The sequence below is a fragment of the Lepisma saccharinum genome, chromosome 6 (assembly GCF_977018435.1).
Source record: "Lepisma saccharinum chromosome 6, izLepSacc3.1, whole genome shotgun sequence".
NCBI classification, from domain to species: Eukaryota; Metazoa; Arthropoda; class Insecta; order Zygentoma; family Lepismatidae; genus Lepisma; species Lepisma saccharinum.
The window spans coordinates 72,744,579-72,871,867 of record NC_139234.1 but is presented as its reverse complement, the minus strand read 5'-3'; the positions used below and the strand labels follow the sequence as shown (position 1 = coordinate 72,871,867).

Below are 127,289 nucleotides of genomic sequence, written 5' to 3'. Positions count from 1 at the left end.
CAGTGTTGCCAGCTCCTTACTCGAAAAAATCACCAAGGTTTTTGGTCTAACCTAACCTAAAGCAAGGAGCTGGCAACCTTTTTCTCGCAGTGTTGTCAACATCTTACTCGAAAAAATCACCAAGGTTTTTTTTTTCTTGGTTTAACCTAACCTAAAGCAAGGAGCTGGCAACCTTACTTGAGGCTTGCCTTACAGTGCATAAAGCAAGGTTGCCAACCTACTGGTGCTTTTGCCATAGCTTTTTACAAAAAAAAGAGAGGGGAGAGAGAGAGGGAAGAGTTAAACAACCGACAGCCCACCTACAGCTTTTTTTTCTTAGTCTAACCTAACCTAAAGCAAGGAGCTGGCAATCTTGCTTGAGGCTTCTTAATAGTTTGCTCTTGTAAGGCATAAGCTCTATTTTCTCGCAGTGTTGCCAATATTTTACTCGAAAAAAATCACCAAGGTTTTTTTTGTCTAACCTAACCTAAAGCAAGGAGCTGGCAACCTTGCTTGAGGCTTGCCTTACAGTGCATAAAGCAAGGTTGCCAACCTACTGGTACTTTTGCCATGGCTTTTTACAAAAAAAAGAGAGGAGAGAGAGAGAGAGGAGTTAAACAACCGACAGCTGCCAACACCCACCCTAACCTAACCTAACCTAACCTAACCTAACCCACCCTAACCTAACCTAACCCACCCTAACCTAACCTAACCTAACCTAACCTAACCTAACCCACCCTAACCTAACCTAACCTAACCTAACCTAACCTAACCTAACCTAACCTAACCTAACCTAACCAGGTCTAACCTAACCTCAAGCAAGGAGCTGGCAACCTTACTTAAGACTTGCCTTACAGTGCATAAAGCAAGGTTGCCAACCTACTGGTATTTTTGCCATAATTTTTTACAAAAAAGAGAGAGGAGAGAGAGAGGGAAGAGTTAAACAACCGACAGCCTACCTACAGCTTTTTTTTGTCTAACCTAGCCTAAAGCAAGGGGCTGGCAACTTTGCTTGAGGTTTGCTTTACAGTGCATAAAGCAATTTTTGCCAACCTACATATACTAAACAAGGAGAGCCGGCACTGCCGTAAAAGAGAGAGAGATGGATGGATGGGAACACTGCACGGGTTCAACGTCATCAAGTAAAAATCGCCTTAATGGTTTTTTCTTGTAAGGCATGATCTCTATTTTCTCGCAGTGTTACCAACTCCTACCTACACTTTTTTTTTAGTTGGCAAGGGCTGGAGAGAGAGAAAAACTTATAGCTGGGAACAGTAATGAGCGAATGCGTCATATCGTAATTTTCCAACTCCGGCAATGTTTGTATATCGCGACCTTTGTAAACCTCTCTCTCTCGGGGGAACGATGTGCCACACACACACACACACACACACACACACGCGCGCGCGCGCGCGCGCGCGCGCGTATGTATTGTAACACAAACAAACAAACAAAATAATAATTGTTGTTTTTTTAGGATGCCTGGCCCCTATAACCTCGCCAGGGTGCGTGGTGCCCAGCCAAAAAAGTAAAAGTTTTCTAATGGCTGCGGTTATCTACAACCGCACCTCTGTAGAGTTTCACGTGTTTTTTTTTTTATTAAACTTCCATGAAACTCTACAGAGGACCTCCGTAATGCATGCAACGTGTACTAACGACTCTAGTGTTATTTGATGTTGTGATATTTTTGGATATAGAGTTTTATTGTGAGATATAGATAAAAATAATTATGTTTATTATAATATTTTCTTGATGAAGATGGAGAATATGTGTGTGTTACAAATAAAGTTGCATGCTTTTTTTTCTAGTGTGTGTGTATGTGTTTTTGATGTTTCGACAGCATCTGAAACGATAAAAAAAGAAATTTTATTGTTAATTTTCACGTGTAAAAACAACAACAAATTTTTTTTGTGCAAATTTTCTGATTGTCTCGTGCTATAGTGCAAAAAAGATATTGTAACTGATAACTAATGAAATTGACATTTGTAACTGATCTGAACTAGTGAAATTCGTATTGTGCTATTGTAACTGATTGTGCTAGTACAAAAAATTTCTTATTTGTGCAAGAAAAGATGTTAAAAAACTTGTTAAAACTGCTCTGTGACCCTCTCGTTCTTCACGTCGTAGGCGAAGGACTTCTCTGCAATCAGGATGACACTGCATAGGGTATCCTCGGGCAAGGCATCGTGGAACTCGCAGACGACCTTGATGTTGGTTCGATCGTTGACCACAACCTTCTTTCTCTTAGATGTGTTGATGACGGTCATGGGTCTCCGTGCTTTGAACTCGCTGGGCGTGTAGTACATGTCCGCGCTTCCCTCGGTCACGCGTTTGTAAGCCGAGAACGCTTCGTAAAGTTTGAGGTAATCGTTTTTGGTCACGTCGAGGTTGTAATTCTCGCGCGGGAACACTTCGTTGCGTCCATTCTTCAGATAAACGTTCTTGATCTTGCAGTCGTCGAACTTGCTGGAATCTTTTTCCTGATTCTTGTCCCTCCCGGTCTGAAAAAGCACTACGACGAAATCTGGCATGTCGAACTGTATGTTGTTGAACTGCGTCGTCACGTCGAATTCCATGTGACTTCCCGACGCCATCTTCTGCACGCACTGGTAACCGTGAAAGTGAATCGGCACCTGCGGATTTTTCAAGATCTCCGCTTTGTACTTGAGGGCGTAGTTCGTTTCGTATTCCACCACCGGCATTCTCAATTCCATGCTCCGGATGACGCATTTCGCCGCTTCGGGTAATGTGTTGGCTATCGGCGTGGTGCCGTCCGGACCCAAAGTAGCGTATCGCATCAGTACGTCGTTGTCGTTGGCCGCTCTTCGAAACGTGATCCTCAGTCCTCCCTTCCACATGATCTCCTTGTAGTCCGAGAAGAAACCAGGCAGCAGACGCATGGGAAAGAGCACCGTGTGACTTCTCGTCGATATTTTGGTCCCGGCTTCGAATCCCCCGGCCTGGTAGTACGCTGCGTCCGTTTTGGATAATTTCAACGTTCCCACTGCCGTCGACGTGATGCCTGGATAATCTAGTCTGTCGATGACGGTGTTGTGTTTCCTCACCTCCACCTGCGAGAACAGGTGAGGCACGAAGTTGTCCACGAGTATCAAGTTTGCTGCTGCGGGAAACGCGTCTCCGCTTTCTTTCTTCACCACGTCGAATTGAAGGTAGAGGTAGAAGGTGTGAGGATGAACGAACCCATCGCCTACGTCCACGTCGTATTCGATCTCCCTGTTCGCCTCGTTGAGATTGGCGAACGTGCGACGGTTGGGAGGGAAAGATTGCAATTCGTAACTTTCGATTTGCTCCATTTTACATGTATGGTTATTTATTATACGTTGATCTCCACGATGGCCGTCGTAGTGGCACCTGCGAAATCCACCACGTCTCCTTTCTCGTTCGTCACCACCAACTCTATGTCGTCTATGCGGTTGCGACATACTGGAAAATAGATCGGCGAAGAGGGCGTGTAGATGATCGGTTCCATGAACTCGGAACTTGGTTTGAAAGTGGCTATGATTCCCGTCTGCTTGTGACTTCCTAACAATCCGTCGGAAGATTTCGTGATCATACCTTCGGCCACGTTACAGTGTACGTTCAGAGTCTCTATGGCCAAGAATTTAGGAATGTTGGTTGCTACGTGCTTGATGCCAGCTTCGAGTTTGGTGTCGTTCTCGAAACCTAAAAGTTCTCCCATGGTGCCCAGGTCCACGGTCTCCGTCGCGGATAGGATTTCCACTCTGTGCGTGACCGAATTTTGAGAAAGGTATGTGCCTTTGGGTAATTGAGCTTGCAAAGTGGAAAGATTGTATTGTCCTGGCGTGACGACGATGTGTTCGCTTCCGACGCTAATTTTGTTGTTGTGATGCGTAACATTAGGTATGAGGTACATGCTGTAGAATGCACGCAGAGCCACGGATTTAGGATAGACGATGTCGTCGTGCAGCGTGAGTTTCAAGATTGAAGATTCGCTCGTGAGATGGAACACGCCCATCCTAGTGATGCTGTTTGAGGTTCCACAATGCTTTCTGGAAATCCTCGATCGTAGGGTTATTTATTTTAGAGAGAAACGCGAGCACGGAGAGGCAGAGATGACCGCAGTTCACGTCTCCGAAATTTTGAATGCGTTCGTCGTTGTAGTATATAGAGGTTTTGCTCGTTTTCAGATAATGAATTAAATTTGTAGGTGGAACACCTCCGAAAGAATCGAAAACGAATGCTTTATCATCGTTTTTGTGGTAACATATCCAATGCGTGCCTGGATTTTCTTGACCGTCCAAGTTGACTACTCCGCATTCTCTTCTTTTAACGCTTGAAGGTAACGAGTCGGACATGAAAACTCCTCTGAAGTGTTTGATTTGTAACGGTTCGATCAGAGATTCAATGTCTCGGTTGGTGAGTGCTTCTGTTTCTTTTTTTTAAACTTTTTCATCACGCCCTTCCCTTTCTTCTCCATGGCCAGGTTGTGACGTTTCTGTTCTTCCAATTCCGCCTTGTTCTTCTTCGAGTCGATGACGGTTTTCGCGATGGCGGCACTTCCGCCGGCCAAACTTCCAACGGCCCCCAATGCTGCCAGGATGGCCGGGATGCTGAATATGAAACCTCCGATCTTTTGCTGTTTCCGCGAACGCTGCAATCTTTTCAATTGAGGTGTGCTGAGCAGCAATTTCATTCCGTGTCCTTTCGACAAGCAAGAACGTTTCTTCTCGCGTTGTTTCTTGGTGAGTAACCCATCGAGGGCACCTAGATTTTTAAGATTGGAGTATGGTATCTGGTACACGACACCCTTGGGCTTCATGTTGATGCTCTATGTGTTATTTTCACGGTATGTTATTTATATATATATTCTGAGATTTTTTCTTGTGTAGTTTTTTACGGTATGTTATTTATATACCCCACCCCAATTTTTGTTTCGTGTTCATGGCGATGGTGGTGCCTAGTGCGGCGACCCGTTCACCCAACGATGCGTCTCTGCTCACGAACCTTTCGAAAGCTGCATGTTGCAATTTTTTGTCTGCTTCGTGACGTGCGTCCAGATCCGTCTGCGTGGTGTTGTAGGCGATGTCGTGATCTTTGCATGCGGCATCCAACGGATTCACACCCTTGTCTCCTCTCTCCAATCTTTTCTCGAGTTTGGTACCCGGTCCGCAGTACTGGTAGCCAGGTAAATGCATCTCGAAAGGTAACTTGTTGATGATGTCGTTCACGAGTCCCTTTCCTTCAGCCACGTTCCAGAATCTCGGAGGCAGCGTGTTGATGATTTTGATCAGGTAACCTATGCCCTTGTCGTCGTTCACGATGAAGTTGGAAAGTTTCGTGCTGATCATGTCCACGATGCCAACCTTCTCGTTGTAGAAATTACGGTTGCCTGCATTCTCTTCGCCGGCTATCACCAACAATCGGTCCACGAGTTTCCTAACGTCGTCCACCCAAACGAATTCTTTGGGTAACGTGTTGTAGCGTTTGACGCCGCTGCCTGTTTTGACCTGGTTCCAAATCGGTTTGATGAGATTCCTGTACTTCTCGCCGCTGCTCGATTTCACCCTATTCTGCGAGGCGTCGTTGTTCTGGTACAAGGCATCCGTCATGATCAGAATTTCCTTGTAACTTTGGTAATCTTCGTCGGTGTAATCTTTCGGCTGCTTTTTGGCAACGAGTTCCCACAGTCCCACCGTACCCGGATACCTGTTCCAACTATCCTTGTCGCCTAAATTGACTTTAATGTCGTTGCCTTCGAAGGTCACCTTCGATTTCCCAATCTTCCACACCACACCGCCGCCTTCGCTGGTTTCCATGCTGGGATACAATCCGAACACTTCATCCTTGTCGAATTTCCCCGTGCTCAGGTAGTCTCGTGCCAAAGGTCCCAACTCGATTTTATCCGAAGACGACGTGCTGCCTATGGCTCGACGTCGTGTCGGTGCATCCTTCAGTTCGAATGGCGTCGAAGGAATGCTCGAAATAGGCGTGGGTACGGCGTAACTTTTAGCTGCGAGCGGTACGAGTTCATTAATCAAATTTTTATTTTGTTCCGTGACACTTTTAATTTCTTTACCTAGACCGCTGATGGCATCGATCACAGGTTGATCCTGACGTTTCTTCTCTTCGTAGAATCCGCGATTCTCGGATTTCCAACCTTTGAAGCGTTTCGCGAGATAATCGCGAAGCTTGAGATTTTCGTCTTTGATTTTTCGTTTCGTCATGACGTTATTTATACACATCGTTTCTCACAACGTTGCAACGTTTAGAAAATCGTTGATTTTGTTTCTGTATTTTCCGTCGTTGGGTTTCCTCGTCATGTCGATCGTCGCGAATCCGAAATCGTCACCGTTCCAGCAAGTAGAGCAGCAGCCTTCCGAAAATTGATTGTAGTTCATGTCTCCGCCTACGTAGTCATCGTACGCGTGCTTGAGGTTGGTGTGATCTTGACGAAACAAACATATGAAATTAGCGTTGTCGCGTACTAACTGTTTTGGAATTTTGGAAAACGTTTGAGCTAGGTAAAAACAATCCATTCCTTTGTGACGACCTTGCGTGAAAAAGTTGCGAATTTCATTTTGATTTTCCAGGATGGCGTCGTCGAACACAACGACTGAATTTTCACGACAATCGTCGAGTGGTTTTATTTCCGAGGCGAACGTTGCAATGTCCAGACCATCGTACAGTTTCATCAGTTGCTGGTATTTGGATTGCTCCAAACTTTTCGAGAACTAGTACAGGTGCCTGTTCTTCCAATCTAACCAATTCGGTGCGAGGAGAAAATTGTCCACGAGCAGTGTCGTTTTCCCACACCCCGAAGGACCTACGATCAGACAGCGGATGCTGTCGGGAAGCAACTCGCCGTTCTTTTTTTTTCTCGATTGACTTTCCGGATCCGGTAGACGCTTCACCACGTTCCACGTACTCACAAGATCACTTCGTCCGCGTCGATCCAACTCTTTTCCGGAAGTCCCAGCCATTTGACAAACAGTTTGTCACCTTTCCTACGCAATACTTTCTCGATGAGGTACGTGTCGAGGTGTTTTGTTTTAGAGATTTCCTCTTCGTAAAATCTTCCTTTCAAAATCTCGCCGCTACTATCTTTTATTATATACGTGTGTCGGTTTCCGGGTAGAACTCGAACCACCGTAAAGAGTTCCGTGCTCCAATTTTTTGTGAATCCCTTCTCGAAGGTGCGTTTGAATTTGCTGATCCTCACCCGGTCTCCAATTTTGTATTTAGCTTTTTTTGTCGTGGGTGTGTACTTTGGACAATAAACGGTAGAAATTAAACGCTGCTCGTCGGACTTGGTAACGTTGGCTGGCTTCATGCCTATCGTTCTGTGTACCGTATCATTATAGGTGTCGACGAGTTCCGGCAGGATGTCGACCCATTTGTAATTTCCCCGAAGCGTGAATCGTTTCCACATGTGTGTTTTCAAGGTTCGATTGAATCTTTCCACGATGCTGGCTTTGATGTGACTGAAGCTCGAATAATGTTGAATGTCATGTTTTTGAATAAACTTTTGGAATACAGCGTTGTAAAATTCCTTCCCCTTGTCTGTTTGCAGAAACCGTGGTCGTCTGCCGCCGCTTTCGCGAAAAATTGTCTTGAATGCTTCCGTGACGCATGTTCCCGTTTTCGCCTTCAAAGGTAGAGCCCATGCGAATTTCGAAAACGTGTCTATGACGGTGAGAAGGTACTTGTTGCCCTTGTTCAATTTATGCACGTTTTTCAAATTGCCGCTACTCATCTCCACGAGGTCACTTTGCCAGAGGTCGTCGATGCCCTTGGTTACCACAGCCAAACGTTCGTAGTTGCGGCGTGCAGGTTTATGCAATTCTTCGACGATGGCTTGCCTAGACATTTTTTTAGAGATTACGTTTCAAGAGAAGCACAAGCGTGATGGGATTCAAAGAGGGTGGCACTTCGCTCGTGTTTTGAATGATCAGCTTATCGCCGGCACTCACGTCGAAAACGGTAAGATCTTCGTCTTCGTGTATTTCATATATGTTGCGCGTTTCGTTCCAACGTGCCAGAGGAATGTTTCCTGCTTTCTGGACACCACGATTCGATATCAAAGTCATGGTAGGAACGCTAGCTTTTCTACCGTGAGACCAGTACGAAAATTCGTTTATCTGAATCGTGCCATCGAGGAGAAACTTGTAGTACGGATGATAAGGATGCAACATGTACAGTTTGTTACCTTCGACGAACGTGGAGATTCTTTGTTGATTGGGTACGCTGTTGATTTCGATGGCTTGCAGAGAATGCAGTTTAGCGAATTTAGTGTCGACGCCGAGCAGATTACTGTGAACTTGTCCGAGTTTATTTTCGATGGGCAGCAAATGCTCGACTATGGTATCCGTTACGGCAGAAAACGACGGTTTGATTTTCACTTCCACGTTCAACTGCTTGTAGTTTTCGTTGAGTTCTTGCAACTTGGCACCGAAAGAGGCCAGCGTCGATTCCTGCGTGGATTCCAGCACTCCGACTTGATCTCTGATGTTGACGACGATGTTCTGAAGGTTCTCGACTTGATTCAATTTCGAGCTCTTCTCGGTAAGATCGTTCACGATCCTTCGCATCTCTGTAAACTGCGTGTGAAGGTCGGCGACGCTCTGGGAAGTGGGCAGCGTCGACACCAGCGAACTAATTTCGTCCCGAATCTCTTCCACGTTCGCCGTTTCCGTTTCTAGTCGTTTCAGCATTCGAGATATGTTTCTTTTCAAAGCGTGCAATTCTTTGGAGGTGGGGAGATTGGCCACCCTACTCTCGAGATCGCTCAATGAACTTTTGATGTCGCTCGATTCGGATAGTGCCGTCACCGCCGTTTTCAATTTTTCCAAATCTTCGCTCGAAGGCACGCTCGTCCGTAACGATTCCAAGTCACCCTGTATGTTGTCCAGTACGTGATGAAAATGAGCAAGATTGGATTCGACGTTTAAATTTTCTAAATATTCGATCTTCTGCTGAACCGTGCTCAACGTGTCTTGAATGCTCGTCAGCGCGCTCGCTTCAGCGTGAATATTTTTAATTTCTTCGTTGATCAACTCCAAGGACGCCTGAAGCGTAGCGATGGTGGTTTGAATATGTTCGAAATCTTGATAGGCCTCCAATTGAATTTTTATGTTCGCGACGCTTTTACCGATGACCTGCAGTTCGTCCGACGATGGTAGGTTCGTCATTGTATCTTCCAAAGTCTGCAACTTGGATTTAATTTCTTCCAACGTGCTGGTGAATTCTTCTTGTAATTTGGAAACAACGACATGCAAGCGTTCTGCGTCTATATCGTTCACCACGGTTTGAAGTTCGGAGAAATTCTTTTCGATTGCGGAAGTTCGTTCTTCGATTTCGAGTTTCAATTTTTCCAAATCTTCATTTTTCGATTGAAATTGCTGTAATTTGGCCAAATCATTTTGAAGCGAATCCACGCTCAACTGTATATTTTGAACGCTGTCGTAAGAAGGTACGTCGACATAATTTTTTATCAGCGTCTTCAGTTTGGAATCGATTTTCAGAATGGGGTCGAGACATTGCGTTTGGAGCGTAGCGATTTCCGACTCTAAACTTTTGTTTAAGGTTTCCTGCAAAGCGATCAAATCGGTCCTCAACTTCTTAACTCGAATGTCCAACATGAGAATCTCTTCTGCGTGGTCTACACGCTTGGTGTTGCCGAAAATGTCGTTAGGCATTTTTGGTTAACGGTTATTTATAATAGGATAGACGATTCGTAATTCTACGAAGAGAGGAATAAGTTTGTCGTAATCTCCGAGGAGTTCCATGTAAAGATAATCTCCTGCAGACACATCGTACGTAATGTTAGAAAGCATCTTGTCGTGCTTAATTCGAAAAATGTTCTTGCCGGTAGAAATTTTGATTTCGCCTGCGTTTTCCGGATTCACGGTGATTTGAAGTTTCCCGTCGATCGGAATTTCGTAGAAATGTAAATTGTTATTAAAAACATAAAACATCTTGCCCACATCGTCATTCAGTTTCGTCCAAATGCTGTTGAGGTGAATGATCAACAGACCGTTGAGTTTAGGTAACACGGAAGGTAAGACTTCATGATCTGGTATGGTTTTCATAATGATCTGTTTTTTGAAACCGAACAAATTCATAGGCATGCTGGTTATTTAAGAATACGGTCAAAGTTTTTTTGTAATGACAGTCAAAGTGTTTTTTTTTGTTTTGTTTTGTTTTTATGAATCTTCTGTTGAAGATGGACATATGTTGCAGGTTTTGCTTTCTGCTAAGCGATAGTGCCCCCACGGCAATGTGTGAATACCACACTCGAGGACGCACCTCTTATCGTCATCGGGATCCAGCGCAATTTTTCTAACTTTGTTTGTGGTCAACACATGGTCGACGCTCTGGATGCGCTGTTCTGCTCTTAGAACCGACGACCTGGTCTTGAGGCAATCGACGAAGTCCTCGAATGTGAGATGCTCCCGAACCACCTGTCTGCCGACACCCTTGGCCTTCTTGGTAACGCTGCCCTCGGCTTTGATGGCATAGGCCTTGGCGCGAAGACCTGCAAACTCGAGAATTACATCACCGTCCTTCTCGTCTTTGAGTTTGCCAGGCACTTTTTTGTTTCGGGGCAGGATGCCGTACTGGTTCGGCTGGGGATAGCCCGAGGTGTCGAAGAGGTTAACCAAAGCTGGTACCGTGACTATATCCCTGTATGCATCGGCTGAGTGGACGTGGTACACCAAGCTGTCCGTGTCCGTGTAGAGTAGGCTGATATTGTCGTTATAGTGCTGGCGTAGTTTCCCATAATATATTTGAAACATGTGCAGCTTGCTCAGGTCTAATACTGAGGCGCCAACATAAATTGGCTTGTTGAGCTTCACCTCGCTCTTCCTCATATGCACCAGAGCAAGCTGTTCGTTATAAATGGTCCTCGATTTGAATAACGGGTTTGCTACGAGCCTGCGACATTGTGCTTTGTTTGATATTAGCCTCACATCTACACGATTCCGTACATTCTCCATGGTTTTCCCGAACACCGCATTGTTCATAAGCTTGAAGAAATCCTTATCAAGCTCGGACGTGGCTGCGGTGCGGTGTTTCGTGTTGACTTCAATATATGGACGCAACCACGGAGAATGCTCGAACTTGAGGATGCGGTGAACTGCGTGGACCGCGACCCCTCGCTGCATCAGCCACCGGAGATTCTGGTAGTGCAGGACGTAATTCTTCTTAGGCTCGAAATCCATGACGAGCTTCTTCTGGTTGGAATCGGGTGGACACTTCAACTCGGGTGCAGGGGGAAGATCGCTGAACAAATCCTGCAGCTTCTCGGAGAACTCAAGGTCCACCTCGGCGAAGAACCCATGTTCCGAATCGTCGAAGCTTTCGATGTCGAAGTTGGAGGGGTCAGCCCACTCGAAGCCTCTAAAGGGGAGTGGCTGCATCATGGAGTGCCCGTAGAGGTTATTGACGTCCGTGTACATGATGTAGCTGGACGGTTGTGAGGGGTCGTAGCCGGTGGCCATGTGGTGATTGTTGGCGTGCGAGTGTCGCTGCGACACCTGGACCATTCCACCCCGTACGGCACGTTCCACAAACAGCACCATGTTCACGTCCGAAAGAAGCTCCAGCTCGATCTTCGTCACCAGAAACATGGCTGACCACGCCAGTCCGGGGAGACTGTAGAAGTAGGCAGGGTCCAGCTGGTAGATCTTTATTGCGGTCGCACGGAACGTCTGGAACACGTCGGCGAGGAGCGTCACATCAAGTCTGAGGTAGGCGTCGTGGTAGTCCCCGAGAGTTCGACAGCCCAGCTCGCGCCACATGGACTGGGCATGGTGATATTCTCCGTCGGTGATGTTCGAGCCGCGTAGCTGACTGTAGAACTTCGCCTGGGGAGGTAGCGACGTCTCTGCGAACTTGGAAGGGTCTGTAATGTATTCGTAGGGATAGACCCCCTTACGCTTGAAGAGGCCGGCGTCCAAGTTCGGAAAGTTTCCGGAGGTGATGAGGATTTGCACGTCGCTAAGCTTCCCTGCGAGAGCATCGAGGCTGGCCGGGAGGAACCTCAGGGAGTCGAGGAAGCGAAGCTCGACGGTAGAGTGTGATCCTGAGATTCGCACCCACTTGCTCAAGCTAATGTAACGCTCCTCGTTCTGCGCCAGGACGTTGATTCGCATGTCGTCGTACCCAAGATGCTTGACGAGGTGGTGGAAGTCGTATCCCGAGCCATTATGAAAAAACACAGGGATAAATCGCGGGTCCCGGGCCATGAGGTTGCATCCGTTGCACCATGGACCAACATACCTACCGTTAAAGTGATCATGGTGTTGGACTTTACGGTTGTTGGCGGTGTACTCCTTGACGCAGACAGGGCAAGCGATGGCCTCGTCGTGTCTACGTTGATCGTCGGGAGACAGTGGGAGCATAGACTTGGGGGCCAACAGTACCTTCCCTATCTCGTTGGCCTCGACAACCATCCTCTCGAGGAAGTGTTTGGCTGCGTCGGGACCACGGTACACGTAGGGCTCGGGGGCGATGTGCTGGTCTCGTCGCACCACAACGTATGCGAAGCTCGAAGCCTCGTGGAGTTGGTAAGGGGTGGTGGAAGAAACTTCAGGGTCAGGATCGCAAGTGGACAGGGGTTTGAGGAAGGCCTCGAAATCCGCGATGATGATAGCGGGGTGCTCCACCATAGCACCGTGCATGTGGAAACGCTCCACGGTGCCAGGTTTGGGCAAGACTGCCACACCTGGCTCGTTGGCATTGCAGTAGATCTTGTGGCTGGCAAGCTTCTCTGCAGCGATGTTGGAGCCTCGAACATGTTGGTAATTGTGTTGATCCTGTCCGTCGAACATTGACAAGCACCTGCGACACACCTCGACGTGGTGTTCGTGTTTGCTTGTTTGGCTCGAAACAAGTCTAGAGAGGGAACGGATAAGAGTGTAGTGGTGATGGGTCTCGTCCTTGATGAGCAGAAGGTGAATTTCTCGAGCGCTATCAACGTTTACGTCGCTCACCCTGATGGGGTACACCGCATTTTTGTCAGTGAGACCGTAAACGTTGATGGCCAACCGCGCACGAACCTCAAACTTTCGAATGTCCGAAAGCGCCACCGAGTAGTCGATCCCAGCCATCGCAACTTCCAGCTCTGCCTTGTAGGGTAGGTAGTGGTTAACTCGGTGTGGTTGGTTTTTCCAGTGGATAGGGTGTAATGCTGCCAGGACACACCATATGAAGCACTTGGCGTCACTGTTCTGAATGTTCAGGACAGCCTTCTTTGCTGCAATAGTAGGTGGTAAGGGGACGTAGCTGGAGGCGGAGAGAGGCACGAACTTACAAAGTTTGACGCACAGTTCGTGAGGCTCGCCACACAGCGAACCCCCCGAGCCTTTAGCTTCATGTTCTTCTTGTTTTGCCACCAGCTCCTCGGCAAACTGGTTGTAGATGACCTCGAGGTTGTCGACATCCGCCAGATGCAGCGTCTTCGCCTTGGTGTTGTGGCAGAAGCTGTAAATTTCATCAGACGGCTTCTTGTACTGGCAACGTAGCGATGCGTAGAATTTGGTGGAGTACGTAGCCAGTGCATCGCCGAGGATGGAAATGATTTTGGCTTGCACGTTCTCCAAAAAGCTACGCATGTCGCATGAGCCCTCCGAAGTGAGGACAAAGTCCTCTAACAACCGCTCGAAAGCAGTCTGGTTCGCTTTCGCCACAGGCTTGATGCGTTTGGCGGATGGTGGCGAGTTGGCTTCCGCTTTCCTCTTGGTCGAGCTGGTCGACGGTTGTGGAACAGGTACTCCAACAACAATTTTGCATGATGTTATATGCCTTTTTAAATTATTAATAGTAATATGTATACCGCACCTGGGACATGATTTTTTAGCGGTTACACGCTTACCAGGTGCGCAGGTGCGACGATGTCTTGCAAAATTTTGGCTTGATATGGTTATCTTGCACACAGGGCAACTTTTCTCAGATTGCATCTTGTTGAAAATATTTGTGGGTATGTTATTATATATATATAGTGGAGCGCCACAAAATAAATACTGTGCAATAATTCACAATAGTGTTGGGTTTGGTGGGAGTGTGTTATTTATGCTACTTCTTGCTTCTAAATGAATCCTGTAAATAATTGAAAAAAAATAATTAAGCTTGTGTATAGAAAACACAAAAATATTATGTGTGCATAATTCTACCAAACAATTTTTTTTTCTAACCCTCAGCCCTCTTGGCGTATGAAGTATAAATCATAATTTCAGAAAACATAGTTATTTTCCGCTCGCCATTTTAAAAATCAAACCATAAGCATTATTTATGTTTATAGTATTCGTCGAGCGATAGCAGATAGAACAAGAATTGTTTTCCTACAACCCATAGTTGATGAATTACAAAACATCTTAGAAATTGCATCTTGAAATTTTAATCCAAAATAACTCGAAAACAGCAGGCAGTAGTCATCATCCCTCCAATAAGTTGTAGAGTACTTCTAATTTTGTATCGAATGCTATTAAAATTTTCGAATTAGGGCAAAAACTAAGCCGGCAAATCAAGTTTCTCAAATACGCGCGCGCGCGCGCGCGCGCGCGTGTGTGTGTGTGTGTGGCACATCGTTCCCCCGAGAGAGAGAGGTTTACAAAGGTCGCGATATACAAACATTGCCGGAGTTGGAAAATTACGATATGGCGCATTCGCTCATTACTGTTCCCAGCTATAAGTTTTTCTCTCTCTCCAGCCCTTGCCAACTAAAAAAAAGGTGTAGGTAGGAGTTGGTAACACTGCGAGAAAATAGAGATCATGCCTTACAAGAAAAAACCATTAAGGCGATTTTTACTTGATGACGTTGAACCCGTGCAGTGTTCCCATCCATCCATCTCTCTCTCTTTTACGGCAGTGCCGGCTCTCCTTGTTTAGTATATGTAGGTTGGCAAAAATTGCTTTATGCACTGTAAGGCAAGCCTCAAGCCAGATTGCTTTAGGCTAGGTTAGACAAAAAAAGCTGTAGGTAGGCTGTCGGTTGTTTAACTCTTCCCTCTCTCTCTCCTCTCTCTTTTTTGTAAAAAATTATGGCAAAAATACCAGTAGGTTGGCAACCTTGCTTTATGCACTGTAAGGCAAGTCTTAAGTAAGGTTGCCAGCTCCTTGCTTTAGGTTAGGTTAGACCTGGTTAGGTTAGGTTAGGTTAGGTTAGGTTAGGGTGGGTTAGGTTAGGTTAGGGTGGGTTAGGTTAGGTTAGGTTAGGGTGGGTTAGGTTAGGTTAGGTTAGGTTAGGTTAGGTTAGGGTGGGTTAGGTTAGGTTAGGTTAGGTTAGGTTAGGGTGGGTTAGGTTAGGTTAGGTTAGGTTAGGTTAGGGTGAGTGTTGGCAGCTGTCGGTTGTTTAACTCTTCCCTCTCTCTCTCCTCTCTCTTTTTTGTAAAAGGCTATGGCAAAAATACCAGTAGGTTGGCAACCTTGCTTTATGCACTGTAAGGCAAGCCTCAAGCAAGGTTGCCAGCTTCTTGCTTTAGGTTAGGTTAGACAAAAAAAAACCTTGGTGATTTTTTTCGAGTAAAATATTGGCAACACTGTGATTAAATAGAGCTTATGCCTTACAAGAGCAAACTATTAAGAAGCCTCAAGCAAGATTGCCAGCTCCTTGCTTTAGGTTAGGTTAGACCAAGAAAAAAAAGCTGTAGGTAGGCTGTCGGTTGTTTAACTCTTCCCTCTCTCTCTCTCTCCTCTCTCTTTTTGTAAAAAGCCATGGCAAAAGCACCAGTAGGTTGGCAACCTTGCTTTATGCACTGTAAGGCAAGCCTCAAGCAAGGTTGCCAGCTCCTTGCTTTAGGTTAGGTTAGACCAAGAAAAAAAACCTTGGTGATTTTTTCGAGTAAGGTGTTGACAACACTGCGAGAAAAAGGTTGCCAGCTCCTTGCTTTAGGTTAGGTTAGACCAAAAACCTTGGTGATTTTTTCGAGTAAGGAGCTGGCAACACTGCGCCATCAAATGGAGCTCATGCCTTACGAGAGAAATCCATTAAGGCGAGCCTCACTTCAGCTCCTCACTTGATGTTGGTGAACCGGCTAATCTGCACTACTGAAGTTGTCAAAAGCTTGTTTTGAGCTTTCTTTTAATTCTTGAAGCTCTTATTGGGTCAAATAAAGTGCACAAACATGGTGATGGACAATTTGAACGGTAATACTCATGGATCCCACTGTACAACGATAAGTTTGTTTGTTGGTACTGTGCAACGGCATCCCTTATTTATATACGAGATTGAAATAAGAACCAATTATGGTAAACGCAACTTTTCTATGAATTTACTGATACATCACTCTTCAGTGTTTGGCAATAGTAATATTAATTGGTGCTGTGACGTCAGGACTGACTGATTGATTAATTGATTTGGTTTATTTTACTTCGCTTTTCTAGCACTTTTGGTTAATCGCAAAGATGAGAATGAGTGATTGTATGATGAAATTGATTAAGGTACACTAACAAAGAACAGCCATGTTCAGGGCAGGATTCGAATCCAAGACCTCTGGCCTTGCTAACCACTCCTATGTGACGTCAGGAGTCTTGGGTTGGAATCAAGAATAAAATTGTAATTCTCTCACACATTTTGCTTAGTTGTCGTTTGTATTGTTGCAGACAAACTAGAGAAGCAGAATGGCAATACAAAATAGAATGTAATGTCATATATTTTTTTTTTTTAAAAAAAGGAGAAAGTGTCATATTTATGTGTGCATGGGCCGTAGTTTTTACCCAAAATTGGACGGAAATTGGTGTGCAGGTTATTTTCGAGATTCCGAAAAAAGAAAAATCATATTTATTTTTAAGACAACATTTCATCATTAAAACTGCATACGTATCTTTCGTTTGTGTACTAACAACAATTTTCGTTACTTTGCCAATTTCGCTGGATTGATTCCTTGATTGATTTGCTTTATTTTACTTCGCTTCTTGTGCGACTTTTGACTAATTTGCGAAGAAGATGAGGATCAGTGATGATATGATGAAATTGATGAATGGACACTCAAACATCCATGCCCAGGCCAGGATTCGAATCTGGGACCCCTGGCGTCGTTGCGCGATGTGCACTGCTAACCACCCCGCCAATCTCGCTCGAGTCCTTTCTGTCACATGAGGCGCTCGATTTTTCACTGAGCAGTGGCCAATTAACTCCAGTAATGACAGAGAAAGAATGTTAACCTTTTGGTTGAACCCTATAGTGGTGAACGCAAGATTAAGAATTTGCAGTAACTTCGTTTCTTATTTCGTCATTGAGTTATTTTACATGAAGACTATGTTTGGCCGTTGGAACTGTATAAGAAAATGTACGTCTTATATACGCGTGTACATAAGAAAGTACGGATGAAAGTACGGAATTAAAATTGCAATAATCTAAAAACAATGATCCACATCATTGTAAGATAATAGAAAAAGGGGAGAACCCCCGAAGACACGCATACATTCAGAGTATGTACATGTACTTACAAGGGAGGTTATCTAAGTGTCCCCCTCCGATTTCCATGAAACATGGCAGGTGTATAGAGGGGACCAAAGGAAGAAATACTTGTTTTTTTGTTTCAGCTAAACAACGGTTTTAGGGCACAAAACCCCCTCAAATGTCAAGATGAGGAGAAATTGAAGTGGGGATCTGACCCCGAAACCACGTAAATGTGGCATAGGAAGAACACGCACATATAATTGGAACACACACAGCACAGAGCTGTGTTTGCCAGTTATATGCACGTCATATCTCAATGTCCCACTTGTGTATCTGCCAGTACTATTAGCACAGAACTTCAACCGCCATCGTCCTTCACGATAGTACTTGCGTTTGGTACCGACAAACAGTTCCTACAGTTCTGTGCTGGGTGTGTTCCAATTATATGTGCGTGTTCTTCCTATGCCATATTTACGTGTTTTCGGGGTCAGATCCCCACTTCAATTTCTCCTCATCTTGACATTTGAGGGGGTTTTGTGCCCTAAAACCGTTGTTTAGCTGAAACAAAAAAAAAACAAGTATTTCTTCCTTTGGGCCCCTCTATACACCTGCCAAGTTTCATGGAAATCGGAGGGGGACACTTAGATAACCTCCCTTGTTAGTGCCCTGGTGCTAAAAAATAAACCAAATCAGCGGAATTTCGGTTCCCCCGTTATTATTTTCCTTCTTCTTTATTGATACTATCAATTATACATGTATGAGGCTCTAAAGCCAGATCTGGTTATCGTCTCATGGATATGGTGGAGCAAGTTTGTTCCGGAGTTCCAGGAACAAACTTGGTTTATAGGTAAGCTCTTTTATGCTAGTAATTCAATAGAAGTAATGCCATCTGTATGTTAGTAATAAAATATATGTAACAAGAAGGAAGACGTACACACTTTATATCACGCTTATAAGTATAAGAGCTATGTAGTTCCCAGGGACGGCCAGATTAAGATAGGAGCAAAGATAAGAAATTACCTGCAAAGCAGAATTTCGACCACTAATTCCGAATACGATTTAATCATGTTAAGCACATACCAAAAACTCTCTCAGGATCTATAAACTTGACGATGCAAAATGGATTTGTCATGTTGAATAGGCAGCGCTGTTTACCAGAAAGAGTTCCTGCGTAGCCAGGTGATTAGCGCCCTCGTCTTTCCTGAGAAGAGTTCCAGGTTCGATTCTCGATGGGAGTTAAAACATTTCGGTGTTGACAGAGCATCGTGAGGAGGATTGGGAGCTACTTGGAAGCATTCTTAGCGAACTCTAGTCTAGAGCCAGATAACAGCGGCGATGGGACACGACGTGCTGACCGCTAGCATATAGTGTAGTATGGCTCATGTAATGACGTTAAGTAGACCTGTATTATCGTGTGATTAAAGCAAGCTCTGTCATTGGGTAGACATCGGAGCTGTATGAGCCTAGGGTTTGATGGTGTAGAACCTTGCCGACTTGAAAGTTGGACGAATAGTACCCTCGACGTAGGCTGAGTATATTGTAACTCTGTGTATTTCTTTTTCGACCTGCATGGCCTGGTAGTGATTTGCCTTAAATTTACTTCTAGTTTCCAAATAGCTGATATTTCAATTGTTTAAATCGTTGAAATGTATTTATTTAATAAGGGTAGATTATTCCGGGTCATGTTGGCCAGATGCGTTTCATGCTTTTTGCAGCCATAGTTTCTACCGACTGATGCACTACTTGACTGATCTACGTTGACTGACCTTTCATTACGTATTCTCCCCCTAAATGAATGCAAATTGTATAAATAAATGAATGTAATGAGAGAATTAATCTTCTATAAGTTGTTCTTGTCCACTGTTACAAAATGAGGCTGTACTTTTGTTATTATCATATAACGTTTTGTAATGGGTTTTGTTATTAGAATATTGTGATATGTATAGTTATTGAGAAAAATTGTTAATAAAATTAGGGAGTGAAATTAAGGTTTTAAATTGGGATAGCCATATTAACCATGGAAGTCTCAAAGTTGTTTAACTTCAACTGCGCAAGTTAATCCCCTTCTCACCCCCTGTTCTAAATTGTTTGGGGAAATAAGAGGTATTATGGGTTATACCGCGCGTCACAGAACGAAAACCCGCTCAACGGACAGTTCGTTGCGCAGGTTTTCTTATGGCCGAGTGCACGAACGCCGATTATTTCGAAGTTCAGATGAGCGGGATCAATTTTGATCCACTCTAAATGAACTTGGTTTAAAGATTTGCATTGTACCAACGAAAAAAGACGTTCAAGAAATTCCGTTCAAATGATCCGACAAATGACAATCAAGAACCCCACCGAATAGTGTGATGTGTTAAAGTATCAACGTGTAGGAGAAGAAAGTAATTCGGGCCGCAAACTTATCTGAATTTGAGAAATGTACTGATCAACCTTGTCGACGAGTACAAGGATGTAGTAGGGTGTAAAGAAATAATAATATTAAAAAAGAACTGACGGCATAAGACAAAAGAATAAGGAGAAAGCATGGAACCTTCTTCTACGGGACTTCAATGCCTTACGAAATGCATTCGCGAGAGAACAGCTTACGCTGAAACTCGCCCGCTCAATAAAGATATTTTATTACTATTATTACTGTATTGTGGTAAGTATTTGATTTTTCATTTCTTAATTCTTATATATTTATATTGTCATGTCGTGTAGCAACACCATGTAGCAATATCGTAACATTGTTCTGTTCTCATTTACCTTGCACTTGCACATGTTTTGTGTTCTGGGATAGAAAGTACAGTATTTAGAAACATTTCGACTTTGCACCACAGAACCACAAGTTATTATTATTATTTTGGCAGTTTTTAGATTACTTTGCACAACTCTCGAATTATCAGCATTGTATATTCAACATCTATAGCGTTTGCACGCCCTCGATATCACTTTCCGCTCTTTTTATATTCAAAAACAACTGCCTGCAGACGAAGCGTCAGTATCGTGAACCAGGATCGGCCACCAAAACGGTGGCGAATGGCCGTTCAGAAGATAAACTCGTTTTGATGTTCCTAGATCGCGATCAAGTGTTGAACCGTCTTCCTGCAATGGAATTTTCCAGTGATCCTTTCCCGATCCGAGTTTAAAATTTGATCTTCGTTCGTGCACACGGCCATTAGTTAATCTACCAGGAAGAATTAAGATAGGAATTACAATTAAAAATTCTGATTTATTTCAGTTAATGATACGTCGACATTCGATAAGATGTCGTATGAAACCAGGAAAAAGGAAGTTTTGAAACAATATAAAAAAACTTTCATGATAAAATGGGCAAAAAATATGCGCTGGAATTTAAATCTACGTCGTGAAAGTAAACGACATTAAAGATTGCCATAAAGTTCTCGCCTCGAAGCAAATAAAAAATGCAAGTGCAGGAAAACACCGTCACTATTTACAACAACTGAAGCATTCCTTTCACACGCCACAGAATAAAGGCTTGGCTTTGGTTTTCTCCCCTTCTTGAAAATATAAATTTGTTGTGTTTATTCTATAAATATACAAACACATTTTAGAGGGCAGTGAACTGGTCGATTAAGGAAGATAAGGTAATTATGTTTCGTTAGGTTTTTAATGTATCGTATTACGCATTTATATGCCTAATGTGTGTTTAAAGGGTAGAGGAACTTGAGGTAAAATGGCGATGATAATACGCGTATATAGTGGCGGCGATTGGGTTCCAAAACTGGGGGGGGGGGGCAATGACAGTTTATTTACCCTTGGCAGATAAGTTTGAGCATAGTAATGAGGCAAAAGTGGGGGAAACTGCCCCCCATGCCCCCCTAATCGCCGTCACTGCGCGTATATTCTTCTTTATATCTCCAAGAATATTGCGTGGAAATGAACCTAATTGTGCTACAAGAACCGAAAACATGTGAACTATAGCAACAAACATTATGTAAGACACATAGAACAATTTACATACTAGTACAAAAGTCGCCAACTTGCTCCAACGGGTGGGTAAGTTGAACTATGCGGGGCAAGATGAAGAAAAGCAACTCTGAGATGAATGAAGAATGTACGTATTAATATCATTACAAAACAAACAAGTACTTGATTAATGGAATGCAACTGTTCAGAGACTGTAGTTTCAGTAGTTGACTTGAACCAAACATGTAGTGGGATCCATGAGTATTACCGTGCAAATTGTCCATGACTTTTTCTTTAATTTTTCTCTTACATCCTATGTGTTTTTAAGCGATGGATTTTTATGAATGCTGCTGCAGAAGTTCTCAACAGCTTGTTTTGATTTTTCTTTTAATTCTTGAAACTCTTATTCGGTCACATAAAGTGCACGGACATGGTGACGGACAATTTGCACGGTAATACTCATGGATCCCACTGTACATACTATTCTATGTACTAGAAAGAATGAAATTCAACATACGAAACAATCTGTAGTGACTAACACGTAGCTTGTTGTCTTAATTGCAGTCTTTACTCCTGGATAAATTTCAGTCTCACCTCTTGCCTAGAAGCAGCTGATATGCTTAGATTTAGTACTAGTTTCATGTTTACTTTTGGCGTTCAAGTACACATGTTACATCATTTTTTTACTTCATCTACCGAGTCTGAACCAGGTAAGTTAAATATTACATTTTTAACATTTCCCACTAGATGTCAACACTTACATGGCAGCAAAAGTAAAATTTATACAGGTGAGTATTTCAGGCAGCACTTTTTTTTGTTCGGAAATTTTCGTGTGACGTAGTTTGAAGACACAAATTTGCACCAAAAAACAGTTTAGGGCGGTGCCTTTTGCCTTCTCAGATAAAGCTTCTCAAGGATAATACAATCTGCATAAACCTTTAAACGTGCCCGCACAGAATTTAACACTGTTTCTTGAATATGCAACACCTTCTTATACGCAAGACCGGGGGGAGGGGAGGGGACCGGGAGAGCGACAAATTTCCAGGGCGGCAAAATTGAAATGATTAACTGTAACTCAGATACTTTTCCAGGTAATAATTGACGAGTGATGAAAAAAATACTTAATTATACAGATACGTTTCAACAATATTTTATTATTGTTGGTAAAATTACGTTAGCACTGAATAAAATTGTGTCTTCATAAAAAATATATAAATAATAGCTTATCTTCCTGTATACATTTGTCACCAGCTAATGTAGACTATTGTGTCCCTTTTGCTCAGGTATTAGGGCTTATTTTGAATTTCCTTACTTCTATATTTCACAGGGCCGTGCCCAGATAAAGTCGAAAAGAGTTTCGACAAGATCATAATCTTCATATAAAACGTGTGTGTGTGTAAAGAGAAATAGTGAGCATATTATTGTTGTCATTACTGTTATGATTTCGGCACAGAGAAATCCTAATCATGAGATTCATAGAAATCGGGGTCCTGATGTCGGAGCCTAACCCTTGCTTCGTTCTACACAACATCATCAAAGTTAAAGGCGTCCGCCGAGATGCTTCTTCAAAGGAGCTAAGAGATGGTAATCGCTCGGAGCAAGGTCCGGGAAGTATGGTAAATGTTGGACCACATGTATTGTGAGCAGTGCGTGGAGTCGCGTTGTCATGAAGCAGAACGACTCCTGTGCTGAGAAGTCCGGACCTCTTTTTCCGAATCGCTGTTCGTAGGCGCTGCAACGACACCGGTTTCACTCGGATGATGTTAAACATGAAGTAAGGGCTTGGCTTCGACAATAGGACCCAGAGTTCTGTGAGACAGGCATCATGAACTTCATGAAGCGCAGAGATAAATGCCTGAATTGGGGAATCTTGAGAAGTAATGTATGAAGTATCCTTTCACGTGAGTCCATTTGCATTCGTCTATTAAATACCTACTGGAATTTACAGGCTTTGTATTCTATTTTTCCGATTATCCCTCGTAGCTGTATTTAAGTTTCCCATTGCTGGAATCAAAATTGGAATTTCCAAGAAACTTCGACCTTCATAAATTTAGTAGCTACTTGAGTAGGTTTAAAGTTGATGACAGCTTTCATCACAACACATGCCAGTGAGCAGTTTAAATGACAATTCTACTCATCCGTTGGCAATAAATTGAAAATATTTAAGATTGTAACTACTGCTGCATAAAATAAGTGGACATTGAAAAAAATGTTTACATGATTTTTGAAAATATTTTAAGTTTGGCCCTCCAAAACTCGCTTGGTACGTAGCCTACGTCCTCGTATAATTTACTGGGTGGGAATTGATGCTACCGTTTGAACTTAATTTGTAAAGGAAAGAACAGCCCGCTTTAGTGCACACATGCTACACGTTAAAAGATTTATATCTCTGGGTGGCCCAAACCTTTCGCACCATAGGCATATCACATGGCGTGGTGTGGTCTGTGGAAAGACCGTATCGTTAGCCCCTACTTTTTTTTAATACACTCTCACCAGCGAAAAATGCCTGACTATGTTGGGAGACACATTGCTTCCCGACTTGGACTTCACTGGGTTACTTCCACAGTGGTTCATGTAAGATGGGGGCGCCACTCCATTATGGTAAGCAGGTTCGTCAGTAGCTGGTTGAGAACGTCCATCAATGGATTAGAAGTAGGGGATCCGTGGAATGACCTCCCCGATCCCCGGATTTGAATCCAGTGGATATTGCAGTGTGGGGCTACCTAAAAGGAAAGGTGGACAGTGTGAGATTCATGGACAAACACCATCTGTGTGAGAGAATTGCTTCTGAGGACCGTGCTATTTCGCAGGACTTGGTGACCAAAATCCTGCGAGCGCGATGTGTGATCGCCTACAGTGGTGTTTTGACAATGGTGGCCAACAAATATTGTAATCCAGACTATGGTGCGGGACTTTTGGGCCATCCTGTAGAATGAAGTAACTGTAAAAGTAAATTACAGTTTAAAGTAGCGATAACTGTCTACCTTTTTAGCTAAGTAACTTTAACTGTAACTTGGTTACTATCTAACGAGTAACTATGCAAGCGACAGAGTTAACATTTTCTGTGGCTACCCTGCAAAATTAACAATATAAATTTATATATGTGTGTGTACATACATGTATATATTGCACATGCACGTATATAAGACATGGGTTTTTCAAAAAGTATTTGCATCTCAGATGCCTGAAGAAAAATTGTACTGATGTAAGCAGTGGTGTGCTTAAGGGGTGGGATTGGTGCCCCCCCCCCCGTTGGCCCAGTATTCCTAAAAATAGAACGTCAATGGCTGGATTAGATGGCGAAATGAGGGATGACTACCAGGCACTTATCTAGAAATATGTTTCGGGGAGGGGGTGGTCTGAACCAAGTGTCTTAGGAATAATAATAATAATAATGTTTAAATTAAAATAATTATATGAAATAAAATTAATACTAATTACAATACATAAATTAATATTATATTATTATTACACGAATAGGTAAAAATACTGTATAAGAATATAGATATAACATCGCATATTCATTACGTAGCTTACCTGTAGTTAAGATCGGAATAATTTAGATAAAAACAAGTGCCCTGGCAATGAATTAATGTCAAATATATGAATAATTTAATATTTATCGAATAACAAAAATTATGTTACATGTAGTTGGAGAAAAGTAAGTTTCTGATTAATATCGTATGCATATTATTTTGAGTAGTAGTGTACATAAATCTTCCTTGTAAGGCCATTCAAAGCCGTATGATCCCAATATAATCCTTGCCTTCTAAAAAGTTCAGAGGAAATTAATAACCATCGATTATGCAACAAATGCTAATATTTTCATTACTTAATTTAAGTACTTGGTAAGTCTTTGGGGGGGGGGTCCGAACCCCCCCCCCCCTAAATACGTCCTTCCTGTCCTTCAAAGCCGTATGATCTCAATATAATCCTTGTCTTCCAATAAGTTCAGAGGAAATTATACAACAAATACTAAACGAGTATTTTCATTATTTAATTTTCGTATTTAATAAGTCTTTCGGGTGGGGAGGGGGGTCAGGACACCCTAGATACGTCCTTGATGACTACTAATAAATGTATTCTTATATGCCTCCCTTTTTCGAAAATCCTGGTCATGTCTCTGGAGGTAAATAAGTGTAACATTTCTTAATGTAGCTCACTTCCTGGAGCAAAGCAGAAAATGGTAAACTCGTCAATTGGTTTTATTATCATTTTTTTTCGAAAGGTAGTTTCCTTTATGTAGTAACTAACTAACTAACTAACTAACTCTCTAGCATTCTTAAACCCGAAGGATTATGGCTGCAGCAACACAAGCCTTCCATCTGTCCCTATCCTGGGCACCTTTTCCATCCTTACCGATTTCCTTTAGGTCCATCTCAACGTTATCCCTCTATCTTCGTCTTAGCCTTCCTACAGGTCTCTTACCATCAGGTTTCCCAACAAGAAACTCTTCTTTCTTCTTCCATTCGTGCCACATGCCCTACCCACCTAAGTCTTCTTGAAAGGCCCGTAGCCAGAATTGATCTCCAGGGGGGGGGTTACGGGTTATCAGGGGGGGGCTTTGTATATCAAGTCCATTTTTCAAAAGTTTAACAGTGTTAAATGAAGGTAAATTATTTGTGTTTAGAAATATCACACAAATACTACATTTTTCTATATATTTTGAAATATTACTTGAGGTGTTAATTGACTGCTACTGACATCATCCCTTACTACACACTCCATACTACGTTTGATGATACAGATATTTATATAACACAAGAAAAGGTGGACAATATTCAATTATAGTGCCTACCGTACATTCCACTCCCCGGCCGACACAATAAAACTCCCCTTGTTCCCAAAACTTTGAAGCTGTTGACCTTTGACGCAGATGCGGAGGGAATTTGCATAATGACTTGAAAGTCACAGATTTCTGTATAAATGGGAGGTCTCAACAGGGGTAACGAAGGTACAGGTAATTTGATTGAATTTGAAATTTAAAATTTTGGGTGCGTCAGCACTTAGGCTATTTTGCACCCGTCACGTTATGCGGAGTCCAGCCCCTTACTATAACAAATAACATACTTGCAACGTTGCATAACTAAAATCTTAAAATATTCTGACCGGTTAAAAGCTGAGGCTGTAAAGAGGAACTGAGCACATATAGGGACAACATACAGAATTATACTGGCCATAGGGTCAGTCGCCAGAGACTCGTTAGTCTGCAAAAAAGCAGTCCAGGGTGTACTACGTGGAAGTGAGGTTGACAATTGGGTGTATTACGTGAAATAATCACCCCTTGCACCCCGAAGGTACAGATAAAGAAGCTCCCCTGTGAATAAACTTTCTGAAGTCTAGAGAAGAGAATCTCCTAAATACTTGCCGCTACTTAAGACTTCTTCTTATAAATAAGATGAACGAATGTAATAGCTGCTGTTCATGTTCCCTGAATTTATCCTTCTAGTGTTGCCCACGAGACGAGACTTTGGCCTGTCTCGTCTCGTGGAAATGATGTGAAATGCTGTCTCGTCTCGAAAATATTCGTTTGTCAAAGGGACACATGATAACTCTCGTCTCGTCTCGAATTTTTAAAAGCCTGTCCCGTCTCGTCCCGTGGGCAACACTATATCCTTCACCAAAGTTGTGAGCAAAATAATTTCTGTTGTCTACATTTTCACTTTTCACTGCAAACAAATTACACAAAATAGTTTTACCTGTCAAGGGGGCTGAGCCCCCCCTGGGCCCTGCCTGGCTATGGGCCTGTCCGAGCGGCACATGACCGGTGCCGCAGATGGGAGAATACACATTCAGAGGGTTGATTGCCCAGAAGCGACAGCAGCGCCATAAGCGGAAAATCCTCGAACTTGCAGAAGGCGTGGGAACTAAATACTTGTCTTCTTTTTAATAAAATTATGTAATTTCTGTTGAAGATATTGTGCAAACGCTTGGAATTATCTATATAAATTCACGATACTAAGATGCACAATATTGAACTTAAATGCTAAAATGGTTTAAAACTCTTCGAACGCCCCATTTAAAGCTGCTTTTAGATCCAATTAATGCTGAATTTCCTATTTTTGGTACGCCAAACTAGAATCCCAAATTGATTTTTTATTCATTACATCACTCCGTGTATCCTTCTAGAAAAGCCTTGCAGAGTATCATCGAAATTGGAAGCATATGTTAGGAGATTTTGTCAATAGAAGGAGAAGCAGTTTTCAGCTGTTGAGAGAAACATCCAGCCGAGGCTTAACAATAGAAGCAACCCCTTAGTTGTCCCCAAAGTCTCGAGCAAGAAAGGTTTTTTTTTGTATTTATAATGATAAGTCTTTGCATACGTTGTTAATTCTATATTTTTCGAGACTTGAGACGAGAACGAGAATTGCCCTTCCAAACCGAGACGGATATTTATAAATTGAGACGAGACTGTCAATGAGACATTTACAAATAAACAAGAGACAGACATTTAGAACTCTCAACGAGAACGAGACCAAGGCTGCTATGTCTCGTCTCGATAGGATTCTTAGTGGTGAAGTTGTGAACCAACCAATTAATGCGTTCGGGGTAACGAGATGAGGCGGCTTTTTTTCGCAGTACAAAATTCAAAATATATCGTACCATTTCAGTATGGGATATTGTTATACACATGGGCGTTATATATATTTCGCGGGGGGGAAGGGGGATGGATCAACTTTTGGTATGATTAGGGTTGCTTTATTTCGTAAGTGAAAATCCAGGACACTGCTGGCCGGAAGCTTGTTGGGGAGCAGGGGCTGCTGGACCCGACAAAGTTGTGTGTATGTAGTCACGAAGTCACGCTAGTATTGATACTTTTCTGTTAATCTTGTGTCACTGCGTTTTTAGAAACCAAATATCTTTAAGATGACTCGAGGGGGAAAAATTACTGATTTGACAGTCTCAATGCAGTTTCTTATCGCAGAAATTCCGAAACTATCAGGAAATTGCAGACATTAGTCTGCAGTCCCATCTGGTGTGTGGAATTACGAAATTTCCTTCCCATCCGTATCCCGTCCTATTCGTCTCTGCACCCCCTCTCCCTCCCTCCCCCCTCTCTCTCTCCCTCCCTCTAATTTAAGAGAATGAAATAAGTCCGAAGAAATTTTTATGAACAAGCGGATAGAACAGCTAACTCTGACAATTTTACTGAACCAAAAAAGACGGGGGTTGGCACCTTTGAATCCCCCTTAAATACGCCCATGGTTATACATATTATTTTCTTGTAATAATTATACATAAACTAAGTATAGATATGTACTGTGCAACTAATGTAATCTTCTCAGTGTATTTTCTCTTATCTGCACAATAATATTTGATCATAATTTGCGCAACAGAAATGGAACACAAACTGAAATTGCTTAATGGAAAAGAAAGTTAAATAGGCTTTATACTCGTAAATAAAGTGAAGAATGTGAAAATTCTTATTTTGCACTACAGAGGTTACGGTAAATTTCGATAAATATAAGTTTAAAAAATATTTTTGAGTGTCTGGTCAGCAACCAATTTTATAAGCAACATTTTTCGCATGGCCTGAGAACACACACGCAGCTGAAACCTTTTATTTATCTTGCACGTGAGCAGCACGGATATTTCATAGAAGAATGATCATTACAAAGCATAGCTTTCCTTTCTCTTATCGCTCCTGCTTCCATTATTTAAATCGGTACAGATTTGTAAGACTGCTGCACGTGTTCGCTCACCGTGGGCTACCCATCCGGAACTGGACATCGAAGCAGACGACAAACGAGCTCTCCCTAAGTAGTGACGTAGTAACATGGCGGCGGCGTGTTTTCAGCGCAACGCTAGCCTCGCAACTTTCGAAGTCTCGTTTCTGCCTTAAACTGGACGCAGAGAAACGCGAGAACTTGCAGGGGTCATTTTTCCAGGGTGTAGTTTTTAAAATTGTAACAAAAATTGAGTGGAAATGTCCATTCCTGTAAATTAGATAGCCCTAGAGGTTGCGAGACATGAAACAGAAGAAAAAAATATTTTTTGTAATAACTCTTCTTGACGATAAATGTGTGTATATAAAACAAAGGACCATATTTACTAGCTACATGGAAAAATATATCACATGAAAAAAGTCAGTTATTAAAAACAACTATAAAAATAAAAGTACAGTCGCGCGGAATTATTATGCATTATTCTTTTTCCGGATTCACAACAATAGATCACTTAAATTGTGAAAATTGCAAGTGACTTAAAAAAGTGCTGTGCAAATTTTAAGGTTTTTTTGAGTTCCGATATCTTTTCTGTTGTTGACGATCGTCTTTTAAAAAGTATTATTTTTACAGCGCTGATTATTCAACTATCATGTTCAGACATCATTTTTGAGGTTAAGATGATATTAAACTTGCAATTTAACCTAATAGCAGTACGTTCGGCATCAAATTCCCCATGTATTTAAATGGGAGAACAATTGCCGATCAAAAGCGTTGTGACACAACAGGGCTGCCGCCACCCTGCTGCCTGAATAGTTTATATAGCAGAAAACAACCTGCAGTGTCATAATAGATTCTCCAGATCAATTTATCTTTCCAAAGTACAAAATTATGTTACCAAAAGTAAGCATCTGCGCTTCATTCTCGCAAAAGCTCAGTAAAAAATACAAATGATGCAAAATGCGTGCTTCCGATACATTTTTCAAGCAAAAAGATCCGATCATATTCTTCCATTCTTATCTTAAATAATAATCAGGTTCTTACCATGGCAAACAGAAGGAAGTTGCACTATCTCTGTTTTATACGCGGCATACTGACAGAAGGTAAACCGCAGTACCTGTTTGAGAAGATGCATTCCCGTAGGGAAATGCATTGAATGCATTGCCTGCAAATATCGCTAGAGTAAACAACCCATTAAATTTAAAAGGTAAAATAAAAGATCTGCTGTTAATGGAACAATGGCAGAGTCGGGGCACATACTGAAGGTATCAAGTCACTCACTATATGGAATTGTATTATTGTATTATTATTACTATTGTCTTTTGTATTTCTAGTTACACTTTTTTTTTTGTATGCAACTAATTCCTATGTATTTTTTTTCTTAATTTGTTTGTATCTCTGTATTTTTTAATTTCTTTTTTACGTTTCCATAAGTTTATATCATCTCATATATATTATCATATTGACAAGGGTTAGGTGGCAGAGCAGCCCTTGGCTGAACCTCGCCCGCTGAATAAAGAAAATTTATTATTATTATTATTATTATACAAACCAATGAATCGTATCGCAAGAGAAAAAATCACGTCATGATCAAAATCACGCTTTGTGTATTCAGATATTAGTTTCCAGCATACATAGCTAGTCTGCCTAATCTAACAACGTAGGCATTTAGCCTAAAATTAAAAAGCTTTCTCGAACATAAGGTATCGGTCTTTGTCTTATTAGTACAGTAAAAATAGGCAAAATGTCATAAAAGAATGGAAAAAATTCCAACAGAGATAAAAATTGGTAGATATCACCAGTATGGTATTTCAAACAACATACTAAAAGTCCCCGACAATCCGAGTTGTGCTCTGGCTGCCATATTGGAAAATGGCGGATGAACGGTGACGTTTGATCATAATTGCTTTATTAACTAAAAATGGTGAAGGCTGAGCCGAAAATGTGTTCAGACATAAATTAAAGAAAATAAAATTTCCAATAACTGTAATAAGATATTTTTTTGTGATTTAACCAACCTATCTAATAATGTAAAAAATAAATGTAACCAATATAATCCAATAATGTAAAAAATAAATTTAACTCTGTGGAAACTTCTCCCATTATTTTGTAATCAAATTGGCCTGGTGTTGATTGAAGTTTCACACTTTTATTTCGTGACTTGTAACGAATAATCGCAAACACATGTACACACAGGAAAAATATGGTATATACTTTTTAAAAATCGATATATTATAACAACTGAGATAAATAAACATATATCACAATTGAGATAATACTGACATATGGTCATATTTTTTTGAGAATGGTTTTAATCTTCTTCTGAATCAAGTTCTTGTGAATAATATTCGTTGTCATGTGTGAGACGATTTTTTTTTAGCAATATTACTGTTTGCAGTATGAAAATGTGCATCTACCTCCTCTTCATCTGTGTCTTTACTTTCTATGTCACTGTATATTTTATAGTTAGAACACTCGTCACCACAACATACACCACAAAGTTGGGAACATTTTAGTCCAGCCTGCTGACAACCACATGCCTTTCCACATTCCTTCTTGCAATTGCACGAAACCAGTTTCAGTAAAGATGTGGGAGCTGGAACCAAATCAGTTGTCACGGGGATCAAGAAACCGTTTTGCATCTTCCAACCCCAGTCAGTTGGATTCAGTTCTCTTCCATACCATAACTGAACTTGGTGATAAACTCTCATTGAGTGCTGTTTCGCTGCTGCACTAGTTGGGGGTAAAGCAGCCAAATGTATTGGCTTCTGTATTGGACAACTACTACAGTTCTATTGAATTTATAATGTCGTAATAAATCTAAAGACTTAATGCTGGTTGGTGAGCCATTTGCAGACAGCAGAATCTGTTCTGCTAAATTAAGAGAAAGACTCTCAGTGATAAATCATAAGCAACAAAATCTAAAAGTTCTAAAATTCGATACAGGAAAGTTTACTAATGAAAGAATTAATAAAGATTACCAAATTAAACTGTCAAATAGATTTGATGTTTTGCAGGATTTAAATGATGATGAAAATATAAATGAAGCAGACGTAAATAAGAATTGGGAGCGCAAACGTAATGCAATAGAATCAGCAGCTAAAGAAAGTATTGGATACCATAAACCAAGAAGAAGTAAGCCATGGTTTGATATTGAATGTCATAATCTAATAGAAATAAGAGATCAGGCTAGACTTAGGTGGTTAAATAACTCTGATGATACAAATCTAAAAAATTATAATAGAATAAAGCGAGAAGTTAACCGCACGTTTAGAAGTAAAAAAGAGATTACTTGAAAAGCAAAATTAACGAAATTGAAACAAACAGCAAAAATAAAAATATCAGAGATTTATATAAAGGTGTAAATGAGTTTAGAAAGGTGTGGCAACCTAATGTAAACTTGATAAAAGACGGTGATTTTCTAGCTGACCCAAGCGATATTCTAAATAGATGGAAGAACTACTTTAATGACCTTTTAAATGTCCATATAGGACATAAATCAGAAGTAAATGAAGTACACACAGCAGAACCTATCGTTCCAGAACCTAACTTGACTGAAGTTAAAGATGCTAGTAAAAGGCTAAAGAATAACAAAGCACCTGGCATTGATTTAATACCAGCTGAGTTAATTAAATATGGTGGAAATTCATTAATATGTCAAATTCATAAATTAATTTGTTTAATATGGAATAAAGAAGAAATCCCTCAACAGTGGAAAGAATCCATAATTGTTCCTGTGTTTAAAAAAGGTGATAAAATGAATTGCAATAATTACCGTGGAATTTCTCTACTCTCAACAACATATAAAATATTATCTAACATTCTTTTAACAAGACTAACCCCATATGCTAATGAAATTATAGGTGATTATCAATGTGGATTTAAACGTAACAGATCAACTACAGATCAAATTTTTCACATCAGACAGACACTTGAAAAAAAGTGGGAATATAATCAAAATGTCCATCAGCTATTCATTGATTTCAAAAAAGCATATGATTCGGTCAAAAGAGATAAATTATATAATATATTAGTAGAGTTTGGAATACCTAAGAAGCTTGTTAGTATGATAAAAATATGCACCAGTGAAACAGAAAGTATAATTCGTGTGGGTATTAATATGTCTGACAAATTTACAATTCATGATGGGTTAAAACAAGGAGATGCATGATCTCCATTGCTCTTTAATTCTGCCTTAGAATATGCTGTTAGGAAGGTAAAAGAAACTAAGGAAGGACTAAAATTAAATGGTATGACTCAGTTGTTAGCATATGCAGATGATGTAGACTTACTGGGAGATGATGTGAATACAATTAAGAATAATGTTAAAATATTTTTCAAAACTGCTAAAGAGATAGGTTTGGAAGTTAACAAAGAGAAAACTAAATATATGCTTACAGGCCGAAACCAAGTGTTAGGTAATAATCAAAATATAATTATTGATAACAACACGTTTGAACCAGTTTCCAAATTCAAATACTTAGGAGTAAAATTAACAAATGAAAATTATATTAAAGAGGAAATAAAAAGTAGGCTTAATTCAGGAAATGCATGTTACTTCTCTCTTCATAAACTTTTGTCTTCTCGTTTAATATCTCAGAAACTAAAAGTTAAAATATATAAAACAGTAATTTTGCCTGTAGTATTATATGGATGTGAAACTTGGTCCCTTACATTGAAAGAGGAACATAAATTGAGGCTATTTGAAAATAGGATCCTTAGGAAAATCTTTGTACCTAAAAGGGATGAGGAGACAGGTGAGTGGAGAAGGTTACATAATTTAGAACTACATAATTTGTATTCATGTCCAGATATTATTAGAATAATTAAATCAAGAAGACTTAGGTGGGCAGGCCATGTGGCACGAATGGGAGAGGAAAGAGGAGTTTACAGGATTCTTGTTGGGAAACCTGATGGTAAGAGACCTGTATGAATGCCAAGACGAAGATGGAGGGACAACGTTGAGATGGACCTAAGGGAAATCGGTAGGGATGGAAAAGAGTATATAGAACTTGCTCAAGATAGGGAAACATAGAAGGCCTGTGTTGCTGCAGCCATGAACCTTCGGGTTTAAGAAGGCTAGGGAGTTAGTTAGTTAGCTCTCGTAGTTAGGTTAGGTTCTGTTAGCATTAAAATAATATCGTTAAATGCTTTCTAAAGAAAAAAGTTCTAAATTACCTGTACATTCATTCCCATTAATCATAAACTTGCATTTCTCTCGTCTATTTGTAACATCCTCTTAGCAGACGAATTATGTGGCAGGAGCAAATTTGAAGCTTATTCTTACTGCTGACACGTGCGTGGCAGCAGACTCGGCCCTAACATAAGGTTGCTCAAGTGTTGTGCGAGAAGTGAGATCCGTAAAGCACGGAATAATTGACACAGATTCAATGAAAAGACAAGGTTGCCAAACAAAAACATTATCAAAGACTACAAAATATCAAGTACCAAAATGTGTTTAAAACACATAGTTTTAAACGTTTAAAACATTTTAAAAAAAGCAAAGCATTGTGTTTTAAACGTTTAAAACAAAGTGTTTTAAACACTTTTGTTTTAAACATGCCAACCCTGGATCCCGCAAACCCCTACTTTAAACGTTTCGGTCACAGCCAGCCACACGTAAAAACGCGCGAATCAGGAATGACGTCACACTGGAGCTTTGGACGGACTTTACTACTTGCTCCCGACAGAAAGAAAGTTAAGTATGCCATTATCACATCCACAGATCACTATCACCGGCGCGAACGCGAAGTAAACACATCTTACGTGCGTGTAAATATTTTTTTTAACTATAAATAAATCAACAAAGCATCTCATTCTAAATGGAGAGCGGTACGTGTAGAGATGTATATTGTATTTAGTAGTGCCGTCGTGAATTGTAGTTGTAGGTCTGGTGCTGGAGTATATTCAAATTATAATTAGGGTATTTTTGTTTTAGAAGCAAAGAGGAAGCACAAATCAGATGCGAAAGAAACGATGTCGGAAAGCAGAGATACAGTGATTAAGAAAAGAAGGAAAGGAAACGCAACAAATGCTGCTGCAGCAGTGAAACTACCTGAAATTGATGTGTATAAGGTAAGTTAATACGACTTAGAGTTTTCGATAATTTTACAAAATTTGTGGTAGAATGGGTGCTGCTGACCGATCGTACGCCCTCAAATATTTCGACTTTTTTTCTTAATGTACAGATTTCGATATTTTACTATGCCTAAAACTTATTACAATATGCGGAAACCACAAATAACCGAGATATTTAGTACCAAAATGTGACCATATCATGTCCAATTCCTCGCATCAAGGACCACTTTCACCACTTTTCAAAAGCAATTTTGGCCCAAGTTCCGATTGTTTAATTTCGATTTCATCATTGTAAATGGTCATTTTATAAATCCTTCGAGGTATAATTACATATAAATATATTAATAACTTACATTTAGCGAGTATATATGTAACTTAGGGTGACCAGACATACTCTTTTAGAGGTACATATACTCTATACTCTTTTCAATTTGCAAAAATTCCCAAATATACTCTTTTCCTTGCTATTTAATTTCATTCATTATTTTACGCGTAAAAATGCCGTAAAATCCACAGAACAGAAAACGTCAAGATGTCAACAAACTGAGAATTTCCTATGAACAATTTCAAGTGTCATTTTCATATTCCATCAATAAGCAAAACATATTTCAAATTCATTGAAATTTAATGATAATGATTAGGACTGAGCCGATACCACTTTGAACCGATACTCTTACCGATTCCCACCGATACCGATACTTGAAAATTGCAATAATTAAAATTTGTTCAAAATATTGATCAATATTGGTGTGTAAATATTCTCCTCCAATTATATGCATCAACATACGAAGAAATTTGCTTTAGAATATTCAAGAATTGCATCAGAATATTAAAATAGATATTATGTAGTCACAAAATATAGTTTTTTGTGCAAAATTAGTGTAAAATAAAAAGGAAGTTTTAATTTTGCATAATTTGCAGGATAATTAGACTGTCAAGAAGTCGCGTGGGATTTTTGCGCACCTACAACCTATAGACTATACTCTTTTTGGTCAACAGATATCTGGTCACCCTATGTAACTTCTGCGACGTTTCGGGACGCAACTGCTCCCTTCCTCAGGCTGCTCACATTTCGGTTATGATAAATCATAACCACGCCGACCTCTCCATAGGTACATGATATAGGATTGGTAAAAGGTGTGTGGTTAAAAAGCAATAAAAATCTAAAACGTTTCCCCGATTAGAAACTGCTCCTTGGAATGTTAAATCTTTAAAACTGTGAATAACCACGGCCCGCGTGTGCTGCAATTGCAATACTCCAAAGTTTCCTCGTAGAGCGCGAGGTCGGGTGCCTCCCCTCCATTTCCCCCCACTCCTCCTCCATTCCAGTTCACGTCAAGTCCAGCGAGAATTCCTCTTCCATTTGAGCTTGTCATGCTACATCCGGGGTTATGTTAATTCCTATTTTTACGTATTCCTTCCCATCCCACTTCTTGAACATCTTCCCCCACATCTCATCGATATTCCCACCATCCCTGTTTAATTTATTCTCTCTTCCATAGGCGTAGCTAGAACTTTATATTTGGGTGTGCACAAAGCAAAAAATATATATATATCTTGTACCTTTTTAATAGCATATTTTGCAACACAATCACTTGGCTCTTTAACTGCACTGATGTTTGTAAAGGAATATAAATTCACTAAATGACAGTGTTGAAAATTTCTGAAAATATTTAGTAGAAAATCAAATTGCATAGAAATTACACACACACACACAAAATGTTCATAAATGTTACAAACAAATACATCAAACTCATCAATAACTTCATTTACATCAATAGACTAAGCTTTTTCCTGTTCCACAAATAGCAAGAGCAGGGCTTCCAATCTATCCTGCTTCTGAGTTGCACTTAATTTAGTTTTAACTTGGGTAAGCTTGGAGAAAGCTCTCTCACACACGTGCAGCTTGTGACAGGTATAGAAGAAAAGCGCTGCAGTACAGAGTAGAATGCAGTAAATATCTTCTTTCTCCAAATCGAAAATCTGTAGACGCTCGTTTCATCAGCGATAATGCACACGTTTGTGCCAAGTAATGACATTTTCAACTTCTTACAAACTGTCGCTTATTTTCTCTCTCATTGAAATATCTGTCTTTAATTCTCTTTGATACAGCAGCCCATTAGGGTGTGCCTAGGCACACCCGGCACACCCCGTAGCTACGCCTATGCTCTCTTCCCTTACATATATACGACCCTTCATATACATTCCTTCTTATAGGTTTTTCCTCTTCCCTAAGCACTTTCCGTTTGGCGATTACATGATCTTCGTCAAGGATATGTTCGGAGAGCCCCGTCTTGGGAACTCCTTCCCTTATATCCCTATCGTGCTCTCCCCACCGAATATTCATGCTTCTTCCTGTTTGGCCCACATTGGCAAACTAATCCATATACACCCTTCATCCCTCCCTCGTTTATTTCTTCCTCTTTTCTATCTTTCTTATACCCCGTGAAATGCTTTTCTAAAGTTTTTGGAGTTCGTATTCCACACCTTATGCCATATCCTCTTACAAGTCTTTCGATTTTCTCCGATATTCCGGGAAAGTACGGGATGCCTATATATTTAAATTCCCCCTCCTCATCTCTTAACTTCTTCTTCTTTTCCTTTTCCGTCTTTCTTCTGTTTATTCCTTTCTAATTCTTTCCCATATGTGACCTTAGCTTTACTTAAATTCCCCTTTAACTCCTCCTCTCTGTATCCGTTCCTCTTTCCTATTCTCATTATCCATTCAATTTCTTTACGCAAAGCAGCTTGGTTGTTACATAATCTGTGAGCCCGCAGGAAGATGTTTTGGACGTTATACTTTGTCCTTTTGGCATGGGCTGATTCTTTGTTGATATATAGGTCTCCCGATAATGCCTTATGATGAACCCCTGTACGAATTTTCTTTCCCTCTAGTTGAATTGCCAGGTCTAAGAAACTAATCTTATGGTCATCCATCCCTTCTTTAGTAAATTTTGTCCTTTCCTCTTGTTCCCCTAAGGTTTCGAATAGTTTCTCTACCTCCTACCCCTCCCCAGTAACAAGGATATCGTCCACGTATCTGCCGTAGAACTTAATTCCCCTGTTTATGAGGCTAAGTGCTGTCTTTTCGATAAAGTGCATAAATATACTAGAGACAATTCCTGATACTGGGTTCCCCATTGCTAACCCTTCTTTTTGAATGTATATCCTCCCATTTCCCCAAATATAGTTAAACCCCGTACACAGATTAAACCATCTAACATATTCCCATGCCTCGACGACATCTATACCCTTATTCATTAACCATCTTTGCAATTCGTCAGCTGCTTTTTCTCTAGGAACACTGGGGTATAAATGAACGACGTCAAAGCTCACAACGCGATTGGAGTTATTAACTTCTAGTTTTTCGATCTCTTCTTTGACGTCCATGGAGTTCTTAATACTAAATTCTGTTTTTTCCCCCACTCTTAATTCTTTCAACTAGGGTTTCGGCAAGCCCGTAACCCGGGTGGCTATACATTGGAATGATAGGTCGAAGGGGAATCCCTTCTTTATGGGTTTTTGGAATTCCGAAAGTGGTTGGAATTTCCTCCTTTTTACACCCCTCTTTTAACTTTTTCTTTTCCACTCTTGCTATTGTTATACTGGTTTCTATGCCTTTCTTAATTTCTCGTCTTACTCTTTTTATTGGATTCAAATCTACAATCTTAAAATCGTTGTTGTCAAAACATTCCCCCAATTTCCTTCTACATTCACCTTTATCTATTATGACAATCTTATTTTCCTTGTCAGATCGTATAATATGCACGTTACTGTCTTTTGCCCATTTTTTAACCTTATTCAACTTTTTTATGTCATCTTTATGCCTCCTCTCCTTTAACGTTCCCTCTCCCACTTTTTCCTCCCTTGTTATTCTCTTTTCTAATCTGGTTTTCTATGACGTCATGGATCTTGCGTCTCACCTCTTTCTTATCTTCCCAGTCGTCAATTACTGATATTATCCCTTCTGCCGCTATAATAAATTCTTCCTTTTCAATGTTTCTTTCCCCTATAACATATTTTTGCCCTTTTCCCAGAAGTTACATAGATACTCGCTAAAGATAAGTTATTAATATATTTATATTAAAATTGTGAGTAATTCGCACAACTTTCATCATGAATTCGTATAATTACAGAATACCGGGAGTATAATGTTGTATATCAAATGAAAGATGACTTGAATTATTAATAAGAATTGAATTGGATTTGAAAATCAAGGTGTCATGGTGACCAGGCACCCTGTATGTGTGTTTCTTGGTTGGGCTACACATAACTCTTCGTTAGTTTTTTTTTTTTGCTTATGTAATGAACCTTTTTTCGTTTCTTCTAGAATGTCATCCAGCACGAGGAGCAGGAGTCAGAAGTCAGGGACCCAGCAGAAGACATGAAGCTATTCCGTTCTACCTGTGACGAGATCCGTTCCCTCATGAAGGATGTTCTTCTCTTAAAGGAGAAAGGTGAAAAGGTGAGCTCTGCTGCTGGGTATAGGTCTGTATTGATTTGTTTATTGGGTCATTCCATGTTAGTTCAACCAGACCATGATCTCAGATTTTGATGAAACTTGTCACATTTAATCGTTCCATGGTGCTGAGAAACCACATAATTTTTTTTGTCTCTAACTTATCTGATTTCATTTTTATAGCTCCTCAAACTTTGAGTGATTCATCCGTTCTTCCGTTCCCAGATCCTCCAAGTGTGAGCTGCAGTGTCTTAGAAAAATAATTCTATCCCCCTTTTAAATTATTCAATCTTTTTGAAAGTTCACAACAATGATAACCATACAATAAGGATTCCAGAAAAAAATGTCAACGTATCACATTTATATTTTAGTGCACTAATAACTTGATAAAATATTATGTTAATTTTTTTTTGAACCAAAAACATGGTTTACTAGAATTTGAATTATCATTGAAAGGGAAAGGTGCAATGTCAACACAAGTACTGTTAAAGTGAACTTAGATATATCATCTAACTTACCCAGAAATAAAATTGATGGCTTTTTCATTTCTTCTGAAAATATGACAACTTATATCTGAAAATTTTTAAAAATGGGTATCGGATTCTATATTTTTAAAATTAAGTAAAAATATACAATTCTAGCTTCACAATATCATTGAAGCAAATTTTTAGAGCATAAAATTTTAAATAATGTTTTAATGGATGCATGAAAGGCAGAGCAAGGGGGGGGGGGCTGTGAATTGACATTGAATGACCCTATTGGCACTAACTGATCTTCCCAAAGGCAAGATTGTAATGTCACCTTGTAATCAAGGGGTCCTATGTTTGATTCCTGGTGGAGGAAAATTGCACAGTAGTTTGAATCCCACTTTAAACAAACAAACCTAAAAAGAGAGCCGTTACTCTTTTTTTACATCAATAAATTTTGAGGATTCAAATTCAGTACTTGCTCCAATGCAACATGTATGAAATCAAGTCAGTTTTGGCATGTACTTACTGTTTTCCTCTAAAGTCGAAATCACTAACCTTCCGACCCTCTGTAAACAAACCCTTTCACTTTGAGTAAAGTATCACTTCACGTCAGCTGTTCTTGAATGCTGTTCACTGACACTTCACCCGATCTTTAATTTTACATACCATGGAAAAACATATTCCTATTTTAACTTATACACATTGAAGTATAAGAAATTTTCGAGAAGTGATTAGATACGTGTTCTTGTTCAAGAGGAGGGGGATGGGGCCGCAGAGGTGTTCACACTCCGGAATACTTTAGTGGGTGAAGGAGGGCGAGTCGTGACGATGAAGGTGAGGGCAGGCTGTCAGGGTGGGGGAGGTTGAATTAAAAAGAACACCTCTCAACAAGGGAGGAAGAAGTGATAATATTTAAGAATTCACCCCCAAATGTGCATCTTACTTTGTATGTAGGGTACAAAAAATGTGACTGCCTCAAAATATTTGTTTATCTTCTTTCCCCACTTTTTTTTGCCAGGGACAATGCTTCACTAAGTTGCCATTTTAGTTTCCCTTGGTGTCTTTGCTGCATAAACCAGCATTTTTGAACTGGGTGACAAGGACATACAAGTGTGTTTTTGGATGATGTATCTTTAGAAACGTTAAGGTACACTCTGGAGGATACTGGAATGTGTGGCATCGAGATGTAGATCGACCACACACATTTGTTATTAGTTGTATTTTATATTTGATTTTTGTTATTTAGCGTCGCTTTTCTTCCATTTTTGGCTAATCCTGATGATGAGGATGAGTGATCGTCAGATGAAATTGATGAAGGGACACTCACAAATAACACCCATGCCGGGATTCGAACCAGGGAACTTCGGTGGCGAGTCCGAAAATCGGCCACCAGGTAAAATGTGCATTTAACTCCCAACAGGTCATCAGTGAAACAATGCTTATTCCACGTCGTTTGACAAATGGTATATCTTTGCACCTTGTGGCTATGTGGGATATTTTATTTTCATAAGTTGGCAACACTGTTAAGGTACACGTGCTTTTGTTTACAGAAGGTCTTAAGTTCTATGATTCCCATTTTAGCTTTCACCACAGCATGTGGCTTCATCAGGAGATAAGACAAGAACAGTCGAAGTTTAAATCAAGGGGAGATAGGTTGAGTTGAAAAAGGTTAAAATAGAAGACAATGCAGAGCCCTGTCACTCCTTCCTACTCATCTCTGGTTGTCATCGGACAGTCTTATTCAATGTGGCTGACAGGAAGTAAAGATGGCTGCCCTTCCTGTTGGACATTTGTTTGTTGTGATGTGACTGTCGTTTGTTTTTCAGGATTCCACACAGAAACATTGTAATTTTTTTTTTTTGATAGTATTTTCCAATAATATTTGCCATCCTTTATCTAATGGTCCTACATGTTCATTTAATTGTCTTGCATAAAAGTTGCTCTGGAAATCACCCAGTCTGTAACAAATGGTTACCGTGGGGTTAAAGGCAGCCAGAGTGTAGTGTTAATCACCTCTCCTCCATAAATGGCTAAAATCTTGAATGTGTGTGGGAGCCGCAAGGGTGACTGCAAGAGAAAGCAGAAGAAGCACTTGTTCCTACCTTGAGATTCATTCATTTGTTTTCTGTCCAGGGGCAGGTCTTTCCTTGCAACATCCATGCTGTTTGAGGGCATCTCCGATGGTGCAGTAGTAGCGTTGTTGCCTTGTAATCAAGGGGTCCCAGGTTCGATACCCGATGGAGGCACATAGTGGTTCGGATCCCACTTTAAACTTGTAAGTCCAGTACCAATTAGCCTTACTGAGCATAAAGTGGACTTAAAACACCAAATCAATCAATCAATCCATGCTGTTTGAACTTGAGCCTTTCGCTTTGTAGCATTGTAGGACCCATTTTTTTTTGTCAATCATTTGGTATCTTCTTCTTCACCGGATCATCTTTCCATTGACCATCCCTTAGGATACAGTTTCTTTTCATCCAGTGACCCAACCAATTTCTTTTTTTCTCCATGATTATCTCCAGCATTGATCTACGGGGTGTTCCATTTACAATGCAACCCGGAGTTGGGGATAGTACAACTTTTGAACCAGAAGTGGTACACATATAATCCTTATACCAAATTGAAGCCTTGTTCATGCATATATTTTTAAACTGGGAAACAATTACACAGGCCTGTGAAATTGAAGTTGTTGAAAAATACAAGAGACGTGTTCTCTGAGTTTTATGTTATTGGGTGTGCTGATTTCGAAAATGACCTCCATTTTTTACCATCACGTCAGGATTTTTTGTACAATCGATATCGATATTTTTGCTAAAATCCTATGTGAAAAGGAATTTTCGCGAACAATTTTGCATGCACTATCTGGCAACAGTGGTTTTGATCCATTTAAATCTATGTAAAATCTATGCTTGGTGATGCAAATTGATTTATTAGCAATTGATTTTCTTTTTTTATAGGTTTAAATGTAAGAAAACCACTGTTGACAGATTGCACGAGCCGCCTCTGGTCGAGAGAAAAACACAAAGTTCCCTTGCGTTTACACTTTTAACATCCCGTTATGGTGAAGTTTCTAGAAAAAAAAGCACCAACGTATTATGTTCATTTGTGTGTATTAAGGTAACGTACATAAAATAGACGATTGACCACGAGGACCAATGTATGTGTACATGAACGTTTGACACAAATTGTAAACTGAACAAACAACAAAACCAAACACAAACAAAGTTTATATTTACGTATGTACCCTTTTGCCTTTGAAACTTCTTTTTGACGTTCTTCTTTTATGTGCAATCTCAGGCCTCTCTCGTGTTAACATCCAACAGTAGTCGGCGAGCATATTCTTGTCCCATCGTCCTTGATATTTGCACTCCATATCTTTAATATCTTCGTGGAACCTTTCACCCTGTTCTTCGCTGACTGCTCCTAAATTTTCGGGGAAATAGTTCACATGTGAGTGAAGGAAATGTAGTTTGACAGTCATGGAGCAACCCAACGCTTGAAATTTGTCCAGCATATTCATAACAGTTGCTTTATAGTCAGGATCCTTGTAATTCCCCAGAAATGTACTGACCACATCTTTGAAAGCAACCCACGCTTCTTTCTCCTTTGTTGTCATGCTAGTCTCAAAGTCTTTATCCTTCATGTGCTTGCGGATATCTGGACCAACAAAGATTCCCTGTCAACTTGGCTGTGGATAAACCTGGAAACTTTTTGCACAGGTATTTGAAACAATCGCCATCTTTTGGAATAGCCTTGACAAATTGCTTCATTACACCTAATTTGATATGCAACGGGGGTAACAATACTTTTTTTGGGTCAACTAAGCTGTTCCGAATCACATTCTTGGTGCCTGGTTCAAGATTTTGTATTTTTGCCCATTCTTTCTTGACCCAACGTTGAGTCTTTGTACGGCTGTCCCACTCACAAATGAAACATGGGAACTTTGTATATCTGCCTTGTTGACCAAGAACCATGGAGATAACTTTCAAATCACCGCAAATGGTCCAACCGTGGTCGGCATATTTTATTTTGTTGAGGGCGAGAGCCAGGTATTCGTAGCGTTCTTGTAAATGTACAGAGTGTACAACTGGTACAGATGCATACTGGCTTCCGTGATGAAGAAGCACAGCTTTCAGGCTCCTTGTCGATGAATCTATAAACAGCCTCCATTCATCTTTATCGTAGGTGATATAAAATTTGCTCATCAATCCGGGAACATCAGAACAATAGACCAGGTTCTCCGCTTTCTCAAAGTACTGAACAAAGTCCTTTTCTCGATTCCTGTGCCAATAAAACGTGGTTCCTTTGGCCAATAAATGTTTTTCTTTCAATCTGGAGCCCAACAATTCAGCTGCCTCTTTCAAAAGGCCCAGATCTCTAGTCAGATCATTAAGTTCAACCTGAGAGAAGGGCTGAGGTGAATCGCCTCCAGGAGGGCTTATATTCGGTATCGGAGCCTTGACCGTCTGGATGTTCCGAGTCTGATCACTCTGAAGAGATGACTGGTAATTCAGTTGGAGGCAAAGGCACTGGCACATCAGGTCCATGAGGAACAGGACGTATGGCCGATAGAATGTTCTCAGGATAAGAGATTAGCGTGTGATTTTTTCGGTTATACCCACGGACATGGCAGGCACAAAAGTTACAATCATCACAGTGGTTTCTCGGCTCCTTCCATGTCATAGGAATTCCAAAGCGGAAGGCAGTCTTCTTTCCGTTGAGCCATAATCGTAGATCATTGAGACACTGCACACACACTTTATGAGGAGCCCACGATTTGTCCTGGTCTCCGAGTTTCATGCCAAAATACGCAAGATAAAGTTTTCTTACATAGATTGTAATGCTCCTCATACAATGTTTAAGAACACTATATTCGCTGCATATGTAACAAAAGTCATCTGGCACATTTTCAGAACGTCTCGAACTCGAAGCCATGGTTCACGAAACGCACAGAGGAAAGCACCAGTTACAATTGTTTTTGTGATGCAGTTTCCACTTGTCACTGTATCAGTGCACGCATGACACTACACATGAAAGACAAATTGAGACGAACTTACAAATTTCCACGTCTTTTATCTTACTACGAACACGGTAAGTACATGATCTGCTGGGTTAAAGAACGATAAACTGAGTCCCTCATGAGGACATCTGTTTTATATCATTTCTGCTGCCTCCAGACAAGTCGCGAGAATTCAGTCTTACGAATAACACGTTCAGGATCAATCCAGATAAAGCTCAACACAACTGGATGGTGACTGCCGATTACGCTGGCTTAGCGAGCGTTCCTGCGCAGTCGGCGAACCAAGATAAGGATTTGCACGATGCTATTGGTCGAGAGCGATTGCAACGGGAGGGGGGGGGGGAGTCACATAGGGGTATCGTTTCATCACGGTAGAATGATGGTCAGTCAGGGAGGGAAGATATTCCACGCCGAAACAACATATTTATGGTAAATGTTCATACAAATCCACGTACAATTAATTTTTTCAAGAAAACGTGACGTGATAGACATTTTTCTTTATTTTTTTTTAACTTGGCACCACAAAATACATAAAGTTCACCTATCACTTCCCTTGTATTTTTTTCATCGCAGGCCTGTGATTGGATTTCATTAGTGTCCATCCAGTGTTACCAGATGTAACAGGAAGTGTAAATGAATTTTTTTACAAAGCATAAAAAATGGCACATAACACACATGTACGGACATGCCGTCGCTAATTTTCAGTTTGGTTAGGTGGATTAGTTCGTCATTTATGGCAGTGAAAAAAGAAATGTTCATTTCTACCAATAACCAATCGGATGAGGCATCTTCAACCTTTTGGATCCCAAGCGTCTCGAACGAGATACCCAACTGTAACCCTCACGGTCCCAAGCGTCTCGATCGAGACGCTGTGTCAAGGTCGTAGTTTTTACGTTATAACTTTTCTATTTTTGGCTAGAATTTCGATTTTTTTCTTTTATATTGTTCCTAACACATGTATTTAACAGAAATGTTTCTTGCACCTTTTTTTTTCTTCATGAAAATGGAGGTGAAAAGGCGGGAAAAGGGACTTCTCGTTTCAAGGGAAAATATAAATTTCAAACATTTCAACAATTTTTAAAAATAATTTTTGGGGGTTTTCTCCCTTTCCCCTCCATATATACGCCAAATTTGCATAAATTTTGCATTTTGTGCATTTTGAAATTTTTTTGGGGGGCGGGCGGGGGGAAACGCCATTTTTTAAGAAAAGTATTTTTGAGGGGATTTCCCCCCCTTTCCCCCTCCATATGTACGCCGAATGTGCATAAGTTATATATCGTCTGAATCTGTGATTCATTCTGCGTACAACGGTATATCTTTCATATCTCTAGGGCATTTAGTTTCTGAGCTATAGTCATTTCAAGGTACCGCTGCATTTTGAAGCTTGAATCAGTGGCGTGCCCACCATTCCTTTTGGGGGTACAACTCAAGTTACATTGGTCATACGACAATGATGCAAATATTTTTGTGTTCCTTACATGCCATCGATAATTTCTATGTGCATTTTGAACTTTTCATAGCCTTTTTTTCGGGGGGGGGGGTGGCGAAACCCCATTTTTTTAAAAAAGTATTTTCAGGGGATTTCCCCCCTTTCCCCCTCCATATATACGCCGAAGGTGCATAAATTATATATCGTCTGAATCTGTGATTCATTCTGCGTACAACGGTATATAGTTCATATCTCCAGGGCAAATAGTCTCTGAGCTAAAGTCATTTCAAGGTACCGCTGCATTTTGAAGCTTGAATCAGTGGCATGCCGACCATTCCTTTTTGGGATGTACAACTCAAGTTACATTGGTCATATGATAATAATGCAAATATTTTTGTGTTCCTTACATGCCAGCGATAATTTCAATGTGCATTTTGAACTTTTCAAATCCTTTTTTCGGGGGGGGGGGGGGGGCGGGGGGGCGAATCCCCATTTTTTAAAAAAAACAAGTATTTTCAGGGGATTCCCCCTCTTTCCCATTCCATATATACGCCGAATTTGCATAAATTTCATATAGTCTGAATCTCTGGTTCATTCCGCGTACAACGGTATATCCCTCATCTCTCTAGGGCAATTAGTCTCCGATCTACACTCATTTAATTGAAACTCTGCATTTTGCTCAAAATCGGCTCGGGACCGAGAGGCTTACTTGTGAAAACGGCCTTGGGACTCAAAAGGTTAAGGGGGAACTAGGAAAATCGTTGTTTTTAGAAATTAAGACTGTGCATTGGCAACACTGCTGGTGTTTCAGTGCCACAAAAGGTGTGTTTCGAAACTGTATACACATCATGCAATTTCTGAAAACAATAAAAAGAAACTTGGAAATTTTCATGAAAATAGTGTTACTTACGTGCACCTGGTAACCATGCGATGAGATTACATTTTCCCCGCTTGGAAAGAAACTGAGGAAAGGCCAGTCGTGTTCGGTTTACGCTATAACAAAAATAAAAGAAAAACTTATATTTCTGCACTGTCGTACAGTGTATTTGTATTATTCCTTTGAGGGAACAGGTCTAAAAAATAGTGCCAATTTTTTTTTTTTTTTTTTTTTTTTGCTGGAAATGACACTTTTAACAATTTTTCTTGAAGTTGTTTTAACACCAAGATATCACCATTTTCTTCTGTAATGTAATGGACATAGTGAAGGAATCCATAGCAGCGTTGTGAGGTATTGTTTTAACAGTTGCTGCTTCTTCTCCCTCATCCCCCTCATCATGCTCTTCTTTAGTTGCCACTTCCTCGATTATGTTGTCATCTGTCAAGACCTGGTTGTTTTCTTCTTCTCCACCGGCGAGCCACTTGCTTACGTCGTCTGTTGCCAGCTCGTCACCTGTGTCCACGAGCTTTTCTGCAATTGTAACTCACCATCAATGTTTTCTTCATCGTCAGCGATGGCCATCTGTTGATTGTTTAGTTTTGAACACACGGTGCACATGAGGTTGCGTGTGCAACAATGATGCGCACAGATCGCTATACTGAGCCTAGTGTTTACCTCGTGGCAAGGTCTCTGACACCGACATGCTGTAACTTCTTTTCCCTTTCACGCTCTGCACTCGCTCAACGCTGGACTACCGGAGGGGCCGGATTGGCGAAGTGCCAGATTATAAAGGGACCACTGTAATATAATAATAATAGAAAGTAAAATATAAGTTTCTGTGACTGAAGGGTAACATATGAAATCTCTCCCCCCCTCCGAAGAAATAAGAACATGTGGCAAGTTACTTTTTTTAGTGTTTAAGTAGTAAATTTTATGATTTCTTTAAAACAACTACCTATGATTGTCACCAATAGCATTGACATATGAGAAATTTTCTACTTGCCTGACCTAATTTTTTTAATTGGCAAACTAAAGACTACTACACTTACATTTACACCTTGTGACTGCAGTTTTGAACCCATTTTTGCATTTTATTTTTAACACTTGATGTATTTTTTTCTTATTTTTTTGTATTTCTGAATACAAGTGCTTGCATTATAACATGCCTTCAAGTTGTCATTTGTTCATATGTTAAAAATTGTGTTGCAGGCATCAGCAGAAATTGCTGAGAAGAGGATATCTGCATCTTTGCTGTTTGTTTTGCTGAAGAAATTGAACCGACTAGAGAAATTTCGCACAAAGAAGTCAAGGAATACGTTACATGTTGTAAAACTACAGGTTGATAGTTACCATTTGCAGCTGCAAAATTTGCTCTACGAGATCCTTCACTTGAAGAAGGAGGTTACGAAGTGTCGTGAATTCAAGTAAGTATTTTTTTTTTTAAACTGTACAGAAATAATTTCTCATGGTGTTGCACAGTGATATCTTTCAGTGTTTCTTTACTTGTGATGTAGGTGGTAGTAATAGGATCTTTTGTTTGCAAATTAATGTCATGTTCTTGTTGAATTTTACACATTTTATCTTCTCTCTCATTGGTGTTTATGCTACTGTGTTTCAGGTCCAAAGATGAAGAGATTGAGCTGGTTCCTGTTGATCAATTTTTCCAAGAGGCACCTGAGTCTATAAGCAGAGCCGTAAGTATAGCATGCTTTTTGAAAGTACATTTTTAAACAGTTTAATGCCCGTTGTACTTACTCGTGAGTAAAAAGATCCATGGTCAGGGTCATCCTCGAGTAACGATCATCTTCTATTGTGCCAATATGGAAGGTGCAATGAACATAGCGAGTCATGAAAGTCTGGGTTACCCTTGGAGGGTAAAGATAACCCTCCTTTTACTCCCAACTTACCTGTTGTTTCCATTAGTGCAACACATATTGAACTGATTTGTGGGTTAACTGAGAGTTTGCTCTTCCTTGTGAGTAAATTGACATTGGTGTGAATGGGGATTAGTGTTATACAATCAAGAGGGCGGGACACACATGTTGTCACAAGTTTATTATGGCGAGAATCCTGACACCATAGATTACTTCTCTATATAATCATTACTGGGACGTAGGTTTTTGTAGACCTATGTCGTAGAAATTGGCCACCTGATTATTTGTCTTTTAGTCTATTATTGTAGACTATGCTAACGAATGTACCCTAAATGTACCTAAAATAATATAATACAGGGGTTTCCAAACTTTTTGGGTTCAGGAGTCCTTTTTAAGAGAGAAATTCAACACTAAGCACTATCCTTACCTTTATGCCAAAAGCACGTATCTGTGTGCATTTTTAACCAACTGTGTATTTTAAGTTATTACAGGGTGGCGCACGAAATGATACCCCATTTGTTTTTAGTGTAAAAACTTTAGTAAGCAACATTTTTTTAAAAAAAACATACATTGCAGTGAAAATAGCAATGTGAAAAAATGTTTCAATGCAAAACATGCTCAATATGACCACCATTGCACTGCACAACTGTAGTCAAACGAACAGTTAGGTTATTGATCCCCCTCCGACACTTGTCTTCTGTAATTTCAGTGAAAGCTTGCGTAATTAATGTTCTCAAATCCATGAGATTTTCTGGATGTTTTGCAAAAATCCTTTCTTTCAGAAATCCCCACAGGAAATAGTCACAGGGATTAAGGTCTGGACTATTGGGAGGCCAATACTGACCACCATTTAAGCGTTCTGGAAACCTGTTTGAAATGACGCGGAAGTTATCTTGTGCAAGAAATCCAAGACCACATTGGAAGTATGCGGTCTTGCACCATCCTGCATAAACCATCGTGTGTTAAATGGCAAATCCTTCACAAGAAGCTGAGGAATAAATTGATTACGAAGCATGTCCAGGTAACGCTCACTGTTAACATTTTCATCGAAAAAGAATGGTCCAACGAGTCCATGCGTTGAAATAGCGGCCCACACTGTAATCCTGGGAGAATGTCTTTCCTTTTGATGGAGCACTTGTCGGTAGATGAAAATCGCATATTTTGTCTATTCACCACTCCGTCCAAGTGAAAGTGAGCCTCATCCGAAAACCACATATTGTTGATAACATCCATATGTCCCTCAGCCCATTCAGCGAATACCAGTCTCCGCTGAATCTTTTCTGGTGTCAGTTTCTGCACATCTGTTATTTTATAGGGGTACAGGTGAAGATCACTTTTGAGAATTCTTTGCAGAGAGCATCTCGATATACCCAGTTGGGTAGCTGCTTTTCTACAGGACTTACTGGGGCTTCTTTGCATAGCGACCCGTACACTTTCGATGTTTTCCGGCATACGGACACTATTCACTTGCGGCCGTTTCGGTTCCAGTAATGTCCCTTGAACCTGCAATTGTTCATGGAGTTTGTGAATTGTTCTCTTGCTTGGAGCCCAACGTGTGTTGAATTGGGCACAGAAACGTCTCTGTGCACCAACAATGCTTTTGGTTTCAGCGAACAACAACACTATTGCTGCACGATGTTCTGGCATGAGCCTTCCTTTGTCAGCCACGCTGCTACACTGGACTGCTAGCACCACGGTGAAGATTCAGTGAACTACAGCCTCTGGCAGTAAATCTCCATGGATTAAGGTTTCCTAGGAAAAAAATATATTAAAATTAATACATAAATATTAATTTCATTCAAAAAGTCAATGGAGTATCATTTCGTGCGCCACCCTGTAGTTATCATTTAGATATTTTACTGCATGAAGAGCACAAATTATTTTAAAAAAAATCTAAACGTCAAATTTAGAAATTTATTTTTCCTCAGAAAATTATTAAAAATTGGAACTTTAAATTCATTGTGGAGCATTACATGCTCAGTGGAGCACAGATTGGGAACCGTTGCCTAACTTAACCTTTCAACAGGTTAAACTTGTCTAACATCACATTGTAGTCATAAAGTTGAACAACCACGATGACTTTCCTTATTTTTATTATACCAGAATGCATTTTGGTCCTTTAAAGGCAGCAGGATATGAAATTTCATATAGTGGTTTCGTTAAAGCTACAATGGATTGTTTCATTCCTTTTTACTCATTGAACATCGAAAAGCTTAACACAGACATTACTAACCGAAGAATCCTCTTGTGCCACATGCTTCTCTTACCTGAAGCTGTAGTTGTCCAGAGATAAAAATAAAAAAAGAAACTGATGTTTCACTGGTTTCCCACCTTCATTCAATGGAATGGGAGCAAAATATGACAAGGTAACAGTTAAAATAAACACACCGAAGTTGCCTCCAGGTACCTTACAAGTTAAGAGAGTCCTGGAGGCAGCTTTAACCTTTTGGTGCCCAAGGCCATTTTCACATGTAACCCCCTTGATGCCCAAGCCTATTTTGAGCAAGATTCATAGTTTCAATTAAATGAATGTAGATCGGAGGCTAATTGCCCTAGAGAGATGAGTGATATACTGTTGTACGCGGAATGAACCAGAGATTCAGACTATATAAAATTTAAGCAAATTCGGCGTATATGTGGCGGGGGAGAGGGGGCTTACTCTCAAAATTCCAAAATTTCGGTAAAAAAATTTGGTTCCCTCACCCTCCCCTCAAGAAAAAAGTACATGACAGTGTCGACATGGAAGAAACACAAAAATATTTGCATTATTTTCATATGACCAATGTAACTTGAGTTGTACCCCCAAAAGGAATGGTCGGCATGCGACTGATTCAAGCTTCAAAATGCAGCGGTACCTTGAAATGATTATAACTAAATGCCCTAGAGATATGAAAGATATACCGTTGTACGCAGAATGAATCACAGATTCAGACGATATATAATTTATGCACATTCGGCGTACATATGGAGGGGGAAAGGGGGGAAATCCCTAAAAAAATACTTTTTTTAAAGACTTATAGCCAACTTCTCACGGAACTCACAGTGCCTCACGTTCTGATGAAATGTCTTGAAGAGCAGGTAGGTGTTGAGGATACATTGGTCGAGTAGGTGGAAGAAGAGCTTGACAGTCCACTTCATGGTAAAAAAAAATGGTGTTCCTCCCCCCGAAAAAAATGTCAAAATGCAAAATTTGTGCAAATTTGGCGTATATATGGAGTGGGAAGGGAGAAACCCCCCAAAAATTATTTTAAAAAATTATCACTTCACCCAAAAAATGTCCTCACACTTGGGCACAAAACGACACCTACGCACAACATTCACGGACGAAAAGCTAGAACGCAGTGAAAAATGAGCGCCGATTCTTGCAGCTGCTTGAAATTCTATTTTTAGACAATGCAAGGTAACCCCTGTCGCAACTTGTGGACACTTGTGCTAAAAAAACAAAGGTTTCCTTCAGCATGTTTTGAAATTTCATTCTCACAATGCAGATTCAACAACCAGTTTTCCCCCTCCCCCTGCTTGCACCCTCACGGAAAACTTTCATTTTGACATCGGATACTGATAAACAAGCTTCCTTCGAATGCAGTTAACAGGAGAGAGTGAAAAAGCATTGCTTTAGAACAACAAAGCCAGCCTTCCTTTGTCGGCAAAAATTTGACATTGAAAAGAGACGAATAAGAGAAGTCACTTTTCCCGCCTTTTCCCCTCCATTTTCATGAAGACAAAAAGAATGCAAAAAAAAACATTTCTGTTAAATACATGCGTTAGGAACAATATATAAAAAAAAATCGAAATTCTAGCCAAAAATAGAAAAGTTATAATGTAAAAACTACGACCTTGACACAGCATCTCGATCGAAATGCTTGGTACCGGGAGGGTTACATTTGGGTATCTCGATCGATACACTTGGGTCCCAAAAGGTTAATGTGGGTGTGTTTTTTTAACCTGTTCCTTGTACACTTTCTCCATTCCCTTGACATGCAGGTGAGAAATCCAAGAATTATTTTTATCCCTGGACAACTACAGCTTCTGGTAAGAGCAAGCTAGCATTTTTTTTAATAAAGCCATTATTTTCATAGGAATTGACTGTGGGAGATCCACATCAACTGAAGTTGGCCCGTCTTGACTGGGAGCTTCACCAGAGGAAGCAGCTGTCTGCTCTCTGCCACGAGTTGCAGGAGAAGAAATCCAATGTTGCAAAGGAGAGTCAGAAGAAACAGGACCAGTTGGAAACACTTGCTCCACGATTGAAGAATATTTTGGAGGTAATGCTGATGATGTCTTTTTTATAGTTGAAGCTAAACTTTGTTCCCAAATAAGTAGAAAGCTTAGCCAAAATACAATAAGTCATTGTAGCAATTGGTCCTAGTGTGCAAGGACTATGGATTTTATTCATGTGCATGAGTTCATTTCTTTATACATATATAGTGGTAACGTAGCCTTGTAATGAAAGGGTACCAGGTTCGATACATGGGAGAGGCATATATTGGTTCGGATTCCACTTTAAACTGTATGTCCAGTCCCTGTTAGCCTATGTGTGCATAAATTGGACAAAAACAAAAAATCTAATAAACACTCTTTTATATATATATATGTATATTGGATAAAAGCAAGGAGGGCCAAAAGGGCTAAGTAAAAATCAAAGAAGGTAAAAGGAAACACTCACTTCTAGAATAATTAGACTCTGCGAAAGTATCGTGCAGCATTTTTGTTGACCCCTTGAATGACCAAAATGCCGGAAAAGTATTTGCTGGTATCGACAGATGAATTCCAACCAATCTCAGCCCTAATATATATTGATATTAATGTGCCTGTACAGGAATACGGGTACAACAACCCAAAGATTATTTTCCTAGAGGTTTCCAGCTCACTCTAAAATATGTGCAGATGAACATTGTGGTGGAAATGGCAAATTTGTGTAATCCTGCATGCATATGTCTATGGGTAAAAAAGAAGTGGAAAGGAAATAAGGTTTTTATTTTACTCACCCTTGTACTATTGGGAGACCTCATAACCAGGAAGTATTTTTCTATTTGAAAATTTATTTCCAGATTTGTCAGATATGCTTGACTTGTTGCAAGCTTACATTCAGGGCGAAACACTTTTGTGACATTTATGAGTGGCTGAGCTGAGCCAATACCTACACCAATGTATCACAACACTTTCATGGGTGCTAAATATCCTGGGGGGGAAATGTAAAATGCGTAACTTTCATTATTTTTGCAACTACATTGTATGGAGAAGTGGATTTTGTGATTAAATGATTCTCTCGTGTGAAATTATGAATATTTTAATGCAAAGCTCTGACAGATGGTTATGATTAGGGCTCGGAAGTTGAGGAAAAATCCTTTTTTTTTCCCTAGTGTCCGAATACGAGGCCGAACACAATATATGTTTATTTTGGGTCATTGTAGGACAGAAAAAGGTGGGTTTTATTTGTCCTTTTTTTTGCAACTTCACCTTCTTTCGACTATGTTTTTACTGCCCATTCTCAATTTGAATCATCATCAGTTTATCATCTCTTAAACATCCTTTCTGTAGTAAAGAAATTTAAAAATAATTAACGAAAGAAATATATTTGAACCTTCCCAGAATCGAGACCGTGTGTTCCATACCACCAGAATTTTGTATTTTTTTATTCATTAAATATGTAATTGAAACTGAAGTTATTAATTAATTTGGGTCACATTTATTTATACATCCTTTTTTTTCCGGTTTTAGGTCCGTTTTTTGATATTTTTAGGTCTCTTTATAGGTATTTTTTTGGCAATTTATAGGTCTTCAACTTCCGAGCCCTAGTTATGATATACTTGCTGTGAAATCTAGTTTACAAATTACAATTTTCCAGTATTGGTATCATCGATAATTAGTAGTGATACTGTAGTGGGATTGACTCAGTCCTATTTTATGAGAGATGTGTACCTGAATAACGTAAAGTTCGTATGATATGCTTTGTACTTATTAATAGGAAACTGATTTTAAGGTGCATCACCTTTCCAAAAATATAGCTGTTTTCATACCGATCGTTTCAGACATGTATTGTAGGAAAGTAAAATGAACACACTTCGTTGCTCCTTTTTATGAGATTAACACATTTATCCCCTTTATACCCCCCTCTTTGATGCTTCAGCACCTTTTTCCTTCCTTTTCTTTCATGTTTTGTTAAAAAAATTGCACAGAAAAATAAAAAAAATCACTTTTCTTGAACACCTTAAAATCCTATAGTCTCATTTTCTAGAGCAGAACGAGAGCTATAAAGTGGTATAATATAAATTATATCATAAATTATATTATTTGCTACAATATTGAATAAAGAATGTTAATGTAACTGGTTTAGAGACGTGAATAAAGGCATTTAACAGCACCTTTTTTTTTTGCACCTTTTTCAATTTACGGAACCTATTTTCCCTTGCCAAACCATAATGTTGCACCTTAAAATCCATTCTCTATTTATTAATGTTTTTATTTTCGTAGGTAACAAAGCCCTTGCAGGAATACCTTGGATTACCAATTGACAAAATCAGGACACAGCACCAGATAGCACATTTGCTCCCAAGGCCCTTGTATATTCTGTACGTTCAAGCTGATGCTTATAAAGCTGCCTGTGGTGAGTTTATATCTTAAATGCTATTTGTGCAAACTTTCAGTCCGAAGCAACAAGTGACATGACAAGCTGCATGTGCCTCTTGTCACTCCCCTGTTAGTCAGATTGGGTCATTTCTGTCAGTACTGTGCATCATGCACCTTGGTTTTGCGTTCACAGTGAATGCTTTTCTTACAGACTGGAGGAGCATGTCACTTGTTGCTTGTTACTTCAGTCTGAAAGCTCCCTAACATGTGCCATTTTTCTTACACCAAGACTGTCATTGCAACAAAATTCATAATATGAGCTCCTTGGTAATAAAGCTTGATAGACCTCACCTCATTCAAAATTGAGTTAATGTTGGATTCAGTTGCTGCACAGTCTAAACTTGCTGCACGATAGTGAATGAAGTTCCTTCAGTAGCCGGTGAGTCAGATACGCACGAGAACATCTGCTTATCCCCACAAACCTGGATGCAATTGATGAACTTTCATCTGTGATTTTCTCAGTTTCATACTTTTGTGGATTTATCAAGTTATACTCCCGAGGTGTTCATTTTATGCCATGTTTCTTTAATTGCTTAAGAAAACATACTGAATTTTACTTGGTGTCAAATAGCTTTTTTTTAATGATGATACCATCACATATTGTCTCATCCAGAGAGAATTGAATCACACAATGATGCTGAGCAAAAAGGAAGTTTGCTTACTGCACACTCAATTTACATGCACTGTGGTTCTGAACTTTTTCAGGTTCCCTTAATCAATATGCTACACTTATGAATATGTTTAGGGTTATATATTGTAGCGTGACGTCGGGTAAGGTACGGGATCGAGTCACGCCGGGACGTAGCTCAGATAAATACAGTAGGTCTTAAGTTTGACTTGGCTAACCACCTCTACCCTTAAGGAGGCTGATGAAGGATTGTTGGGAGCCTGTGTTGTTGAACGCTACTCACCCCTTGCTGTTGGTCTGGCCCTCGGCTTCTGGCGTCGGCGACGGTGACAGGTGTCCGCTGGAGAGATCGAAGATGACGATAAGAGACGGCAGGCAAATCGGCGACTTGTTTTATTCTTGCAGATTCTTCGGTTGGCTTAATCCGGACTGCTATGGACTTCTCGCTTGTTGCCGCCTCGTGCTGTCGCGATCTCTCAGCAGGCCGTCGTCCTCTTCTCGTCGATCAGTTTGGTGGTGATATTGGAGCGAAGTGAGAGATCGATTTACTGTCTCCAGCGGTTTTATACATTGGATTTGAGTCATAGGTTGGTGGACTTTGCACCTCCACTGTGCACCTGGGGTATCCCTGGATGCAGATGGAAATTTACAGTGGGGGTGCACTCACCGCTGGCGAGGGCCGTTGCCTTGCTGAGTGTGCAGAGCCGAGTGGAAAATTCTTGTTGCTCGGCTCTGCATCCGGTGGAATGTGGGGTGAATGAGCGTTCAACTTGCGAGCTTCAGAGCGATGTTTGAGGCAAATTAATGTTTCGACTTTTATGCTCCCAATTCCTTCATCATTCCCCTGGCCAAGATGTATCCACTGTGAGTGGTTACGAAGCAGAGTAGAGATGGTTATGGAGAGTATATTTGAAATAATAATTGAAGGTACATTGAGTAAAGAAAAATAAAAACCCTGTATATAATAATGTGTAAAAATAAAAATAAAAAAAAAGTTGGAGCTGTCGGTATAGCTGGTACTGCACGGGTCTGGCTGCATGTCCAGCTGGAATGCTGACCGCTGGTGGTATGCTGAGCTGCAGGCTGCCTGTGGTCTGCTGGCTACATGTTTATGTGCTTGCTGCAGGATGGCGGCATGGTGTCTGGCTGGCTGCATGATGTCTGCATGGTGTGCTGCAATAAGCTATCTGCTGGCTGGCCGGCTGTATGACGTCTGCAATAGAATATGAGCTGGCTGGCAGGCTGTATGATGTCTGCTGCAATGGGAAGGCTCCTGGCTGGCTGGCTGCATGATGTTTGCATGGTGTCTGGCTTACTGCAATAGGATGTCTGCAATAGAATATGTGCAGGCTGCCTGGCTGTATGATTGCTGCGATGGGAAGACTCCTGGCTGGCTGGCTGCATGATGTCTGGCTGGCTGCAATAGGATGCCTGCTGGCTGCATGATGTCTGCAATAGATGTCAGCTGGTAGGCTGGCTGCATGGTGTCTGCATGATGTCCACTGGCCGACTGGCGGGCTGCATGATGAGCTGAAATAAGATATCTGCTGGCTGCATGATGTCTGCAATAGATGAGCCACATGAAGACTGCATGATGTCTGCAATAAGATGTAAGCTGGTTGGCTGGCTGCATGATGTCCCCTGGCCGACTGGCGGGCTGCATGATAAGCTGAAATAAGATATCTGCTGGCTGGCTGGCTGCATGATGTCTGCAATAGATGGCCGCTGGTTGGCTGACTGCATGGTGTCTGCAATAGATGGTCGCTGGTTGGCTGACTGCATGGTGTCTGCAATAGATGGCCGCTGGTTGGCTGGCTGCATGGTGTCTGCAATAGATGGCTGCTGGCTGGCTGCTTGTACAGCTGCTCCAGGATGACTGCTGCGCCATGATGATTCCTCGCTGACCGACTGCTGGGTGACTGGCTCTATGCGGAACTGCCGAAGAGATGCTTGAGAAACGCCGTGAGTGTAGTATGGCCAGATGGTGACGTTGTGCAAGGGGGAGCCGACAAGCGTAGGGAAGGGGAAGTTATAATAAAAGGTGTTCGCCTAAGTGCGGAAGAGTAAAGGTTGGAGGCGAAGGTGACATAAGTGAAATGACAGGGGTGGGTAGACAGTAGCCATCATCGAAAGTGATACGTGTGGGAAGAGGAGGAGCTAAGCGAGTGGGAGTTGTAAGTTGACGAAGAGTGGGAGGGGGTGGTGGGGAATGTGCGGGACGTTGAGATATAGTAGCTAAGGAAATAGGAGGACTAATAATAGGGACGGAACATGTCTTAGGAGGAGATGGGGTTCGCCGGTGACAACATGAACAGCAAGAAGTGTGACGTTTTAGACGTAAGTACATGTAAGTAATGCAAATACAAAGAAGCAGGAGAGCTATGAAAATTAAGAAGAGATAGGAGGTTGTATGTGCAGGAGATTTTACAAGGTCATGAGGGGTAAGTGCACGAGCCTTAGAAGTAAAACATAAGAAAAGGGGAATGTGGAGAAGTTTAAATTGGTATATGACACCTACAGTGAGACATGTGAGCCAGACAAAAATTATAATGATAGGAAAATCCGCATGTCTGTAAAGTGGAGTTATAGGAGGGATGTCAAGAACTTTATATTGGGAGAGGTTAAGGTGAGGGATATGAAATGTCCATTGTTTATGATAAAGAGCCGTTGCATTCACAAGTGGGGAAATTTTATAATGGGTGTCGAGTAGAAAATTGGGATTGTTAGTCCAGGCAGCAGGAAGGATATGAATGGTTCGGTGGATTGTTGAATGATCGAAACCGCAAGGAAAGATAGCATGAATTTTGATATCGGGGGTGATAAGTACATCTGTACGGCAAGCCACGTGTAACAATACTGCACCGGGTTCATGAAAAGTGGTAAGATTATAATGTAAAGTGGAGCCATTAGCATAAAAAAAGGTGATGGTAGGAGGAGGATTAATTATTGCATAAACATTCAAATCTAATTTGACCACATCAGTGAGGTGGGATTCGTGACATGTGTAGGTACACCCATTCATCGTATCAGCCACGGTTGTTGCTTGAATCAATTTGGAAAAACAGAAATTGAGCCCATCGTGTCTTCCTGTGTGAGAAGGCAGAAGGCACAATTTCTGTGTATGGACCTGACAATTTTCAAGGTCTGTACCGCTAATAGTGACAACATTATGAGAATCATCAATGGCGATATACGATGGATTATGCGACACTACGCATGTTAAATTTTGATATGAAAAGGGGACAGGGATTGCTAAATAAAGTTTATATTTCTTCTGAGTGGAAGTGATAGGCACCTTCAACTCAATATTGACAGCATCAGCAGAAATTCTGCATTGGGACAGTGGTATCTGATAATACATGTCAATAAGTGTGAGAGGAATCGCTATATCAAATCCAGTAGGAAGAATATTTTTTTGAATCTTTTTCAAGTCTCGGTGCAGTGTTGTTTTAGATACAACATGTTCAGAGAGAAAATGATGTTTACAATTGCTAATGGTATTCTCATATTCAAAAAGGGTGAAAAATTGGCTAAGCTGCAAGGTTAGGGTCATAAATTCGATGAGATATGCCTGTGCTTGATGTGCATCTTTGATTGTTAAATTTTTGAGTTTATTAATCAATGCTTCCTGATTTCTAGCCAAACTATCAGAGTGGGTAGCATATTCAGTAAAAACATCCTCAATCTGATGTTGGAAAGAGTGAATTTCACCAGTTAAATTTTGATAGAAAATATGATTAGCTTGCAGTTGTAATTTAATGTTAGATATCGTTTGTTTTACTTCATGAGCATTTTGGAATAGGGGTTCTAGTTGCTTAGTAGTGGCAAAATCACAACAATAGTTAGCAATGCTACTGATAAAGCCAAGGAGTGCACGCTTTTGTCTAACTACGGAAGTGTTGGGGGTGGGTCGTGTGAAGAGGGAAAGGTGTGAAAAAAGGTGTGAATGAAAATTTTGGAGTTGGACCGCAAGTTTACATTGGTTGGAATCTTCTTCACCTTTATTGCACATGGCATTATGTAGTGTTGATGGGAAGTGTTGGGGTTTAGGCATTTGTAATTTCACATTGTAGTAGATGGGGATGGTATAATGATAAGGGATGGTTCCTGGTAGTTCTTTCAGATAAATTCCCGAGATAATTTTCACATGTTCAGTCGCCGTGGTGACCGAAAAAATTAGGGAAAAAAGGGAAAGTAGTAACATTACTGCCATTGTCGGTAGTGAACCCTGAAAGGGACAAAGAGACAATTTTAAAACTGAGTTTGCATAAAAAAATAATATGTATTAAGCATGAGATTTGTGATGGAAAAAAAAATTGTTTTCCGAGTAAGCTACTCAAATAAAAAGGTAAAAGATCACTAATGAAAAATTAAAAAAGAGAAGGATTAACAAATTGTAATGCAAGAGATTCTCGAGACTGAATAGTTTATAATATAAACTTCTGCATTTTTATTTGTTTGTATTTTATTACCATTTGTTTACGTTTTGCGCTCCGCGATGTATTTGCTCGAGCCGAAGCGATTACTAAATCGTCAGCTGTGCGAGATTCGTCTACGGGTAGGTCGCGCATGCGCAGATACTTGTGCGAGTTTTTTTTTTTCTTACAATCTGCTTGCTGCAGACAGAAAAAAATCGCGAGTGGAAAATTCACGTACTCAACCAGTAGTCAGATGAGAGACTACGTTCCTGATTGGCCGTTTTTACTTTCTACTTCTTTATTATTATTTTGTGGAATATTAAAAGTTTATTTTAGTCTTCGAACTTGCTTTTAAAGTTAATTCCCGACTCTTTTATGTGTACAGTGTTGAGGAGGAGGGAACAGGAAGAAGAGGGTACTACGTGAATCAAAATGGCGGAACTTCCGTTTTTACATGTGCTCGTTCTTGTGTGCGGCTTGGTGAAAAAATCACGTTGCGAAGAAAAAAAAAATGCGAAAATACAAGTATTATATTGACATGTGGGTGCGAAAAGAATATTTATAAGGTGTGAATGGACTGTGCAACGGTGAAAAATTGAATATTTAAGTGACAGACTCGTCCGAGTCAAGGTGCCTTGTTTTCAAACGGTGAATCGTGATAGCATCGGTTTTCAGTTTGCCACGACCATCGGTCTATTCCACCAAATAGGAATTGGCGTCGTTTTGTGAAATTATTTTCCCTTGAAATTTGTAGGAGGAGGAAAATGCCTTGGGTACGTGGGGATGAGGGGTAGTGTCCAAAATATACACTAATTGTCCAGGGGAGTAGGTTGTTTGTTGTGTCTTTTTGTCGGCACATTGTTTTTGCTGCTCAAATCGCTTTGCTAAATGTTTGTGTGCTAGTTCTCGAGCGGCTTGGAGTTGTTCTATTCTCTGTTCATTAGAGTGGATAGTGGTGTTGGGATTAGTAGGGAGAACAGCATCTGCAATTAACCTAGGGTGTTGTCCAAATAGCAAAAAATAGGGGGAGTTGTTCATGCCAAGATGTGTACTTACATTGTGGGCATGGGTCGCGCTAGCCAAAAGTTCATGCCATTTACCTTGTTTTTGTACCACATAAGTTTTCATGATGGATTTCAAGTAGTGAAAAGATGATTCGACTACACCATTTCTGAAGTGGGCAGCGGTATCAACAAATTTTAATGTGACACCAGTAATTTTGGATAATTCCTGTATTAATTTGCTACAGTTGGGGGAGCTCCTGTCAAGCATAATCGTCTCTGGAAGACCAAAAATGAGAAAAACATGCGAGACAAGGGCGTTAGCTATTGAGTTGGCATCATGGTTGGGGAGGGTTGTAGTTATGGCAAATCTGGTACAATTGTCAACAACGGATAGAAAATATTTGTGTCCTGTGTCAGAGGTTGAAGTCAGTGGTCCACACACGTCAATATGTATTTGGCTAAAGGGATGACTAGCGGGTGGGCTCGTTTGCAGTGTATGTTGTACGGCTCCGTGAGCTCTTTTTGCTACTTGACATTCAGTGCATTTGCGTACTGCAGCGTACACATATTTCTTTAGATTAGGCCAATAGTAGCGTAAAGAGAGATGGGAGTATGTTTTAGCAGCACCTTGATGTGCGGCCATCATTTTGTTACAGTGAATTAATTGAAACACTTCTTTTCTTAGTTTTTGGGGAATACATAACTGTCTTCTATAACCTGGTGAGAATTTAGTGTTCCTATAAAGGATTCCGTTGTCAAGAACAAATGAGTAGGCTGTTTTCTCTAATTTGTGATCGGCATCTGGGTGGTTTTCATGAATTTTGATTAATGCTTGTAAGTATGGGTCCTCTCTTTGTGCCGTACCTATGTCAAAGTCATCAGATTGTAACATGAAGACTTGATTTAGTATGTCCTCCTCGTCTGTGTCAAGGGAAGTGTCTTGTGCTGTGTCGTTGGGCAAGGAAGGGGATGGGTCTACAGGATTCCTCGATAATGCATCAGCAATACCATTCTGTGATGATGGGATATGGTGGATTTGGAAGTCGAACTCTTGGAAGAAGAGTGATCTTCGAGCAAGGACCCCGGACAACTGTTTTGTTGTTCTAAGGTAAGACAATGCATGGTTATCTGTGAAAACTATAAAAGGTGTGTTGATTAAGAAGAATTTGAATGATTTTAGGACATAAAAGGCAGCTGCAATTTCAAGAGAAAAGACATCTGCTTTTTTCTCAGTGTCTGTAAGGTGTCTGCTGCAGAAGGCTATCGGATGTAGTACTCCATCATCATCCTTCTGCATAAGACAACCGCCCATACCCTGGTAGGACGCGTCGATGTATACGCATGAAGTTTGCTTTGGGTCATAAGGTCTAAGAATGGGTGCGGAAATAATTTTGTCTTTTAATGCCTCAAAGCTTTTCTGATGCTCTTCATGCCAATGAAAGTTTACTTTCTTTTTGAGTAATTTGAACAAACATTCTGCGGGTTCTGCAAACCCTTGTACATAGCGTCTGATGAAATTGCATATGCCTAGGAAAGATTTCAAATTCTTCTTAGATTTAGGTGGAGGGAATTCTTTGATTGCACGCAGGATGTGATCAGAAATTTGGAATCCCTTTTGCGACACAAGATGGCCTAAGACTGGAATTTCTTCAAAGCAAAATTTACATTTATTTGGCCCTATTTTCAAATTGGCTGCACGTAATTTAGCAAAGACTTTATGTAAAACTTGTAGCATTGCGTCAACTGAGTTTGTGTAGCAAATTATGTCATCCGTATATGCAGATATCTCGGAACTATCTATGCCAGATAGAGCCATAGACATTACATTGTTCATGACCTGACTACTTGTCTTCAATCCCATTGGCAGTACTTCATACTCGTAATTTCCACAATTACTAATTGCAAATGAGGTCATCTTCTTTGACCTTTCTGTTAATTTTACCTGAAAAAATGCCGATTTAAGGTCAAGGGTTGTGTAATATTTCTTGCCTGCCATGTCTGCTAAAATGTTGTCAATGTTAGGTGTTGGGAGAGAAGAGGGCTGAATAATTTTATTCAGTGCCCGAAGGTCAGACACCACGCGGAACGAATTGTCTCGCTTGCGCACTAAGAGAACTGGGTGTCGGAATGGACTACCTTCTGACCTGCGAATGATGCCATCTTGTAAGAGCTTGTGAAGCTCAATTTTCATTTGCTCTCTAAGATTCAAAGGGATGGGGTATTGTCTCATATAGGGAGGTTGATTGTCGCCAATGTCAATGTCGTACTCATAAATTGGGGTTGTGGTGAGTTTATCGCCTTTCCAAGCTAAAACATCAGCATAATCAAATACTAACTTTATGATTTTTTGTTTGTCTGCCTCTGATAAGTCAGGGTTAATACTAATGCAAGATGGGTCAATTTTTTTCTGACTTTCCTTCAGTCTTGTGTTTTCTGTATTGTCTTCTGTGCATGCGTATGTAGTGGTAGTCGTATCAGTGTTGGATGCGTCTGTCATGTCTACTAGAATGTCACATGGGGTTGCTTGGCCAAGTGGGGTGTTGGATTTGAGTGTGACTGCTTTCTCTGAGGGGTTATGAATTAGTAACAGAGGGGAAGAAGTGTTAAGGAGAGCATGGGGTATGAGGATATTGTATGTAAGGAGTGTTTCCTGAGAGGGTGTGAGTAGGATATTGTGGGGGAGGGGGGGAGTGATGGAAACTGGAACATATGTTCGGGTTCTAGGTTTTAGGGTTACATTTTCTGGGATTGTTACTAAACGGTGTTGGTTGCTAGTAGGGTGTAGTTTAGAAAAAATTACATCAGGGATGGTGTAGGTGTGTGATTTTGTGGGAAGGTTATAGTTCGGAATATGGCCTAAGCGTCTAAGAGTTAACAGGTTAGTACTAAGTGAAATGTCACAATTTTGTGTCTTCAAGAAGTCATTGCCAAGGAGAGGAGGTAATTCTTTGGATTGCACAACCCTAAAAGGGTGGGAGTACCTATATCTTCCTATGTGAAGGGGGAGTATTACAATTTCTGAGATAGGAAGTCTGTTGCCAGTGACGCCTTTAATAATGCTGTGCATTTGAATTTTCTTTGCATTAGGTGGAATTAAATGCTGAGGACAAATACTAATCTGGCTTGCGTTGTCAATCATAATTTCTAGGGGGGTATTATTTACATGAGCTTGAATGAAGAATAGGTTGTTTTTTTCAAGGATAGGAACTGTGTCAAATTTTGTCTTGCGTGTGGATCCGTCCCATCGATTCACACGGTTTTTCAGTTTAAATCGTCCTTGTTTTCATTGTTTGGGTTATAAAAACAGTCCCTGGTAGAGTGATTTGAACGGAAACAGATCTGGCATTGCGAAAACTGTGAATTTTGTCGCCCCCCGGCTGAATTATTATTTCCACCTCGAGATCTGAAATTACGTCTCATGCCGCGAGTAGAACCTCTGCGATTGCCATTCCCCTGGCCGTAAAAAGTAGGCCGGGTCTGAAATTGATTACTGTTATTTGATTGTATTTGATCTGCCAGGTTCTGGACAGTGTGACACAACGCTTCAACTTTATTTTCTAATGTCAAGGTTTGCAATTGGTTCGTGACTGAATCTAGTTGGTTCGCTGTTGAACCACCAGATGGCAAAATTGCGTTGCAAGACTGGGAAACGGCCGCGCTGGTAGAACTAGCGGACTGCGTGTGTGGAGCTTGACTGGAGGGGAGGGAAGGAGAGGCTGTGGGCGTGGTTTGGACTTGCCATGAGTTGGTCGGGAGAGCTGGTGTAGCTTGATAAGATTGCTGCGGAAGAAAGTTGTATGGAGCTTGAGAGATCTGCGGGAGGGGGGTAGGGGGGGAATACGTCACAAATGACGAAGCAGGCTGAGGTGTGGGGAAAGGATGCGTGTTGCTGACCTGTGGTTGCGTACAGCTGGGAAACTGAGGGGAGGCTGTTGCGTAAATGGAGTGCATGTACTTAGCGGCATCTATCAGTTTCATCGCTTCACTTTGTTCCTCATTGCGTCTAGCTTGAATCAGCATGTCTTGCCTTTCTTGATTCTGCAGATGTGCAATAAGAGAACTTGTGTCGGTGAACTCTTTGTCTCCTATCGCAGCGATGTGTTTAGATCGAAGTCCCGACACAACATAGGAAAGGATTTGAGGGTTCGTCGCTTGCGGGAAGAATTGAAGGACGAGATTTTTCTTACGAATAACATAATCATGAATGGGCTGGTTAATTTCCTGCTTTGTCTCTAATAAAATTTGGATGGGCATGCTGACTAAGTGACTGCCTTTAAATAATGAAATTAATTCTTTTTTGATTTGCGGAAAGGTGAGGGTGTTGAAGTTTGGCTGCTTCTTGAGATCGTTCAAAAATGTGAGCGCTATGTCTGCGAGGAACAATGGCAACATTTCGCGTTTTTTATTTTCCTCCCACGCCAAAGCGCCCGCAATGCTATCGAACTTTTCAAAAAACTGCTCAACTTCTTGAGGGTTTTTTCCTGTGAAGGGGGCGGGGTATAAACCATGGGGTATATTTACGGACATTCTTGACGGGGATGGATTGATAGTGGTAGGATTGATGGTGGTAGGGGTGTTAGTTTTAGGTGTACTGGTTTGGGGTTCTGGGTGTTTCTTTTTTCGTTTGGGAGTTTCTAGACCACCTAGAAACTGTGGATAATCGGGATGTTGAGCCTTGGATCTGGTTATTCGGGGGGAAGGATCGGGGGAATTAATAGCGGAGGCTAAGGAGAGAATCTGATCAAGAGAACGGTCTAGCTCTTCGTGAAGAATAATTTGGGATTCGTTCATGCGAATTTAGGGAGGGGGAATTTTTATGCACTTATTCACAAGAAATGAAAGATAGTGAGCGGAAGAAAAAAAAAATTACAAGTGGGGAGTTTATAATACGAAGTGTATTATCGAAAAAGAAGAATTTCTAGGGTTGCTGCTGTGTGCGGCGGGGATTTTAGATTATGGGGTTTTGAGTGACGTAAAAAAAAAAATTAAAATTTTATGGAAATCCACGGAGTGGAGCCGGCTATCTCCACCATGTAGCGTGACGTCGGGTAAGGTACTGGATCGAGTCACGCCGGGACGTAGCTCAGATAAATACAGTAGGTCTTAAGTTTGACTTGGCTAACCACCTCTACCCTTAAGGAGGCTGATGAAGGATTGTTGGGAGCCTGTGTTGTTGAACGCTACTCACCCCTTGCTGTTGGTCTGGCCCTCGGCTTCTGGCGTCGGCGACGGTGACAGGTGTCCGCTGGAGAGATCGAAGATGACGATAAGAGACGGCAGGCAATTCGGCGACTTGTTTTATTCTTGCAGATTCTTCGGTTGGCTTAATCCGGACTGCTATGGACTTCTCGCTTGTTGCCGCCTCGTGCTGTCGCGATCTCTCAGCAGGCCGTCGTCCTCTTCTCGTCGATCAGTTTGGTGGTGATATTGGAGCGAAGTGAGAGATCGATTTACTGTCTCCAGCGGTTTTATACATTGGATTTGAGTCATAGGTTGGTGGACTTTGCACCTCCACTGTGCACCTGGGGTATCCCTGGATGCAGATGGAAATTTACAGTGGGGGTGCACTCACCGCTGGCGAGGGCCGTTGCCTTGCTGAGTGTGCAGAGCCGAGTGGAAAATTCTTGTTGCTCGGCTCTGCATCCGGTGGAATGTGGGGTGAATGAGCGTTCAACTTGCGAGCTTCAGAGCGATGTTTGAGGCAAATTAATGTTTCGACTTTTATGCTCCCAATTCCTTCATCAATATATGATCATTTCTTTAGAATTGGCTGCACTACGTGATGTTCTCTGAGTAATTTTGCAATTTCATTATTAACAGATTAGATGCTCTCATCTCACATTGACATTCAGTTATGTGAGAATTCTTATCCAAATTTCAGATAGCTTTATACATATTGAAGTTTGATATACCTGGCATACAATTATTTGAAAAATTTTGATAATTTCCATTATATTGGTTTTTAAAACTAATAGTAGATAATTTAAAATGTGAATTTCTATCAACTGGAGTTCTTGACTAACCTGCCATGCAGGAGTGGTGTAGAGCATGACCTGAGAAGGCCTCAGAAGTTCCTGTATTACAGATGTTGATTATTTCCACATTGCAAATTTAATTAATTTTTCCGATTAATTTCAAAGGACCACTGCTTTTAATAACAAGTGTTATGGTGTCTGGGATGGAGATGGTAGTGTATCACTGCTGTTTCTTTGCTTGAGTCATCTGCTGCTTTTTCTGCTGACAGTTGCTTTGGTTTCCATTGTCTGGCAGTGCTGGAGGGTGGTGATTGGCAGGTTGGGCTGTCTGCTTCACTATGCTGTTTAACTGCCACCCTGGAACAAATAAAGCAGTAACGCACTACCTCTCCATCGCAGATGCAGTAACATTTATTAATGAAAGCGGTGGTCCATCAAAATTAATCAGAAAAGCCAATTAAATTTTCAACATGGAAATGTGGAACATGAGTGTGCAAGACTTAAGGCTGGTTTACATTTGGCAAGCAGACAGGATAATAACTGCAGTGAGTTGCTCAACTTACCTCTTTGTTGGCAAGTAACTGTTGGCACACATTTTATTCAGTTCCAGTAATGCAGGATAGCATACTGAGACCTTGTGTGATCAGTGATATTACGTAGAAAAAAGGTCCTGAACAGTTAATGAATTATTTTCTAAATGAATTGAATGAAATTAGCTTTTGACCTTCTAGATTACCCATAAGCCTACAAATTAAAATAAATATATGAACTGTATTTTCAAATTTACTTTATTTCAACTCTGATGCACCTATCTATTTTATTTATTTATTTTTGTAACATTGTGTGTCTCAACATCAACAGATCCAGATGATTATGCAAACTGAACTTGTCATTCAGTCTTCTCAGTCACAAAGCAATGACCATTGGCCGGGTGAGCAGTAAAAAGTCCATTATCCAATGAAAATATACTCCTCACAGAAAGTTTGGAATGTTGTTACGTTAGACAATAGGTGATAGACACAGCCTTGGAATGCAACAACACATTGCATATGTCTGGCGGACATTCTCGTCATCTTGCCGACATATGCCACCGTGCCTATCACCTATTGCCTAATATAATAATATTCCAAACTTTTTGTGAGGAGTGTATTATGGGGGAGAGAGGCACTCGACCAAGTGAGTGTCTTCTTTGGAGAGACACTAAGTACCCACACTGCATTTTAACAATCCATTTACACACTGAGAGTAGTTTTATCTACCTTTTTCACTCCAGTTACTCTCATGTTTCCCGACCAATGTGAATCAGCCTTTAAGGGGAAGAGTGACAATTGTCAGGGTGGCTACTCGGTGAGAATTCCTTGAATTCCGGGAATTATGCGTGAATTATTGGCTCCGGGAATAATGCGTGAATTCTACTTGAATTTTTCTCTGTAGACGTGAAAAATTGCAACTTTTATTAATCCAAATCCCATTGAATTCATACATATTTATTAGGGATGGGACCGATTAATCGGTACTCTATCGGTATCGGCCGATATAGGCATATCGGTTTATCGATAAAATTACCGATTATTTTACCAATCTGATATATTGATAAATATCTTATAATTTAGTGCAAAATTATGCCATTTTGTTGTAATTTTTATGGATAATCTCGATGCCCTACTTTCTAAAAAAATGTCTAAATATTCAACTTCTTTTGCACTGCAGTCACATCAAAACTCACATTTATTAAGGAGATCAGTGAATATTTCAGTTTCTTCAAGTACCATATCTAATTTTATATTGGTATCGGTAAATTTTATATCGGTACTTTATCGGTATCAGCCAAAATTTCATTATCGGCCCATCCCTAATATTTATAATTGCCCTGAGGCAATTTTTTCACAGTTTACCCTTTATTTTTTATCAAGGAAGGAAAAGAAAGCTGCTTGGAAAATAAAACAGAATTCTCTCAATCCATTTGCTTTGTTAGTGTTCTTTTTAAAACAATCTAACAGACGGAAGACAAGATATCTTGAAGATGATTAGATAAATTTTAGTCTGAAATTCTTATACAATTTGTATATCTTAAATAACAATTTTTCGTAGATTACATTATCCAGTAAAATTTGTGACTTTGTAAACGTATTTCGAGTCGGAGTATCTGAACTGGCAAATGTAAACTCCAGACCTTAAATTAAATATTTTAAATATATACAGGGTGACTGGTAATTAGATGTATTCCCTGAAAGGGGTTATAGTAGAGACAATTTGCAATAAATTTGACCATATGATACCCCATCCGAAAATTAGTAGTTTTCGAGATAATCGAATTTCTATTGTTTTTTTTAAAAAAATGACAATTTTCCACATAAAAAGATGAATTGAGAAAAACTGCTCATTGTATGGAACTTATTTCAGCGTTTTCTGATAGCTAACAAATAAGTGGTTCGTTGAAAAAAAGTTTTTCCCAAATAACAATCACATGTAAGTAACGGGTGGGTCTAAACTTAGAAGTGATGATAAAAAAATGCACTCTTAGTTTACTTGACAACGTATTAATAACAAAAATGGTATGACACTAAGCGTACAAATTACTTAAATTACTTCCTTGTGTCATCTGCTATCCAACAAGGTACAAATGTTGCTAACATTCACATTTGTGTACAAGAAATAATACTTCATTCATCTTCATGTGAATGGAATCAATGAACAATACAATTAAAGAACATTACACGTCTTGCTCAAAGTGGACACCTCCGTTACGAATGCAGGCACGCAGGTTTTTACGGACATTTGGTCTCTTAACTCGTGATGTGATGGTGTCCTTGATGTGTTGACCAGCTGTTAAGATCCTCTCCCTGAGCTCTTCTTGCGAGTTTACCGGTGTCTTGTCATGTGGCTCCAAATGTAAAAGTCGCAAGGCGTCAAATCGATCGGGGGATCGAGCTGGGCAGTCATCATGCTGATAAATCATGTCACGTCTTGTAGCTAGAGGCACATCCTCCAACAACATTGCCATCCCGTTCCTCAAAAAATGTTCATAAGTGATGCCATTTAAGATTTGGGTCAGGAAAAATGGCTCGATCAAATGATTATTGATGACGCCCATCCACACGTTACCTGGGCGTGCGACAGTGGCTGGATGAAAATTACCCAAAGAAATGGATTGGCCAAGGTGGCCCGATTCCCTAGCCGGCTCGATCCCCCAATTTAACGCCTTGCGACTATTACATTTGGAGCCACATGACAAGACACCGATAAACTCGCAAGAAGAGCTCAGGGAGAGGATCTTAACAGCTGGTCAACACATCAAGGACACCATCACATCAGGAGTTAAGAGACCAAATGTCCATAAAAACCTGCGTGCCTGCATCCGTAACGGAGATGCCCACTTTGAGCAAGACGTGTAATGTTCTTTAATTGTATTGTTCATTGATTCCATTCACATGAAGATGAATGAAGTATTATTTCTTGTACACAAATGTGAATGTTAGCAACATTTGAACCTTGTTGGATAGCAGATGACACAAGGAAGTAATTTAAGTAATTTGTACGCTTCGTATCATACCATTTTTGTTATTAATACGTTGCCTAGTAAACTAAGAGTGCAATTTTTTATCATCACTTCTAAGTTTAGACCCACCCGTTACTTACATGTGATTGTTATTTGGGAAAAACTTTTTTTCAACGAACCACTTATTTGTTAGCTATCAGAAAATGCTGAAATAAGTTCCATACAATGAGCAGTTTTTTCTCAATTCATCTTTTTATGTGGAAAATTGTCATTTTTTAAAAAAACAATAGAAATTCGATTATCTCAAAAAGTACTAATTTTCAGACGGGGTATCATATGGTCAAATTTATTGCAAATTGTCTCTACTCCCTTGCAGGGAATACATCTAATTACCAGTCACCCTGCATATCATTTAATTTAATTAGAATTATTGGATATATTGGAATCGGCTATATTGGAATCACGCAGACCCTTTATATTGTTCATATATTTGTGTGTGTCTGTGGGTGGGTGGTGAGAGGCAGCAATGCGTAAGGTTGAAATAGAGAAAACATGTGCTTGTAGCCTTGAATTTTTGGACAATTCCCCTTGAAAACCGGGAATTATACTTGAATTTTATCATGGTCTTAGAGTGGCCCCCTCTGATTTCGCACCAGTTGTGCATTTATTTCAGTATCGTCGGAATGGGCACTGCTACTAACAAAACCCTTAATTATACGAGAGAGTATGAATTTCTCTCCATGTTGCAAGTGGAAGCAGTTTTTTAAGGTGATTATTGAAGCTAGACACGATGTTTGAGAATTATGATGAAGAAGTATTAACAGAAACCCATGTACTCCTTATGGGAAATCAACTTCAAGTTACGCCTAAACTTTCAACTTTTCCCATGACTAAGACATGGTTCAACGTGTCCTTTTTCCATCCATGTACTTTCCTACATTATTGGACTTTTCTATGTAATTGGATGTTTGATACTTCTCAGAGAAATAAAATAATGCTCACATAAGCAGAATGCATTTCTCCTTCCTCCTACTGCCATCTTGACAGTGTTGCCAAACCTGATGTGCATTAAAGAGCTAAAATTCACTTTAAATGGAGCTAAAGTTGACTTTCAAGGAGCTGGATTTAGGAGGCTGGATAATGTGCCTTCTAGGGTAATTTTAGTTGTCAAGGGGTTGAGGGTGCTGCTATTACCATTAACTTTAAAATGATGACATATTATTCTTAGTTTTCACTGTCTAGACGCCAACACCACCCATCTCAATAATCTATTGAGGGTCGCATGAAATCGAAAATAAAGGATTCCCAGATAACAATATTTTCAGCTTCACCTCAACCACGGCGGTACATAAAAGTAGCTGGGGAGGTAAGAGGGGTGGAATGATGTAGCCAATATAACAATATCACATCATGTGCAAAATGTATACTCATGGCAACAGTTGATCTGTGTGGGTCGGAGCCAGTGATGTCATCATTGTGAGACTGGACGGGTACCATAGTTCATAGCCAAAAGACTGCACAAAGGAGCTATATCTGGTTCCAAATTAGCTAAGTTAGCAACAGTGCTTCCCAGCTACCTCAGAAAGAAGGACCTCTAGAAAATTGTCGCTCTTCCCCTTGTGAAATATAACAGAAAGGTAGAAGCGAGCTATAGATATTTGTTGGTGTACTTTTAGGTGTAGTGAAAGTGTTCTTTATTATTATAGTTGTATCTTTTGTTCATATGTTGTTTACTGTCCATGTGTTACAGATAAACTGTTGTCGGTGACTGTGAAAGGAGATGAGGAAGAGGCTCGTTTAAGTTCTTCCGTGACTGAGGCTAGTGATGAAGAGGACTCGGATTCAGATCAAGAAACTGAAGCAACAGAGGCAAGTACTATGTATAGCTGAACTACAATTGTCATAACTGACTTTATAAACTTAAAATGGCAAACTCTTTACATTTCTAGTAGTGTAGAGACAGAGCCCGAGCATATGATTGCAGCTGGTTGCACCAAAACTCTGAAAACTGTATTTGCAAATTTGGATTTATTCTAGTCGCTAATATTATAACATGTACCAACTGTATCCTGCATATTTATTCTCTTTATATTAGTCTTGGCTGTGAAGAAATGCATTAGATTGTGGACACTGACAAATGTTACATGAAGTCAGACGTGAGCCGATACTGATGCTCATGTATTGGTTTCGGGAAATATCCGTTGGATTTTATTTACCAATATTGACATACTTTTCTGGTATTTTGATTGTTTGCAGGATGTCTGTAAAGATGCAGTGTGACACTTTTGTGAAATAAAATTATCCTGGGAGTTATGCAAAATTGGAAATTTTCATTGATTTTGTACCAATATTGTGAAAAAACTAGGGCTGAGCCAATACCTGAAGGAATGCATATTTCGTTTTTGACAAAAACACGAAACGTGAAATAACACATTGTAATGTTAATTTTTAATGTTTCTGAAAGGTGTGAGGTGCATTTTCCTACCCTGTTTTGTCACGAAATAATGCAAAATGAACTGCAAAATGCGAAATAGAGTTTTATTTACTCACACTACACTTTCTGAAGTCAGAATTATGCTGTGAGTTATGCAATTCACGGAAAATTGATTAATTCTGCTGTAAATATTTGAGAAGTAAAAATGGACCCCTTTATACAGGAAAAAAATTAAAATTCTGGTAACGACATAAATGTGTTATCAGAAGGGATATGTTTATTTTGTATAGTAAGTGTAGTTTTTAAATCAAATTTGGGATTATATTCACATTTTTTAAAAACAAAATGAATTTTTATATACCGCTATAACAGCGAAATTTGATTTTATTTGCTGCTTTTGAACTCGAAATTGACTCGGTTTTTGTACGGAAATTTTGCTCTTTTAGTTACCAAAAATATGTACCTCTAATGATGCCGACCGATACTCTTATCAATTCCCGCTGATACCGATATTGATGCTTGAAAATAGCAATAATTAAAATTTGTCAAAATATTGATCAATATTGATGTGTACATTTTCTTCTCCAATTATATGCTTCAATTTACAAAGAAATTTGCTTTGGAATATTTAAGAATTACATCAGAATATTAAAATAAGATATTATGTACTCACAAAATATAGTTTTTCATGCAAAATAAAAATAAACTTTAAATTTTGCATAACATCCAGGGTAAATAGACTCCTCGAAAGTGTCGCGCAGCATTTTTTCGTGAAAGAACAAAATGCCGGAATAGTATCCGCTGGTATCGGTAGATGAATTCCAACTGATGCTTTCCAATACCGATACCACTATATTTTGTGATTATATAACAGGTCGTAATATTATACAGTCAACTCTCAATACAACGACCTTTCACAGTTCCTGGGAAAGGGGTCGTTATTGGAATTTGCACCAATTTCCAGATTAAACGGAGCTCAAATGGACACCAAGATTCCTAGGAGATAGTAACACCATTTATCCTGGTAGTTATACAACCTGTTATGCACAGGATGCATGTTGTGAGAAGGAAAATAGAGCATGAAAACGTTTTCACACAAAAGGATTAAAATAATGTTATTCTCTTTTTATTGTGCACAGTCGTTGCTCTTCCACGAAATTCTTACAATTCTAGTTCATGAAAAACCCATTTGCACTGAAACCTACAGAAAGAAAAACAATCTCTCTTTATTGCAAGCAAAACTCGAAGAATCTTGACACCGTTCACACTGGCACCAGCAAAAGTCAGGAGATAATCTGGCAGAATGTATGTTGGATTTTAATAACGTATTTTAAATCGGTCTCAGCATCATTTAGCATTTAGTTTTGATTGTCAGAAGGTGCAGAACATGAAGTTGTTTTAACTCTTGTTTTTCTTTCTGGAGATCGAATTTCGTTATCTTCAAATCAAAACAGCTTTGCGAGATTCAAAACAATTACTTTTTCCTTTGCGCTGGATGAGTCATTGCTGTTATCGGCAAGGGACAGCTCTGCAGACGATAGACAAAACATTGGCGCCAGCTGCAGCGCAGCGTAAAAACAAGGGGACCGGCTGGAATTTCGAGCAACAGGTGGTCGAAGAGCAAATCCTCCGCATTTTAAAGATTACGCACCTGTCAAAGATGGAACTTTTATCAGCAGTGTGAAGAAGAAAGAAATGAACCTTGCTTAATGTTTTTACCATGCGACAATAATACGGTCAATATTTCCTATGCAGACAATAGCATTAAAAATAATAATAGGACCTGAATTCTGCAATTATCACATTGCCGTGCTGGTGGAGAATGAGCTGGGAAAATGGGGAGGGTCACTTTTTTTACTTGTTCTGTGGTTTTTGTTAGTGTTCAAGAATATATCCAGAACTGGTTGTCCCATTTTAGACGTCAAAGGAAAGGAAAAGGGGTCCACTTCCACCCCTGCCTGTTATCAGCCTGTGTACACACGAGCAAGAAAATCGTGGCTGAAACAATCGGCATTGCCCCTCCCCCCACATGTTTGCTGACAGGAAAACAGGGAGAAGTCACTCAGCCAACGGAACACTTTTTTGGCAAATATTATGACATCAACACAGTTAGGAAAACGTATTTAGTGGGAAACCGTAGTTATGATGCACGTAAGATCGAAGTAAACTTTTGCGGAAACCGGGATGACAATGCATAAGCGGGTTGACGATCTTTAGTTGGCTTATGTGGCTTTGATTATTTGTAACAGTTTCCATTTTCTATAAAATGTTACAGGGAACAAAGAACACGTTTTGAATGAAAGCGGTTACCGGGAGTTGTCGGCTACAAGGCCAAGAGTTATTCACTCATGGGAACCTGCTGAACGTTTGGTCACAGCTGGACGGATGGGCAAGATTTCCAGGCATTTGTATTTTGGAACATTCCTGCGATCTTATCTCAAGGTGGTGTATTTATCAATGAAAGAGCTTGACCTGTCATACACATTGACAAAGACTGCAAGTCCAGCAGTCATTTCGGGCTGCTTCCCCAACCCCTGCATTGATGCACTTGGGGGAGGGGAGGGCAGAGGTTAAGTGCTACGGGATATCACTCGAGCATGGTGTGGTGGTGTCTATTTTTTAGATCAGACCCAATTGTGAGCGCTAGAGGTATCGTGATGGGAATGAGTGCAAAGAAAAAAAGTATTTTTCGGCCAATTTCCTTCAATTTTTTAACTTTTTTCCAAATTTTACATGGTTCCCGGGTAAAGAGTCGTTACTTCGAGAGGGTCGTTAAATCCGGGGTCGTAGAATCGAGAGCCGACTGTATTCTTATATAATTGTTTAATATTTTAAACCAAAACTCTGGTAAGTTGATGCTTGGATTTGAAGTGTAACACTCGCCCACTAATGTCAATATTTTGAACAACTAATTTTTACAATTTTCAAGCATCACTGTTGTATTGGTGGTTATCTGTAAGACTATCGGCATCACTATGGATATCGGCTCTGTCCTCTTTTTTGTGTCAAATGCCAAAATTTGGGTGTTAAATACACATACTTAGGGCAAGCCCTGTATCCTGTAATGTCTGTAAGAGAGTGGTTAGCATAGTGTACTACAAAACCAGCAATTCTAGGTTTGCATTCTGAACACTGTATTGATGTGATTCTGTTCTGTGTTGGATGCACAGTGATTTTTCTTCTCCTCGATTGGAGGAAGCCATGTGTCACTTGTCACTCCAGTCCCAAATTAATTATAAAGCACCTTAAAAACATTTGTCAAATAAGTACAATTGTAAGATTTGTTTACATGTATTTTTTTTATTATTTCCTTTTGTAGGACACCTCCCAAAACAGACACCATCGAAAAATGTCTCGCACAGATCGGTTGGAGCAGAAGAAGAAGCAACTGCTTCGCAAGCACCCTCTGTGGGTTGAACTTTGTATCAAACTTAAAGGTGAGTTTGTATATTAAGTTTCTCATAGAAATTTAAGTCAGAATGAACAGTAACATGTATGGAGTCCAAGTTGAAAAATTGTGATGAAACTGTACTTGATCATACTAGAAGTGATGCGATCACCCTATATTCTGGGTGTCCTTGTTTCAAGTAAAAATTGGCTGTAGAGGCTAGAGGAACCCCAAAGCCACCTTATGGGAGCACGTTGTTACAATATTTGCCGCTGAGATCATACACTCCAGGAACTGAACCTAGGTTTCCCATGTGGCATGTAACAGGACCTTCATGTGTGTGCTCACATAAATAAATTTCTATATGTTGGACAGAACTGTATAAATCAGGTCCATAAAATAACAAACCACAAAAATGGTTCAAAAATAATTTTCTATGTAAAATAGGTAAAATGAATCACAAAACATGCTTTTCTCACCCAGTATTGACCCAAAATAAATTAAAGTTGTGCATTTTTTGCAACTTTTCTGGACTATGCAAAAGAACATGAGCTGAATGTATTTGTATAAACTCACCCCTCAAATAAATATGTACATGTACATGAATGTGTGTAGTGATTTTTGGAAGAATAGCACATTTACGATTCTGTAGGTGAAAAAATCTAACTCTTTTCTCTCGTTCTGGCTCTACAGCCCTTGGCCTCCTCCATAATCAGCCTCCAATCCTCTCTGTCATCAAGTCTTCTTCCTCCAGCCTTTAATTTTCATCATCCACAAATTTGCAGCAACGTTGTCTATCCACCAGTGTCTTAGAAAGGCTGACCAAGGAAAATCTAACTGGAGGATGAAATTTGGTACATTTCATTACAGACTTTTTTTTATTACTCCAAATGATTTCTTATGCAGTTCTTGAGCAATATAAAGCAAAACTATGGCAGATGGATGTGTATAATTGCAATGAATACTTTTACATCAATATTTGTAAATATTCTAAACAACTTTTAATTATTCCAATGTTCATGCATTGGTATTAGTATTGGTGGCAATTGGTAAGAGGTATTGGGATCAAGCCAAATAGATTTGACTTAACCCTAATTAAAACTTCTACATATTGTTAATTGTATTTCTTCTGTCTTGCAGACAGAAGCAACATAGTTATTTCTTGAACCTAATTAAAATATCTACATATTGTTAATTGTATTTCTTCTGTCTTGCAGATGGAAGCAACATAGTTATTTCTTGTTACTACATGATGAACCTGCACATTGTTACTGTGAAATGCCATGTTAATCTTGAAGAGGCTGTCCATGGAGTGTCAGCAGGGTAAGTTTTTTTTTCTTTTTGTTATTATGATATTTATCATTAGAAACTATTAATAAATACCGTATTTACGTGTGTATAGTGCACATACGTGTATAATGTGCATGCTGGTTTTTGATGTGTAAAAGTTACAAAAAAGTTATATTTCGTATATAATGCACAGTGCAATCCAGTTTCGAGAAATGGCTTTCATAGTTGTAGGTCGTAAAGCTGTTGCTATGCTGATCAAGAGTGAATAGCTATGTGGACCAAGAGGAGAATATCCTCTTGTGTAAACAATGTCTCCAACTCATGTCACCTCCCCCCTCTCCCTCCACTGTGTTTAGCATCCCAAAGCTTTCACTTTTAACCACTTTATTTATTCTGTAATAACAGAAAGCGAGATGAAAATTACATTATGGATTTGCAGTGCTCAGGAAGTTATTTTCTATTATTTCTCGCCCTACAAATACTGCTGATATGCATCCTATGTGACGGAAGGTGCATGCTCGAATTCCACCAGAGTTGCACTGCTTTTCTTGGTGTCGCAGGACATTACATTACAAAGTGAAAAATCGTTTGAAATGCCCTTCAAACTTTTATACATGGTTTTGCTCATTCCTTCTTTACTTTTTCTAAAAGAACTTCAAAATATATATACTTTTTCCGTGACTAACGTAACATTTATATAAAGCACATTCAGGACCTTCAAACTAGCAGTTAGCAGCACAAGATTTCTTCTATTAAGGAATTTACACACTCCATATATATATTATTATTTGGCCAGTAATACATTTTAATTATTGTTTTCTTTTTCCTTATGTTTTTTTTCATCCAAAGCACCATAGAAATCAGGACGTTCCTTCATTTTGTGATGAACTTCTTTCAACCGCATTTCACATTAGTGTCGTTATCTTGAATAAAATACTGTTACCATATTCAGAAACTCCAGGATTTAAGCTTTCCAACGATATACAACATGATAGGGTTCCGTAAACATGTAAAATCAATGCAAGTGTCCCAAATTAATGAAATGACCCTGTACGGTTTCATGTTGGCTGTTCAAATTATCCCGTGCATAATACACACTACAGTTTCTGGGAGCAAAAATTTTGGAAAAAAGTGCACATTATACATGAGTAAATACGGTAACTCAGAAAGACTGGACTGTAATTTTGAATAAGGGTTATCTCTTTAGATTTGCCACAGACATTAGATGTAGTATGTAGAAATTTTAACAAAAAAATGTATATCTCCTGTGTATGCCTAATCCAAAGATAATTTACAACTTTATTCTGAGAAAAACTAGGCTCTGTCAATGTCATCAAGGTTTCAAAGGAAGCAGATTCCCTTAAAGTAGCATTGGCAGAGACAATTCCACACAGATAAAACAGCAACAGTGAAAAATCAGGCAAAGTCAGTGCTGACTCAGTAGCTCAGTTGGTAGAGCAATGTTACAGCATGCCAGAGACCAGGGTTTGAGTACTGGTTGAGCCTGCATTTTTTGCTAAAATTTCTACAAGTATTCTCTTGTATACACTTTTGTATTTGTATCTTTTCTGCCATACATTGCTTTTTACTTCTTTAAGCTACTTTGTGCTGCTTCAAGCAAACTGTGAAGATGAGAAAGAGAGAGAAAAGTAGGACCAAGAGAATGTATTGTATCACTGTCGGAAAATTGGAATTGGAATTTATTCACAGATACATTTCCAGAGTGCAGATGTCTTGCAGGTTCTGCAAGAAATGCCATATGACACTTTGGCTGATTATTATTACCCTGGAAATTGTATAATTTTTCATTATTTTTGCAACAGGATTTTGGAGAGAAATGAATTTTGTGATTAAATATTTATCTTATGTGAAATTATGAATATTTTAAAGAAAACTTTTGTAGGTTGATAGGATATAATTCAATTGGAAATCTTGTGTATAAAAGTTGTGAGCCAATTAATTGTTAACAATGTTCAAGTATAGGTATCAAAAGAAAGTGATAAAGAGTATTGGTACTATTTCTAAGTGGTATTGGCCCAGCCGTAGAGAAGAATGGAAAACCCCTTTTCCCAGTTTTCTTTATTCAAAATCCAGGAGCGTAACATGTACCAGGGCATGGGTTCTCAAGTAAATGCAGAACTTTCATTTTTAGTATTCTCCATTCCTCTTCAGTCCTTAATACAGTGAAGCCTCGATTTAATGTTTCTGCTTTTTTTCTTGCTATATTTTCAATCTTCATGGCCCCAATATAGCGAAATGCTATAAAATTTACATTTTACCACATTTCAAGTATCCCCCCCCCCTCTTTTCCTGCCTGCGAAAGAAAAATGTAAAATCAAGGTTCTTCCACTGTGTTTTGTTTTTATACTATTGTATTTGAAGTGCGTAAGAGCTAGTTTGAAATATTTCTTTGTCATTGCAGCGATCTCATTGCTCCGAACAAGATCTTGTCAGGGCTATTCATGGAGGACTACGGGGATGACAGCCCAAACACTGCCAACCACTATCAGCTGAAGCAGATACAGCTGGGGAGTTTCAAAGATTACATCCATGAGCTTGGCTTGCCTTACATTTGGGCCCAGAAGATGGCAGGCCTGGACTTCATGACTGTGCAAGATCTAGGGAAAACTTCTAAGGTAGAGATCCTCATTTTAACATGCCATTTCATGAAAACTATACACCACATTTTAGTTCTGTCTTTTTTTATCTGTAGTATACATATGAAGGTATGTAATACTTGAATAATAAATAAAGTGTCCATTGTTACTACAGTGAAACCCTGATTTTACGTTCCCTCATTATACGTTTTCCCGCTTAATACGTTCATCCAGTGAAGCCCCGGCAAAAGGCCATGTTAAATAATAGGATGTTCACCTCGATTTTACGTTCGCTCTAACTCCCGTTTCCAGCTTTATATGTTTTCCGAGCCATGACGATGTCTTAAAATTTGGCAGAAACCTGTTCTGTTGACTATGCGACTTCTCCCTTCTTTTTCTTGCTTTTGCATTTGTTTCATTCACCACGCGATCTTGAACTTCCAGATGTTAGATGTTAGAGGCACGCTCAGGGGAAGGGGGGAAGGCAGGGTACAACTTGCATTTGCATGCCTCCCTTGTGGGACAGGAAGGGAAAACGGCACTTCTTGCATTCCCTGTGAAGATGAATTGGGTCGATCCTTCTGCCGCAGGTTCAGACAACAAGTGCACCGTTGCCAAACCGATTCTCTCTAAATGCTGCCTTTCCTAGAGTTTGGACACAATGTGTGTGACTGAGGTGTCTTTGTTCGCCCTTCCCCTCCACAAAAACGTAAGTGGAAAATTGACAACAAGACTCGAACAATATTTGCTTCTTTGCCCACACGTTTACTGAATCCTTCCTAAAGTTGACGGGAATGAAAAATAGAGGGGGGGGGGACTTGTTTGTAAAAACTTTTCCTTTCTTCTTGTTTGCAACGTCAAAAATGAAAAAATTTAACGATTTGCCATACCAGATAACAACTGCACTTTTTTTTTCAATGGAAATTTGTTTAGATTCCTAAGGAAATATTATTGGATGTAGTTCGATTATTTTTATTCTGAAATTTTTTCACGAACGCTATATCATTTGGTTATCAGAATGAAGCTGAAACGCACAAGCTAAAGTGATCATTTTTTTCTATGGGCAGATAGGATGATATTTTACTCACTGATGGAAAAATATTTGTGTCAAATCAATTCTTATGAGATGTGTTAGGAAAATTCACATATAGTCTTGTGGAAATTCTGTAGTTCAGTTTTGTTATAGTGGAACCTAATATCTTGAGTTTCTACATGTAACGTTTATCATAAAGTATATGTTTGTGTGTGTGCACTATTTGTTGTCCACATACATAAATTTGCAGTCAGTTCATCACATTTTAATATATATTGGTTGTCTACATTGTTATAATGTTTCAGGCATCGACTTCATCAGGAGGTGTGTTCCCTTGTGCTGAAGTTTGTCAGACAAGTCTAGAGTCAATCATAAAAGCCATTCGGAATCGTCTGCAAGCACGCATTGCTTTGTGTAAGCAAGTGCAGGCATTTGGTAAGTTGAATCTCAGTTAAATAGTAAGGATAGGACAGACTAATTGATTAATTCATATCAGTGTATTTGTTGAAAATTTAACTTATGTCCTGTTTTTGTATAGAGCATACTTCTAATTTGCAGTATAATTTTCTTAAACCATTTTAATTAAAAATTGATGTAAAATAATCATTGTGCTGTTTCAGTGAATACAGTGAAACCTCGATTTTATGTTCCTGGATTTTACAAATTCCTACATTATGCATTCACTCTTGGTGGTCCCAACATAGGAAAATGTGTTAATTTTACATTTTCCTGCATTTTAAGTTTCCTCAGCTTGGTCCTCTGAAAAACGTAAAAATCGAGGCTCTATTGTAATAAGAATTTTCCAACCCAAGGCATAAGACAGCTTTTTTTGTTCAGAATATTTCTAAATAATATAAATATGTTATTGGAAATGCACCATATCGCCTACCAGAGTTTTACTTTTAGTGGACGAACAGGAAAAGATCTCCCATGCTTAGGCAACTGCAAGGATTTCAATCAGTCTGCCATGGATTGTTGGCCAGTTCAGGTATGAATCGTGGCACTAGAGCTGTTCATCCGAATAAGTTCCAATCACTAGACTTAGCAGGCACTGCAATATTGCAAGAAGGATCACAAATGAACCCATGCTTCAGTTTCACAGCATAATGAGTGTGTCACACAACAAAGAGTCAATGCTAAACCAGAAGTCTCCAGGTAGAAGGAGGTGTATTCTGTGTCATGTTGCTTGTGAATGTAGTGACCACAGCATCTCATGAATATTACTTGTTCAGATGAATGCCTCCACTGCCACAATTTGCATCTGAACCAACCAACATTCCTTGGCAGACAGATTACTAGCCTTGCATATTCCTGTGCATCATGCATGTGTTCGGATATATTACTAACTGACATTAATCGATCCATTTAGAGAACAATGTTGGTGTAAAATTATTGAAAATTACATATTTTGCATAATTTTCATATTTTATATTGCATTTTTGAGATACTCAGAATCCCAAAAAGTGTCAACTGGTGTTACACTTAAAAATTGAAACAATACTGATATATTGTCTCAGCCCTATGCACATTGGATCTAAACTTCAGATTAATTTGAATCTAATGTTTTATTTGTAGAAATAGGAGTGGTACTAGTCCATCAATCGCTCCGTGACAAGTTCCCAGCGAAGTCCGCCACCCAGCTGAACTCCTGGCAGTGTATTACATGGTCTGACTATAAGCATGACCCTAGCTCTCAGGATGTGGTGCAGGAGGGGTTGGTCAACTCGAGGGACACATTCTACAAAGCTGTGCTGTGCAGGGGAACAGGTGAGTTCTGTTTTCTTTGTTTGGCATGGGGCCTTCCTGATGGCTTAGTGTTAACGTCATTGCCTTGTAATCAAGAGGTCACGGGTTTTGATACCCAGTGGAGGCACTTAAAGCCTGTTCAGCAAAAGAAAAACTTGAAAATTCTATTTTTGTCTTTTCTGTTGAAAGCCAGGGAGAGTCACATGAACTGCTGAGCCAATCGGCTTTGTCCAGTTGCCGTGGTTAGGGGAAATTCTCATGTTATTCTGCCAAATTTTTTGTTGCGATTCATTTTTCAAACAGGTGGCACCCTCAACAAGGTAAAGAATGGTGAAGCCTAATTGTTGCTGTTGCTTAGCAAGCAAATGGGTCTCAGATACCCTTCCTCTCCCTGGAATGTGAGCGAAGGGTGTATGTTGAGAGCACAAAGTGTCGTGTACGACTGGACAAAAATCAGGTGTGTAGCAACACTGCTTTTATTCCCTTGAAACTAGCGCAAGTTCATTCTTTGGCCGGTTGGGCTTTAGTGGTTTTGATTCCACTTTAAACTGTAGGTCCAGTCTCGATTAACCTATCTGCATAAAAGTGGACTTAAAAAAAAAAAAACGAGTCAAACAAACATTGTTCAGCTTACTCTGTTCGGAAATCACCATGTTCAGTTTTCTGGTAATTCTCAGCCATTCTTAGTGATACAATTGTATGATACTGTGACCTAAGATATTTTTAAGTGATAACTAGAGGCATGCATATTTCTGCAACATGCAAAATGAACTCTTAAATATAATTTTGAGTTTATTTACTGACACAATACTTTCTGAAGTTTGAATTATCCTGAGTTATGCAAATCCTGGAAAATTGATGAATTCTGCTGTCAATATATGAGAAACAAAAATGGACTCGTTTACACAGGAATAAACTTATTACTCTGATAACTACATAAATGTTCTATTAGAAGGGAAATGTTTCTTTTGTGTAATAGGAGTAATTTATAAATCAAATTGAGGGTTATATTCATCATTTTAACACTGAAATGCCATTTTTTATACCACCTTTGATCGCAAAATGTGTCCAGCTTTTGCACTCAATTTGTTATTCACAATACATATATGGCTCTAGGGATAACCAAAACAATACAAAAAGAAGCATTGAAACTACTATAAATATCATGTATCACATAGCTGTAACCTATTTTCTGACTTTGCCTCATATTGTTTTTTGTTGAACTTTTATGGTCAGTAAAAGTTGAAAAAATGTTTACCATTTGTTACATGATATGTTATTTTTTCTCATAATTCCTTTTTCTAGCAAGCCTAAAAGCATTGATTGCTGTGAAGCCAGGACACCCTATATCGCCCACTATGTTCTCCCTTAATTTGCACTGGAATGGGGAGCGCAATGCTAGAAACGATGATGCAGTGAGGGTAAGTCATCTAAAACTACATGAAACATTTTCACTTCCAAAGACTTGTTTCTTGTATATAGATAAGACTGGTGATTATAGCTCAACAGATGATATTGCCACTGGTTGCAGATTTTTTACCCTTGTTCGTTTGTTCAAAATCCTGTAAACCTGTTGCTTCCCAGAGACAGTGGGGTGTGCAAAATGCAAAATATTTTTTTAAGATTAAGTGACAACTCTTGAAAGTGCAGCTAAACCTTTTGCTTGCTTCAGCAAAGACTTTTTGGAAATGTTCCTCCTTCCGAAAATCTGCCACAATGTTCTGAATTCCTTCCAGAGTGAAGGATAATGTGGTTTGCTTTCACTGTTCTCTACATATCTCGAATAGTTTCGATGCATTGAAAACAAACCACATGAAGATTCACTTGAATGATCTAGAGGGAATTCTGAACAGATGTAAATTTTCAGAATACCGAAAATTTCAGAATCTTGTAATTCTTAAAAATTAGAAATTTTTGAAAATGCTTGTGCTAGAACAGGCTAAAGGTTCAGGAGCACCTTGATGTTCTAAATATAGGGAGAAAAATGATGTAAAGATTGCAACTATGCAAATGCATTTTCCCAGATTATGCTTCCTAGATTTTACATTTTCCTGTATTTTAAGTCATTCAGCCCACATAAAACACCACTTAATCAAGATTTCGATCCTTATAACAATTCCCTGACCAGTTAAAAAACAATATGACTAATTTCTCAGAAACTGTGGGTGATGTATGCAAGTGTGGGCCATATCTGTTTCTAGAAAGTGCCCACCTATCACAAACGCCACACGAAATCTAGCAAGCAAACTTTTGTTGCACAGTCTTACCGCATGTGAATCATTGAATATTTTTGATCCCAGCTTTGATGGATTGTTTTGCAATTCCAGCTGTAGAATGCTTTGTATTCTGTCTGTAATCATTTGAACAACTTTAAATTACTACAGTGAAGTCTTTTCATATACTACTTAATAAAAGCAATTGAGATAGTTACTTGCCCAAAAAGTAATTAGTCACAGTTACTTTGTGGTCACTTTATTCTTGATAATCTACAACTTGTACATTGTGTTGAATGTATGAACTGCAAGTGGGCTTTGGAAACCATAATTTTGTTCATTGGTTTTGGAATGTAACAGAAAGAGTGACTCTTACTTGTAAGTTTCTTAACAGTAACTTGTTACTTTCTAATGGTGCTGTAATTTCAAATATCACCATTGGCAGAAATTATTGAGAGAATTGCTCTTGTTTCACCCAGGCTTTAAACCAAGATTGATACCGTAGCATTCCTTAAAATTGAAGCAAATATAATATTTTGCAGGATATGGAAAGAGAGGTGAACGTCTACTGGCAGGAGCTTGTGCAGTGCAAAGGCTGGGGCCGGTGGCTCCTGGCAGCACAGATGCTGCGGCTGATGACATGTTTGGATGTTTACTTGGAAGCCACTGGAACAGTCGGACCTGCTCCACCAGAGTTCCCACGGGAGAAGATTTGCATCAAACCAGTCAGGTGAGTCATGTTTGTATCCTGTCCTACTTCTTTTTTTTTCAGTTGTACACTTTCAAGCAGAAATGATTTGTAATCCTGACACTTCTAAACCCAAAGGTTCATTGGTGCAGCAACAGAAGTCGTCCGTCTGTCCCTATCCTTGGCAAGAACAGTTGTTTGTTTGTTGACCAATTTGTTTTAGGTCAATCTTAACACGTTAACTGCCTTGCGGGTCCAATGGGCCCGACATCAAGATTTCTTACGAGGCCACGTTGGTCCATGGGACCGACGTTGTAACGTCTAATTCGAATCACTCTGGCAGGCCAAGCATATTTCATATTGGAAAGGGCTGGCATGGCACCCTAGAATCCAACGGCACATGCATTTTTGGCATCTTATAAACAGCTATGCCAATTTTTTTTTTTTAAATATTTATTATTATTTTTGATATGAAGCATGTATATTCCTTAGAACATCTTATGGGTAAGTAACCTGATTTTGCACATTATTTAAATATAGCATTTTAATATATTTATTTATTTTTAATTTATTTGTGGTATTTGTATATAGAATTAGACAGTGGTATTAGTGCATCAACACTGAGGCTATTTGCACCTATGTAACTCTATGGCGAGGCGTCGCTATAAGAATGGGGACAATATTTGCATTTGTTACCTTTACGCTATTTTCACCAATTATGTGAAATATATGTTTCATTTTTAAAAAAAAAAATATATATATATTTTTGTATTATTTTATATTTTTTATAATATGCATCAACTTACAAGATAATATTTAGCATATATTTTAAATATGTATTCATACAGTGGCATATATTTTGGGAACATAGGAGAAAATATAATACTGCACATACAGTACATAATATTCATATTTTTGTAAACTAAATGAGTTACACTACTGCATTGCAAATGTTTTCAAAACACTTTTGAAAAGTTTTAAAAAGTTTCAGTCAACACTTGAAAACTGTGATCACGCCACGTGAACTTTATTGAAGCAAGGAATACCCACATGTGGTTTACCTTCACACCCTTCACAACATTTAACAACCTTCTTCACTTTACTCGCTGCTGTTTTTCGGCCTCCTGTTTCAGAGATCAATTTGTTTAGAATACTTCTAACTAAGCAGGTCAAATACAGAGTGTCCGAAAAGTCACGCAACCCGGTGTTTACGACCTTATAACGGAATAGCGAAACGGAATGAGAAGAAACGCTTTCTGCCAAGAGAATGCCCTGTATATTAGGAAAATTTAGAGAGACAAACATATGTAAGAACATGCATGTTTTAATAACAAATAAGCAAAGTGTTGCCAAAGGCGGAAAAAAAATATTTGCAAATCGTGTATATTGATGCACAGAACTCATTGACGTAAATTATTGCAACATTTCACAATACCAACGAACAATTTGGATGGCCATCTAATGAATTTGACAGAAAAAGAACTTTGACGAAGTTTCAAAAACATTGCAGAAGGGAATAAATGGGCTGATCCAAAAATCGATGTTTTCACAATATTACGAGGGACACTGGGAACACTGTTGGTGTCACGTGTCACTAACAGACGTGTTTCACCTCAGGCTATCACACTAGGACACTTTTAAAGACAAAGGAGAAAGTTGGTGTTTCTCGAACATATGCAATAAATTACATACATCTTGCAACCCTGAAATGGGGTATCCCTAAATGCTTCTCTTACGCAAGAATATGACGATGTTCGGATATATTCTTTAACAATAAACACTCTTTCCTGTGTAGAATATGGCATTTTAAAAACACACACAGGACGTCAGCATAAGTAGAAACAATCTGGAATGCCATTCGCTGCAAACAGCAACCACCTAAGGCACAGAAAACATACCAATTGATACACGTTCTTCTGTACCCACCTTTCAGGGTTGCAAGGTGTATGTAATTTATTGCATATGTTCGAGAATAACCAACTTTCTCCTTTGTCTTTAAAAGTGTCCTAGTGTGATAGCCTGAGGTGAAACACATCTGTTAGTGACACGTGACAGCAACAGTGTTGCCAGTGTCCTGCGTAATATTGTGAAAACATCGATTTTTGGAACAGCCCATTTATTCCCTTCTGCAATGTTTTTGAAACTTCGTCAAAGTTCTTTTTCTGTCAAATTCATTAGATGGCCATTAAAATTGTTCGTTGGTATTGTGAAATGTTGCAATAATTCACCTCAGTGAGTTCTGTGCATCAATATACACGATTTGCAAATATTTTTTTTCTGCCTTTGGCAACACTTTGCTTATTTGTTATTAAAATATGCATGTTCTTACATATGTTTGTCTCTCTAAATTTTCCCAATATACAGGGCATTCTCTTGGTAGAAAGAGTTTCTTCTCATTCCGTTTCGCTATTCCGTTATACGGTCGTAAACACCGGGTTGCGTGACTTTTCGGACACTCTGTATAAAGCTCAAAGTAAAGAATGCATTTTCGCGAAATTGATTGTTGCTTTTCAATCGCCGGTGGAGCACTGAATGAATGTTTCGCTGTTGGTGCCGCGTTGGTCCCATGGGACCGACACACTAGAATTTCGATTTATCGATATAATAAAAACCAAATTCGAAATTTGATAACATGAAGTTATTTTACAACAGAAACACTACCCAATGCCATTAACGGCGCTGTCAGTGAATATTGAAAATTTCATTCGGCAGTTAACGTGTTAACCTTTTGCCGACCAAGCGTCTCAATCGAGATACCCAAATGTAACCCTCACGGTCCCAAGCATCTCGATCGAGACGCTGTGTCAAGGTCGTAGTTTTTACATTATAACTTTTCTATTTTTGGCTAGAATTTCGATTTTTTTTTATATTGTTCCTAACGCATGTATTTAACAGAAATGTTTCTTGCACCTTTTTTTTCCTTCATGAAGATGGAGGTGAAAAGGCGGGAAAAGGGACTTCTCTTTTGCGTCTCTTTTCAAGGGTAAATTTTTGCCGACAAAGGAAGACGGGCTTTGTTGTTCTAAAGCAATGCTTTTCACTCCCGCCTGTTAACTGCATTCGAAGGAAGCTTGTTTATCAGTATCCGATGTCAAAATGAAAGTTTTCCGTGAGGGTGCAAGCAGGGGGTGGGGGGAGGGGGAAGACTGGTTGTTGAATCTGCATTGTGAGAATAAAATTTCAAAACATGCTGAAGGAAACCTTTGTTTTTTTTAGCACAAGTGTCCACAAGTTGCGACAGGGGTTACCTTGCATTGTCTAAAAATAGAATTTCAAGCAGCTGCAAGAATCGGCGCTCATTTTTCACTGCGTTCTAGCTTTTCGTCCGTGAATGTTGTGCGTAGGTGTCATTTTGTGCCCAAGTGCGAGGACATTTTTTGGGTGAAGTGACAATTTTTTAAAATAATTTTTGGGGTTTTCTCCCTTCCCCCTCCATATATACGCCAAATTTGCAAAAATTTTGCATTTTGTGCATTTTGACATTTTTTTTTGGGGGGGACACCTTTTAAAGAAAAGTATTTTTGAGAGGATTTCTTGGGAGGACATTTTTTGGGTGAAGTGACAATTTTTTAAAATAATTTTTGGGGTTTTCTCCCTTCCCCCTCCATATATACGCCAAATTTGCAAAAATTTTGCATTTTGTGCATTTTGACATTTTTTTTTGGGGGGACACCTTTTAAAGAAAAGTATTTTTGAGAGGATTTCCCCCCTTTCCCCCTCCATATGTACGCCGAATGTGCATAAATTATGTATCGTCTGAATCTGTGATTCATTCTGCGTACAACGGTATATCTTTCATATCTCCAGGGCAAATAGTCTCTGAGCTAAGGTCATTTCAAGGTACCGCTGCATTTTGAAGCTTGAATCAGTGGCATGCCGACCATTCATTTTGGGGGTACAACTCAAGTTACATTGGTCATATGATAATAATGCAAATATTTTTGTGTTCCTTACATGTCAGAGATCATTTTCATGTACATGTCGACACTGTCATGTACTTTTTTCTTGGGGGGAGGGTGGGGGAACCAAATTGTTTTTCCGAAATTTTGGGATTTTGAGAGCTAGCCCCCTCCCCCTGCCACATATACGCCGAATTTGCATAAATTTCACATAGACTGAATCTCTGGTTCATTCTGCATACAACGGTATATCACTCATCTCTCTAGGGCAATTAGCCTCCGATCTACACTCATTTAATTGAAACTCTTCATTTTGCTCAAAATCGGCTCGCGACAGAGAGGCTTACATGTGAAAATGGCCTTGGTCTGCAAAATGTTAATATTGCCATCATCATGCTGGTGTTGCTACAGGTCCCTTACCATCAGATTTCCCAACAAGGAGCATGCAAAATTTTCTATCCTCTCCCATGTGTGCTACATGGCCTGCATAATGTAGTTCAGATATACGGTAAATAAAAAAAAATAGAGGCATGCATATTTCAATGAGGTGGATTTTCCTGCCATGTTTCGTTACAAAAGATGTCAAATGAACTGCAAAATGCAAAATAAACTCTTAATCCTGAAATTTAGAGTTATTTACCGACATGATAGTTTCTGAAGTATGAATTATCCTGTGAGTTATGTACAGAAAATTAATTAATTCTGCTGTAAATATTTGAGAAGTAAAAATAGATTCCTTTGCGTCTGATAACTATATAGATGTGCTATTGCAAGGGAAATGTTTATTTTGTGTAATGAGTGTAGTTTTTAAATCAAATTTAACAGTTAGTTTTGCCATTTTAACACAGAAATGCCAATTTATACACCAGTTTTGATCCAAAAATATACCCAAATTTTTGTACCGAAATCTTGAACATATATTCACCATAAATATGTGGTCCTAGCAATAATCCATGATTTGACCACAGTGGTCATTTTGTGGATTTTTATTGCACGTAAATACATTCCTTCTCTGGTGCAATTCTTTATTCTCTCTGTATGCACCTTTGAAAGATCTTGATGATTTTGAGCCAAGTGCTATACTACAAGGTTCAATAGTTAAATCTCTGCAGACAGTGCAAGTGCAGACGTAGTTTGCTTGAATTTTTGTTATATAGCATTGCTTCTCTGCAACTTCGGCTGATCAGAACAATGAAGATGACTGGTGATCATATTGAATTAATGAAGGGGCACGGACAAAGATGGCTGGGACCCAAACGAAGCTTCAGCTATTTCTTCACAGTACTTTCGCCAGGTCAAATGCAGGTGGAACTTAAAATTGAATATTTAATATTCATTCAAGAACACAAACATCTTCATCTCAATGCAGAAGTCCTGTTTTACATATCTATACATATATTACGAGACTCATCTACCAATATGTAATATTAAAAGATGTAGATACAGATTATTCGTTTCTCAGGGGACAGTGGCTAAGAAGTTCTACTCTATTTTGATCTTCCCATCAAGAGTAAAGTAGACAACAAATTCATAGAATATTGATACCAAATTATGGAAAACTGTGTATGTTAACTGTAGGTACTAAGGTGCTTTTATCTTGTAATTATTATAGCATAGCTCAGTCGTTAGGTTGTCTGACTACCATGCGAGAGACCCAGGTTTGATCCCCAGAGGGGGAGAACCGGGAATTTTTCCATGTGTTCAAGTGGCTCCAGCACCCACCCTGGGAGTAAAGGTGGCCAAGGACATGGTGCTGATCACATCACATCACCTCCACCTTCGGCCGTGATCAAGAATGTGTGGGGCCCTAACCCCACACCCCCTATACGCAGCACGGTGCATAGCACAGGGGAGCACTTTTCTTTTTTTATATGTCATTAGAAACACATAATTCGGCTTCTTCTTCTTCTAAGTTCCAAATCTAGTCTTAATGTACTGTTGTAATGTTAGTGACATTTAATTTGTTGCACAAAGACAAATAATATTTCCACATCGCCAAGATATGATCTAGCAATTGTCCACACTGTAATGACACTTCCCATATCTTTCCCCAAAGTTTATCCTTGAGTTTTTATACCTTTTGTGGCAATGGCAGAATATAGACAAGATCCTTAATGTAACTCCATATATAGATGTTGCATAAAGTCAAATCCAGTGGCCTTGGTGGCCATTTTATGACACATTCATTCCATCATTAAGGAAACTTTGTGACCTGATGTTTCTCTTGTGCTGTCACAAGCAACTTGTGTTTGAATTCTTCATGTCAGGCACGTGTCTTCCTGCTTTGTGATAGTCCAGAATTCCCATTGAACATCTGTACACACTTGCTTTTGTCATATTGCAACACACAGAAAGCGTTCTGTGGAAATAGCTGAACTGTGAGTTTTCAAAGTAAAAACAACTTGAGTGTCTCACAGGAAAATACATTTCACTAATGTAGTAAAGTGTTGATGGGCTTTATGTACACCCTGAATATCATGCACTTACTCATTATGTGTGAATAATTATGTGAGAAGGTTATTTGTTTTTATTTCAAATATCAATAGATTGTAATTCACTTTTTTGTTTCAGTGGAAGAACCAGAGCCAGACCATTCAAGTTTCTGCAAGTTGGTGGAGGAATATTCATACAACGCTGACAGTAGTATGAAGTTGTACAGGATCTCTCAATGTGAACAAAACTTAATTCTTCATTTGACATTTTTTAAATATAACATTTTCACATGTGAACAGTGTTTTTTAAATTTTTTTATTATTTCCAGCTCCAGCGATCGAGTTTTCTCATTAGTTTCATTGTACTGATGTGACAAAGCTGAAAATTTACTGATACCGATGTACTCACCAATAATTTTTGGAACCTGTACCGATTCAGATATGTACATAAGAATATTCAACAGAAATGGAATGTTATTTTCAGCATGACAAAAATAAATTTGCTATGTACAAATTACAGTCAACTATCGATACAACGACCTTTCATGGTTCCCGGGAAAAGGGTCGTTATTTCGAAGGGGTCGTTATTGGAATTTGCACCAATTTTTAGCTTCAACGGAGCTGAAACGGACACGAAGATTCGTAGGAGACAGTAACACAATTTATCCTGCATAGTTATACAACCTGTAATGCACAGGACGCGTGTCGTGAGAAGGAAAATAGAACACGAAAATGTTTAAAAAGAAAAAAGGACTTTAAATAATGTTATTTTCTTTTAATTGTGCACAGTCGTTGCTCTTCCCCAAAATTCTTACAATTCTAGTTCATGAGAAACTAGTTTGCAATGAGATCTACGAAAAGGAAAACAATCGTTTATTGCAAGCGAAACTCGCAGAATCTTGACACCAGTTACACTGACGCCAGCAAAAGTCAGGAGATAATCGGGCAGAATGAATGTTGGATTTTATACCGGTCTACTAGAGCATTGTACAGGATTAAATGGTAAGATAAAATCTCTTGGGAGACACAACACAACCTTTCTTGGCACCAGGCCAAAAAAGCGGGTCTGTAAATTTCGTTCTGGTTCGGCTGTGTAAAATACATCGTCAAAAAAAGTTGCTTTTTCTTTGCTTCAACCAACTTCATATTCATCCCCCTCCCCCCATTTAAGTGGTCAGGGCAAACTATTCCCTGACTTGCATCGAAATCCTGCCTGAAAAAGGAAACACGTTAGTACATATGTTTTGTTTTTTTTGTCTGTCCCTGCCAATTCCCCTAAGGCTGTGTACTATTATATTTCAGTTATGTAGATCACACTTTAAATTGCATACAGGTATCCAGTGTCAATTAGCCCAACAGCATAAACTGAACTCTAAACAAGTTTTGACACTTTCGCAAGTTCATTTTTCCGCGCAAAATTTATTTGCGATCGATTTCACCACCCGTCTGGAAGTGTTGTCTTCTCTTGCTGCGGGCGGCATGTTTCCTTCTTCCGTGAAAGGCAGAAAGTAAAAGGCTCGCATCAACTAGCATCGTCATGAACACAAGCGGAAGAAGATGGAACCACCCCGCCGCAAGATAAGAGTTATGGTCTCTTTTTTTTTTTTTCAGAAAGCTGGAGAAGAGCGGAAGAAACTGGCTTGTCTTTTAACTCCTCGCTTTGTGTGTGTTCGAATTTCGTAATCATCAAAGCAAAACAGTCTTGCGAAGCTGCAGATTCAAAACGATGCCGTTTTTCTTCTGGATGAGTCATTGTGATTATTACCGTAGTTGATAAGGGCAAGCGATGTTTGCCACCTAGACAAAACACTGGCGCCGGGCAGTAGCAGTCCGGCTGAAAAGGAAGGGAGGGGGAACAGGTGGTTGAACGAGTTTTAAAGAACATCGCACTGCACGTGTTGAAGAAGAGAAGTCTTATCAGTAAAGTGCTAATTTTCGAAGCAAGCTGCAGACGGGAAAAAAAGAAGGGTGGATCGAGCACTGCTTAACGTATTCCCATGCTGTCAATGAACACACGAGCAATGTTTCAGACGCAGAACTTGAATAAAAACCAGCGCGTGCCTTATACTGTATACGCATAAATACGGTATATATGTAGTACTTTTTTTCTCTGTGTATCAAATTTGACCTTTTTCAAACATTTTCACTAAGTGAGCAAACTTGAAGTCTGCAATTATTGCAGTTGCGACGAAAATCAAAAGCAACATAATCGTCCAATAAGTCAGACCAGATGATACCTTTAATGGAGGCCATGGATGCACAATTCTTCCTCCTTACATGTATATATTTTTACCATGTCAAAAGTCGCATTAACAAAACAATAATTAAATATTGCTAGATAGTGAAACGGACAAAAAACACGTAATTTTATAAACATAGAATATCAATAAGTCTACTCGTCATTGGCAATATTCAGGCTTATTTTTATCAATTGTCAGTAAACAAGTCAATCCAAGCGAATGGTGGGATGACACCTTTAATGGAGGCCATAGATGCATAATTCTACCTCCTTATATGTACATATATGTTAACCATGTAAAATATCGCATTACCAAAACAAAACAATAAACATTGCTAGAAAATTAAACAGACAAAAACACGTAATTTTATAAACATAAAACACCAATAAATCTACTCACCATTGACAATATTCAGGCTTATTTTCATCAATTGTCAGTTTGTCCTTGATCAAATTCACTGGTCCCGCCCCCCCACACACACACACTGCTTCCCCCTCCCCACTACTTTCTGAAGAAGTCCATTATCGATGTCTGTTTCTTCTTAGACTGTTCTGCAAAGTCTTTCACTTTGTAAAAGTGAGACCACATCTCTTCACTGGCGCCCCTGTGTTTGAGTATGCGTTCATACACATCCCCCGCTTTGAGAATTTCTTTGATGGTGGGGACATCTTCAGGCTCTTCAATTTCTTCCTCCCCCTCTTCATCGCTAGATTCCTGCTGCCCTCCGACTATATCCGCATCATCGAGGGTGCCCCAGACAGCAATGTCATTGTCCGCTGTTATGTACTGCTCGTACGTGCAGCCTGGGGCCAAACTCTGCCAAGTTTCTTCGTTGCATGGACGAGAGAAAGTCGGGGGAACAGATGCAGGCGCTGTCGATTGTGCAGGCTGGGGCTCCGCATCCACTGGCGGCAGGCTGTCTGAGTCTTTGGCGGCAGCGGAAGGCACACCGACGGCAGGTTCTTCGTCGACTCGTGGGACAAAGTGGGCGTGTCGGAAACATTTTGTAATAACTTCAGGACTCGCAGCCCTCCAACTGGCGACGATTCCTCCCATGGCCCTGAACACGTCCCACTTCTTGACTTCCTGGCCCATGTCAAGTTTCCACACCATACCCCGCACAAGCATCTCACGGTACTTCACCTTCACTTGTTGGATTATCCCCTGGTCCAGAGGCTGAAGCACGCTGGTGGTGTTCTTTGGTAAGAAAACCAGCTCGAAGTTCCGGAGATTGTCGAGAGAAGGATGTGCAGGGCAATTGTCGACGAAGAGCACGACTTTCCTGTTTGCCGCACCCATCCTCGAGTCGAAACCTCGAAGCCACCTCGTAAAAACCCCCGAGGTCATCCATGCCTTCTTATTAAAGTCATAATCACAAGGCAGGATGTTGCCCTTGAAACCTCGGGGTTTCTTGAACTTTCCGATCACGAGGGGCTTCATTTTATCGCTGCCGTCCATGTTGCAGCACAGAAGGACGGTGAGACGCTCTTTACTCCTCTTCGCACCCTTGCACTTATCCCCTTTCACGGCAAGAGTGCGATCTGGCATCAGATTGTAAAATATCCCCAGCTCGTCAGCGTTGTACACATCTTGAGGCAGATAGCGGTTGAGGATGTTTTGTACCAACGGCAGCCACTCACTCACCGATTTCGGATCGACCGATGCACTTTCGCCGACGACTTTGTGGCTGGATATTCCGTGACGCACTTTGAAACGCTCCAGCCACCCACTTGAACATTTAAAGTTATCTATCCCCAACTTCAGGGCAAAGTCGTCGGCCTTCTTCTGCATCATTGGTCCATTAATAGGTATATTTTGCGCTCTATGCTGGCCAAACCACTCCAGCATAGCCTTTTCCAGGTTTGCATGCGCCGCGCCTTTCAAATTTTTCGATTTAACATTGTGACCTTCCTTCTGCACTGCGTTCACGATTTCATCTCTCATTTTGAGAATCGTGAAAAGCGTTGACTTCGGAATACCATGCTGCCGCGCAATCTCTGTCTTTGTGATTTTCTTTTCGTCCACTTCCTGGATGATCTCGTACTTCTTGATAAGCGTCAAGAATGTCCTCTTTCCACTCATTTTGCCGAAATCACAAATCCGTAATAAATAGCGTGGGTCGTCAAAAATCGTTCACAAAATCAAATCCAAAAATACAAACAAATCAAAATATAAAAAAGCGTAAGCATAAGTCGTCAAAATAGCCGTAATCAAAACCAAGAGAACTCCAAAATCGTAATCCAAAACACAATGCACAAATCCAAGACGTAATAGCACAAGCACAAAGAGAGGGTAGCGTATCCAAGAGCAAGCGAAATCACAATGGCAAAACAAGCCTGGCGCGTAAGTAGCGACCGTCGCTGAGCTTGGGGGAGGGTATGACAGAGGTCAAGTGCTATTGGATATCACTCAAGCGTGGTGTGGTGGTGTCTATTTTTAGATCAGGCCTACTTGCGACCCGCAGAGCGCTCGTGAAGGGAAATGCAACACAGCGAATAAAATGAGTGCAAGAAACGTATTTTTCGGCCGATTTCCTTGAATTTTTCAACTTTTTTTTTTTTCACGGTTCCCGGGAAAAGGGTCGTTACTTCGAGAGGGTCGTTAAATCCGGGGTCTTAGAATCGAGAGTTGACTGTATATATATGTATATACATCTGTATTCTCAGAGATTATACATTAATACACAAGCAGTTTTTTGAAATTCAAAATAAATTCTTGTTGTTAATATTGTAAATTTAATGCTGGCAGATTCAACTTCAGAAACACTAGTTTTGGAAGCACTTCTGGAAGTAACCTACTTCTTCCCTTATCGCAAATCTGCCCAGCAACACTGAACACTCATCACTGATTACTGATGCAGCAGGTATGCCCAAGTATATTCTCACCACTTCCTTCAGGTTTGGATACTTTTTTTAAAATTTCCAATACAAAAGTGGGTCCTGGTTACGTGGAATAGTTGGTTCAGCAATGTACTGTTTTATTTCTGATTTTGAGGTACGTTGATCCTCTGAATAAGATTTTGCAGTAATTTTATCGCAAAAATTCCACAGTGATGAAGATCCATAACCTAATTTTCAATAAATCTTAAAATTAAATCTTAAATAAAAAAAATCTTAAATATAAAACTTACTTATTAGAAGGTAAAACTCCAGTATTATCTGTACCGATTTAATGGAATTTTGCTGATGATGATGCTGATATGTCAATTTCTGCCGATATTTATACACCGGTAATCGGCTTCGACACATCCCTACTTCATTGCAGTAATGAGAATCGATAATAATTATTACATGATTGATTGATTGAGTTGATGTTTTAAGTCCACTTTATGCACAGCACGTACAGTTTAAAGTGGGATCCGATACCTCCACCGGGTATCGAACCCGGGAACCCTTTATTACAAGGCGACGACGCTACCACTGTGCCATCAGGAGGCCGATTATTACATGAAACTGATGGACAGAAAATAAAGAATTTGCATGCAGGGACACACACACACACACAATCGGAACTTTTAGAAAGACTAGGAATACAAACTTAACCTAGTTACATATGTGTGGTGTTGAATAAAAAAAAGAATTTGTAGGAGTCTTGCATTGAAACAATGCAAGGTGCTACTTAATTTCAAACTAGGCTTGAACCTACAGTTCTCTTATGGCCATGTACACCAATGAAGATCAAAATTTAACCCTTAGTACGCAGCGCGGTCTGACGAAAGTAAGTCCAGTGTCGCCGAGGCTTTGAGCAGGAAATTTGAATTCGTATACATAATGGAGAAAAATCGTAATAACTCTGGCACTATGGGACCAATCTACTTCGGATAACTTTTGTTTTGCAGGCAATACATTGGTTCATGCAACCATGTACAATTTGGATGCCCAACCACGGGGGGGGGGGGTTACGGGCGGGGGCTGCATCCCCCGAATTTCAATGAAAAAAACAAAAATGTGGAGTTTGCCCCCTCGTCTCCAGCTACTTTGGGGAGAAAACCGGACCTTTTGCTTTTTTTTTCAAAGAATGGACCTTCCGCAACAGAATGAAACTTGATTCATGTTCGTGGGTGCAATACAATTTGAATAATAAGGCAAAACTTAAAACTCGATCAAATTTTAGCCAATTTGCATATTATTCATAAAATTGTTATAACTGACACTATGGGACCAATCTACTTCGGATAACTTTTGTTTTGCAGGCAGAACATCAGTGCATGCAACCATGTAAAATTTGGATGCCCCACCCACGGGGGGCTTACGAGCGGGGGCTGCATCCCCCGAATTTCAATGAAAAAATCATAAAAATGTGGAGTTTGCCCGCTCTTTTCCAGTTACTTTGGGGAGAAAACCGGAACCTTTGCTTTTTTTTTTAAAGAATAGACCTTCCGCAACAGAATGAAACTTGATTCATGTTCGTGGGTGCAATACAATTTGAATAATAAGGCAAAACGTAAAACTCTAGCAAATCTTAGCCAATTTGCATATTATTCATAAAATTGTTATAACTGACACTATGGGACCAATCTACTTCGGATAACTTTTGTTTTGCAGGCAGAACATCAGTGCATGCAACCATGTAAAATTTGGATGCCCCAACCGTGGGGGGGGGGTTACGGGCGGGGGCTGCATCCCCCGAATTTCAATGAAAAAATCATAAAAATGTGGAGTTTGCCCCCTTTCCTCCAGCTACTTTGGGGAGAAAACCCGAACATTTGCTTTTTTCGTTCACACTTGCATCTTGTGTAGCTACTGTGAATCTTTCTTCCCTGTTGACTCTGCTCTTTGTGGAAATATGTCCGGAAGGAAACGATTGTGCTTTAGGGAAATCGATGAGCTGTTATATGATACGAACTCTTTATGGTGATGCCTTTGTTAGTCCTAACAGAGGAGTGAAGGGAGCAATCGTTTGTTTTGTCTATACTTCTGGATAGACGTATGCTTTAGACTCATGCTTCTGGCCTCTGGCTATCGTCAAGCTTCATTGCATTTCTAACAGAGGCGACAGAAAGCTGACACCGCCAAACCTCATCCAATCCCCTCTCTCCTTGCCCTACCCCCCCCCCCCCCGCCACTACTTCAGCTGGATCACCAGGTCTAAACCCAAAGAAGAATGTGTGCCTTATCAGTACTAAATCACAGCATTGGAAGCTTGGAGGAAAACAGCATCGTAAATACCAAGCATTTATTGTGTCTGTCAACTGAAGAGCGAACACGTGTTTGGGTGAGCCCAAACACGTGACATATTCCGAGAAAGGAGAGGGGGGGGGAATTTGAAATTTTTGAAACACGATTGCAAAACATGTTCCCGAATAACTGTCAGTGTTTCAACCTCAATATACAAATATAAGTGTGGCAAACCCTCGATAATTGTATCTAAAGCTGTTTGTAACATATGTGTTACAGCAGCTATAAGGGACATACTTTTTTTTGTAACATATGTGTTACGGCGGCGAACTAAGGGTTAAACTCTGATCGGGAAAGGATCATTGGAAAATTCCATTGCACGAATGGCCGTGTGCAAGAATGAAGATCAAAATGTGAACTCAGATTGGAAAAGGATCATTGGAAAATTCCATTGCACGAAGATGGTTCAACATATGATTGTGATCTAGGAACATCAAAACAAGTTCATCTTCTGATCGGTCATTCGCCACAGTTTTGGTGTCTGATCCTGGTTCACAATACTGATGCCTCGACTGGAAGCAGTTGTTTTGAATATACCAGGTGTGCCGGTTAATAATTCTTAATTTCATCGCTGGATGGCGCTGGAAGCAAGGGTTGGTGCACAGTCTCAAGTGTTACTTCAGTGTAATGGCAGGACAGTACCTATCAAAATACCATGGATGTGCAACCGAGTGCGAGTGATTGTGATATTGGGTTTGTGTGGGAAACATGTTGACCTTCAAACCAAATAAGGAGCATGTGCTTTCTTGTTCAATCAAAAGAAAAACACAAGTGAAAGCCATCGTATCCTTGTAGAAACGTACGGTGACAATGTCCTAACGCAAGATGCGTGTATGTGTTGGTTTCAACGATTCGAAAGTGGTGATTTCGACTTGAAGACAAAGATCGCCCGGGCCAGCCGAAAAAATTCCAAGATGCCAAATTGCAAGCACTGTTGGACGAAGACAATACACAAACGCAACAACAACTGGCAGAGAAGTTAAATGTTGGTTGCCAAACCATATCTGATTGTCTTCATGCCATGGGAAAGATCCAGAAGGCAGGAAAATGGGTCCCACATATTCTGAACGACAGACAAATGGAAAAGCGAAAAACGGTGTGTGAAGTGTTGCTTTCTCGGCATGAAAGAAAGTTTTTCTTGCATTGGATACTGACTGGGGACGAAAAATGGATCTACTTCGAGAACCCAAAATGCAAAAAGTCATCGGTTGATCCAGGACAACCTTCAACATCGACCGCAAAACCGAATCGCGTCGGAAGGAAGACAATGATGTGTATTTGGTGGGATCAGAAGGTTGTGGTGTACCACGAGCTTCTGAAACCAGGTGAAACAGTGAATGCCGTTCGCTACCGTCAACAACTCATCAACTTGAACCATGCATTGATCGAAAAACACCCAGATTGGGCGACAAGACACGGAAAAGTGATTTTGCAGCACGACAACGCCTCATCACACACAGCGAAAGGCATCAGAGACACCATTCTGCACTTGGCCTGGAATTCTTGCCCCACCCATCATACTCGCCAGAATTAGCTCCTTCGGACTACCACTTGTTTTCATCGATGTCTCACTCACTTTCCCAGCAACACTTCAACAATTACGAAGAGGTCGAACAATGGCTTGCTGACTGGATCACCTCAAATTGTGAACGATTTTTCTGGAAGGGCATCCACAATTTGACGGACAGATGGGCACAATGTATAGCTAGCAATGGCGCATACTTTGAATAAAGCATTTGTTACCTTTCTCCCCAGATACACTTGTTTTCTTTCGGACCAATTAAGAATTATTAACTGGCACACCTGATAAAAAGAGCGGAAAGTGATATCGAGGGCGTTCAAACGCTAGAGATGTTGTGTGTATAATGCTGATAATTCGAGAACTGTGTAAAAACTGCCAAAATAATAATAATAATTTGTGGTTCTGTGGTGCAAACACATAATGTTTCTAAATACTTTCTACCCCAGTAAACGGAACCTATATAAATGTCATATATTACTAGGGGTGTGGGGGACAGAATGTTTTGATCGGGAGGGGGAAATTTTTTAAATCCCGATATTCGGGATGGGAAAAATTTGCAATTTCCCAACAAAGTTGGGGCATTTCCGGTATGGGATATGTTTGAAATTTCCCAAAGCTCTGGAAATTTCTAATTCTACATGTTATTTTCACCTAAAGTGATTTTTTTTGCATTTCTGAAAAAAAAAACATAATTTCCAATAAGTTCCAGACACTTGCAATACAGAAAACGTCTAGAATTAATGACTTTTTAAAATGACCATTTGGTATTTCCCGACTGCTCAGGATTCCAAAAAGTTGGGAAGTCATTTCCCGAAGTCCGGATCAGGATGGAATTTTTTTTCCCGATCTCGGTCCCGAATTTTTGGGATCCCGCACACTAAGAAATTAAAAATTCAAATACTTACCAGAGACTGCAGTAGCATCAAAATCAAATGCATTTTGTAAAGCATTAAAGTCTCGTAGAAGAAGGTTTCATGCTTTCTCCTTCTCCTTTTATGTTGTGCCGTCAGTTCTTTTTTAATATTATTATTTTTTTACACTCTACTACATCCTTATACTCGTCGACAAGGCTGATTAGTACATCTCTCAAATTCAGAGAAGTTTGCAGCCCAAATTACTTTGTTTTCCTACATGTTAATACTTAACACATCACACTACTCTATGCGGTTCTTGATTACAATTTGTTTCAGCCAACCAATCAGGTATAGCCTTACAAATTAATCTCTGATCTGTTGAATGGAATCTCGTGAATGTTGTTTGTCATTGGTGCAATGCAAATCTTTAAAGCAAGTTCATTTAGAGTGGATTAAAATTTATCTCGTTCATCTGAACTATGAAATAATCGGCGTTTGTGCACACGGCCACTAATTGCTGCAGTCAAGCCTGGTATCCTGTCACCTTTGGTTAAGTTGCAGTTTAAGCAAGTAAACATGGATGCTGCATTCTTTTTACACACCTCAATGTTTTCAACTGACTAAGCATTTGCAGCACCTCCATATTTGGTCACATCTCCATATATGTAAACTAAGAATTGTATTTTCAAGTATAATTTATGATCTAGTACTGGATGCCTGTAACAGCATAATCAATATACTCTATTTGTCGAGAAAATAAATGTGTGGTGCCTGTGGGCAATTACCTACTTAACATTGTGAATATTAGTTCCTTTAAACTTACTACTGTAAGAAGTGCGAGTGACCCAACTGAAATTTGCCTCAAATTCTCTGTCTCTTGACCAGCCCAGAGGATGACTCCAAGATGAAGTCAAAAGCTCAAGACAGATTTGTAACATGTTTCTTATTCTGCTGGTTATTTGTGTTGTACTAAAAATACATTTAGGTTATTTTTAACATCATTGTTTTCAAACCATATCTTTACATGTTAATTTTTCTTATTCCCAAACAAATAATAATCTGGTGGTGTTATATCCTGTGCAGATTTTTCCCTAGAATTTTCTCATCATCTTTGCTTCATGAGCTTGGGAATTGTCACGGAGAAAAATCACCCTTTTCTTTCTTTTCAACCTTAGAATTTTTCTTTTCTTTGCTGGGTCGTCCAATAAGTTCAGCATCAATGGAATAGCCAGTTTCGAGATAATTCCCCTTCAAATTCCAGGCATGGTCTTTTTGGTATTGACTTTGATAGACCAACTTGAGTCAGTGCATCTCTCATAAGTTGCCATTCACCATTTGTTTGTCACAAATTTGGTTCTTAATAGACCCAAGTTTCATCCACATTTATCAGCAGTATAAACAAAAGAACTCCAAATTTTCTACTTGGTTAAAATCTTACACATGCAACATTTTCCTTCAAGACACATGTAAGTCAGATTTGAAACATCTCTTATCTGTTTCTTCAACAATGCCAAGGTGCCAGATAGTGAGATTTCAGTGTCCTGTTTCAGCCATGTGAGAAATTATTCCAATAAATTCTTATCAATTGGATTTTGAGACTGTCCACATGTGGTTTGATCTTCAGGACCTTCTACATATTGCTTGAAGTAGTGAAACCATTTCAAAATCAGATAATTCAGACCTAAGCCCTTATAGTTTTCAAGAATATTTCAGGCAGACCATGGTCAAAAAATTCAGTCAAAATCTGAAATGAAGAATAAATACAAAACATCCACAGCCCTGGTAAATGGGTGGCTTTGTGTACTTCATCAGTTTATGTGATCAATGTCAGGGGCACTGTGAAAAATTTCTCAGATGCCCTGTATACACAAAAATAAGTTTAATCTCTGCAGATGGAAAATACAGTCTTAACATCTTACCTTGAAAGCATGCTTGCGAAATTATTGATCTTGACAAACCTCTTCAGTTGAGATGGTAATATAACAGGTAAAAATAAATATATCCTTTTTGTGTGCAAATATTTAATATTATCAAGAAAAACATATGTATCTTAAAAAGTAAAAATAAACAATATTTAGATAACATGAAATTGAAAGCATTGTGTTTCTCCATTTATATCACCATTGATTGAATTGTGAAATATAATCAACATGTATATTAACCAGGAGTTAGGTACTAATGTTCTTAAAAACATTCTTAAACAAATAATCCTTTATATACAAATACGCCATTTGAACAGCAATAGTGAAAGTTACAAACTGTGTTCACAGAGAATTTTGAAACAAAACACTTGTTGTCTTTCAATATGTGGTCAATGTGAGGGAATATTTTTTTGGTAATTTTTAGCTGCTTTCGGTGTATATGTTAAACACATCCACGAGGATGGATGATGAAATGATGATGGAACAAGCACACATGGATGCTTTACCCGGAAATAGATGCATCATTTTACACTATGCTAGTAAATGCTCCTTCACAGAAACAAGTGGGTAAGATTCATTGATTTGCTTTATTTTACTTCGCTTTTTGTGCCACTTTTGGCTAATTTGCGAAGATGGGGATGAACGATGATATGATGAAATTGATGAATGGACACTCACAACCGTATATGTCCAGGCCAGGATTTGAACCCTGGACCCCTGGCATCATAGCGTGATAATCCAGTCCGCAAAGGGGGCCGGTTGGGTAAGATTCATGTTCCCTTCAAGAAATACACATAAGATGCGTGTGAAAGTGAAGTACATTTATTAAGGGGGTATGGGATCCTATAATATTGAGATTGGAATCAGAAGGGGGAGGGGAATCCCTTTCTGATCCAGACTTTAGGACATTTCAAAGTCATGTATTAAAGTGTTTGATTCTCGATTTCTGTACTGTCAGGCCTCCCCAATGCCGCAGTGGTACCGTCGTTGCCTTGTACTCAAGGGGTCCAGGTTCGATACCCGGTGGAGGCACATAATGGTTCGGATCCCACTTTAAACTGTAGGACCAGTCCCGATTAGCCTTACTGTGCATAATCTGGACTTAAAAAAACACCAAATCAATCAAATCTATACTGTCAGACTCACAGTGGCAGTTTTCTCACCAGATATGTGAAAACAATCCTGCACATTTGTAAATTCACCTTTAGTTTTGCTAGAGCATATACGGATTCACTCTTTGATACCCAGTGGTTTGGATCTCACTTTAAACTGTATCACGACCTTCTTTCCTCGGCTTAGTGAACTATACGGTCGAGATGAAATTCACATTTAAAAGAAATAAAGAAAATGGTTTCATAATTTTACATGACAAAATACGAGAAATTCAAGTTTTAAATTTTCTATGTAGCAAAATTGTTGGCAGAAATATGTATTCACTTTTGAGTACTTAAGGAAAATTACCAAAATCGAGTATTAATGCACAATATATTTAAACAAAATTGAACAATCAATTAGACAAGTTCACACATAAATTCAGTACATTCTTTAGTAAATATTCGTACAATGAAGCATAAATATTGCTTTATATCAACCTTTTGGCATATTTCAGGTTTATCTTTACTTTTATTACTTCAAGTCAAATTGTTTCTAAGAAGAATTACTTCCGATCTTTTGCAGATTTGTACGACGTAATTCGGCAAGAAATGCTCGATAATCAATCGGCGAAAACCACGACGAATTATGTAAATAATATGTTCAATTCACTTTCCACATCCCAATTAAGCACTTTTTGTACATTTACGAAATAGGCCTTTCATTTAAAGTATCTACATGCATGTATAATATTCATTCGTAGATTCCTTATAAAACGAAGATGGCTGCCATTTTATGTGATTCCAGCCGGTCACCAAATTTATGTCCTTTGGACCTTTTACGCCTTTAGCGATGATGTTTCAACTTTTAAAAGTAAACATAATACTTATCTGCGATGATATGCTTTAAAATATCGACGGATCTTCCTTTTTAATCAATTTCTTCAAATTTCACTTTCCGAAACATTTTTGTGACTTCTCGTCAGTCCAAGATGATCTTAAAGATGAAACAGTGTCTCCAAACCCACACTGTTACAACTTTCAGCACAGTATACAAACTTGCGAATACTTTTCAAGTGACAAATTTAGAATTGTACAGGTATTATGCACGAAAACGCTTGTAAAATAAATTAGATACAATAAAATAGATATTACAATATTCTATTACATGTTTATGTATTTTCTTTTTACCTTTTTCAGTTATTTTAAGTTTTACAATTTTGGTGGGAAAAAGGTTATTTACGCTCAACTTAGATTTTTCCCTTTATGTAAGTTGGCTATGTTACACAAGTTTAGGATTACTTCCAAGTTTAGTATTACTCTTCAAGGCGCTCATTTTATCAAATCGTAAGTTTTTGTCGAAAATCAACCAAAATTAATTTTAAATGGTTAGTACATGCTAATAATACATTTTAAATACCTGTTTGCGCCCATATAATAATAAAAGAGTAAATAAAAGCCATTGAAACCAAACATATTTGTGATAATGCATAAATTGAGAATTTTTCGTGATACTTCACTAACCCAAATTACATCGCTGAGATATAAAACATTTTTAAATACGTGCAATTTACATACGTACTTCAATTATATCAAAGCCAAAGTGATGCAAATTAATTTTCTACAAATACAAACTACCAAATATGACCTCAATTTGTAAATTTCAAGTAATAAAAAATTATTTTATTTTCCACATTATGATGGTACTCATTCTGATACCGTCATACTGGCGCCCAATGGGCTTACCCACGCCAAACTATTATTTACACTTTTCTTAACTTGTAACAACATTTGAGATCAAAATATGATCCATTTTTTTCAAAGAAACCAAAAAAAAATTGTCAAAAGAAAATAGTACCAATACAATACCAACATTATATGGCAACATGCTACTATCTTAATAATCTTCAAAACCTTGTGAAGTGAAACTAATTATAGAGACAAATGTATCATGTCACATTAAATTATGAAAAACGAAGTTCAGACTTCAAAATTATGGTGAACATCAAATGCATATCATATATTATGTGTCAAATGACAAACGAAAGCAAAAATTAATACGTTCAACGTTTTTCTAGCTCATCATTGGTAGTAGAATGAGCTACAAAAAACTATGCAACAACACTTTAGTTAAATGAATACAAAACATGAAATTATTATAACCTATTGTTTATATGAGACAATACTCACAAAACTTCACCACTCACAATATGGCTACTGCTCATTACATATTAACAAACCAAAGACACAATATTGAAATAAACAACTTGCAAAGTTATCATATCACAAGTTTGCTCGTTTTCCATGTCACATACATGTACACTAAATATTTAAATTATATTTGACACAACACTACCAACATATGTGATACGTTTATCATATTAATTATTATGAACGAAAACATTGTTGAGAGGAAATTCACACTGCTGTGGACGTGAGAAAACTTTCTATTGAAAATTAAACCAGTAATTTAGAGCTTACTTAATGTTAACATTGCATACACTGCTATCTCAAGTAGCATGACTATTTATAAGATGCGAATGTAACTTATTTGAGCAATCAACACACCAAAAAGCCAGATACTATTCAGTATGTGATACATTACATGGAGTCAATCTTAACGTTCCAGTACTACCCATCTGCCCAGTACTAATAATGTCTTATTACTCACTTAATCTAATCATACCAAAAGAAACCGCTCGAGTAAGGTTTCAACTTTTGAAGAAAATGTACCATTCAATATCCTATGCTAATAAAATTATACACTTTTCATATTAAGTTTTTTGTCAACCTTCGCCATTTAGAATAAAATGGTTAATACTCAATAATATTGACAAAAAATATTAATAACATTTTTCATATTCAGTTTCTTGAGTGGCACTATAGGACTTACTTATTGCCTTTTACGTGAACCTACCCCAAGTTTTTATGCTCTATGGCATAACCGCATGTGCAACGAGCTCGGATCAACTCATGGATCTCTTGGCTTACTTTTTGCAACACACAGTGAGTATTTGATTCATTTTATGGAATCAAAATACTCAAAATAATTCACATTAAAATTAGCATTTGGATTTTTGGTACCATTCCCTAGGTGTCATAGTCTAAAACTTGAGTGACTTGTCCCTTGGACAAATATATGTGAAACTGTATGCTAAGACAGATCAACCAACAACTATTACTAAAGTGTGACACTGGTGTACTCGCTTGTTTTACATTATAATAAGTATCTCACTGTCCATGAGGTAAATCCTAACAACTAAATATAATTATTACTATAATTAAAATGTATTTAAAGTACGACCATTTATAGGCCATCCTAAGAAAAATATTGAATAACAATAAGAGTTACTTATCACATTAATATTTTTATATGAGGTGTACTACCAATTTAGGCCAACCTCTAAAAGCATGGAATAACTACGAGAGTTATTTAAGTACACTATAAATTCTTATACGAGGTATACTACCGACTATGGCTAACCTCAATAATGGTAAGTTTGTTTCAAGAACAAACTGTACACACATCTGTAATGACAGATGGAGAAATAACACTTTTTTCTTGCATTGTTTGATCAAGTATATTTTGCACCACATCGTTATGTGTGCTACTTGCATTTCGCAAAGTGTTCAACCAAGAAATTTTCTTGTCTTTTGAACATTTCCATATTTTTACATGTTCAATAGCAATGTTTTCCAGAAGAATCCCATCACTGCAACGTAAGGCAGATATACGAGAGTCACCAAAGTTTTTTATACACAAGTATGGACCTTCATACAGAAAACAATATTTTTTAATTGGATTATCATCCATATCTCTTTGTCTATTTCTGATAAAAACAAGATTTCCAATAGAAATTGATATTTTATTTTGTTGCTTACTATTTAAATTGCTTAATTTTTTGGATCTAGCTGCATGACTTTTAATTTGAGCCATAAGCAGTTTGTCATTCCATGACTGATGTGTACCATCATCAAATATGACATTTCCTATTTGTAGGTTAGGTTCCTTATTTAACCTTAATTCTATTGGAGCGAAACCAGTTTGTGAGGAAATAGTATTGTTTAACCAATGCAAAGCCATGGATACTTGCTGGGGCCATTTAGCATGGTTATCGATGCACAATACTCTCATTAAACGGTTAAGTTCCGAATGATACCGTTCAACCATGTTGGATGAAGGGTGGTAAGGTGGAGTAAACATAAGTTTGACACCATATTCTTTCATTTTAGTATTAAAAAGACATGAACGAAATTGTGGTCCATTATCCGAAATTATTTTTTCTGGAATACCTAGATGTACAAAATATACATGGCACAATTTGTTCAGTACCGTTACAGCATTACTGTTTGTGACTGGATATGCCACCAAATACCTGGATGCTGCATCCAATATGGTAAATAAGAAGCGTTCACGTTTAGGACCCATGGTGAATGGACCTTGTAAATCAATGAACAATATTTTCCCAGGCTTGTCGGTAATATGTACTTTGGCTAAATGTTTAGACGGATGCTTATTCGGCTTAGTGCGAATGCATAAATCACAGTCTGCTACATATTGTTGTACATCTTTCTTCATACCTTTCCATTGGAAGTATCTATATATTTGAGAAAGTGTACGACTAGCACCAAAGTGTCCCGATAAGTCATGAAATTTATTCAGAACTGAACCTACCATTGTAATTGGAACACAAATTCTAATCTTTTGCACGATATGAAAGTCTCTAACACACAAAATATTGTCCCTTAGTAGATAACGATCATTCCAAGTCCTACTTCTTGGATTATCATTAAGTATTGAAGGGTGCAAAATATATTGCCTAATTTCCTTCAATTCATCATCTTTTTCTTGGGCTAATATCAAATCTTCTATATCAATGAAAGGTTCTACTATTTCCTTAAATTGCAAAGAATTTACATGATACAAGAGGTCTTCTTGCATCGGAAATGTCCTACTTAGAACATCAGCAATTATATTTTCTGACCCTTTACAGTATTGTACTTGGAATGAATACTGTTGTAATTGTACAAACCAACGAGTTAAACGTGCATTCCAGGTGTGCGCCGTTTCTAACCAGGTAAGTGCCTTATGGTCAGTTATGATAATAAAATGTCTGCCTTTTAATAGTGAACAGAACTTATCAATAGTAAATAATATTGCTAAAAGCTCCAATTCTGTAGAAGTGTATGATTTTTCATAACTTCTGAGCAATCTACTCACGAAACCGAGAGGTTTGATGTTACTATCAATCAGCTGATAGCAGTATCCTGCAACACCTATTATTGATGCATCAGTTTGTACATAAAAAGTGTGTAAAAAGTTAGGAAAAGATAAAAGTACTTGTTCACTAACTTTATCTTTTAATGTTTTAAAAGCTGTAGAAGCTTGGTCATTCCATTGCCATTTCTTACCAGCCTTCAATAAGTCATACATAGGTTGTGCTATGATGGCATAATTTTTTATGTATTTGCTCAACCAATTAAAACAACCTAAGATTTTTTAGCAGTTGCTTAACTGAATTGGGCACAGGCAAATTCATTATGGAATCTACATACTTTGGATCTTTCTTATACCCCTGCGAAGTATAATGTGACCCAAAAATTTAATTTCCGGTCTACAAAACTCACATTTTTCAAGCTTCAATGTCATACTGACAACATTACAAATATATCCTATTATCATCTTAGAAGTATGAGGTATACTACCGACAATGGGCTAACCTCAAATGCATTGTATGATAAACAGAATTATCGAAATGCATTCATTTTTTGAAGTGCACGAGGTATACTACCAATTATAGGCCAACCTCATTAGCACGGAATGAACAAACTGATAATATTTTTCAGTTTTACAGTTTGCTTTTGTGGTTAATTTATTCCAGCATTGAAACTGTACTGTATTCATGACTTAGCATGTCAAGCTACATAACTTATAGCTACACAATCCACAATTTCTCAAATTAAGATATGTACCGATACTGTCATATTGAAAGTATTCTGGTTAACCACAAGTATCTGACATTACATGTACGCAATAAAGCTATTATGCTAAACTGCATGTTTCATATTCACATACTAACAAAATTATGTATGTTACATGACATACCTTTTACCAACATGTACAATCCCTAAGAGTGTACACCATTTTCAGTTCATTATTCTTTAATTCTGAACTTAATCCTAAACGATAAACACTATGCATGTTACTCTGTTTACCCCTCCAAAATTTATGTCACAATCAGGTAAAATGTAATAAGACATGACTGCACCCTGCAACAATGCCTTCGTTAAGATACTTTAAAGGTAAGTTATCCGATGCTTAAATGTAAGTCTACGACATTACAAGTGTGAAGTTAACTTTAACTTCATGACACCATTGCGACGTCTTTTGCGTACATGTGTACGATGCATGATCAAGCATGACCTGACACTCAGCGCACAAGAATGAGAGGAGAACGCAAAGAATGCATCAAGAGAAATTTGTCTCCTCCATAATTTCAAACATTTAGGTCTGAACCTTCTTTTTCTTACATGTTTAGGATGAGTTACTATTTTTCGTTTTGCCCCTGTGCGGTTAGACAAAACATACTTAGTTGTAAATTTCAGTTTTACCTTAATACACCTTTTAAATCTATGTCTCAACAGGACTTTCGGTAATTTACGAAAAGATAATACCCTGTTCATCCTCTTACAAAATCTACCATGCAAACAATTCTTAAGATATTCACAAGTATTATTCACTTCAGGATGAGTACTTTTGTTACAGCACATTGTTTTAATGTCGTTTGGTACAAAGTCAGCATTCAAACTATTGCTGTGACTGAGCACATTTTGTTTGAGATTACCATAATCTACACTTTGTTCATTCATAACTACAAGAGTGTTGTTCGTAAGATTTTCATCATTGGAGTGAGAGCTCAATGTATACAAGAGACCTCTCTGCGAGTTAACAGCAGAGTTCACTAAACTAAGACTTGTGCAGATCAAATCAGATGTACAGGTCTTATTTACTGTAGACATATTACTTACTTCTAAATCTAAAAATATACTACTGATAAGCTGTATGGAGATATCACTACCATGTTTCATATCTGCATCATGTGATCTGAGTATTCTTACCATACCATCATGAACATAATTGTGTTTTGCACTAAAATTCCATAAACGATCACCAACTGAACTGTTACAAGTAACATCGTACACTAACATGCATGCGAGACCTAAGCACCTTGCACTATAACTATAATTAAAGTTACATGCATTTTGCTGAACACTTTCAGTTCTCAAGTTCACACGTGACCTAGTTACGTTAACATGTGGAATCTTAGATTCTAACTTATTTTCTACATACTCAGTACGTGCACAATGCGTAAGTAGGTTAGGTAGATTATTCAAAAATTCACTCTCATGATTTTTGCAAACATCACCAATGCATGCATCATCCTTATGATAATTGATATCACCAACAGTTTCTGAATTAGTACTTGCACCTAAAACATGTGTGCTATTACTGTAGCTAGGTGGTACATGAGTAACTCTAGGTTGACTTTCACTTTCATAGTTTCTGACACCCACATTTACTTCATAGTCAATAGCATGCAAATCTTTTACTGACTTGTCATTTCCACCTATAACTTCATTTCTAAATTGACTTATTTCCTTTTTAAGATCTTTAAATTCTTTGGCATGAGCTTTGTTTGCTTCTGTTAATGCATGCAAAGCTGCGTCCACCTTTTTGTTTTGATCTGCTTGCACCTGCAAAGCAGCCTTTATATCTCTATTTTGTTCTGCTTGCAGACTATTTTGTTCTGCTTGCACCTGCAAAGCAGAGTCAATTTTACTATTTTGTGCTTGCAAAGCAGTCTTAATGTCACTATTTTGGGTATTAATCAATCCTACTATGTCCGCAAGTGTGATATTACTCTCAACTGTTTCCGGCATTTTTAAATATTGGAACAGACTAGCAAGTTAAACACAAATTTACAACATTAAATAATTTTTGACAATTTAGCTCTTATCAACTAAGAGACAAAATGAGTCTCTATAATCTTTCTTATCAGTAATCATGTTCAAAAATCAACTTCATGAGACTATTAAAACCAAAAACAACAATAAGTTTCAGTTATTTTAGTAATAACTGAGACTATATGAGTCTCATCAATCTATCTATGATGAGACGAAAAACGATTCTGAACTACTCAGGAGACATAAGTCGCCGTAAATGAGTCTCCATAATCTATCTATCACGACCTTCTTTCCTCGGCTTAGTGAACTATACGGTCGAGATGAAATTCACATTTAAAAGAAATAAAGAAAATGGTTTCATAATTTTACATGACAAAATACGAGAAATTCAAGTTTTAAATTTTCTATGTAGCAAAATTGTTGGCAGAAATATGTATTCACTTTTGAGTACTTAAGGAAAATTACCAAAATCGAGTATTAATGCACAATATATTTAAACAAAATTGAACAATCAATTAGACAAGTTCACACATAAATTCAGTACATTCTTTAGTAAATATTCGTACAATGAAGCATAAATATTGCTTTATATCAACCTTTTGGCATATTTCAGGTTTATCTTTACTTTTATTACTTCAAGTCAAATTGTTTCTAAGAAGAATTACTTCCGATCTTTTGCAGATTTGTACGACGTAATTCGGCAAGAAATGCTCGATAATCAATCGGCGAAAACCACGACGAATTATGTAAATAATATGTTCAATTCACTTTCCACATCCCAATTAAGCACTTTTTGTACATTTACGAAATAGGCCTTTCATTTAAAGTATCTACATGCATGTATAATATTCATTCGTAGATTCCTTATAAAACGAAGATGGCTGCCATTTTATGTGATTCCAGCCGGTCACCAAATTTATGTCCTTTGGACCTTTTACGCCTTTAGCGATGATGTTTCAACTTTTAAAAGTAAACATAATACTTATCTGCGATGATATGCTTTAAAATATCGACGGATCTTCCTTTTTAATCAATTTCTTCAAATTTCACTTTCCGAAACATTTTTGTGACTTCTCGTCAGTCCAAGATGATCTTAAAGATGAAACAGTGTCTCCAAACCCACACTGTTACAACTTTCAGCACAGTATACAAACTTGCGAATACTTTTCAAGTGACAAATTTAGAATTGTACAGGTATTATGCACAAAAACGCTTGTAAAATAAATTAGATACAATAAAATAGATATTACAATATTCTATTACATGTTTATGTATTTTCTTTTTACCTTTTTCAGTTATTTTAAGTTTTACAATTTTGGTGGGAAAAAGGTTATTTACGCTCAACTTAGATTTTTCCCTTTATGTAAGTTGGCTATGTTACACAAGTTTAGGATTACTTCCAAGTTTAGTATTACTCTTCAAGGCGCTCATTTTATCAAATCGTAAGTTTTTGTCGAAAATCAACCAAAATTAATTTTAAATGGTTAGTACATGCTAATAATACATTTTAAATACCTGTTTGCGCCCATATAATAATAAAAGAGTAAATAAAAGCCATTGAAACCAAACATATTTGTGATAATGCATAAATTGAGAATTTTTCGTGATACTTCACTAACCCAAATTACATCGCTGAGATATAAAACATTTTTAAATACGTGCAATTTACATACGTACTTCAATTATATCAAAGCCAAAGTGATGCAAATTAATTTTCTACAAATACAAACTACCAAATATGACCTCAATTTGTAAATTTCAAGTAATAAAAAATTATTTTATTTTCCACATTATGATGGTACTCATTCTGATACCGTCATAACTGTAGGTCCAGTCCCGATTCGTGCCTCCCTGTGCATAAAGTGGACTTACAACCGAAACTCAAAACTCGTGGATTCACTTAACCCAACAATGAATAGCTGTCATCGAATCACAAAAGCCACTGATCCAATTCAAACTGGCACTTTTCAACTATAATAAAAAATATATATATCAATATTTTGCTCTTATTGTATGTAATTACATTTTTTGTGCGAGTATACATAAAAGTGGCAGCAGTTGTAATGTTAATGTTAAAGGGAAATGGTGAAGTTCAGGTTCTGTGCCTAAAGAACTTAAAAATGCGAAACAATTTAAAATTGGGAAAATAATTCCAATACTTTATTTTAGAGATGGGCTCATATAGTCATATCAGTGTTTTGCTTATCATTAAAAAAAATGAGCCACTCTGGCTGTCACTAGGGTGACCAACTCTCCAGTATCTCCCGGAATCTCCCACATTAAAGTTTTTTTTTTATCCTTCCAGCTGCCATATCGACATTCTATTTCTCTGGTATTTTTCATTAACAACCAAGATTGTGAACATTTTGAGTTCAATGAGCCATACAAAACTTCCAAGTTGACTGCAAGATCTTGCATGTTTAATCTTTGGTGGGTGGAAGCATGGACGTCCGCAGGATTTTTTCCAGGGAGGGGCAAGGAAGGTATTATTTTCCAGGGGGGGCAAACGAAGACAAATTTTTCCCAAAAATAGTGTTGTTCCCTAAAAAACATTGCTTAAATTTGAATTTATGGTGTTCATGCAATAATTAACACATATTATTGTGGCTAAAATGAAATTATATGTGCGAAATACATATCTTTTGGTTGACTTTCATTTTCCGGGGGGGGGGGGGGCATGGCCCCCCACTTGCCCCCCCCCTTTCCGGACGCCCATGGGTGGAAGTGACATCAGTGAACAAATACATATGCGTTAGGACTAAGAAACATGCAAATTTGTAAATTTTTATTGTCTATTTTCATCTAAAATGTAAATTAATTATTTTGTTTAATACGAGGATCATATATAAAAAAAAGTGATTACATGCTCATAACTGTCTAGTTTTATAATTGTGGAGGACAAGGTTATTGTATTCCTTCGTAATAGTCTCAGGCCGAGTATAGCACATGTTGCCAATTTTTTGGCAATTTGATCATTTCGTCAGCAGAATCATTTATCAGTATATAACTGAGGGACCGGACTCAGGTCTCTCTCTTTTCTCTCTCTCTCTCTCTCTCTCTCTCTCTCTAGAAAGAGAAAAAGGCAGAGAAAGAAGGCCTGCAAAATGTTATCAACGGTCTTCTGAAACAAGTCATAATCTCAAGGGGTACTTCCACATAGTACACCCAATTGTCAACCTCACTTCCATACAGTACACCCTGGACTGCATTTTGCAGACTAACGGGGCTCTGGCGTCTGGACCTATAGCCAGTATAATCCTGTAGGGCTGTGTGTGTTGTCCTGTGTTTTGTCCTTATGTGTGCTGAGTGCCCCTTTACAGCTTCAGCTTTTAACCTAAGTCAGTTTTCCATGTAGTACACCCAATTGTCAACCTCACTTCCACGTAGTACACCCAACTGTCAACATCACTTTCATGTAGTACACCCTGGACTGCATTTTGCAGACTAACGAGGCTCTGGCATCTGCACCTATGGCCAGTATAATTCTGTAGGGCTGTGTGTGTTGTCCTTATGTGTGCTGAGTGCTCCTTTACAGCCTCAACTTTTAACCTAAGTCAGAATATTTTAGTTATACGACATTACAGTTATGTTATTTTGTTATGGTAAGGGGCTGAACCCTATATAACGTGCTGGGTGCAAAATAGCCTAAGTGCTGATGCACCCAAAATTTTAATTCAAATTCATAATCTCAAGAAATCATGTGCAGACCAAGCTCGGTTCAAGCATTTGTCCAGTTTGCAATTTGGGACATTAAATTGTGGTGCAGCACAGTTGGATGATGTCCAGTGCAGCACAACGTCTTGCCAGAAATATTGGTCGTTTTAAGGTGATTGTCCAGAAAGTTACTGCAATACTCACTTTTCATGGAAACTCCTTTCGATACTGTGTGACAAAGGAAAACGACTTTGCAGTCATAGGTAACAAGAAGCATCATCTTAATGTTTTTAGGTGGTTGTTGGAACTTTTGTGGTCTTGGCAAATCAGTGTGGTGAACCACTTATCCACTGTTGTATATTGAAGTGCCTCATACAAGCTTGCACAAGTTCTCTGTCCCACTTACAGCATTACAGCTACAGTCAGCTCAGTGCTGCCACCACATGTCAATCTATGGAACTACAACATGCCTCATGTAGAGTGGGAAGAAAGTCTTTATCTGAATCCATGTTGCTGCCAGTGACAAACAGTGCACATATTGTTAAGTAATCCCTTTTTTGAAATGATCCATTTCAAAAACATGTGCTGGAGTGAAGCCACGCTGCTAAAAGTGAGCAAATTTTATTGCGACTAAATCTCCTGTAATCTGTAAATTCAATGCTGAAAGTTGGAAATCTTCTTTAAAGTAATGGCTGAAAGTTGGTCATCCTAGCTGTTACATTTTGCTTTTCAATTATAATAACTTTCAAATTTTGCATGTTTGGCTTAAACCAATTATTCAAATCAAAGCTGTAATACATTACCCTGCAATAACCATGGTTTTTATTTGATAATTATGTTAATATGCACGTAAATTGATCAAACGTGTGTCACGGATGTTACATGCAACACACAACATACATCTGTGATATACATTTGGTGGTTTCTGCAGAAATAAATATTATGAAAGTGGAAACTTAGGTTAATCAGATAAAACATGTTAGGGCTTTAATTTCAGTAATTGCTTTAATCGAAACATGTTCTAATTAAAAAGAGCAAAATGTAACATCCATGACAGCCAGTGTAACTACAAATCAATCTTCATGGAATACTTGAGGGGTGGAGCATGAGTTACATGTATAACTTAGAACTATGAAGTGCCAACATTTTAGTGCTACGTTTAAAACTATTGTTTATAGAGGCATCACTATGTGCTCCAACAGCTAAACATAGTACTTAGTTATTTAAATGTGCCTTTTTCCCAAAACTGTCTTGAATTGAGTTGCACCACTTGTGTTCGGAACTCCTCATTTTTAGCTTTATATTGGACCAGTGGTTATCAGCATTACAATTTTTTTTGTCTATCCCTATTTAATTGTATTGGGTCAGAAAAACTAAATGTATAATAGAAGAAAATGTCAAACCTAGGAATGTAAAATTTGGGTTCCACTGTATATCTACATATCATTGGTTGTCTACAAGACTTTTCCCCTGTTCTCCAAAGAACATTCGAACTAAAATTTTTACCTGTTCTCCAAAGAACATTTGAAGTAAAATGAATATTATTATAACTCCCACCAAGATCCAACCGTCGTATGTTGACTTCATCCCTTGTAATCCGAAGACTTCATAGATGACATCCTCTCTACTCTCGCCTCTCTCATGGTTGATTTTGTTCATGATTCTAACAACACGATCTCTGATTATTCTTACTGTGTCTGGGTTGACGAACTCAAGCAGGTTGCATCTTCTATCCCAGACACAAACGATCTTCCGCCGTTCCAAGTGGACCCGGAGTTTGTCCAGCATCTGTAAGTGAAACAATTTTCTTATCCTATGATTGATAAAATTCCTAATGTAAAGCTACTAATGATCATGGTTTTTATGTTTATTATAGTTAATTAGCAGCTGGCCAGCATTAGATATTAGGGTTAATTAACATGTTTTGTGTGTGTGTGTGTATGCTAATGTGTGCGTTTATTTGAAGTTTTATTATTTTGCATCAATTGGTAAGGCGTCTGACTTTCTCAATATTATTTACATAATATAACATAATTAGTTCTTCCTGAAATCAACACTTCAAAAAACATGGTTCAACATGAACCCTCTACCCTCCTCCCTTTCTCTTAAGTCACCCTCATGTGATCCCATACACACCTGAGTTAACCTGCCTAGCTGAAAGTCTCCAAAGTATTTCCAAACTTAGAACAGCATGCGGGAAGATGATATTTCCGATTCACTTTTATTCAATCTTTGCTATGTGACAAATGTTTTAATTGCATCAAAGTAATAATTTAGAGTGTAACAAATATAACATATCGTTATCTTGCTGTGGGCTCCCATGTAGCCAAATGGTCAGCACTTTTGCATTAGATGCGGGTGGTCTTAGTTTCGATTCCCAGTGAGAGCTCCCAGAATTTCAGTGTTGACCCGTCATTATGACATCAACAGGGAAGCTACTTGCAAAGAAGAAGCAGCAAGCTCCAGTCTCAAAAACCAGGAAACAGCAGCGATGGGACGCGATGCACTAACCATGTGTCACTCAATGCAAAAACTTCTTGGCAGGCTCTGGCCAGCAGAGGCTGTTGCACTACGGAGTTTAAGTTTTATCTTGCAAGAAAAGCAAATATCAACAATCCTGGCAAAGAAACAGTCAACTTGTGTTCCACGAACGTTCAACTCCATGTTTCACTGCCCATCAGGACAAGCAGGGTTTTATCGAGAAGTTTCAAGGAGAAGTGCTTGTTTTTGTGAGGATAAGACTGCAAATTTAGTGCAAAAATGAGCATAAATTAGGCATTTGTGTACAACTTTAGGGATGTTAAACATTTTGTCAATATTAGAGGATGCTGAGAATATGTGGAACAGAATTAGAAAAATAATAACTTATTTTCCATTTTGATGGAGAGCAGGTGTGCAGGTAAACTTTAAACTAGTGTACAATCGTCTCACTCATGTTCATTTATTTGGAGTTCTTGCAGAAGTTTATGAACTGGATCTTGTTGAGCGACATTCTGGAAGGACATTGGTGTGTGTGTTGAAATCACTGAAATGAGTGTAATGTATCGAATGCTGTTCTCTGTAGTGCATATTTTCCAGTGTAACTGTACATGCACATAAGTTTAAAGTAACACAACAAATATGTTTCCTCCTGGCAAATATATCCCGTAACGCTCTCTGAGGAACGTGGGATCAAACCAAGAACCTTAACCATTAAGGTGGGTGGTGTAGCTTACTTAATCATTCATCCTTACTGGTGAGCACTCGCCCATAGCAGATAACTTAATGGTAATGGGCAAGAGGTTACTTTACACATTTAGAAATGGCAAAACACAAGCATTTGGATTTATACCTTCAAGTCTAGATCAACATGGTTGGAATAGTATAATACCTGTCTGTCTGATGATGAAGAAGTTCCCTGTGGAAGGCTCTTAGTATAGGCCTGTACTTATTCGCTCAATCTCCCTAGTTGCTTCCCGTTCCAAGGCTCAAGACAAAAGACCCCACACCGCCTGTTGCTGTCTAACTTATTCCTTCCTCCCCTGGTTATTGCCCTCAAATACCAGTAGATCAGCACCTTGATTCCAATAGATCAGGAGGATTGGTTAATTTCGGACCTGGCATTCTTTGAATGCCTGAAAGTACAACAGCTGCCGATAGAGGTTATTAATACTGGCTTGCTGCATTTCTCTGTTTAGAGGAGATTGACACAATCCTACAGTTTTGAATTTGTCAAGGAAATTACAATTACTCGTGTCATTTTGGTAACATGTTACAAACACACAAGTACTGAGGAAGTAATGTGCTGCTAATGCAATTACCGAAAAGTAACATATAACTTGCTAACTCTGGTCAGCACCACATAGGTTATTTACATCTGTCTCATGATGAGCAAGTTTTGCTTTAACTAAAAGCTGTCAGGCTTTAAAATGTAGGAAATGTCTTTAATGCAATAAGGGACACAGGACAAACACAGATACATTAAAATGCAAAAATAAATATTAAGGGTATAAAACTGTAGGCCAAAATGCCAGCAAGGACAAACACATTAAAATGGCATACTTACAGATTGAAATGAAATGAAATGAAATTCAGATGGCAGTAGCTTGTGTGACGTAGCAAGACAAACACATGTTCTAAAATGCATGTGTGTGCACTCAGGTACAGCAAGGCCAGCAATGCTGGCACACAGCATAACTGTTACAAAATTCCTTCTTTAACTTTTGGTTTTTCATTATTTCTTCCGTGTTGCCTCTACAGAATCAACCTGCAAGCCTCCAAGGTTTGTCCTTTTCCGATATGGGGCTATCTGCACCCTCTCGTGGCATGTTGACAAAACATCTGCGACACATCACCCTGGCCAGCCTGGATGCTATGTGAAGGGAAATTTTGATTTCCAATCGGTAAGGGCTGAAAGATAGCCTTCAGTCTGCTGATGTCCTCAGTGTTGTGAACTGCATGATTAAGTTTCCAAGTGTACTGTATACTGTCAGCGATATAGCATATCCACCAAGCTAGTTAAAATTGATATTCATAAATAAAATATAGTTTCAAAATACAGGAGAAACACAAAAATATGATTGCTGACATACGGATGACATATTCTACGTGAAAAACGTTTCAGAGCATTCGGTCTATTAAGACAGCTAACAGCACATGAACACATCCACCAAATAGAGTTGGTAAAACCTGCTGGCTGCGGTCACATCACACTTTTTTCAAGTGCTTTGTGAGATGAAAAGTTACTGTTTTTCTGACAAGTGAATTTCTATTTTTTTGCTTCAAAAACTTTAGTGTTGGCATTGTTTACTATTTACTACAGAAAGAACTACGTGCTGCCAAAGTGGATTTGTGAATATTGCAATGTGTGAAAATCTTGAAAATTGTTTTTATATCATCCGCGATCGTCTGTTGCATTACGTTTGACAACAGAACAAATGAAATTTGAGAAAACGGACAACTGTGCCAGGACATTCAGAGATGTTAAGGAAACAGTATCAGGTAGAGTGATCATGTTTTCAGTATAACGTAACATGTAGAAGCACAGAATCTGCTTCCCCAACGGAAAATGTCCTTGCACGCCACAGCTAAAATTATACTTTGCAATAACCATATCACCAATACATTAGCATCGGGAATTCAGCTCAACAATTTTCTTTCCCTTTTACTGACTTACGTGCATGAAGTTGGGTGCAAGAGGACCATTCCATTGGTATCTGTCCTTGTTTGAAATATACTCTTGAAGGAAAATTACTACAATGAAGTAGCTTGCCAGTTTGTGCCATCCATTACTGTCACGCAGTTTCTGTAATTAAGATCAATAACACAAATAAATAAATCTTTCATAAAAGGTGTGTTAGAAAATTTCTGAGAATGATTCAATAAATGGAAAATACAGTAGCAATCCAGCAAAATCACTTCGCTCATCTTCAAAATAATTCCTTTCAGATGCAACGTGCTTTTGACAAGATTCATATAGATGCTGGAAGCTTTGGGAAAGTACTGCTTTGGTATTCTCTCTAACATTTTTTTTGGATGTCTAAAATATTGAAGAATGTTATTCCATAACTAGCTTTTGGAAATAAGAGGTAAACATAATCATCTCTATTTGACCCATTTTTTATATGGATATGGACATCATCAAGATACATGAATACATAAAATAAAATATATTGTATGCAGTGGCGGTGATTAGAGGGGCAGTTGCCCCCCCCCCCCACTTTTTGCCACTTTTGTTCCCATATTATGCTAAACCTTATGTATCAACGGAAAGTAAACTGTTCTTGACCCCCCATTTTTGGAACCCAATCACCACTGATTGTATGGAATAATTATAAAAATGCAGAAACATTAAAAATGTTACATAATCTACATCCATTTTTACTGTTTATAAGATGTGATATCCTAATAACATTACTGAAATGGATGCATGACAAATCAAAATCACAAGTCATTATTCAAAATGGCCACACTTAGCACGCACACACTCCATAAGTGTTTGTGGCCACGCATCAATTGAATTACGCAACACATCGACTGGAAAATGAGCAACTGCCTTCAGAAGAGACCGCTTTAAACTTTCAATATTGGGATGTCTCTTCTTGCAAGCCATTTCCTGAAGCTTGGACCACAATTTGTAGTCCAAAGGGTATATGTCCGGACTTGCAGAAGGCCAATCCGAAGTGCAAATTAAGTCTGGTACATTTGCCTACAGCCACTGCTGTGTTATTCGGGTCCCATATGTTGGGGCTGAATCCTGCTAGAAGCTCCAGTTCTGACCATGGAAGAGAGTGTTGTTGACATTCTTGACTAGTCTCTCAAGCACTGTCTGCTGGTACACTTTGGCTGATGTTTTTACTCCTTTTTACAGAAATGGAGCGTGCCCTCATAGCAAATGTTCTAGACTTCATTTTCACTTCAGATTGGCCTTCTGCAAGTCCGGACCTATACTCTTTGGACTACAAATTGTGGTCCAAGCTTCAGGAGATGGCTTGCAAGAAGAGACATCCCAATATTGAAAGTTTAAAGTGCTCGGTCTCTTATGAAGGCAGTTTCTCATTTTCCAGTCAATGTGTTGCGTAATTCAATTGATGTGTGGCCACAAAGACTTACGGAATGTGTGCGTGCTAAGGTTAGCCATTTTGAATAATGATTTGTGATTTTGATTTGTCATGCATCCATTTCAGTAATGTTATTAGGATATTAAAATATCTCTCAGCATTTTGTGTCAATTTACTTAAAACTTTGTGACAGTATTTATGGTAAGACTAGGTATACGAGGTGTGGCTAGAAAAAAACCGGATTGATGTTATTGTCGACAAACGACAAGCGCGTCAAGGTGAAGCGGTGCATGAGTGTATAACGTGATATCCTGCCTATCGACTGTGTGATTTTCCATGGTGCGCGGCTCTCAGTTCCGCTGTAGCTTGTGGACCAAGTGAACTGTATTTCTGTGCTCCGTCGGAAAAATGTAAGTGTGAAAGTGGAACAGCTAATCAATTTGAAGTTTCTTATGAAACTTGGAAAATCCGCCACAGAAACTTATGGTTTTTGAAAGAAGTATACGGAGATGAGTGTTTATCGCGCACGCAAGTGTTTGAGTAGTTTCAAAGGTTTAAAGAGGGACGAGAAGTGATCGCGGACGACTCGCATCCTGGACGGGCTTTTCGATGAACTGATTCGAAAAGTTCGTTGCTTGAATATTGAAGCTATTGCAAAACAACCAACATTATTAAATTGCGGTGCTGACGACCCTTCGTGAGCTAATAAGAAGACCACGACCTGATTTGTGGAAAAGGAGTCATGGATTCTTCATCAGGACAATGCTCTTGCCCACACGCCATTGTCAGTCACGGCTTTTTTTGGCCAAGCATGGGATCCCAGTGTCAGAACATCCACGCTATTATCCGGATCTAGCTCCGTGCTACTTTTTTTCCCCCAAAGATCAAATCAGCACTGAGAGGAACCAGATTTACAACCGTAGAATCTGTGAAAACAAAAGTGACGGAGGTCATGAACATGGTTTCAGAAAATTATTTCCAGCATTGCTTCCAGCAATGGAAGATTCGTATGGAGCGGTGTATCGATAGTGCAGAGGAGTACTTTGAAGGGGATAATGTTCGTATTGTACAAAATAACCAATAAAAGATTCTGTAGCAACAGTCCGGTTTTTTTCTAGCCACACCTCGTATTATCATCCCGTTTGTACAACAGCACAAAGAGCTTGGAGTCATTTTCGACAGCAAACTCACTTTCAGCCACCACATAGATTACATAACTTCGAGAGCCATGTAAACCCTTGGACTAATTTACAGATTTCACACATGTTTCTGCCCTCAAAACCTACTTTACATCGTGCGTCGTACCTATTCTTGAATATTGTTCCTGTATTTGGTCAATCGCCTGTGATAGCAATATAAAGAGAACAAACAAAGTGGTACATTTCTTTATCAGAATAGTCAAACATAGATGCCCAGCCCTTGCAAACTTTTCCAAACATGAAATTCTATCCACTCTTCAAATTCATGATCCGTCCCTTCGCTGTCTAGTTTCAGATCTAACATTTCTTTTCAAAATCATGAATGGACAACTTTTCACTAACGAACTCTTGCCACATCTTCACATCCAGATCCCATGTACCAACAGCAAATGCAACAACTTCTTTTATACAAAAGCCTCAAGGCTATCCCTAGAACAAAGGTCATTTCTCCATAGGCTACAAACAAGGAACAATACACTAATTGATCCTCCAGGCTTCCATCTATCTAAGCAGGCTTTCAGAAATGCATGCATCATGCAGCTGAAGAGAAATTAATATTTGTTATACCCTTGTTATTGTTTTATTATTATTATTATTTTTGTTTTTTTATTCTTGTTACATATGTGTGCGTCCTTCTCATTTGTTAATTTCTATTTTTCTCGCTGTTGATATCCTGATATAAAATGGATTCTCTCTGTATTCAGGATTTCTCAAATAAATAAAAAATAAATATATATATATATATATAAAATATACACATGCATTACATACCTTCATTAGCTTGATCAATGGCTTCATGGTTTTCAAATCATTCATTATATCTTTTTCAAAGTCATAGAAAGACATTCTCCAGTAGATATCATCCAATCCTTGATGACTTCTTACTTCTTTGAATTCCTTTGGCACTGCGAACCATGTTCTGTCACGTAAATCTCTCTGCAAGATAGAAATAGCATTCCTTGTTGTACAGTGAACTACATCCGAGATTGTTAATAGAAAAGGCTGTAATGTCCTTAGAGCGTTCAGATAACCCCACCTAAAAGAAAGCAGACTTAAGGTCCAAAATGGTGTAATATTTCCTCCCTGTTAATTCTGACATGATTGTATTTAAGTCTGAAGTCTGTAAACTTAAAGGGAGGATTTGGTCATTGTGTCGACGAAAATCAGAGACGACCCTAAAAGAGCCATCTGGTTTCTTTACTAAAAGGATTGGGTGACAATAAGGACTACCCTGACAGTGGCTAATGACTCCTTGGTCCAAAAGCTTGTTGCATCACGTAGGTGAATAGGTACTGGATAGCTACTGGCGAAAATTGGATCTCTTGTCTTAAGTTTAATGTCATATTTTAAAATGTTAGTTTTTGTAAGTTGGTCACCTGGCCAAAAAACGACATTTGCGTACGTGTGTACGAGCTTTAGGATTTTCTCCTTGTCTTCGGGTGAGAGGTCAGGATTAATTTGGAATAAAGAAGGATTCAATTTCTCTTGGCTTTGACTGAGTTTCTGATCTACAACACTTTTTTCTTGACGAGTATATGATTGGGTAACATTGTTACTTGTTTCATCCCAAACTGAAGTTAAGTCAGTTAAATTTTCACAATGTGAAATGTCACCAATGGACGTGTGTTGTTCTAACTTTACTACAGTTTCATTTGGGTTAATTACTTGGATCACAGGGGATTCAAGATTTATTGTGGCATTTGGGATTGTAATGCCATGTTGATGCATGAATTCTTTGAAAGGTGTAAAAAGCAAATTTTGGTGTGTTACAGATGAGAGGGGGGGGGGGCAACATCAAACAAATGTGTGTACGTGTACAAGGTTGAAGCTGAACAGTTTCTTTAATTGTAGCGTGGCATGTAAACACTTTATTATCTTCTATTTGATCTAAAATTTGTTGTGAGACAGTAAAGTAAAAAAAGAAAAAAAAAAGTAAAATGCTCCCCTGTGCATAGCACCACGCCATGAAGGCGTATAGGGGGTGTGGGGGTAACGCCCCACACTTTCTTGATCCGGTCGTGAGTGGGGGTGATGTGATCAGCATCATGCCCCTGACCGCCTTTACCCAACAGGGTTTCCCCCAGGTACCCATGTTATTCGACGCTGG

At 39.0% G+C, this 127,289-nt stretch overlaps 2 protein-coding genes across 5 annotated transcripts in view; one reads left to right on the top strand and one right to left on the bottom strand.

Moving 5' to 3' along the window:
* Window positions 1–34,654: 34,654 nt before the first annotated feature.
* thoc5 (THO complex subunit 5) lies at window positions 34,655–93,316 on the top strand. Its single transcript, XM_083124153.1, has 16 exons — window positions 34,655–34,770; window positions 34,877–35,013; window positions 39,347–39,481; window positions 48,481–48,695; window positions 48,890–48,965; window positions 53,225–53,410; window positions 55,620–55,752; window positions 73,050–73,168; window positions 77,053–77,170; window positions 78,339–78,444; window positions 80,834–81,047; window positions 82,347–82,476; window positions 83,617–83,808; window positions 85,093–85,208; window positions 86,543–86,730; window positions 93,159–93,316. The coding sequence occupies exons 1-16, from the start codon at window positions 34,761–34,763 to the stop codon at window positions 93,223–93,225; spliced, it is 2,142 nt and encodes a 713-aa protein (XP_082980279.1). The 5' UTR covers window positions 34,655–34,760; the 3' UTR covers window positions 93,226–93,316.
* Window positions 93,317–116,493: 23,177 nt separating this feature from the next.
* The window catches only part of LOC145988879 (cyclic GMP-AMP synthase-like receptor), a 61,519-nt gene continuing 50,723 nt past the window's right edge, over window positions 116,494–127,289 (bottom strand). For 3 of the 4 annotated variants that reach the window (XM_083124151.1, XM_083124150.1, XM_083124152.1), the window contains 3 exons: window positions 125,954–126,118; window positions 122,600–122,728; window positions 116,494–119,232 (listed from right to left, as the gene is read on the bottom strand). In XM_083124151.1, the coding sequence (XP_082980277.1) occupies window positions 118,888–119,232; window positions 122,600–122,728; window positions 125,954–126,118 (639 nt within the window). In that variant the 3' untranslated portion in view covers window positions 116,494–118,887. Of the gene's footprint in view, window positions 119,233–120,814; window positions 122,729–125,953; window positions 126,119–127,289 lie in introns of all 4 variants that reach the window. The other variant, XR_014441798.1, reaches the window with a different exon arrangement.

Bases quoted from the DNA above. Each gene is read 5' to 3' on its own strand.
- thoc5 (XM_083124153.1), top strand. The intron at 48,966-53,224 runs GTAAGTATAGCA...TTATTTTCATAG, and splicing joins CTGAGTCTATAAGCAGAGCC to GAATTGACTGTGGGAGATCC. The intron at 53,411-55,619 runs GTAATGCTGATG...TTATTTTCGTAG, and splicing joins GATTGAAGAATATTTTGGAG to GTAACAAAGCCCTTGCAGGA.